General features: G+C 32.8%; 10 protein-coding genes and 3 pseudogenes across 12 annotated transcripts; 2 read left to right on the top strand and 11 right to left on the bottom strand.

Annotated features, from left to right (window-relative positions):
- The first annotated feature begins 1,630 nt into the window (after positions 1 to 1,630).
- Positions 1,631 to 4,690, top strand: LOC110650907 (uncharacterized). Its single transcript, XM_021806054.2, has 2 exons — positions 1,631 to 2,205; positions 3,405 to 4,690. Exons 1-2 carry the CDS (start codon positions 2,118 to 2,120, stop codon positions 4,184 to 4,186), a joined length of 870 nt encoding a protein of 289 aa, XP_021661746.2. The 5' UTR covers positions 1,631 to 2,117; the 3' UTR covers positions 4,187 to 4,690.
- Positions 4,691 to 8,695: 4,005 nt separating this feature from the next.
- Positions 8,696 to 13,071, top strand: LOC110650903 (U4/U6 small nuclear ribonucleoprotein PRP4-like protein). The gene is made up of 5 exons (XM_021806046.2): positions 8,696 to 9,805; positions 10,249 to 10,702; positions 10,841 to 11,038; positions 11,133 to 11,214; positions 12,581 to 13,071. Exons 1-5 carry the CDS (start codon positions 8,907 to 8,909, stop codon positions 12,670 to 12,672), a joined length of 1,725 nt encoding a protein of 574 aa, XP_021661738.2. The 5' UTR covers positions 8,696 to 8,906; the 3' UTR covers positions 12,673 to 13,071.
- Positions 13,072 to 13,306: 235 nt separating this feature from the next.
- On the bottom strand, positions 13,307 to 24,182 carry LOC110650904 (uncharacterized). Its single transcript, XM_021806047.2, has 11 exons — positions 23,738 to 24,182; positions 22,799 to 22,886; positions 16,766 to 16,857; positions 16,480 to 16,598; positions 15,275 to 15,390; positions 15,069 to 15,196; positions 14,893 to 14,979; positions 14,486 to 14,546; positions 14,358 to 14,398; positions 14,126 to 14,246; positions 13,307 to 13,772 (listed from the first exon to the last, which is right to left on the bottom strand). The coding sequence occupies exons 1-11, from the start codon at positions 24,097 to 24,099 to the stop codon at positions 13,713 to 13,715; spliced, it is 1,275 nt and encodes a 424-aa protein (XP_021661739.2). The 5' UTR covers positions 24,100 to 24,182; the 3' UTR covers positions 13,307 to 13,712.
- Positions 24,183 to 28,039: 3,857 nt separating this feature from the next.
- LOC110650905 (DNA-(apurinic or apyrimidinic site) endonuclease, chloroplastic) lies at positions 28,040 to 35,217 on the bottom strand. Of its 3 annotated transcripts, XM_021806048.2 has the most exons (13): positions 35,125 to 35,217; positions 34,398 to 34,483; positions 33,706 to 33,892; positions 33,519 to 33,619; positions 32,724 to 32,803; positions 32,338 to 32,577; positions 31,856 to 32,100; positions 31,516 to 31,626; positions 30,683 to 30,820; positions 30,533 to 30,580; positions 29,903 to 29,983; positions 29,235 to 29,394; positions 28,040 to 28,661 (listed from the first exon to the last, which is right to left on the bottom strand). In XM_021806048.2, the coding sequence occupies exons 2-13, from the start codon at positions 34,448 to 34,450 to the stop codon at positions 28,540 to 28,542; spliced, it is 1,566 nt and encodes a 521-aa protein (XP_021661740.2). In that variant the 5' UTR covers positions 34,451 to 34,483; positions 35,125 to 35,217; the 3' UTR covers positions 28,040 to 28,539. The 3 variants fall into 3 exon arrangements, with proteins under 3 accessions (XP_021661740.2, XP_021661744.2, XP_057999930.1); XM_021806052.2 differs by lacking the exon at positions 35,125 to 35,217 and having other exon boundaries at positions 33,706 to 33,884; positions 34,398 to 34,530; XM_058143947.1 differs by lacking the exons at positions 34,398 to 34,483; positions 35,125 to 35,217 and adding an exon at positions 34,004 to 34,375.
- A 22,546-nt stretch (positions 35,218 to 57,763) lies between these two features.
- Positions 57,764 to 59,113, bottom strand: LOC131178661 ((S)-hydroxynitrile lyase-like; annotated as a pseudogene).
- Positions 59,114 to 69,426: 10,313 nt separating this feature from the next.
- On the bottom strand, positions 69,427 to 70,867 carry LOC110652531 ((S)-hydroxynitrile lyase-like). The gene is made up of 3 exons (XM_058143946.1): positions 70,493 to 70,867; positions 70,246 to 70,374; positions 69,427 to 69,868 (listed from the first exon to the last, which is right to left on the bottom strand). The coding sequence occupies exons 1-3, from the start codon at positions 70,850 to 70,852 to the stop codon at positions 69,572 to 69,574; spliced, it is 786 nt and encodes a 261-aa protein (XP_057999929.1). The 5' UTR covers positions 70,853 to 70,867; the 3' UTR covers positions 69,427 to 69,571.
- A 5,899-nt stretch (positions 70,868 to 76,766) lies between these two features.
- LOC131178505 ((S)-hydroxynitrile lyase-like) lies at positions 76,767 to 78,207 on the bottom strand. Its single transcript, XM_058143465.1, has 3 exons — positions 77,833 to 78,207; positions 77,586 to 77,714; positions 76,767 to 77,208 (listed from the first exon to the last, which is right to left on the bottom strand). The coding sequence occupies exons 1-3, from the start codon at positions 78,190 to 78,192 to the stop codon at positions 76,933 to 76,935; spliced, it is 765 nt and encodes a 254-aa protein (XP_057999448.1). The 5' UTR covers positions 78,193 to 78,207; the 3' UTR covers positions 76,767 to 76,932.
- A 5,919-nt stretch (positions 78,208 to 84,126) lies between these two features.
- LOC131178660 ((S)-hydroxynitrile lyase-like) lies at positions 84,127 to 85,572 on the bottom strand. Its single transcript, XM_058143944.1, has 3 exons — positions 85,193 to 85,572; positions 84,946 to 85,074; positions 84,127 to 84,568 (listed from the first exon to the last, which is right to left on the bottom strand). Exons 1-3 carry the CDS (start codon positions 85,550 to 85,552, stop codon positions 84,293 to 84,295), a joined length of 765 nt encoding a protein of 254 aa, XP_057999927.1. The 5' UTR covers positions 85,553 to 85,572; the 3' UTR covers positions 84,127 to 84,292.
- Positions 85,573 to 95,811: 10,239 nt separating this feature from the next.
- LOC131178504 ((S)-hydroxynitrile lyase-like) lies at positions 95,812 to 97,252 on the bottom strand. The gene is made up of 3 exons (XM_058143464.1): positions 96,878 to 97,252; positions 96,631 to 96,759; positions 95,812 to 96,253 (listed from the first exon to the last, which is right to left on the bottom strand). The coding sequence occupies exons 1-3, from the start codon at positions 97,235 to 97,237 to the stop codon at positions 95,978 to 95,980; spliced, it is 765 nt and encodes a 254-aa protein (XP_057999447.1). The 5' UTR covers positions 97,238 to 97,252; the 3' UTR covers positions 95,812 to 95,977.
- Positions 97,253 to 103,568: 6,316 nt separating this feature from the next.
- LOC131178503 ((S)-hydroxynitrile lyase-like) lies at positions 103,569 to 105,014 on the bottom strand (annotated as a pseudogene).
- Positions 105,015 to 111,353: 6,339 nt separating this feature from the next.
- LOC131178502 ((S)-hydroxynitrile lyase-like) lies at positions 111,354 to 112,794 on the bottom strand. The gene is made up of 3 exons (XM_058143463.1): positions 112,420 to 112,794; positions 112,173 to 112,301; positions 111,354 to 111,795 (listed from the first exon to the last, which is right to left on the bottom strand). Exons 1-3 carry the CDS (start codon positions 112,777 to 112,779, stop codon positions 111,520 to 111,522), a joined length of 765 nt encoding a protein of 254 aa, XP_057999446.1. The 5' UTR covers positions 112,780 to 112,794; the 3' UTR covers positions 111,354 to 111,519.
- A 6,393-nt stretch (positions 112,795 to 119,187) lies between these two features.
- Positions 119,188 to 120,546, bottom strand: LOC131178501 ((S)-hydroxynitrile lyase-like; annotated as a pseudogene).
- Positions 120,547 to 142,328: 21,782 nt separating this feature from the next.
- LOC131178659 ((S)-hydroxynitrile lyase-like) lies at positions 142,329 to 143,787 on the bottom strand. The gene is made up of 3 exons (XM_058143943.1): positions 143,399 to 143,787; positions 143,152 to 143,280; positions 142,329 to 142,775 (listed from the first exon to the last, which is right to left on the bottom strand). The coding sequence occupies exons 1-3, from the start codon at positions 143,756 to 143,758 to the stop codon at positions 142,479 to 142,481; spliced, it is 786 nt and encodes a 261-aa protein (XP_057999926.1). The 5' UTR covers positions 143,759 to 143,787; the 3' UTR covers positions 142,329 to 142,478.
- Positions 143,788 to 144,179: the final 392 nt, after the last annotated feature.

Below are 144,179 nucleotides of genomic sequence, written 5' to 3'. Positions count from 1 at the left end.
TTTATAGTGCTCTTTCACAGGGTCATGAAAATTTCATAATAAAAAAAAATTTGAAAGAAAATAAGAGATTTAAAATGACATGGAAACAATAACATTAAAAAAAATTATAATTTTTAAATATTGATATAAAATGAATTTTTTAATAAAATTAAATGATGAAAAATGTTTCATTTAATGAACTTAATTAATTTAAAATTAATTAAAATTTATTTATTGTTGCGAATTTGCACCATTAACACATTTTAAAATTTTAATAATATATATTTTTATTTTTTAATAAAAAAATTAAAACTAATTTACTTCCTTTGTTTAGTTTATCTGTAGTTTAAAATTTTTACATGATGATTAAAAAAATAATTAAATCACTTAAATTATGACAAAATGCTCCAACTAAAACACCTTTTATCTCATTTAATTAAAAAGGAAATGATAAAATGAGATTTTGGAAATTGTAAAAATTGTTATTGTATTTAGTAAAAATAAAGGTAAAATTAAAAAAAAAATTAATGATTCTTAATTTTCTTAAAATGACAAATAATTTTTGATAAAATAAATTCTAAAAAATGAGAGATAAAAATGAAGGAGAAAGTGATTAATAATTGATTTTGCCTTTTATTTTATTACATAAAATTTAAAAATTATTGAATAAAATTTGAATTATCCAATTAAATTAAAAAAAAACTTAATTAAGATATATAAATACAAACTTAAAAAACTTTTGTTAAAATCATGCATGACTCATTCAATTATACATGTTCATGAAATTTTAGTACATATTCCCATGTGGAAATTTGTATTAGTTTTTAATTTTTTATAAAAAAATTGAAAATTAAAGTTTTATGTTCATATGTATTAATTTTTAAATTAAGAAGTAAAAAATAATTTTTTTTTGTAATTTTAGAAAAAGTAACTATGATTTAAAAACAGTTTTACATTAATTCGATTGTTTTCTTTTATTTTTTCTCATTTTTTTCAAATATTTTCTAAATAGAAAATAATTACTTTCCTATACCTATAATTAAGATTATATTATAAATTTTATAGTTAAAATTGAATTATTAATTTTTTTAAAATTATTTTTTTACAATAATAAAAAGTTAATCATATGATTATAAAATAAATAAATAATATATGCTTGAAAAATTTTAATAGTAAAATAAGTTTCTAAATACTTTTTAAAATTTTTTTAATTGTGAAAAATTACTTTTTAAAATTTTTAAATTAAGAATTATTTGTTCATCACTAACGATTGAACACATTTTTTAATACTTTTCTTATTTTATAAAATAAAATTAAATATTTCTTAAAAATGGAAAATAGTGAATTATTTTATATCAATAAATATCGACTTAAATATTTTTTTATATTTAAAAACTACAATTTTATAGAATTTAATTTAATTAATTTTCTTAATTCTTATAATTTGAAACTTAATAAGTAAAAAAAATTAATTTTAATAAAAATAAAAATAAAATAAAAAAATAATATAATTATGTGAAAATTAAATAAATTTTTTTATAAATAATTTTTTAACTATATATATATATATATATATATATATATATATATATATATATATATATATATATATATATATATATATATATATATATATATATATATTTTACATTACACATGCCAAGGAATGAGAGTGGGATTAGGAACTGTAGCCCTCAAGATTGTTCGATACGCAGAGACAGTCCTTGAAGGAGAAGGAAGTTCTGTAGGCGAAGCGGTGACCTTAGTAATCCTAACGAAAGCTAAGGGCTATAAATAGTTAAATAGCCTCACAAATTAACGCCCACGCCTTCTCTTCTCGCATACCGATACCCACCAGAACTTTTCTCTAGTAGTGATCACTCTAAAAAAGCTCCTCAATTCTCTGCAATTCTTTGGCCAAATCTTAACATGATTTTGCCTTGGATAAAGTCTTTCTTCTCAAATCAATCATGCCCATTTTGGTTTTCTGTCTAAAACCTTGAGAAATTGTCACTTGTTGCATTGGTTTTTTTTTTTTTTCCTGGTTTTAAACCCAGTTTCTGCCTCTTTTGATTTTTGGTTTTTTAGACTCTTTTTGGGTTTTCTTTTTTGAGTGTTTTGGCCTTTCAGATTTCATTATGAGTAACTGGAGGAGACGTAAAGGTGAAATTAATCATCCAGAAGTTAAGAGGACGACAAGATCACACCATAGACAGCCTCCTCATGGTATGTTCTTCTTTCTGTAAAGAAAAAAAAAAAAAGGGAAAGGAGTAAAGAAAGAAAACATTTTGAATAATGGTAAAGATGGTGGGTTCTTGTTAGATTTTAATATGGAAGCCTCTTATTTATTTTTTACTTTTTCTATGATATTGCATGGTTATACTTTATGGATTTTGTAAAACAGTGGCTTAGTTTTTTTTTTGGTTGGAAATTCTGGGAAACTGGACAACTTGCTATTGGGTTGATTTATTACTTTTTTTCCCCAGTAATTTGTCTTGAATTGGTGGCAATGATGTGGTTTTTGTGATAATGGTGGAAATTTTCTGGTTATGGTGTTTCATGTTAGGGATTAAGTGTCTAAATGATAGCTTTTATGATGAAACTTTTTTTTATGATGAAACTTTTTTTTTAAGGGCTACAGTTTATTATGATTCTGAGGCCCTACATAATGTTAGAACCTCTGAGCAGATGGGCAGTTGTTGGTTCGATTTTTGGCTGAAAATAAGATGCATGGTCAATGTTGATTGTTCATGTACTTATGTTCTGGGAGTTGATCTAGAGTGGTTCTTTGGAACTTTTTGCTTGTTTTACTCCATTTGTGTAATATGTTTGTTGGTATGTGAAAATCTGGAAAGTGAAATTCACAGTTTCTACTTTGTATTTGCTTTTAGTATTAAAAGATTTCATGATGTTATTTTTTTTTCCAGACAGACTTTTGTTTTGAATCATGATGATTGTCAGTTTCGGACATGATTCCTTTTTTTTTTTTTGATGAAATTTTATTGAGCCAATGTCACAGCCATACAAGACATTGGGAATCTAGAGTTAATTTTCCCTTTTGGTCTAGTTAGTTAGAGTAGTAAATTAAATCTATACACAAACTTGGTGGTCTCCAACTATATGGATGAAAAAATGTTTGATATGGAAACATGAAATGAAAAAGAGCCCCCTGAAAATGGAATATATGCAGAGAAAGAATGAATGTTAAAGTCTTAGAGGTAGTTCAATTTGGGTTTGTATGAGGCATTACATGCGTCACATTTGTTCAGTTTACGCTAGTTGTGGATCCTTGTTGTCGTTGTCTATTACTTGTCATCTGTCATTCATTTAAGAGACCATGTTTTTGTTTTTGTTTCTGATGATATTTCCCTTTTCATGTTTATCTGTGAATATCTGAGCTTATGTTTTATTCTCTTTGTTTCCAGGTAGTTGGCAGCCAACTGTACCATCATGGGAGAAAAGATTCTGCTATTCAGTTGGTTTGGTTCCATGGGGCAAGCTATTGGAAACCAAAAAGTCTATGTACCTATATGAGAATATAGTTCAGTGGAATGACTCTGCTGGTGAAGAGGCTTTTCACAATGCTAAAAACCGGTTTTGGGCGAAGATTAATGGTCTTCATTGTGACATATCATTGCCCGATCCTGATATTTATATTGATGAAATTGACTGGAATTCCAACATTGACCCTGAATTGTACTTAGATTTGGAACGGGAGCCCAAATATCCTGATGAGAAAGATAAAGAGGAGGAAGTTGTGATTTTTGGTTGTTCTCTCCTGAATCAGTCATTTTCGTGCACCGGATGGGGGGAGGCTGAAGAGGAGGTGCAAAAGACAGCCACTGCAGCTTTGTATCCTGGATTTAGAGATTTTAATCAAAAGGGTAATAATGGAAACCCCAGGGAGAGCAATGTTTCTCAGGCCAATGGAGCCATGATTGATAATGAATGGGCAAATTGTTGGAGTGATTCATATAGATGGAAAAATAATTACGAGTGGGACAGTAATTATAAGCAGTGGAATAATTTCAATGATACAACTGGTGGAGATTGGGAAACATGGGATGAGAATAGCTGGAAGAACGAGGGTGCTGGCTGCTACATGTCAAGGTATAAAACCTCCAGGTTTGGAGGGAATGACCATCAGACGGATCGTGGAGGGTGGAGGAATGGAAGGGGGAGGAAGGGGATGAATTTTGCATATTAATGGTCACTTTTAAGAGACTGTTTTGAGGTGGGGCAACAAAATGAGTTATTGTTGACCAGTAACCTAAAGCAGATTTTGGCAAAGTAGGAATTCAGTGGAAGTGGGTGACAAAAGTTTTGTAAGTGTTAAGTATATATTACAGTAGGCTTTTTAGTTTAACCTATTATTTTATTTTTTTGTTCATGTGTGAGAACATACACTACATAAAATAGGTTGTTACAAATTGGGCCAAGTTTCTCTGCAAAGCATGTGTTCAGCATTGGGAGAGTCTTTTGTTAGTTAGTGATGCACAGTGATCATCTCAAGATGTGTTCTTTGTTTCTGTAGGTTCATATGTAGTGAGGATTCAAATGTCTATTCACGTTGCAAATTGGTCCCTTGCTTTCATTGTATGAATTCTATTAAGAGGTTGTTCAAAGATTGTGAATGTCCCCAGAAAATGTAGTATCTCAATATTGTTTTCTGGAATTTATTACATGTTCTTCGATTATTGTCGACAGATAACTCATTTGCTTTTGGCTTGTTTTTCCAAGGGGTTAGTTATTTTTAGTTTGCTCTTGTGAGATGTAGCATTTACCTAAGCCTAAGCCGTAAGGATTTGTTTTTTCAGAGCTACAGGGCTTGGATTTTGGGTAAATGAATGGTAGGCAGTGCAGTACTTTGAACTCTATGCAGCAACTGTTCGAACCGTTAACCGGATTGGGTAATGGTTCTGGTTCATGAATTGAGCCGGAATCAGGTTTTGCTCTGTCACTTCTCCTTGAACTAAAACTGGAATTGGCTTGAAGTCGACTTTTCGAATTGGCAATTCTGAATCTGGAATCGATCCAATTCAAGATTTTCTTTTTTTTTAAAAAAAAAATTATATTAAGTATATGTTTAGGTCCCTTTAATTGTTTTACATTAGAAATTAAATTAGTGATGCCTAAAAATTTGTTTTAATTTGATAATACCACTGGTCAAATTGGAATTGGACTAGAATTGTATTGAACCGTTTTGATCCGATCCTTGAGTGTCGCTGAATTGGCGGTTGGGGCGGAAACCGGATTAAAACCGGCCCTGCGGCAAATCTAGCCACGGCCTATTATCCATCGTCTTCCATTTTCTCGGCTTGTTTCGTAGGAGGGAAAGGAGGTGGAAATCAGCTGTTTGGTTCAACTGAAGCTTAATCCCATCTTCGTACAGACACAAAGACATATATTGCTTATATTGCCATGATATCAATCCAATAATGGTCAATTTATACAGGAATTAATTATAAAAATTAAATTTAAATAAATTGTCCTTCGTCAAAAGAATTTTTGAACTTTTGTTGTTAAATTTTGATTTATTATTAATTATTTTTACATAAATTGATTAATTTAAGTTATATTATTGAATTAAAAAAAAAGAAAATTGTTTTATTTTGTAAAATTCAACTTTTTTTAAAAAAAAATATTTGTGGTTAACCATAATTAGTTTTTGGGAAAATTATATAAAAAAAAAAACTTAACTTTCAAAAAGTTGCAATTTCACTTTGAATCAAAAAAAATTTACTAATTAAACTATGAACTTCTAAAGAATTACAATTATACCCTACCATTTGTTTTTCATAAGAAAATGGAAAATGTTGTCTCCCTGGTTCGACTCCTTGTAATAAAATAATGATTAAATATTATCTCTATTTATGAGTATAATGGGAGGCTGTAGTTAGTTGTCTAATAATTCATCTTATTAGGTGTTACTCGAGTTTGGTGATAGGTCTCCTTCTATAGGATTAGGTTAAATCAAGAGCGTTAACATATAGTCTTGAGCCTCAGGTCTAAGAGGTCTATAATCGATATACCTGAAAAGCTCTCATTTATTTGTTTTTTTTTTAAATAAAAAATGTCACGACAACTTGTCACGCCAATAATTAGTGTAAGATATAATTGACAATTTTTTAGTTAAGGATTGTAAATTTTTAAAAGTTTAAGGTTTTTTTAGACATTTCCCCCTAAAATTTATAAGATTTTTTTATTCATAAAAAATATTTCATATTATTGTTGACATTAACATATTATTAACAAAATTATTTATGTGATTTCTTTTAAAATAAAAATGATCAATGTACCTATAATATTAATAAATTAAAATAATAGTCACTCTAAAATAAATAAAATATTAACTATTATTATCTTTCAAATCTTTGACATTTGTTTTTAAATTTTTGGGTGTTAAAATATTCAGAGAAAAACTTAAAAGATTGAATAATCTTTTATTACATATTATTAAAAATTCAAATTCATTTAAAAAAAATAAAGAGATTTATAGATTTGTATGTTAAGGAATATTTCTATAAAAAAATTATTTTCATGAAAAAAAAATTAGAATGAAGAAAATTTTAAATGTTGAATGAATTAATTATAAGATTATTTTAAATTGATTTACTGGATTGAATTGAATTAAAACATTTTTATGAATGAAAAATCTTATAAATTTTAGGAGAAATTGTTAAAAAAAAAACCATAAACTTTTGAAAATTTTACAATTTCACTCTAAATTAAAAAATTACCAATTAAACCCTTTAACTAACTACTAGTATGAAGAGCTGATGTGGCACGATAAAGTCGTATTTCTGTTACCTCGTTGACAGGGACATTTGGTAGGGTATAATAGTAAATTTCACAAAAAAATTTAGAATTTAATTAATAATTTTATAAATTTAAAATAAAATTGTAGACTTTTTGAAAGTTTAGGATTATTTTTTATATATATATATTTTTTTTAATTTATAAGCTTGTTATAATGATTTTTTAGATAAAATTAACATAATATTTTATTTTAATAAATTAAGCTGAATAATTAAAATAAAATAATTATTTAAATTACGATTTAAGAGTTAAAGAGATATTAGGCTTGAGATAGCGAGGCTTTGATGGTTTTTAAACTTTTAATAGGTATATGTGAACCACGTCATTTTAAACATAATATGTTACAATTTGTTTTTAATTTTAATAAGTGAAAAATTAAATTAATTAAAAAAATAAAATAAAATAATTTATAAATTTGTTTTTGTGTTATAATAATTTATGAGTAATAATTTAATTTATGAGATTTAATTCTATTAACAAATTAATTTCTATTTTTTAAATTAATTATTAATTAATTTGTTCCGTTAATTTTTTTAATTTTAAAATAATTTAATTCCTAAAGTTTTATTTTATTAAGAAAATAATTCCTACATCTAAATAGTATGTTTAAGTATTTTTAAAATTTTAATATGATGGTTTATAATTTACTAAAAATAATCTATTATTTATAGTAATATTTTTTTAATAAAAAACATAATTTTCAAGAAACACTATAAGAAATGTTTACTTTCATTTGATCTAATACTATTTATTTTGACAACTCATAATTATACATGAATTATTTTAAGTTATAATTTATTTGTAATTTACAAATATTCTTCAAATACTATATTTAAGACTTAAATTTTAAATTAAATTTTCATTTCAACTAAATTATTTAATTTTCAAACAAATAATTTAAGTGAAAATTTAATTTTTGAAAAATATTTATAAATTAAGACTTAAACGATTTATGTATTATCAGAATAAATTATATTAAATAATATATATATATATATATATTAATTTTTTTAAAAGTCATGTTAAAATTTTTAAAATTATTTAATTATTAAAAATTACTATAAATAAAATAATTTTTTAAAAAAATTATAGGCCACAATACAAAAATTTTAAGAATTTAGTAAAATATACTATATGTTTTTAACTATTTTTATCATTTGAAAAAAAGTATATTATTAAATAATTTTTATTTAAATAAAAATAATTATAAAAATATTAAATATTTTTATATAATTATTAAATATAACATAATTATTTAAATATAAAATTTCAAAATTAAATTATTTTAAATTAAAAAAAGTTAATGTTAACAGCGTTAATAGAGTTAATAGTTAATTTAGGTATCATAAAATAATTTGTTGAGGGAATTAAATTTGAGAAATTAAATTATGGCTCATAAAAAAACAGATATTGACCTATACTTTTTGAGATAATTCAAAATTAATTTTTAAGGCAGTTTCATATAAAGTAAAATTATTTTATTAAAAAAATAAAATAATTTATATAAATTTACAACTCATAAAATTTTTGTAAATTGGTTTATTAACTATAAAATAATTAATTATAACAAATTTATTAACTTACAAAAAAATAAAATTAATTTATTAACTTACAAAAAAATAAAATTTTCTCAAGTAAAAAATACATAATATTTTTTTTAATAAATTTAATAGATAATATTTAATAGACTCTAATTTTATTCTTATAACTTTTAATAAAATTTATTATATATAATTTATTTATTAAATTTTTAAAAAATATTATACAATATTTTAAATGAAAAAAGTTAATAAATTTTTCGTGAAAAAACTATTAATTCTTAAAAATTTTAAAATTTATTAAATTATTTTATTTTATGTATAAAATAATTTTATTTTATAATTAAACCATCATGTATATTGTCTTTCTGCACAGTCCTTGTACCTATTTGCTCTCTCTCCCACACTCCTCCACGACATCGTATGCTAATCCCTAGCCACCCACTCCTTAAACTCCAATTCGCAACCGCGCACAGCTACTGTGAGGACAGACGGACGGACAGACCACCTCTTAAACCCTTGTCCCTTCTTTCTTCTCTAAATCGTTAAATTTTCCGTTTGCTAGCCGTGATGGAAGCAGATGAAGAAAATTCAGAGCCCGCACCGGCACCGACACCGGCACCGGAGGAGCCCTCTGCTGCAGTTCCCGAAAATCAAACTGTAGTTCAACAAATCCCACCTATCATTACACCTGTAGTCCCCTCATTTGTGCCACCTATTGCTCCAATACCTCCACTTCCTCCTCCCGCAATCCCTCGCCCCTTAGCGCCTCTCCCTATCCGCCCGCCTGTTCTTAGGCCGCCACCTGTGTCGCAAAATGGTGAAGAGAGAACGAGTGACTCAGATTCCGATCAAGATGACTTTGGCCCCGCCGGGACTGCTCCGGGATCAACGGGTGATTATGAGTTCTCGGAAGGAAGCCGACTAGCAAAAGAGAGAAAACAGAAGATTGTGCAGGAAATCATGATGAAGCGGCGAGCTGCTGCTCTGGCAGTGCCTACTAACGACATGGCGGTCCGAGCCCGTCTCCGGCGGTTGGGAGAACCAATAACGCTGTTTGGAGAACGGGAGATGGAGAGACGAGACAGGCTAAGGATGCTTATGGCGAAGCTAGATGCTGAAGGGCAATTGGAGAAACTGATGAAAGCTCATGAGGAGGAGGAAGCTGCAGCTTCGGCGGTTACAGATGATGCTGAGGAAGAAATGCTTCAATACCCATTTTATACCGAGGGTTCAAAAGAGATTTTAGATGCTAGAATTCATATTGCAAAGTATTCAATTCTAAGAGCTGCTTTGAGACTTCAACGTGCAAGGAGGAAAAGGGATGATCCAGATGAAGATTTAGATGCTGAAATTGATTGGGCACTGAAGCAGGCTGGGAGCTTAGTACTTGACTCTAGTGAAATTGGAGATGACCGGCCACTCTCTGGTTGTTCCTTCTCGAATGATGGAAAACTGCTCGGTACCTGGTATGTCTCTTTTTGTTGATTTCCACTATTTTTTTGTGCTTATTTGATATCAATTTTTCCCTTTTTTTTTTTTTTTTCATTTATTTCAGTAGTGAAGTCTTAAGTGAAGGTCGATATCTGAATTCAGATATATTATCTGCATGGATAGTATATTTAACTGCATATTAATTGAGCTGCAACTTGCAAGAATTTTGTTTTCTTTTCTTAGTCTAGTGTCCTACAGATGGAAATTTATGGTGATTTTAAATATTGCATATGATAAAAAATGCAATTCCCCTTTACTCATGGAAAAAGCTTAGATCTTGTTTACACCTTACCTGGTGAAAATGTTGGTATCTCTAGTTCATGATTTATGGCTTTGCAGTTACTGTGCCATTGTGATGGTCTCTTTTATTTATCACATTGATTGATTCTAACAATCTTTCTTGGCTGTTCTTTTGTAGTGCGTTAAATGGAGTTGCTAAAATATGGAGCATGCCTCAAGTAAAGAAGGTTGCTGCCTTGAAGGGACACACAGAGCGTGCAACAGATATTGCATTTTCTCCTGTGCAAAACCATTTAGCAACTGCCTCTGCTGATCGAACTGCAAGGTTGTGGAATGCTGATGGTTCTGTCCTTCAGACATTTGAGGGTCATCTAGATCGCCTTGCACGGATTGCTTTCCATCCATCAGGGAAGTACTTGGGCACTACAAGCTTTGATAAGACATGGAGACTATGGGATGTAGATACTGGTGTGGAATTACTTCTTCAAGAAGGTCACAGTAGGAGTGTCTATGGGATATCCTTCCACCAGGATGGTTCTTTAGCAGGATCTTGTGGACTGGATGCACTTGCTCGTGTTTGGGATCTTCGTACTGGAAGAAGTATTCTGGCTTTGGAGGGCCATGTCAAGCCAGTGAGACCAGATTTTGTTTTTGTTAATTTTGTTATTAAATTATCTTTTCTTCCTTCCTTTTTTTTTTTTTTTTTTTTTTTTTTTTCCTGAAAGTATAATTGTTAAATGAATTGTATGCATCTTTGATGTCATTTTCAGGTTCTTGGTATCAGTTTTTCGCCCAATGGGTATCATTTGGCCACTGGTGGGGAAGATAATACTTGTCGGATATGGGATTTAAGGAAGAAAAAATCATTGTATACCATACCTGCCCACTCAAATCTTATATCACAAGTGAAGTTTGAGCCTCAAGAGGGCTACAACCTGGTCACTGCATCTTATGACATGACTGCTAAGGTTCTGCTTTTTCTTTTTATAGCTGTTGTTCTATATAAGTTGAAAGCCTCGAATTTATGTGACTGTTGTTCCATGTTTTATGTGCATTCATCAGGTTTGGTCAGGTCGGGATTTCAAGCCTGTCAAGACATTATCAGGGCATGAAGCAAAAGTTACTTCTTTGGATATTAGTGCAGGTAACTTTCCTAACTGCAGAAAGGAAAGAATGCCCTTTTTTTCCTCAGCCAATTTTATTTTATTGAAGCATTTACTTATAGTTACTTGAAGTTTCTTTTAATTACCATAATCAATGTGCTAGGGAGCCATATATATGGAACAAGTACAGCATGACGCCATGACCTGTTAGAAAGTGCCCATGCTCAATCTTTTGATTTTTCAGTCACATTCATTTTTCCTTTTTTCCTTTCCTTGGCAGCCTTTAATTGACTAAGATATCCCAATTTCTTATGCGAAGTCTATGAAATTGACAAGTAGGCACTAGAGTTAGTTTATGTGGTTTCAAAATGATGTGCAATGTGGCTGCTGCTATATAGTGGTGTCAGTCAGTCAAATGCTATGTAAATTTGTTTAGGAGCTGTTCTAAATCTTCTAGAGGTTTTGTTCTAATTCTTACTTGTGTCAGTGGATGCTGATTATGTTATCTGTCATAGCTTTACATTTTCTACTTCACAATAACAAAAGATAGGGTAAATTAGATTTTTCATCTCTTGGTTTAATTGCATAAACTCTAAATTGCAAAGAGTTTTGGTAATGATGAAGTGGCAAGCATTGGTTTTTCGCATGCCTAGAATACTCTTATATGTGATGTGTCTTTTTACCACTCTTTCTCCTTTTTCTTCTTTTATTTTATTCATGCACTGATGGATCAACCTTCACTCTTAAGAAATAAAGTAAATCAAGAATACATTAAAGTGGATCCAATTAAGCTGAAATGCGAAACTTAAAGTTCTCTGTCAAGAAATGTTTTCATGTGTATCCAAAATCCTTTATAACCCAAAGGAAATTTGGTTGCTGCAATAATTTTAGTGCGATGTTATGACATTTGGGTGAGATTCTAGGTTCTGAAAAATGTTTTCCAATTTTGGGTAAACTTATAGGAATATAAAATTTCCGAAACATAATTCATGGATGGAAAAAGTAAACTAAATATGGGGGAAAAAGAACGAAATGAAACAAAACCTGGTAGTTCTGTTCATTACAGGTTGCTTTATGATTATTGGCAACTTCACAAAAATTTGTTTTATGTGTATTGTTAGTTGCGTTAGCTTCATGGATACATTCTCTGGTGAATGTTTGAACATTTAAAAGCAAGAACAGGGGTTGAACCTTATTTTGAATTGTCCTTGTAATGTATAGTTAATAGCTTTTGTTTGGAGGGCTCTGTGGTGCTGCTCATTTCTAAATAACATGTTGCCTCATCTTGGAAATTTTCTTGCACTTTATGCTATTCTTGTTATAAATAACATTTTCATCTTTAAAAATAGCATTATGTTAAGCAAGCCAAATGCGCATATGGGTAAGAAAATTGTTGTTTGGTGGCAGATGGGCGCTATATTGCAACTGTCTCACATGATCGAACGATCAAGCTCTGGTCCAGCAGCAGCAATGAAAAGGATGCTATGGATGTAGACTAGATTACCTTGAGCTCCTTGCAATGAAAAATGATAAATTGTTAGATGGTCTTGACATTAGCTGATCGAGCATCAACGTTTTCTAACTTTTCCTCATCTGCGGCAGTTTAACTTAGTAGTATCAAGCTATCAGCCAATTTCAGCGAGAGATCAATGCGAACTGCAGCTGTAATCCCCTTGCATCTTATGTATTTGATGTGCAGTTCTCCCAAGGTCGTACTTTATGATAAGGAAATGACTGGAAGTCTGGAATTGATTCTACAAGGATCTACAAACTAAATTTTGCAGATATTCCATGTTTGTCCCTGTTTGATTCTTTCTTAATCTTAACTATTCAAATGGTGGTTTTGCAATTCTATTTCCCTAATCTATATGGCATATGCACAATTATCTTGACTGAAACGTGTTGCTTTATTTCTATTATTCAATTTCTGCATCTCCATTGTATGCTTGTCTAGCAATTTACGGTTAGATCAAGTTTTGCCAAAGATGAGATTGATAAGTTGGTCCATAGCCGCATCAAGGGACAATGGGAGCTGCCGTTCTGGGCAAGAAGCATTTGACTTGAGTTCAACCTATGCAGCAACAATAAAAGAGATGACTGTTGTTGGCTACTGAATGCTGATACAACTGGTGCTAGATAAAGATTATACTTGGAATTTGAGTTTGATAAGGTCATAGTACAAAAGCTATAACTTGCATATCAATTTTCAGCTGGTGAACCATCTGAACAGAAAAGATTGTCAGTCTTTTGTAAAAAGATAATTTACAGTGTGAATCATTGATTCCTTTTAAGTTGAAGATTCAATCCATCAATGAAGGTGGTTAATGTGTTAAAAACTCAAAATGTGTTAAAAACTCAAATCTCACCATTCTGATACAATGTATGCTACATCCCAAGAATGTCAAAACTGCTAGTAATCGGTGTTCCGCCGAAAGAAGTAACTGTACTTAGCAATACTCCACCCATGGAAACATTAAATAACCCAAATAGTTGAGTATGGTAGGTGAGATAACTACAAGCTGAAGGTGATGTTACAAACTCATTTGTACCAGCCAGCAAGCAAATACCTCAGCAGGAAACAGAAGCCGCATCCAATAGCCTGTCAAACACAGGCAGTATATATATATATATGTATGAGCTATCATGCAGAGAAAAAACACATGCAAATGTAGTTTTGCATGCAAATGAGTTCCTAATGAATACTCTCGCATGATGCATCCAGGAAGAATACTCGTCCAAAGCAAAGAAACGATGTTGCATATAATAATACGAGAAGAATTGAAGAAACCATGCAATTAAAAGAATTACAAATGAGCTTTTGAGAGAAGAAAGTGGGCTCTAAATGAAAACATGGAAGGGTGGTGAGAAAAGGAGGGGGAAGAGAGATTGAGAGAAGGGCACAAACAAAGCATAAGTTGATGAGAGAACATTTCTAGCACATGAATAAATCACCTGAACAAGAAGAAGATGGGCACAAAGAGACTTTTCTGACTTCCTCCCAAAAATTCTTAAATAAACATTGACAACTGTTCCATCATTGGTTCCAGTTAACAGTCCTGTTTGAGGATCAAACCTAGAAAAATAGCCAAATATAAAAAAGATATCCATAAAATAATTCATAGCAAATGCCCCTACAAGCTACGGTTCGTAAAGCATAAGCATAATTAACAAAAGCAAAAACTACCTAGGCAGCCGATGCCGAGGGCAATAGACATAGCCAGAAAGCTGAACAGGCACAACTGCATATTAGACATTCTACAGGAAAACCAGAGGTTTAAGAACTAGAAAGAGGAAAGAGTTATCAGATCAAACCTGGGGAAGTGATAAGAGAAAGTTTATTACTTGAGGTAAAAAGAAAATCAGGAGAGTTTCACTGTTGAAAAAGGAAGTATTGCATTAGGTTATAGAAAGGCATAGTGATAAATGCAGAGTAAGTTTACTGAACAAGTCATTATGTGAAAGACTAATACAACAGAATGTCATGATAGCTAATGATCTTAAAATGAGACAATAGGTCAATTACATAATTATATTAAATTAGTTATTAAATGAAAATGAGATTGAATGTGAGAGAGAAGGGAAGCAAGTCAAATCAAGACATGTGAATAAGTGACTGAAATGTCTAACAAAAATAGGTCCCAAATCAAATTTGTACAGAAAACCAACTTGTATACATGCATGATTGTGAAATAGAAAATTTGGAAGGATGGGAAAAACACCTAAAATGTCCTAAAATCCCAACAACAGCCATAGTCATTCCGGCAAAGTATGTATAGGTATCGCCAACAAAAACAGAAGAAGGATACCTAAAAGAAACCAAAGACAATAGTCAGTGTTACATCACTGCACAGAATGAACAGAAATAAGACTGCATGGCAAATGGAATCAAGTTTACCAATTGTAAGAAAGTAAAGCCATGGAGGTGGCTAGTAAGGGTTGAGTAAGATAAATAGAAAATGCATGAGCCTGTTGATACTCGGGATCCACAGAAGCTCCAATTTGCATTATATTGTGTATCAAAATCTGTAAAATTGACAAGCTGTCTCAAATTCCAGAATAGCTCAGATTGCAACTGTTTTACAAGTCTTTGTGTTTGCTTACAGCAGATGCAATGACAACTGTTTGCCCAACTTCCAAGCCATTTATACCAGCATGAATGTTAATGGAATTTGTGCAGAAAACAGCCAAAAGCCCCATGTATAGCTTATATAGCCATCCTTTAAAATTTAAAAAAAAAAAAGAAGAAAAACATAAGAATAACACAAGGAAACAAATAATACAGCAAATACAAAAGAGAGCAGAAAAAAAAAAAGAAACAAATGTGCTGGACTCAAATTTGCAAATAATTGTTCACAATAATTTATTTTTCTTGTAAAAATAATAGCACAACTCCCAGTGGAAGGAACAAACATCTAACAGCCCAAAAAGGAAAAGGTGAAAGAGAAAAGAGCGGGAAATTTGGTATATATTAAAGGAATACATGATGAAAAAAATGTCGAACATGCATTTGACCACCAAGTTGTAGTCAGTATGCAAAAATAAGGCAAGGGTCCACCTTCAACTAGTAGTTGGTGAAAAAAAATCTATAGCCAGTAACTCATTTTATAATCCTCTTTTACTCAAGGAGACAGCTGAACCCCAGTTTCCCCTCCACCATGCAAATATAGCTTTGGAAAATTCAAACTTCTTTACTATTGATAGAATGTGGAATCATCATTTCGTCCTTTTATGTTTTAAGAAAAAAAATCCTTTTCTTCGGACTCACTTTCTTTGCCAGATGGAATAGACACTTTTTAACTGTTATCATTTTGCATATGCCATCAAAAGGATGCCAAGATAACACAACAATGATGCACATTTCCTCTGGTAAGACACACCTTTTAATTCAATGAATGAACATATTTCCTCCAATAAGATACCTTTTTCAATGAACGAACATTTTATGGTTAATTTCTTCTGCATTGACCAAATAATAAAGGCAGTCTCAGTTAAAATTTACCGACTGAATGACCAGATGAAGCTCCTGAACTAGATAGAGCATCCCACAATAATAAAATAACTATATAAAAGAAAAAAGTTTTGTCTTTTCTATGACTAAAAATGAACTTTTATTCCCAGAGAATTCAGCAAAGTGACAACAATATGATTTCTACTTCAACATCAACTTTTTGATATTTTAATACTGAGATAAAGCATATCGCGACAGAAGTTTTTCTAATTTTTTATTTTTTTTGGAAGGGGGGGGGGGGGGGGGGTGGCGGGTGGCGCTGGGTTGTGGTGTTGAAGGTTCAGAATTAGAAAAATACCTAGGTCGATCACACCATGCCCAACATATGGAATAAGAGGCTTTGGTATTACGATAGTTGTATGTCCAGCATAAGCCATCAACAATGGAAGCGCAGCAATTGATGGTAGGAGTAATTTCCTGCTCTTAACAGTTACAAGTTAGAGTGTAAGTATCTCATCATGCATTATTTCAGAAAAACATGCAGCAGAGCCAGAGAACAAATGCAACAAGAAAAAAGTTTAAAATGTTTATTAAAGAAAATATTAAATAAGATAGACAACCTTAGTGGAGAACTCAATACTTACACTCTCCATGGTACATCAAGGACATCATCCACGAATCCGAGTAGAGTCATGAAGCAGATGCATGCTAGTGCTGCGTTGTACTCTACAAGCCACTGCATGTATGAAAATGTCAACAATAACGATATATTAGTAAAGCATTTTCTCACAAGTTATGAACACGAGTCCAGTTATCTAGGAAAGGCTTCCATGAACTGAATTGAGTTATGCTGAGTTTGGAGTTAATGCAAAGTGGAATTAAAGTGGAATCTCTGTTATGACTAAGGGATGGGATGAGAATATGAGAATACATTGTATAAGTAGCATAAGATTGTAATTGACAGGGAATCGGTGGAGTGAATAAACAACAATCATCTCTCTCTCTCTCTCTCTCTCTCTCTCTCTCTTCTTCTTCTTCTTCTTCAATTCTGGATCTTGGAGACATTCCAAAACCTGCTATGTAACACTTTACTAACTATACAACACAACAACTAAATCTTAATCCCAAACAAGTTGGAGTCACCTATATGAATCTTTTTTTGTCATTCAACTATTTATTATACATTTACGATAAGAATTAGAAATTAGTTGCAAAAATGTTACTAGTTTATTAATAGAATAAATAAATTAACTAATAAAAAATAAAAATAAGATATCAAATTATGTTAAAAATGATAAACATAAACACATATAAAATATGAAAATTTTAAAAAATACATATCTAATTTCTTTTATTTTTTTATTAGGGGAATTTTCGGAATATCAATTTTATCAATATTGCTGTAATGCCCTAGATAACTTGTGCTATGGGATGTGTGAGAACAACAAATAAAGAATTAGATAGCGAGTGGATAAGACAGAAATGCACCATTGCTTTTCCAATAAGGGCACCAAAAATAGGACAAGTTGAGATTAGCCTGTGATATTTTTGTCAGTCTTGCATGACAAATGCATCCTAAATCCTAATTCCTAAAAGTCTCCCCAATTCTCCCTATATACATTTTGAACTAAATCGGGTAAAGACTTTGACAAATCAGAACTTTTCCGGCAGAAACATTCAAAAAGAAGGGGAAAAAAAAAGGTTCAGAAACTATTATTCAAAGAACAGCACATTATAGACTTGTATATAAGAGAATGAATTTAGGTAAACCATCAGCCATCATGTCTTATCCCATAGGATGGGCATAGATCTTATAATTTTTTTCCCCTCTTCCAGAAAATGAGTGGTCACTTTCAATTGGAGTTGAAATAATAGCTTCTAAATCTTGTTCCACAAAATACACATCAATAATTTTATTTTTATTCATGATGTTAACTTCTTAATTTTACTAACTTAAAATTGTATAGTTCACCATTCAAACATATACATCATTGCAAAAGTAATAACTTAAAATTTTTACGATTTCACAATTTATACATGCATATTGTTACAAAAATAAAACACAAGTCATTAAAATTAATAAAACTATGACTTGAGTCTTGAGATCTTGAGCTTTTAAATTTTTAAGGGTGTATATACAAGTATAAGCAATTATGATTTGTTATTTTGATAGGCTGAAATGTTTATTTAATTATAAGTTTACATCATGAAATAGGCCAAGATGAGATTATGAAGAACAATTGAACTTGGATATTAAAAAAGAAAAAATTTTGGGCTGGACTAGGTGGGGCAACCTGAATCCACACAAGAATAACTATAATAAGGTCCTAAAGAATTTTTTTGGTGGGCAATACCAACCACACCCCGCGCCCCCACCCCCCCCCCCCCCCCCCAACTCAACTCAACTCAACTCAACTCAACTCAACTCAACTCAGCTTTTATCCCAAAGATTTGGGGTCGGCTATATAGATTCGCTTTCTCCACTCTAAACGATTTTGGGTTAAATCCTTAGAAATGTGTAATGCTTCTAGGTCATGTTGTACTACTCTCCTCCATGTCAATTTAGGTCTACCCTTTTTTTTTCTTTCTATCCTCTAACCTAATGTGCTCTACTTGTCTAACTGGAGCCTCTGTACGTCTACGCTTCACATGACCAAACCATCTCAATCTCTCTTCTTTCAACTTATCTTCAATTGACACCACTCCTACCTTTTCTCTAATACTCTCGTTACGGACTTTATCTAATCTAGTATGGCCACTCATCCACCTTAACATTCTCATTTCTGCAACTCTTATCTTGGACGCATACGACTCTTTTAGTGCCCAACACTTACTACCATATAACATAACTGGTCGTATGGCTGTACGGTAAAATTTTCCTTTCAACTTATTGGAATTTTACGATCACATAAAACTCCCGTGACACGTCTCCACTTCAACCATCCGGCTTTAATCCTATAACTAACATCCTCTTCACATCCCCCATCTACTTGAAGGACTGAGCCTAGATATTGAAAGTGATTACTTTGGGACAGTACCACTCCATTCAAACTAACTCTTTCTCTATCACCACTTTGGCCTTCACTGAACTTGCAATGCATGTATTCTATCTTCGTTCTACTTAACTTAAAACCCTTTGACTCTAGAGTACTTTTCCAAAACTCTAGCTTTCTATTAACTCCTTCTCGTGTCTCATCTATCAGAACAATATCATCCGCAAACAATATGCACCAAGGAATACTCTCTTGTACATGTTTCGTCAATTCATCTAAAACTAATGTAAAAAGGTAAGGTCTTATGGCTAATCCTTGGTGTAATCCAATTGAGATCGGAAAATCTCTTGTGTCCCCTCCCACTGTACGCACAATAGTAGTTGCTCCTTCATACATATCTTTCAATACTTGTATGTACCTAATAGATATCCTTTTTTGTTCTAACACATTCCATAAGACATCTCTTGGAATACTATCATAAGCCTTCTCCAAATCAATAAAAACCATGTGTAGATCTTTCTTCACATCTCTATATTTCTCCATCAAGCTTCTAATAAGAAAGATCGCTTCCATAGTTGAACGATTGGGCATGAAATCAAATTGATTGAGAGAAATAGAAATATCATGACGTAGTTGATGCTCCACAACTCTCTCCCACAACTTCATAGTATGACTCATGAGTTTAATTCCCCTATAGTTTGAGCAACTCTGTATGTCTCCCTTATTTTTAAAAATAGGTACTAAAATACTTCTCCATTCATCAGGCATTTTCTTTGAGTTTAGAATCTTATTAAATAATTTAGTTAACCATGCCACTCCCATATCTCCCAAACACTTCCACACTTCAATTGGTATTTCATCAGGTCCGCAGACTTTACCCACTTTCATTCTCTTAAGTGCTTCCTTTACTTCTAAAGATCTAATCCTTCTAATATAATTCACATTCTTTTCTATTGTTCTATAGTCTATATTCACGCTATTACCATTTTGACTATTATTAAAGAGATCATTAAAATAATTTCTCCGTCTTTCTTTAATATCCTCATCTTTCACCAACACTTTTCCTTCTTTATCCTTAATATACCTAACTTGATTTAGATCTTGACATTTCCTTTCTCTCCTCCTTGCTAATATATAAATATCTTTCTCCCCTTCTTTAGTTCCAAGTTTCTCATATGACTTTTCAAAGGCCTGTGCTCTTGCTTGACTAACTGCCTTTTTTGCCTTTTTCTTTGCTATCTTGTATTGTTCATATGCCTCATTATTATCACATTTAGATAATTTCTTATACCATTCCCTTTTTCTCTTCACTGCCTTTTATACTTCATCATTCCACCACCATCTCTCTTTTGAGGGTGGTCCATGTCCTTTAGACTCTCCAAGTATTTTTCTAGCTACTTCTCTAATCTTTGATGCCATCTGTATCCACATATCATTGGCCTTCATATCCAGCTTCCATACTTTGGATTCAAGAAGCTCATTTTTGAACTTCACTTGCTTTACTCCTTTAATCTCCAACCACTTTGTTCGAGCTACACTATTTCTTCTGACCTTACTTGAATTGTTCTTAAATTTGACATCCAAGACCACCAACTGATGTTGACTTGTTAAAGCCTCTCCTTGAATGACCTTGCAATCCTTGCATAGAGCTCTATTTGTCTTCCTGGTTAAGAGGAAGTCGATTTGGCTTCTATGTTGCCCACTTTTGAAAGTCACTAAATGTGACTCTCTTTTTATAAAGTAGGTATTTGCTAGTATTAGGTTGTATGCCATAGCAAAATGCAGGATGCTTTTTCCCTCCTCATTTCGACTGCCAAAACCAAAATTTCCATGAACATTCTTATAACCTTGTCTATCACTTCCTACATGTCCATTTAAATCTCCACCAATGAAAATATTCTCTTTATTCAGTATGCTTTGCATTAAATCATCCATATCTTCCCAAAACCTTTGTTTACTCTCACTGTCTAGTCCTATTTGTGGGGGCATAAGCACTAACTATATTTATTGTTTCTCCTTCTAGTACTAGTTTTACTAGTATAATTCTATCTCCTACTCTTTTCACAGCTATTACTGCGTCTTTCAATGTCCTGTCTATGATTATGCCCACTCCATTCTTGTTTCTCTTATTTCCGGTAAACCATAGTTTGTACCCTGAATTATCCACTTTCTTACTTTTCTCTCCTACCCATTTAGTCTCCTGAATGCGAGCAATATTCACCCTTCTCCTTTCCAAGGTATCCACAAGCTCCATTAATTTTCCTGTAAGTGATCCAACATTCCAAGTACCAACCCTGATCCTCCTTCTATTTTGCTAATTCCTAATTGGTCTCCTTTTATGATATCTTCTATTATTTTCTATGTCTATCTTGTGTTCTGTTCCACTATCTGTCCTATGGACTAACTTCTTTACCCACACTGTTCATGATGTGGGAACCCTTGCTCACTTAACACCCACCCAGGCGCTGGCATGGCGCGTCGCTTTCGGTGAACGCCCTACACCCTTGCATATTTCTCAGTACACCCGGGTTCCGATGTAGCACGTCGTGAGTAGAGTCACCTACCGCAACTCTCCTCCTTTATCCGGGCTTGGGACCTGCTAAGCGCAAGCTACTTAGGCGGCAACTCTCCTCATTTATCCGGGCTTGGGACCTACTAAGCGCAAGCTACTTAGGCGGAGTTCCCCACACCCCACCCCGCCCCCCCCAACCAAAAAAAAAAAAAAAAAAGTTTGCCATTGAGCACCGGCATTCAAATCTAACCAATTTATTTATTATTCTCCACTTCCTTCTCCACCTTTTCCACTCCTGCTCTTCTCCATGCCAAATGTTGTTATCTACAATGCACACATTATATAAGCATCTATTTATCCATCCCATAAGTATAACACAAGGAAATTATGGCGGTCTAGTGATATATAATTCTTCACTCCATTATATTGATTGATCAACTCCATTCTTGATATGCTTCCCTATTCTTATCCTCTTAAACATATAAAATTCTCTTCATCTCCAATTTTCCCTTCTCTCCATCTCCACTCTGCAATAGATCATCACTCAACTCCAACATAGCACAAACAGATATTTTAGGCACCATAAGCCATCAATTTTATTAACCCTGTGTTTCTTGTACTAATTTCAGTATAATGACATCAGTGATCCCATCATCACACCACAACTACTATCATTTACCACCACACAGTTCACAATTTTCATTCTCCAATACATTTTTGCCATTTAAATTTTTGGGTTGCACCATATCCTCAGGGAACAAAAGAAACCTAACCTTCTGAATTTTCACTTACTAGGAATCTAGAGGTAACAATCAATTAGTACAAAAAGGTTTCAATATGCTATGATCATCATAAAGTGAGCCTTTCAAGATTTGAAGCCTTGGTGTGTGTGCGTTAGTTTTTACACTACTAACAGGTGCACCATAAATTTCCTCAGATGCACTAAGAACTAACTAGACTTCAATGTGTATAATAATACATAAAGCTTAACAACTGCACAGCTAAGAAAAAAAAAAAACAAAATGTGATAGAAGAGAAAGACATAAACAAAACTCAAATATGAAATTGAATTTGGCAAAATATCATTCAGTAGATAACAATATATTTCAGAAATCATCTGCTAACACCCAAGTAGGAAAAAAAAATCAAACTAGGCTATATAATATTCTTACATTGGAATCTGCTGTGAAGTTAAAATACTGAAATATGATTGCCAATACCAAGAAGACTATCCCAACAACAATACCTAATGACTCAGGCCTGCAGAACAAAAAGCAGCATTATCAAGGAAACTTTTATAAATGAAACCAATCAGTTAAAAAGGGGGAAAAAAAAACATAATCATTGCCTAATCATATTGTGTTTCTAAATGACAACAATGATTGTCATTAATTTTCACAATTCCCTTGAAACTCTTCTTGAAAGGTCATTTCTAATGGTTCAAACGCCACAGAAAAACACAAGCTTAAATCAACAATTCTTGAACTTGTAGCATTTAGTCACTTAAAAGCTAAAAACACAAGAAAAATTTCTTCTTCAAAACTTCTGGATATTCCAGCTTAGAATCATCAAATTCTATTGTTTATTGAACATATCATTGTAAACAGAGAACCAAGAAACCACAAACACAACTTTATTTTAGGATTACAGCAGAAACAAAGAGCTCGGTAATTACTTGAAAACAAAATTAACCAAATGAGAATGGAATGCCAAGAGAAAGCAATAACTTTAGAGCAGCATGGCACATCACTGAGTGTAGCAGTTACAGTTCCAGCAAAATTAAAAGAAAAAAAAAATGGAAGAAACATGGATCAAATCACGTCCTCTCATTGGAACACGCATTAGCAACTTTTTTCCTCTAAAATAAAATCAAACTACACGGACAAATCAAAAGTTGCTACACGAATTCAGCATCAGAAGGCACTCAACAACTGGAATGGAAATTGTGAATGCAAGGCATAACTATCCATGACACAATTCACAAATTGCTCCAAATACGAACTCCATATAAACTCAAAATGCAATACATACACACCTCAAAAAACGAACTAGAAACTCGAAGCCAACAATTAAACAGAAGAATAGAATGATAATTAACAATAAAAACTCACACTTTAATAGTTCCCTGAGGGGTACCCTTCTTGTTAATATCATAACCAAAAAGATTCCTCCTCAAAACGTATCGAGAAGCTACAGGAATCATCTTAACGGTCAAGAAGAATCCTGCAAGGCTAAGGGCAGCATTGATGAGGATTGATCTTTTAAGTTCATGCTGGATCTTGTAGTGGCAGAAGAGCAAATAAAAGTAAGGGGCGAGAAGCAAGAGAGAGAGCTTGAAAATGAACGCAGATTTTGGGGGAGCAAGTGGTGGGTCAGCAGATTCTTGGGTTTTGTGCTCGATTTTGGAATCGGTAGGGACTGGTTTCGCGGTGCTTGTGTCCGTTGTTGATGTAGCTCTCTTGCGAGCTGCCATGCCTCACTCGAACTTCTCTGTTTCTCTGCGAGTCTGTGTCTCTGTTACGGAATTGATTCTTGCTCTGTCTAATTTGGGTCTTTCATTCGGGTGTCTCTCCATGGGCGTCACTGAAGCTAATGAAATCTTGCCACGTTAGCAATCATATGGAGATAGGGCCCCACTAAGTACATGCCACAGGCAAGAGAGTAGAAGGGTACCAGGGATAGGGTCTAGTTTCAACGTTGAATTGCTGATATTGATAGTTATTGATTTATGTTAAGTATTTAATATAATTATATTTAATTATTATTATATATAAAATAATTAATAAATATAGATATTATATAATTTATTTTATTATTAAAATAAATATAAAATTATAAATTTATTATATTATATTATATTATTTATTATTAAATTAAATATATAATTATTAAATTAATGTATTATATTATTTATTTATTATTAAAATAAATATATAATTATTAATTTATTATATTATATCATCTATTTTATTATTAAAATAAAAAAATAATTAATTTTTTTAAATAATTAAATAACTTTAAAATATAGATAAAATAATAAAATTATTATTATTATTGATAAAGAAAAATTATAATTAATTTTAAATTTTTAAATGTAAATAAATATTTTATATTTTATAATATTAATAAAAAATATTTTAATAAAATTAAAATGTATTAATTAAAATATTAAAATTATAAATGAAAAAAATAAAAGTATTAATAATATTAATTTTTGAGTTAAATAAAAAAATAATATGATTTAAATAAAAAATAAAATAAAATTAACCGTTGATTAATGAGAAATAATTTTAAAAATAGAGTTGATATAAATTATTATTTTATTTTTTAAAATTTATTAAACACTTTAATTCATATATTTAAACATTTATTACTTATCAACTATATTTACAGGTGAACTAAACACTCTCTTAATTTTACTTATAATTTTCGACTTAAACTTTATTTGACATTGTTGTAAAACTGTAGACGAGAAAATATATTTTTAAATATATTAATTAAAAATATTAAATAATAATTTAAAATTAAATTTAATAAATTTTAATTATTAAAATATTAAAATAATAAAATTATTTTTTTTTAAATTGTTTTTTCAATTGTATATAAAATATATATATTTTTTTCATAAACAATAATTTTAGTTTTAAAATTTCAATATCAAACAAATACTTAAAACTTTAATTTATATAATAAAAATCAGATAAAATGTCCAATTCACCCCTAAACTCTAAGGCGAGGGTCAAATTTGTTCAAATTAAAAATTTATCCATATTAGTTAAAATTTTTATCCATATCAGTCCACATCTTTCATTTTAAGGCAAATTAATCTTATATTATTAGAATTTCTTCATGTGAAATAGATGAATAGTGAAAGTAAATAAAAAATAAAAAATAAAAAGTCAAATTCACGCCTAAACTTTGAAGTGATGATCTCACTTATCTAAATTTAAGTTTCAGCATAATTAATCATCTCTCATCAAATTTTCAACATGTGAAATAATAATATTGTGTAAAATTAAAAATGAAAAACTTAATTGTATAAAATTAAAAACAATAATAATATTATAAAATTTCTTTGCATCAAATATGAAAATTTTCATGATAGAAAAATCAGTAATATTGAAAAATACCTATAAATAATTTTTCTAAAATTTTTTAAGTAATTCTTTTTCATGTCATTTGAAAAAAAAATATTATTTTTAAGAAGATCCTATGAAACTCAATTTTAATCCTACATCAAACATTACCAAAAAAAACATTATGTTAGTAAAATCAAGAATATTGTAAAGAGCTCAAAATTAATTTTTTTTAATATAAAAACAATAAAATAGATAAAAAAAATAAAAAAATAATATTATATTAAAAAGGTGCTAAACCACTTGAGGTTCATGGGCGTCTTTCACAAACGCCTCATTTCTGGTAGGTGATGGCCTTAATTGGCTTTTAATCGAAAGTTTTAGACTTATTTAATTCAAAAGGTATTTAATCCAAAAAGTGATTTTGGGCAAATTTGACATTTGCCTCAATGTTTAAGGGTGAATTTGACCTTTTCATTTTTCAATAAAAATCCTTAAAAATTAATTTAAACCTTCGTTTATTTAAAGAAGTAATTTTTTAAATTTTAATAATTTTATTAAAATATAAAAATATTTATACATATATAATATAAATATGTATTATTAGTTTAATATTATAATTAAATAATATAAAATATTTTTCTAAAAAATAATTTCTTAACAATCAATTATTATAAAAAATATTTTTTATATATAAATTATTTTTTACGAAATAAATAAAGTCTTGAGTATTATTAAAATTTCTATAACTAATTATTACTGATTTTAAAATTAATTTATAATTAAATTTTACTTATTATAACTTTGATAGATATATCATAAATATTTTCAAATTTTAATTCATCTCACAAAAATTTTTAAACTTAATTATATGTATATAAATAATTTTAATATATGCTAAATAATAGCTTAAGGTTAAATATATTATTTTGCAAGTATAAGAAATAAAAACAAAAACTATATATAATATCAACCTATATATATATAAAAAAAAAACTATATGTAATTAGAATTTGAAATTATTAAAATAAAGTGAAAAAGAAAAAAAAATCTATTTGTGGGTTTCGTTGTCTCGTTGTGGAGATGGACTCTTCATTGGATATAGGGGTGAGCAGATTTCGGTTCAAATTAAAAAATTAAACTGAATTAAATTAATTTCATTCAATCAGTTCGGTCTTAAAATTTAATTAGTTCAGTTCGGTTTTATATTATAAAAATTTTGATTATTTCAGTTGGATTCAATTTTGAAGAGAAAAAAATCGATTAAATCAAACCGAAATGAATAATAATTTTATATATTCAAATCGAACCAAATCTAATCTAATTAATTTTTGAATTGATTTATGTTTATGAGAATTTATTAATTATATTTAATTATATATATATATATAAATTGTTTAATTTAATTGATTAATGGTTAATAAATTCAAATCAAAGTCAAAATTAAACCAAATAACTGGAAAATAAAGTCTAAATTAAAAAATCAATCAAAAATAAAAACCGATCAGTTTGAACCGAACAGAACTGAAATAGAGCGGTTTGATTGAATTCGATTTTTTATCAATTTCGATTCGATTTGATTTTTAAAATATATAATTCGATTTTCAAAATTTTATTCGATTCGATTCAGTTCAAAACAAATGCTCACCCCTAATTGGATCTTAATTTGGCAGTAGAGTGTCCAATTGTAAAGCTCTTCTTAAGGAGCTAAGTATGTTAGTTTTTGTTTTATCAAAACATAAGCGAATCAACTCTGCTCATTCTGTGGCTCAGGCAGTTATATCTTCGTCTGAAAAGGGCATTAGGGATTTTCCCCTCTTATTTCTTGATGTGCTGCGTTGTGATTCCAGTGACTTGTGAATTTTATTTAATGTTTTTTTAAAAATCTTTTAGATATTAATTTAAAATCAAATTAAAAAAATAATATGAGCAAAAATAATTATTTATAAGATAGATTAAATGGTTAATTAATTATAATATTTACAAAATAGTATACTAATGTTTTTAAAAATATAATTTTATTTTAAATAAATTGAAAATAGATGAAAATTTAAAACTTCTATCTAACACTATAAAGTTTGAAAGAGAATTTATATAATCATAAATGATAATTTGTTATGAATACTTTTATATAAAATTTAAAGAAAAAATATTAAATTGAAAACTCTGTTTGTTTCATAGAAAATAACTTATACGTAAAAATTATTTTTCATGCAAATTATTTCTTAAGAAAATGATTTTATGCATTAAAATAACTTATATGTAACAATCACATAAATCTCTGGCTTGCCTTGCTTCAAAGAAATAAAAAGGGATAATACCAACTAACATGGAACAAGCTGTAAACAGAAGAGCTGTTTTGTTTAAAAACATCTCTTCACTAAATATTTCACCATTTGCAGTGGCTGGTTAACATGTCAACACTATAATTTGCAGCAAACCATGAAGTCAACATAGTATGGTCTGTCATACAAATATTTACAGAAAAATATGAATAACATAATGCAATTACTCAAGCACCCTCATGAAAATCCAAACCAACTCCCAATATAATAGCAAAACTGCACAAGGCTTTTCAGTTTCCACTTGCTTCAAATTTTACGAATTTTTTTCCAATACAAAACTTCTGGCATCTCATTAAAAGTTCATTTTTGGCATATATACAAAAGGATGCCAAAAACATAGATTATGATACTGCTAAGAGATCAAGAAACTAGCCAAGTGAGATTCCATTTTACCTCTCACCATGAAATTGCATTCTGATGTTAGGTTTGATAACCTGCCGAACTGATCCTTGTGCCCCTATCTATTACTACGCTTCTAATAGCAGCAAAAAACTAGACCTTAAGTATTAGGCCAATAGGACAATGATCACTTCCAGCAACATCAGGAACAATGTATGAGTCATGAACCTTGTCAGCTATGGATTCTGAGACCAGGAAGTAGTCTAGCCGCCAACCTGTTTCAAATTTCAATAATACTAAATAAGATGCAATGCATAAAATTGTAACCTTGCACAGGTAATCCTTACTAGCTAGAAAGTCATGAATGTTGGCATGACATACACCATTCGACTTCTGAATACTGTCTACTGGGTGATGACTTTTTGGGATGCTACACAAAAATAATTCGTACCAATTCTTAAATGGCTTGAGGCACAAAGGCTGTCTCTTATTACTGTTGTTATTTGTTAGGGTGGTGATATTGCCAAGCATGTATATCCTACCCAAGCAACAATCTCTAAATTGACCACATCACCTTATTTAACTAGAACAAAACTGTTTAATACTTTTTAAAGCTAAGAGATCTGTCAATCCAATGTTATCGATCCAGCCTGACAAGTTCTCTACCAATATCATCACCCTCATTCCATGTTTAAAATATTTATTGAACTTGGAGAATGGTAATAGTCTTGTATACATGCCAGAGTTTTGGAAGTCTATATGAATCATACCCTCAAATTTTAAAAATGTCTGAATAGTAAATACACAACAAAAAATGTGCTCTAACTGTTGAACTCATATTCAGATACCTTTGTTAGTTTTCCGCGCGCCATGCCGATAACCCCAATAAGTATAGCCAACAACATTGGGATGTTGTTTTCTGAAAGTATCCACAAAACCCCTTGACAAAAGGTTTGTCCCAAATGATTGCCTTTCTTCATCTGTAAAACCAGCACTTCTTCTATTTCCCTGAACATTCATATAAAAATTAGCAAATATAAATATATAACACAAAAAAAAGAGACTATTATTATTACCCATCCTACCATAAAAATGAAGTCCTCAACTAAGTCCTTATCTTTTTGCAAGTGGATGTAGGCAATCACACAACATAAATAATGGATTAATAAAACCAACATTTCCAGGTAGCCAATAACAGATTTTTTTTTTTAACTCATACACGCCACAAATACATTTTATAGACCAATTTTACTGTTCATATAGGGGCATACCAGCGAAATGGTTAATCAAAAATAGAATAAATTATTATATCCAAAGTTTTTCCATAATGCAAAGCATATTATAAAAATAATTAAAAGAAAATATTTTACCCTTCATATTATGGTTCCAAACTGCAAATATGACAACATGAATACGAGACAGAACCTAAATTTTTTGGATTGAAAATATATAAAATATATATTAATTAAAGAAAATTAAAAATTCCATATAAGGCATTGACAATTATATTACTTACAGCAGGGTTGTAAATGTCTATCTCTTGATGAGCACAATTGAGATCACCAGTCAAAATAACAGGCTTTGACTTTTCCAGCTCCTGCATCATGCAGGCAGAGGAATATCAGCCAACTGTAGAAAGTGTTTGTAACTGTCTTTTGTAGTTTAAATCAAAAGCATATATATTGGAAAAAGATTATACCACCAAAGAGAAATATCAGCCTATTCCAAAGACAAATATTATAACAATTTTTTTTAAATATCAAGTTGCAAAAATCACAAGTCTAGAAACGTTTAGGAGATTATCTGAAATCAACAAGGCTTTAAGGTCAAACTGAATCACAGACGTCACTGTAAGATTGATGAGCATTAAGAATGCTAAGAGAAACTAATTCCCCAAATTCAAATCTGAATAATCATGCTTGAAGTAAAAAAAAAAATTCCAGAGATCTTACTTTACTTTCACATTATGTAATACACCATGGATGACACAGAAATTCATTTGTAATAGAAAGCAGAGAGGAAAAAACAATGCCTAGACAACTACCCAATGAGGAAATACAAACAGAACCAATGGAGAGAAAAGCATCTGATCATTGATGTAAAACTAACATTAAAAGAAATTAAGAAACATGTATATTCTGCTTACTTTCATGTAGTTGCTAAGAGAAGAATCCCATTGTGTAACCCTGTATGACTATAATTAAAACAGAGCCCTTAGAAATGAGAGATTATGATGATAAAATACATTAAATAAAATAATCTAAGTAAATAATGCAAGATGGCTGAGGTCAATTACCAGTCTTTTCAAGCCATCTCCAGAGTTGGGAACATAGGCATTAATTAAATAGAATGAATCAAATTCTGCTGTAACAAGTCTTCCCTCGCTATCATGATCTGGTATGCCTAGACCATAGCTCACGGAAAGTGGCTTTATCTGTTACAAAAGTGACAACACTAACAAGCCATTGACAAGCAAAACTACTGCATAAACAAAGGAACAGTTGCTTATCTTATTAACTCCCAATTATATTGGTATTGCTACAGGGTCCATTGACTGTTCTTTGTTTAACAAAGAGAGTGCCTAAAGGCCTACGTTGTTTAAAGAACAATTAAAATAGAATGAAATGAGATTTTATGGTATGGAAGAAATATTCAGTCGTGCAAATAGAGATCTACATTTTTAACAACAATTTCAATGATGATAAGCAAATATTCGCTGGAATAACTACAAGTAATATAGCCACCTCACTATATGGTGAATGAGTGGATTGGCGAAATTCAGCTTGATTTATCATCCAAAATGAATTCAATATATGGTGGACAGTGGAGAATAACTGAATTATAAATGTCCATCAATGAAATAACACCATGTATAAGGTTCTAAAGACACTAAGAAGACTGCCTTCGGGACCTGGTTATTGGACTTGTGATTCACTGCTTACAGACAAGTATAAGAAAGCATGAAAAACATAGAATCAAATCCCAATGCAAACAACTCTCATATGGATAAGGCAAGTTATTGCATTTAATCTGCACTGTAGCCTAGACCAAAGGGGATTCCCAATGCACCAGAAATGAAGAGAGAGAGAGAGAAAGAGAGAGTTTTCTTCTCAAAAAAGGATAAGCTACCCGAGAGACAATTGCAGTGCCTGAATAACCAAGTTTGGAATGACTACATGTCCAGAAGCTATTCTCGTACCCATCTATCAGACACTGTTTGATAGACTCCACATCCTTCTCCTGTTCCAAATATAGCAGGGGCAATTAAGACACTGTCAAATTTATCAAATCAAACCCAGTAGTTATATATGATTAGGAGTGTGTAGCTACACCAATGGAATATTTTTAGTCAACAAAACATGCCTAAACCCAACCCTCCCACCCCTCCCCCCCCCCCCCCCCCACCACATCCAAAACACAAAAAAAAAAGAAAAAATTGAAGAAGAAGAAAGAGTAACAATATACTTGCCTGTAGTTTGGTCTCTTGGAAGCACAACACATCAAAATTTTCTCTTTGGGCAAGTTCAACAGCAGAGAATCCCTCTGACTTTAACAATGCTTTTAACCCATTGACATTCCAAGACATTAGCTTCACAAACTTTGCATCCTCAGCAAGAGGCGGAGGCCTCATGGTTCTGGGATTATATGGAATCCAACATTTCTGAGGCTTCTTGTGAGCAAGAATTGTCCAGGGTTCAGCTTGAGGTATGGTAACTAGATTATCAGTTTTAACAAATTCACTATCAATATCAGAAGATATTTTTTCTCTTTGCTTGGGAAGACTTCCCACTAGCAATAATAATCATGTTCCAGAAGATTGTTTCAATTTGCTACTGTAACTTTAAATAACAATTCATGAGTACAAGGAGGCAAAAACAAAATAGTTCTGGATACAAATGATGATAACATATGAGTATTAATGGCAGAAAGTACTACTACATCATGAAATACCTGAGACTTCAGCCGTTTTAGTTGAGAGTTTCTCTTTTGTTGTGATAATTTCAGCATCAACTTTGACTGTTTCATCCTTGGCAGGGAATTGTTTAACCCTTCTCTTTATCTGTTTAAAACTTGAAACCTCTGAAACAGTATTGATGGTTTCATCCGGTACATTACCAGCTTTATTTTGCAGTGAAATATTTTCTGTAAAAATAGAGGATATATGTTCTTCTGCTTGCTGAGAGCCTTGACCTGTACAAGCCAGAAACATCCAATTGTGAGACATGAGCAATAGAATTTTTAGTATGATGCCAGGAAAATTTTCCACCTGAAAACATATTGAAATCTCAGAATAATGAAAAATCATAAGACTTATTTGTAATGGTGATATTGGTTACCATCCAAGTTCTTGACCACAAAATGCTTTAATGCAGCTACAAGGTCAGATTTACGACCTTTGGCAGGGATACCAACATTCCTGAAAAATTAAAAAGACATAACTAAACACTTAGGATCTTGGCACATACAATTGCGAGGTAACCTTAAATGACAAAGTATATAAACTAATGCTGACACTAGAAAGCTAAGCCAACCAATTTCGGTTAATTACAGACACCATTGCTTAGCAGCTCCTTCAAAGTAATATCATATGCCAATTGAAGGACAAACAATTGAACATATGGTCAACCCATAGCATATAACCTTTTGCCTCAAAAGAAAATAAGTACAGCTGCTTATTAGCAAATTGTTAAGAAGAAACGCATCACACACGTAAGGAGAAGAAGAAGAAAATAAAAACTTCCTTTTTCCATGCACAAACTTCAAGCATATGTGAGCTATGAAGTGCAAATTTGATAATATATGTTCCCCAAATTTTAAGAAATTTTTGCAAATCTTTCCAATAAGGAAATTTACAGAAAAATACTTTTGGATCTTTTCAAATTTAAGATAAAAATAAGAAATAGCTAAGACACAATATCTTCCATGTTAGATCCATGAGAATCTTAGCTTCTACTCACTTAAGAATAACAAAACCTTGGGATCGGGGGGTAACTAGAGGAAAAATAATGGGAATCAAAGCGTTGATTCTTTAATTTCTGTAATTTTCTATGGAAGAGAAACAACTATTTATGAATTACATTTGCCACAAATAATTTGCAAATCTATATACTAAGGGTCAAATGTTTATGTACCTCAATGTTGTTCTAAGTTCTTGAACTGTCATTGCCTCAATTTTTGAAGGATCATCCTTGATACTTTGAATTTCAACTGACTGAATTTTAGGATAATTTTCCTGTACATGGATCACTAACCATTTGTCATTGCCTTTTAATTACTAGGAACATCAAAAAGCAAATCAAGACAGACAATAACACTAACCTTGACAACAATACCTTCAGAATTGGGGATTGCAAGCTCTAACCCTTTCAGTTTCTTATTCTTCTTTTCCTCAACGATTGAGGATGAGTGTGCTGATGGATTCGAAAGCGGTCGTTTAGAACTCATTCTTCCCACTTTCAAAGAAACTAATGATTCAGTAGTCAACTGTCTTGGTCTTGCTGCAAAGCTACAAAATTCTTACTCAATTATAGTTTTTTTTTTTAAATTTTATTTTTTTTGAAACACTAAGCTATACCATAACAATAAGCTACCAAATGGTTACTGCATTCAAAATTACCTAACAAAAATCAGTCACGTCTGCATTTCCTTTTTATCCAACAGATATGAAAAAAAGCCAAGAAAAATGAAACTGAAAAGAAAAAATCTTCAATTTCCGATAGGAAAATTACCAAAAATTTTGACTTTAATATGAAACAATGGCTAACTAAAGCTTTACTACTTCAAATGCCGAGCTTTCGCAATTAAAAGGATAGACAAATGGCCCCTACACCCCCCAATCCAAAAAAGAAAAATGTAAAAATTCCCATTTGAAATACGAAGTAAATGTATGGGAAAAATAAGATTAGTGTTGATTTCAGATGAAAGCATTCACTATCAGGACACTCTTTTGCCCCTAATTTTCCAGGTGACCAAACAGAAATTTGATAAAAAGAAAAGCGTGATAGACAAACCTGGAGAGATTAAGGAAGGCCTTGAAACCTAATTGCAGTGCGTGGTTATTCATTTATCGAGTAACCGACTAAGACTGTCACGAAGCAGAGACGGAGAATAAGGTTGAAGATATGCGTACGTTAAGCATAGTCTAGGCGCAGATTAGTATTAGTCATTAGAAGCTGCGTGCGTGATATTTTATGTAGAAAGCGCAAATTCATATAAGGTGTGTCCATTTTTATTTGATAAAAAAAAAAACCGAAAACGACAACCTTGGGCTTAGGATAGTGAACCCCGGTGTGCTCCGAAATAAGACGTGGATTGATGTGTTTATTGAATTATATAATTTTTTTTTTTAAATTATCATAAATTTATTTTTATCACTAACTTAAATGTGTATCCATTTTTATTTGATTTTTAAAATTCTTAAACTCAATTAAAATATCCTCTATATATTCAAGAGAAGTTTATGTGTTTGAAATTAAAGTTAGGAGATAAAATTGTTTTTGAAAAAAATATCATTTATTGAAAAAATTATTTTATTATTTTAATATTTTATGATTAAAATAAAATTTAATAAAATTTAATTTTAAATTATTTTAGTATTCTTTAATAATGTATTTAAAAAAATATATTTTTTAAATAATAATTTTGTAATATCAAACAAACTCTTAATCTTTTTGCTAATACATTCCGTTAAATATATGGGAAAAGTCAAAATTACCTTTTTATTCTTCATTTGCAAGCTTAGCTCAAGGGAGAAAAAATTTAGAACCATGTGATTTTTTTTTTTTTAAATTCCCTATTACTCTTCAGGCAACCAACAAACACACAAGTAAAGAGAAATTATATCTCATGTTAATATTTGATATGGAATGATAAATAAATAATAACTAAACACATAAGCAAATATGGTTATTATTTTTTTTTTTAAAAAAGAAAATTGTAAGGTGGTTATAGATTTTGAAATCCATTCATATATATATATATACACACACACGTTCACTCATTGAGACCCACACATATATATATGTCCACTCACCATTGAATTGTCATTCTATTAGGAAATACTATATGGAATCACTGCTTTATTATATAAGCAAATATCCAGGTTTGGTAGTTACAAAAGAGATTAGTTTCATCTCTTTGTTTTGCCTTGTGAGAAGGATGGAATTTCCAAAGCAAAAAGTCCAATGAAGCCCATGAATCATAAGGAATTATTGGTCGAATCGAAGTTCATGGAGAAATTAAAGCAACATGCAATTAAAGACACCCAGTCTGATTATAGCTCAGAAGATTCAACAGGCAAAGACACCTTCAATAACCCAAAACTGATGGGAGTCTTGGGTCCAGGACTATCAAAACTACAAACTTGTTTGAGGTTGTCATTTTTCGAACTCACTTAACTATATCCACACCATCTCCATACCATCTCTTGGACCTAGAGCACCTACGTGTCCAACCTCGAATCGCAACCACCATAACCGGAACCAGCTCTGCCACTACTACTACTACAACAGTAAAATGCGACCCTAGAAGAAAAATTTTGAATTCAATGTTCTAAACTAATAATTTTCATGCTTTCGCTCCTTCAATGAGAGAAATCAGTGAAGTGGTGGGATGTCACTATCAACCTGATGTTGTCATTCAGTCCGTATTTAAACCTTCTACACTTATCAGTTTCTGTGGGCATCAACTCTAATGCATATCCGCTGAGTCTCACGAATTCCCGCTCATATTTGGAGACTGTAAGATACCTCTGTCTCAATGCTAGGAATTCTCTCTTTCTAGCCTCTAAATACACGTGACTGATGTATTTCTTTCTGAATTCAGCCAGAAAGAACTCCCATGTGATCTGTGCAGGCTATACCACTCTAGATACTGTCACCCACCATCTATAAGCATCCTCCTGTAGCAGTGACAAAGCATACTCCAACTGCTACAATACCCTCTCTATCCTCTCCAGCCAATACTCTGCTGTGGCTGGATCATCATCCCTCTTACCTCTGAAGTTAACTGCTCTATACTTCCGTAGTCTCTCTAGTGGGGATTTGTGTACAGTTTGCGGTTGTGGGGGTGGAGGTGGTTGTACAGGTGGTGGTGGTGGCTGTGGCTGTGGAGGTGGGGGTGGCTATGGTTGAGGAATGGCTCCGATGACCTGACAGAGTAACTGTGTCATTTGTTCATAAAAGGCCTTGTAACACCCTAGGCAAATCCCACATCGGCAAAACATGGGAGAGATGCTGGGTTTATAAGTTGATGATTCGTAACCCCTAGTGACGCGTTTTAAAACCGTGAGGACTTCGGCCCAGAGCGGACAATATCACTAATGGGCTGGGCCATTACATTTGTGGTATCAAAGCCGCTTCATGTGCAACCTTGAGCAATGGTGGGGCAAACCTCAGCGAGGACGCTGAGTCCCATAAGGGGGGTAGATTGTAACACCCTAGGCAAATCCCACATCGACAAAACACGGGAGAGATGTTGGGTTTATAAGTTGATGATTCGTAACCCCTAGTGATGCGTTTTAAAACCGTGAGGACTTCGGCCCAGAGCGGACAATATCACTAGTGGGCCAGGCCATTACAGACCTGCTGTGCCCTACTCACAATACCTCGAGATGATTCCGCTCTACTACTATTTCGCCCTCGACTAGAAGCAGGTGCGGGTGCATGACTCTCTACCTCCTTATAACGCCCTCACCATAGATAGTCCGTACATTTTACTGTTCCGATGACTCATGTCTGTTCGGACAGTAAAAAATGTCTGGAACTACACCTAAACTATAGTGAGGAGGCATAAATTGAAGAAATAAATGTTAAGAAAATATAGAAAAAATTTAGAGAATTTATTAATTGGTATAAAATAATAAAAATAACCTGATGAGTACCATGAAGGGCATTTTGGTCATTTCTCCCATAGAGGTGAATTTTGACCTAAATGTCAAATTAAAAATTAGAAAATAAAATAATTAACATAAATTAAATTTATGAATTTAAATTTGAAAAATGAGAAGAGAAAGAAGAAGAAAAGAAAAGAAAAGGAAAGGAAAGAAAAGAAAAGAAAGGAAATAGATTTATGAAAATTAAAAACAATAAAGTACACATAAATATATATATATATATATATAAATACTCACAAGAGACAAAACCCTACCAACCATCTTCTTCTTCCTCTTCCCTCTCTCTCCTTGCCGTCTCCCTTAGTCTCTCCCTCCCCACCATTGTTGTCAAGCTTAAAGCTTGATTTCCTCTTCATTTACCCATCAAAATCCATAGCTCGCTCCACAAATAATTCTTCCCACTCCATAAGGAAGCTTTAGATACCCATTTGAAGAAGAGAAATTGAAGTTTGAAGTTGGGTCACAAGAGGTTAGTGCACTAATCCCTCTTCTTCTATTTATTAAACATGAAAAACATGTTTAGCCAAGCATAAATATCATTAAAATAAAAAGAAAATCTTGAGGAAAGAACCCTTGAATTTTTAGCAGTCATGGAACTTGAAGTTTATTGCTTTTAAGTGATAAAAAATGGTTCCATGAGAATGTGTGATGAGTTGGAATGTTTGGATGTTTGATTGTGTAGTGATTGTAAAAATTTAAAACTTTGAAAACTAGGGTTTGTGTAAATGCTTGAGGAATTGGTGTAAATGTTGAAATTGACCTATTGAGTTAAGATTGTTGCTTATAGAAGTGTATTGCATGCAAATTGAAGTAAGAAAGTTGAAGGAATTGAGATATTGGGAGTGTTCAATTTTTTGCAGGTTTGGACTCAATGAGTCCAGTGGGTTTATTGACCCATAACTGAAAATGTGTGACTCCAATTGGTATGAGGCCAATTGGAGGTGAAAATAGACTCAAAATAGCCCATTTTTCATGCAGACACCATGCCCAAATTTGCCAAAATCATGACCAATTCTCTGCCCAAACTCGGATAACTAAACACTGAAACCCAGAAAATGACCAAATCAACATTACGTGTTCATTTGGTCATAACTCTCTCTATACTGGTCCAAATGACCTAAAATTTACATCAATGGAAAGATTAGACATAGGGCTACACTTTTTATGAAGACCACTTGACCCAGTTTTGCCTTTAACCAAATCAAATTGTTAGCACAATTTGAGTCATTAAAACTGCCAACCCAAAAATTGTCCAAAATACTTTTCCTTTGGTATGCTTGACCAGTTTTGGCAAAAATGCCATAACTTGGTCTCCAAAGCTACAAATTGAGTGAAACTAGTGCCAAAAGTTTTATAAGACATAACACAACAATTTTTATGTTTTGACCAAGCTCTAGAAACCATTTCATCATAGGGAAAATATTAGCCAAAGTTAGAAATTGAAATCTGAAAAATGTTAAGTGGAACCCAGAATGCCATTTGATACCCGTGTGTTCATTTGGCCATATATCCCACTAGGAAATTCCATTTGAGATGTGCCAATATGATCTGGAAACATGATACTTAGGGCTACAACATTGATTTAGACACCTTTGCCAAATTCTAAGGGTAAAGACCCTAAAAAGAGGGTCAAACATACTGCCTTGAAGTTTGGTTATTGCCTTTATAGGATTGAGAGTCCAGGTTAATACATTTACTATAACTTACTATACCAAGCTTGAAAAATTATGAAATTATACCTGGGAGTCCCTAAGACATAGAAGAACATATCTTGTGAAGGAATCTAAGTCTAAATGTAACGGCCCGGCCCACTAGTGATATTATCCGCTCTGTGCCAAAGCCCTCACGGTTTTAAAACGAGTCATTAGGGGTTACGAACCGCCAACTTATAAATCTAGCATCTCTCCCGTGTTTTGCCGATGTGGGATTTGCCTAGGGTGTTACATATATTGTCAGTTCATGATTTTCTCGGTAGGCAGTACTGCTATCTGTAGTCCCTAATTGGTATACCAATTTATCCAAACTAAATAAATAAGTCTAGGTATACTATGGACAATTAAACATTTTTAATTATTTTAGCACTATTCACTGTTACTATTTTCTGGTACTGTTCATTAGTACCATTAATTTCATATTAATAGGACATTAGTCCCAATTTACATATTCATATCATTTTTAATATTTAATTATCCTTATGAGTATTTTAGTTATCATATATAGCATTTTTCCCATGAACCTTTCTTTAGGTTCGTGTTGATGTGTTATCTTTATTTAGGAATTTGACTAGGTTAGGATGTCTATTTAGTCACACTTCCTTCATAATAATTGCTCCTCTATGTTTAAACTTGAATTTCAGTTTTTGAATCACTGAATTTGGGATTATAGAACTCAAGTTATGGTCAAAATACCATAACTGGTCCCTTTGCCTCTAAGCTGTCCAGAATTTACAATTCCTGGTCAATAAACTTTGACCAGTCATTTGATCATTTTATGGTCATTTTTAGACTTAGGTTCCTTCACAAGATATGTTCCTCTATGTCTTAGGACTCCCAGGTACAATTTCATAATTTTTCAAGCTTGGTATAGTGAGTTATAGTGACTCTCGATCCTATAAGGCAATAACCAACGTCTTTACACTTAGAATTTGGAAAAGGTGTCTAAATCAATGTTGTAGCCCTAAGTATCATGTTTCCAGATCATATTGGCACATCTCAAATGGAATTTCCTAGTCAATATCACTAAAATAACCATAAAATGATCAAATGAGTTTATTGACCAAGAATTGTTTGAGGCAAAGGGACCAGTTATGGTATTTTGACCATAACTTGAGATCTATAACCCCAAATTCAGTGATTCAAAAACTGAAATTCAAGTTTAAACATAGAGGAGCAATTGTTATGAAGGAAGTGTGACTAAATAGACATCCTAACCTAGTCAAATTCCTAGATAAAGAAAACACATCAACATGAACCTAAAGAAAGGTTCATGGGAAAAATGCTATATATGATTATTAAAATACTCATAAGGATAATTAAATATTAAAAATAATATGAATATGTAAATTGAGAATAATGTCCTATTAATATGAAATTAATAAATAATTAAAAATGTTTAATTGATTTATTTAGTTTAAATATGTTTGGTATGATTGTTCTACAGGCTATATGCTTTATAATTTATTATAGGTTTCTTAAAATTAATTAAGACTTAAAATACAATAAGTAATCATAAAAGATCCCGTAATATTAATTACTTAATTATGATTTGCAGATATTATTTCAATTGTTAATTTATTGTTATTATAAATTATGCACCACTAAGCATTATGCTTTTCCATCGCGTGAGGTACCGAAGATCGGCCCCATCAACCGGTTGCAGCAGCAGCAGCATAGTGAGTGCCAGGGAGTGCACCAGCGGATCTGCCGCCCTCAGTCACCTCACCGGTCTTTTATATTTTGGTAGGGCCTATGTATGGACTAGTATTTTGGTTTATTATGTCTAGTCATGATATATTTCATTTTGGACTTGTAATTTATTATCTATGAATTTCTATATGAATGCAATAGAGGATACTTCATTTTTAGATCTCATAAATAATTGTAAATGATATGGTACATAAGAATATGATATGGAAATGTGTAAAATGAATATGGACATGTTAACAGGTGATTAGTGTCTCCACAGAAATAAGATATATAAAAAAAAATTTAAAGTTTACAATAGATATGATAAAGAAGATAGGGTGCTCCAGACACCGATGTACACTTTTGCTCATTTAGTGGTATCAGAGCAGAGGTTTAGGCGGTCCTAGACCTATATAGTTATAAATAGATAGAGTGCATCACATGCATGGGCCTTTAAATAGAGTCGAGGTGATACTAATGCAGATCTGTTTCTTTTTTTGTTTTATAGGAATGATGGCGAGTCACGCACCGCTCTAGTCGAGGGGAGAAGTGGTAGTAGAAGAGTCATCTCAGGGTGCTTGAAATTATATTTAAATGTTAGTGATGAGACATAAAATAATGAAATACAAGAAAGAAAAATACAAGAAAAATAAAAGAAAAATAATAGCAATGAAATGTAACTAAGTTAAACGAGCCAGCACCATAGCGAAGGTTGAGGTTGACCACAAGTTACGGCGTAGCAATTATTGAATTATAAATGTCATTATAAATATCAAAGAAAAATTAAATAATTAGTACAAAGAAAAACGAAAAATTGAGAAAAAAAAAAAAAATTATTAAAAAAAAAAAAAAAAAATCGAATACGCATTGCATTGTGGTCAATTGACACCCCGAGTTGCCTTTTAATCTAAATGTACATTAAAAATAAATGATATTAAACTTTGAAAATACCATAAAAATTAAAATTGTGGTTCATAATTTAATTAGTGAAAGAAAAGGGGTTAAATGTGGGAATTAAGGGAAATTTGATTAAAAAAAACATTATAAATGATTTTAGTGCTCCACTAACATCTTCAAAGTGGACCATTAAGCAGATTTGGGCAAGAATATTCCTTCATCTTCTTCATTTATCAAACCAAGTCTCTTCTTTAAAGTTAATCCTTACCTTGCAAGGAAGATTTTGGTAATAATTTTAAGGAGGTTTAGTGAGGTTTTGATCAAGCTTCAAAGGTGGTAAGTGAGTATTTTCCATTCTTGTTTCATTAAACTTTGAGTGGATGTTGTGGTGAGTTGTTTTGTAGAGGAAGTTTTGAGGTTTGATCGATTAATGGTGAAACACCATTTCGGCAGCCATGGGAACCCACCATGTGTAGCTTGTTTTCACTTTTAAATGGTTGTTTAAGATGTTGATGTAAGTGTTTATGTGTATAGAAATGATTTAGACAATATGTATTAAGAGTATGTGTAATGGTGCACTTGGTTTTGGAAGCTTGAAAGCAAATTTGAAAGAGATGTGTTCATGAGGTGATTCGGCAACATTAAAGTTTAGTTAGAAATGTGTTGTTTCATGGTTTGGTTTGTTGAATTATGTTGCTTATTGATGGCAGCATGTATATGTGTATAATGATTTGGAATTAGGTATGTAAATGGGGTATGTTCATATGGTTAAATGGTGTAAATAGACTTTAGAAAATTCTGTGTTATAGTGTGCATATTGAGAATGGTTACAAGCTATCCAAAATGACCAAAATGTGTTGTTAAAGAATTGGCATGAAGGAAGTAATTTGGTAAGTGTTGAATATGTAATTGGTAAGTGATGAATATGTTTTGGCTTAGAACCTTAAGTGTGTGATTCCAATTGGTATGAGACCAATTAAAGAGCCAACTTTCATGAAGGAATCTTACCTAAATTATGCCTTTTTACATGAATAGTTTAGACATCGATATACAATTCTTATAAAGACACACCATTTTAGTGCATTATGTCCAACATTGGTAAATTAATCATATCTTAATTTTGCCTCGCGTGCAATAGATATAGATATAGGTTGACTAATGAAATGAATTTTTAAATAGTGTGTTTCAGCTGAAAAGGATATTTTATATTCACTACTTTTACTAGAAAATTTATTTGGAGAAATGAGTTATGAATAATTTTTATTGTTTTAGCTTTGAGATAAAATGTGATTTATGGTTTCAACACGCATGTGTTCGAAAAGTTGAATTATAAATTGTTAATAAGTATTGTGATAAATTTATCTTATCTAAAATTGATTGTTGAACCGAGTTGATAATGTTAACTGCTTTATTCAAAAATAATGATGACACTCAAAATTTTTACAAAAATTGTTAATACTTCAAATAAATTATTTGATTTCTGAATCAATGACAACATCAGAGTTGATGGTGACATCAAGTCTCGGTTGCTCGCTGAGAGGAGGAGAGGAGGAGGACCGGTGCATCTGTTAGGGTAGCACCTCGTGCTTATGCCATGATTGATCCGGGTTCCACACATTCATATGCGTGTATCACACCACCAGCTTGAGAGGGGGGTAAGTAGAATACAAGTCACAAACCCTTTTAGGCCATAGTGTCATGGTGAAAAAGATCCACCAGAAAAACTAGCCTGCATGCGTGAGATCCCTGATTTTCCGATGTGTGTTTAAGAGAGTTGTGGGGTGCCACCCGATAGAGAAGTAGAGAGTTGAAAGTTTCTATATAGGAGCTACCGACAAGGCTTCATTCATACCTAGTGTGTGTCACTCCTAGGAGCATTTTTTGGTACCCTTCGCTATGTATAGACTACCGACAAACAATAAAACAAATACCCTTTACACGGTAGATGACCTTGTTTGATTAAATGTCAAACCACTTTTTGAGAAGTAAGGCTATGCTTGATGCCTCTCACAATGGGCTTGGGTGTGTTCCGATGCACGGAAAGAAAGTGCCTTCTGCTATTCTGCAGGCGCCACATGACATGAAAGCTACACCGACACAAGAGCTAAGTACTTGCCTGCTCTCGAAAAATGGGACCACGTCACCATGGATTTTGTGGGGCTACCATTGACACATAAGAATGATGACTATATATGGGAAGTAGTGGGCCCAAATTTAGTGAGATGAGATAGAGAAAAAAGTGAAACTCATCGAGAGAGGTTGGCGATAAGGTGTTTCTTAAGGTATCACCTTAGAAGAAAGTCTTGATTTTGGTAAGAGGAGAAGTTTGAGCCCTAGTTTAATTTCAAAGGAGATAATTGTGCAACTTGATTTGACATATGAAAGAAGAATATCATATAACCACCGGCAGGGCCGAATCAAGCCCCTCTAGTGAGCCTTTAGATTTTTTCAGACTGCCCCCCTAGAGAACGCAGATCGCATCGCGTAATCTTTTAAGAGTGGAGTCAGGCTATTGTGCATTTGAACATTGGAACCCTTATCTTTCACCACCCACCAATCGAATCACTGACGGTGGTGTGAGCTCAAAGGTGGTGATTGGCAATGCAAATCGTGCGAAGATCTGCAATTTCAGCAAAGCGAAAAGTTTGATCGGGCCGCCCGTCGCAGTTAGAAGGTAGGGCAAGAAGAAGGCTCACTAGAAGGGAAAGGCCCTGCCCCAGGTGTGTGTGACAAATCACTCTTGGCAAAGAAAGTGTGAAAAGAAAAAAGAAGGATCCCAAAAGTGAAAGCCCTAGAATGTCAGTCACAAACACCAAAAGAGAAGAAACAAAGCTAAGAGACGAGAGAAGAGACATGGGAGGAGCTGATCTCTATTTCGAGGATGAAATTTCTATTAGAGGGGAAGAATTGTAATGCCCTCACCATAGGTAGTCCGTACGTTTTACTGTTCCGACGACTCATGTCTGTTCGGACAATAAAAAATGTCTGGAACTACACCTAAACTATAGTGAGGAGGCATAAATTGAAGAAATAAATATTAAGAAAATATAGAAAAAATTTAGAGAATTTATTAATTGGTATAAAATAATAAAAATAACCCGATAAGTACCATGAAGGGCATTTTAGTCATTTCTCCCCTAGAGGTGAATTTTGACCTAAATGTCAAATTAAAAATTAGGAAATAAAATAATTAACATAAATTAAATTTATGAATTTGAATTTGAAAAATGAGAAGAGAAAGAAGAAGAAAAAAAAAGAAAAGAAAAGGAAAGAAAAGAAAAGAAAGGAAATAGATTTATGAAAATTAAAAATAATAAAGTACACATAAATATATATATATAAATACCCACATGAGACAAAACCCTACCAACCATCTTCTTCTTCCTCTTCTCTCTCTCTCCTTGCTGTCTCTCTTGATCTCTCAAGCTTTAAGCTTGATAACAATGGTAGGGAGGGAGAGACCAGGGGAGACGGCAAGGAGAGAGAGAGAGAAGAGGAAGAAGAAGATGGTTGGTGGGGTTTTGTCTCTTGTGGGTATTTTTATATATATATATTTATGTGTACTTTATTATTTTTAATTTTCATAAATCTATTTCCTTTCTTTTCTTTTCTTTCCTTTTCTTTTCTTTTCTTTTCTTCTTCTTTCTCTTCTCATTTTTCAAATTCAAATTCATAAATTTAATTTATGTTAATTATTTTATTTCCTAATTTTTAATTTGACATTTAGGTCAAAATTCACCTATAGGAGAGAAATGACCAAAATGCATGCCCTTCATGGTACTCATCGGGTTATTTTTATTATTTTATACCAATTAATAAATTCTCTAAATTTTTCCTATATTTTCTTAATATTTAATTTTTCAATTTATGCCTCCTCACATAGTTTAGGTGTAGTTTTAGATATTTTTGACTGTCCGAACAGACATGAGTCGTCGGAATAGTAAAATATACGGACTACCTATGGTGAGGGCGTTACATATGACAAGTGTCTTATCAACAAAAATAACCTAGAAACTAGCAACTAAATATCATGGGAGTTTTCTGTTATTTAAAATAGAGATCAAAGGGTTTCGTATTGCAAATTGAAGTTTAAGTACCTTACTGTTACATATTCCTAGGTTGAGGTCTTTTTTATGCAATTCACCGGAATATTTTGATGTATTATTTTGAATTTCATTTTATCATTCTCATTTTATTTTAAAATAATTATCAATTTGATTCTCATTGGTTGGCTTTTAAAATAATAATTATTCAAAATTTTCATTTAATTTTATTCTTTATAAATTTGTTGTGACAAAGCATGTGTTATGTAGTGTCTTTACTTTAAAATTTTAATTCTTTTTTTTTTTCATCAGTGGCATTCCACAATACATATGGATGAGACTAATTTACGCTCGACCCAAAAATGGTATTCAGGTAAAGCCTCCCAATAAAAATGATTCCAGTATTTAAATTCCTGACCTTATAGATAAAATCTATCTAAGATCAGCTATACGCCAATGATTCAACTGCTTATTAGTATTATTTTAATTATTTATAAAGAGTTCTTTTATCAATTTTTATATCAAATTTATGAATTTGAATTTGGAAAATGAGAAAAGAAAAGAAAAGAAAGGAAAAGAAAAGAAAGAAAAAAAAAGCCTATGGAAATTTTAAAATTTAAAGTACACAGTAGAATATATATATATATACCCATTAGAAGACAAAAGCCACAAACTCCATCTTCTTCTCCACTCTTCCTCTCTCTCTTCCTCTAGCACCCTTGTCCCCCATTTCCTCCATTGATATTCAAGCTTTTAAGCTTGATTTCCCAAGCTTCTATCCATCAAAATCTTTAGCACCCTTCACAAAAAATACTCCCCACTCCATAAGGAAGCTATAGACACCCATTGGAAGCAAGAAATTTGAAGTTAGGGAAGCTCAAGTAAAGTTAGTGCACTAATCCCTCTTCTTCTCTTTATTATACATGAAAAGCATGTTTAGCAAAGCATAAATATCATTAAAACAAAAAGAAAATCTTGAGGAAAGAACCCTTGAATTTTTGGCAGCCATGGAACTTGAAGTTTGTTGCTTTTAAGTGATGAAAAATGGTTCCATGAGAATGTGTGATGAGTTGAAATGTTTGGGTGTTTGATTGTGTAGTGTTTGTAAAAATTTAAAACTTTGAAAACTAGGGTTTGTGTAAATGCTTGAGGACTTAGTATAAATGTTGAAATTGACCTATTGAGTTGAGATTGTTGCTTATAGAAGTGTATTGCATGCAAATTGAAGTAAGAAAGTTGAAGGAATTGAGATATTGGGAGTGTTCAATTTTCTGCAGGTTTGGACTCAATGAGTCCAATGGATTTATTGACCCATAACTGAAAATGTGTGATTCAAATTGGTATGAGGCCAATTGGATGTGAAAATAGACTCAAAATAGCCCATTTTTCATGTAGACACCATGCCCAAATTTTGCCAAAATCATGATCAATTCTCTGCCTAAACCTGGATGACCAAACATTGAAACCCAGAAAATGACCAAATGAACAGTACGTGTTCATTTGGTCATAACTCTCTATACTAGTCCAAATGACCTAAAATTACATAAATGGAAAGCTTAGACATAGGGCTATACTTTTCATGAATACCACTTGACCCAGTTTTACTTTTAACCAAATCAAATTGTTAGTATAAGTTGAGTCACTAAAACTGCCAACCTAAAAAATGACCAAATGAACAGGTCATAACTCTCTCTATACTGGTCCAAATGACCTAAAATTACATCAATGGAAAGCTTAGACATAGAGCTAAACTGTAACGCCCTCACCGTAGGTAGTCTATATATTTTACTATTCCGACGACTAATGTCTGTTCGAACAGTCAAAATGTCTAGAACTACACCTAGACTATAGTGATGAGGCATAAATTGAAGAAATAAATGTTAAGAAAATATAGGAAAAATGTAGAGAAAAAAAATAAATTAAAGTTTAGAGAATTTATAAATTGATACAAAAATAATAAAAATAATCCAATATGCACTACTAAGGGCATTTTGGTCATTTCACCCCCAAAGGTGAATTTTGACCTAAATGTCAAAAAAAAAAAAATTGAGAATAAAATAATTAACATTAATTAAAATTTATGAAATAGATTAGGAAAATGAGAAGAGAAAAGAAAAGAAAAGAAAAGAAAGGAAAAGAAAAGGCTTAGGAAAATTCAAAAAAAAAAAAGTATATAAATAGACACAAGAAGACAAATCCCACCAACCCCAAGCTTCCATCTTCTTTTTCCCTCTTCTCTCTCTCTCCCTCTCTTGGAAACCGTCCACCATGGGAGCTCTCTCCCTCCATTTTTGTTCTTCTTAAAGCTTGATTTTTCAAGCTTTCTCCTCCCCAAAACCCATAGACCCCTTCACAAAAAATTTAGCCCACACCATAAGGAAGCTTTAGATACCCATAAGAAGAAGAAAGATTAAAGTTTGAAGTGGGTCACAAGAGGTTAGTGCACTAATCCCTCTTCTTCTCTTTATTAAACATGAAAAACATGTTTAGCTAAGCATAAATATCATTAAAACAAAAAGAAAATCTAGAGGAAAGAATCCTTGAATTTTTGGCAGCCATGGAACTTGAAGTTTATTGCTTTTAAGTGATGAAAAATGGTTCCATGAGAATGTGTAATTAGTTGAAATGTTTGGGTGTTTGATTGTGTAGTGTTTGTGTAAATTTGAAACTTTGAAAACTAGGGTTTGTGTAAATGTTGAGGACTTTATATAAAATATTGAAATTGACCTATTGGGATGAGATTGTTGCTTATAGAAGTGTATTGCATGCAAATTGAAGTAAGGAAGTTGGAGGAGATTGAGTTTTGAAAGTGTTAATTTTCTGCAGGTTGTGTTTGTTGAGGGCAGTGTACATTTTAGGCCATAAATAAAATTGTGTGACCCCAATTGGTATGAGGCCAATTGGAGATGAAATTAGACCCAAAATAGCCCATTTTCTATGAAGAAACCATGCTCAAGTTCTGTCCAAAACTTGAGCTAAATACTGCCCAAATTCGGATTTCCCTGCACCCAACCCAGAAAATGACCAAATGAGTCATAACTCTCTCTATACTGGTCCAAATGACCTAAAATTTTACCCATGGAAAGTTTAGACATAGGGCTACACTTTTCATGAGGACCACTTAACCCAGTTTTGCCTTTAACAAATTCAAATTGTTAGCACAAGTTGGGTCAGTGAAACTACCAACCCAGAAAATGACCAAGTGTTCATTTGGTCATAACTCTCTCTATACTGGTCCAAATGACCTAAAATTTTACCCATGGAAAGTTTAGACATAGGGCTACACTTTTCATGAAGACCACTTAATCCAGTTTTACCTTTAACCAATTCAAATTGTTAGCACAAGTTGGGTCACTGAAACTGCCAACCCAGAAAATGACCAAATGAACAGTACATTTTCATTTGGTCATAATTCTCTCTATACTGGTCCAAATGACCTAAAATTTTACCCATGGTTAGACATAGGGCTACACTTTTCATGAAGACCACTTAACCCAGTTTTGCCTTTAACTAATTGAAATTGTTAGCACAAGTTGGGTCACTGAAACTGCCAACCCAGAAAATGTCCCAAAATACTATTCCTTTGGTATTTTGACCATAACTTGAGTTCTATAACCCCAAACTCAGTGATTCAAAAACTGAAATTCAAGTTTAAACATAGAGGAGCAATTGTTATGAAGGAATTGTGACTAAACAGACATCTCAACCTAGTCAAATTCCTAGATAAAAATAACACATCAACATGAACCTAAAGAAAGGTTCATGGGAAAAAATGCTATATAGGATAATTAAAATACTCATAAGAAAAATTTAATATTAAAAATGATATGAATATGTAAATTAGGACTAATGTCCTATTAATATGAAATTTATGGTACTAATGAACAATACTAGAAAATAGCAATAGTGAATAGTGCTAAATTAATTAAAAATATTTAATTGCCCATAGTATACCTAGACTTATTTATTTAGTTGGATAAATTGATATACCAATTAGGGACTACAGATAGCAGTACTGCCTACCGAGAAAATCATGAACTGACAATATATGTCTGGTATGATTGTTCTACAGGCTATATGCCTACTTTATTTATGGCTTTACAAGCCTGACAGCGGGTCTCGTGCCCGACAGCTGGCCTCGTGCCTAACAGACATATACTGGATAGACATATGGCTGTCTAACCAGTATACACCCGTACATCCAGCTTTTACAATTTGTTATAGGTTTTCATGGGCACTGATAAAAAAAAAAATTAATTAAGACTTAAAATACAATAAGTAATCATAAAAGATCCCAATAATGTTAATTATTTCCAAAGAGCAATAAAAATGTAAAAGACCCAAAAATTATGAGTTGCATATATTGTTTGAAATATTAAATTATTGTTATTATAAATTATGCACCACTAAGCGTTATGCTTAGTGCGTTGGTTTTTCATCGCGTAGGTACTGGAGATTAGTCCCAAAGAATCGCAAAGAATCGGGCAGATCGAGTGCACTGACAGAGCTCTGATCAGATCTGCCATTGTCCAGAGTCACCTCATCGGTCTTTTGTATTTTGGTAGGGCCCATGTATAGACTAGTATTTTGGTTCATTATGTTTAGTCATGATGTAATTACTAGTTTATGATGTATTTCATTTTGGACTTGAAATGAAAACTTATAATTTATTATCTATGAATTTCTATATGAATGCAATAGATGACACTTTATTTTGAGATCTCATAAATAGTTGTGAATGATATGATAAAAGAGAATATGATATGAAAATATGTGAGATGACTATGAATATGTTAACAGGTGATAGTGGAACTCGACAGATGCTAATAAAACAGGGGAGGCTCTGTCCGGGTCTCCACAGAAATAAGAAAAAAAAAAAATTCTACACATTGAATACATGTTTTAAATGACATTAAAAGTTTACAATAGATATGATAAAACAAGATAGGGTGCTCTGGCACTGAATGTGGCACTTCTTGCTTGGCTATACAGTAGATGGGTGAGGGGCGTCACATAAACTTTTCATGAAGACCACTTGACCCAGTTTTGCTTTTAACCAAATCAAATTGTTAGCACAAGTTGAGTCACTAAAACTGCCAACCCAGAAAATGACCAAATGAATAGTATGTGTTCATTTGGTCATAACTCTCTCTATACTGGTCCAAATGACCTAAAATTACATCAATGGAAAGCTTAGACATAGGGCTACACTTGTCATGAAGACCACTTGACCCAGTTTTGCTTTTAACCAAATCAAATTGTTAGCACAATTTGAGTCACTAAAACTGCCAACCCAGAAAATACGTGTTCATTTGGTCAAACTCTCTCTATACTGGTCCAAATGACCTAAAATTACATCAATGGAAAGCTTAGACATAGGGATACACTTTTTATGAGGACCACTTGACCCAGTTTTACTTTTAACCAAATCAAATTGTTAGCACAAGTTGAGTCACTAAAACTGCCAACCCAGAAAATGCATTTGGTCATAACTCTCTCTATACTGGTCCAAATTACCTAAAATTACATCAATGGAAAGCTTAGACATAGGGCTACACTTTTCATGAAGACCACTTGACCCAGTTTTGCTTTTAACCAAATCAAATTATTAGTACAATTTGAGTCACTAAAACTGCAAACCCAGAAAATGACCAAATGAACAGTTGTGTTCATTTGGTCATAACTCTCTCTATACTGGTCCAAATGACCTAAAATTACATCAATGGAAAGCTTAGACATAGGGCTATACTTTTCATGAAGACCACTTGACCCAGTTTTTCTTTTAACCAAATCAAATTGTTGGCACAAGTTGAGTCACTAAAACTGCCAACCCAGAAATTGTCCAAAATACTGTTCCTTTGGTATGCTTGACTAGTTTTGGTAAAAATGCCATAACTTGGTCTCCAAAGCTGCAAATTGAGTGAAACTAGTGTTAAAAGTTTTATAATATATAGCACAACAATTTTTATGTTTTGACCAAGCTCTAGAAACCATTGCATCTTAGGGAAAATATTAGCCAAATTTAGGAATTGAAATCTGGAAAATGTTAAGTTGAACCCAGAATGCCATTTGATACCCGTGTGTTCAGTTGGCCATAACTCCCACTAGGAAATTCCATTTGAGATGTGCCAATATGATTTGGAAACATGATATTGAGGGCTACAACATTGATTTAGACACCTTTGCCAAATTCTAAGTGTAAAGACCCTAAGAAGAGGGTCAAACATACTGCCCTGAAGTTGGTTATTGCCCTTATAGGACTGAGAGTCCAAGTTAACACACTGACTATAACTCACTATACCAAGCTTGAAAAATTATAAAATTGTACCTGGGAGTTCCTAAGACATAGAGAAACATATCTTATGAAGGAACCTAAGTCTGAAAATGACCATAAAATGATCAAATGACTGGTCAAAGTTTATTGACTAGAAATTGTAAATTCTGGATAGCTTGGAGGCAAAGGGACTAGTTATGGTATTTTGACCATAACTTGAGTTCTATAACCCTAAATTCAGTAATTCAAAAACTGAAATTCAAGTTTAAACATAGAGGAGCATTTGTTATGAAGGAAGTGTGACCAAATAGACATCCTAACCTAGTCAAATTCCTAGATAAAGATAACACATCAAAATGAACCTAAAGATAGGTTCATGGGAAAAAAAATGCTATATATGATAATTAAAATACTCATGAGGATAATTAAATATTAAAAATGATATGAATATGTAAATTGGGACTAATATCCTATTAAAATGAAATTAATGGTACCAATGAACAGTACCAGAAAATAGTAACAGTAAATAGTACTAAAATAATTAAAAATGTTTAATTGCCCATAGAATGCCTAGACTTATTTATTTAGTTTGGATAAATTGGTATACCAATTAGGGACTACAAATAGCAGTACTATCTATCGAGAAAATTATGAACTGACAATATATGTCTGGTATGATTATTCTACAGGCTATATGCCTACTTACTGGCCATTGTGCCTACTTTATTTCTGGCTTTACAAGCCTAACAGCGGGTCTCGTGCCTGACAGCTGGCCTCGTGCCTGACAGATGTATACTGGATAGACATATGGCTGTCTAACCAGTATACACCCGTGCATCCAGCTTTTATAATTTGTTATAGGTTTCTTGGGCACTGATAAAAATTAATTAAGACTTAAAATACAATAAGTAATCATAAAAGATCCCGATAATATTAATTATTTCCAAAGAGCAATAAAAATGTAAAAAACCAAAAAATTATGAGTTGCATATATTATTTCAAATGTTAAATTATTGTTATTATAAATTATGCACCACTAAGCGTTATGCTTAGCGCGTTGGTTTTCCATCGAGTAGGTAATCGAGATCAAAAGAAGCAGATAGTAGTGCTCACACAGAGATTGATAAGATCTGCCAGTGTTTACTAGTCACCTCTACAGTTGTATTTTGGTACGGCCCATGTATAGACTAGTATTTTGGTTCATTATGTTTAGTCATGATGTAATTACTAGTTTATGATGTATTTCATTTTGGACTTGAAATTAAACTTGAGATTGAAATGAAAACTTGTAATTTATTATCTATGAATTTTTATATGAATGCAATAGATGATACTTCATTTTGAGATCTCATAAATAGTTGTGAATGATATGATAAAAGAGAATATGATATGGAAATATGTGAGATGACTATGAATATGTTAACAGGTGATAGTGGAACTCGCCAGATGCTAATAAAACAGGGAATGCTCTGTCCGGGTCTCTACAGAAATAAGTCATAAAAAAAAAAATTCTACACATAGAATACATGTTTTAAATGATATCAAAAGTTTATAATAGATATGATAAAACAAGATAGGGTGCTCTGATACCGAATGTGACACTTTTTGCTCGGCTATATAGTAGACGGGTAAGGAACGTCACAAGAATATAGCAGATATCCACCAAGTTATTGCAATTCAAATACGTAGGATATGTAATAAAGACCACGTGCACCAGAAAATCATCCTGCACAGCTTTGGTTAGATTTGAATCGGAGGTAAGTTATAGTCCAGCCTTTTTCAATTGTTTTTAAAGTTTAAAGGACTTAATCATTTGTCTCCAAAATAGTAAAAGAGTTTATTTGATATATTTTAAAATATAAAAGATTATTTTATCATTTTTATAATTTAATAGGCTTATTTTGATAAAAAAAAAAAAATTAAAGGCTCATTTGACTGAGGGACCAAACTTTAAAGGTCTAAATAAGCCTTTTGTGCAAGTGCGCGCGCGCGCGCAAGCAAGCACACACACACATATATTATCTTTTTTACATACTTTACATATTGTCTATTCTCATACGCACTCCTGATTTAATTTTCTTTATATGTAATTTTAGAAAAAAAATTACTTGCTAATTAATTAATAAATCTTAAAACTAATTGAAATTTTTCTTCAAAGTAAGTGTAATAATTAAAAAAAGATTAAGAAAATTAAAGTAAATATCTAAATTTAAAAAGAAAAACTATGTAAACATTTAAAAAATGCTTCATTACATTCTAGTTGAATATAGTAAAGTAAACAACATGCATATTTATATATCAATAATATATTTTATTTTATCTAAGCAAGATATGAAATATCCATTACAATACTTTTTCTGATACTTTTTCTGATCCATTAAAATGGCTGCCTCAGGACAGCTGGACAGGTGTAAGCTTATACCAAGACCATGCACCATAGCATACGGTATGAATAAGAACAAAATGAGAGACTGCCATTTTTCTGATACTATATCTAACTCTTTACTCTGCTTTTCTCTACGCGGGTTGCTTGCATGTGTAGCTATATATAAAGGAAAATTCTTATAGCTTTTGTGAATATTACAGGGTAAATTATATAAACGGTAACTTAATTTTAGGATATGTAACAATAAGGCACCTAAACTTTAATCTGTAATACGAAATCCTCTGATCTCCAATTTAAGTAACATAAACCCCTCTTCATGAACTTCGGTAGCTGGTTTTATGTTATTTATGCTAATGTGACATTTATCAAACTAAAAAATTATATTTTCATTGACTGATAGCATCAAGTAAATAAACTATAGGTTACTAAAATGTCAATATGTGCAATTTTAATTGTCGTGACTACGGGTAGATAGAAAACAAAATTAAATTTTTTTCCCTCTATAAGTGTCGAATCAACGGACAAAAAATATAATTTTAACATGACAACTGCGTTGTCGGCAAAAATAAACTAAAACTGGCTACTGAAAGTCACAGAAAGTTTTCTATTACTTAAATTAAAGATTAAAGAGTTCTGTGTTACAAATTGAAGTTTAGGTACCTTACAGTTACATACTCCTAAATTGAGATATCGTCTGTGTAATTTATCTGAACATTACGTTGTAATATTTTCAATTTCATTTTGTCATTCTTATCTTATTTTAAAAAAAATTATCAAATTTGATTATCATCGGTTGGATTTTAAAGTAATAATTATTCAAAATTTTCATTTGTATGAATTTTATTCTTTATATATTTTTTTTTGTTACAAAGAACGTGCTAACTGGTGGGTCTTAATTTTAATATTTTAATTTTTTTTAATTAATTAGTTGGTATCCCACCCCCCATCCCGTACATATGGATAAGACTAATTCACGCTTGAGCCAAGAATGATATTCAGGTAAAACCTCCCAATAAAAATGATTCTAGGATTTAAACTCTTAACCTTTATGATAAAATCTATTTTAGATCAGCTCAATGCCAATGATTCAACCGCTTGTTGTATTATTTTAATTATTTATAAATAGTTCTTTTTTCAATTTTTATATCAAAATCACTTTTTTTTTTCTTCAAAACTTTTTTTAAACAGAATTTGGTTGATTTTATTTGTGAAATGTGACAGCCTTCATCCTGTCTTTTTTCGCTTGTTATCGGGATTCTTCTTGGTAGATTCATCTTGTACCCTTCTTCTTTTCTTCTAAAAATAGTATTTTGAGCACTTGTCAACGGAACATTTTTACAGTAGTTTTTTAAAATGGAATTTTTTTTTAACAATTCTATTTATCAATTCCTTCATACTTTTAACAGGTTTTGCTTAAAAAAAAAAGAAAAAAAGAGGCAAACTCAATTGAAAAAGACAGTTAGGCTTGATAGCAATGAGAACCACACCATACTTGTACATGTTCAGGACGATGTCAACATCATATCCCAAATAACTAAAGAAAATGTAGGCCATGCAACTAGTTGGTTCTCCACAGCAATGAGAACCACACCATACTTTTAATAGGCAATGCAACTAGTTGGTTCTCCATCCAGATCAATTTATTGCATGCCAACAATATGTAGCTAAGCACATTCAAATTGTGATGAAAATACATGTTTTTAGAACCTAACTAATTATTCAGGAATCAACTCGGCATACGTACTTAAAAATAAAATAAAATAAAATAAATATATTAATTAGGTCCTCACAATTTGGTTCAGTAGTAACATAAGTGTATTAAATTTTTTGAAATCAAATAAACTCTTTAAATTAAAAAAAAAATAAACCTTTTAAATTTTAAAAAATTAAATTAAATAAACTCTTTGGGACAAATAAGCCCCTCAAAATGAAAAAATATATCAAAAATGATTTTGCTTCCAATTAACATCTTTTCTTCATGTTCTACCTAATCTCCATGTAACTAACTTCCTTTTGGTGATATCTATGAGTTTACGTGCTTTTGGCGATATCTATTAGTTTATGTCGCTTGCTCACCTCCATACTCAAAAGGTCAAAACTTTGCTTTTCGATAGAATAATCAAAATTAGATCATATTAGATCATAATTAGGTTGATGACGGTAATTTTGACAAAGGCGACGAACACATAGAGACACTTTTTGAAATGTTTGACAAGAAATAACTTATTAATCCATTCTAAAATGCAGGAGATATCCACTAGGATATTGGAGTTCCAATACACAGAATATGTGATGAGGACCCGTGCACCTGAAAATCATCATGCATGGCCTTGGTTATATTCAAGTTGGAGGCAAGTTATAGTCCTATTTTTTTTTTTTTTTTAGTTGCTTTTAAAGGTTAAAGGACTTAATCATTTGTCTCCAAAATAGTAAAAGACCTTATTTGATATATTTTTAAAATGAAGGACTTATTTGATATATTTTGTTCAATAGATGTGAAGCACATCTTGCGCACCAGCCCCTAAACCTACTCTATTTTTGTTGGCTGCTGCCTAATATGGGCGTTCTTGTTACAGTCGTGTCAACACTGTAGGAAATATTAACCAAGGAAGGAAAGGAGCGAAACGAAGATGAAGTTCAGGCCATTGAGAACTGAAATTTTCAGAAGAGGAGCTCAAAGGAAAGAGATTATTAGATTTCTTGATATTGCATTAGGTAAGCTTGCCAACCTGAAATACTTGGCTTTAAAGTGATGGGAAAGTAGGATTTCCATTTTTATCATAATGGGTGCCAGAGTTTTCAAGTGTTCCTGCAATGAATGAAAACTTGCCTCTTCATGACAAGCTAGTTAACAAGTTTTGTGCCCAACTTGCAGCAACATCTAACAAATGACCGATTCGCTGGCAATGTTGGAGCACTGTAGATTGAATGATCATGTAGCTTTCTTCTAATTGTTAGCTATGTTCCATTTGTTTTGGGTCTTTGGCGGTGTCCTCATGTGAGGATGTATTAGGGAATGCTTATTTGTATGGTTGTAGTTTAGATATCTGCCATTGCCTTATTTCCATTTTCTTTAATAGAACTTTCATCGTTTATAACCAAAAAAAAAAAAAAAAATTAAATGGTAATTAGTCTTTCAAAAAATATTTTTCTTCATTATTTTCTATGAGGCATGATAGCAACACATTATATATGGTTCGTAATTCATAAATGAACAAAAAAACATGGAGGAATATGCAGAATACAAAGAAACAAAGATTAATCGCTTCCTTATATTTAATTGAGATTAATAAAGTTAAAACAAAGCATAAACAACATAAAAACAATTATTTTGGGGAAACAAACATTACGTCTGATAGACCATAATACAATAAAATACAAACAACTTTTCTTTTTATTGAATTAAATATAATATTTGATTGCATTACATAAATTATGGTATACCAAATAATCCTTTTCACGTGAAAACGTGAGATAATTTATTTATAGTTGCACCCATACATAATAATAAATGATTCAAAGGCAAACATGATGCATTTATGTATCAGCCACCTCATTGAGAATCTGAGCTAGCTCATTAGTCTTTGAAAGCATCAACTTTTGATCTCCACCTTCGATCTTATAAACCTTGTCTGGTTTGTAGTTTTCTATCTGCCAACTGTGAAAGTATGGTTTAAATATTTCGTCTGAGTCGGTATACACATAAATTCTCTTAATCGATCCGTATCCCTCCTTAGTGAATTTTTCCCGTTTAGCTAAAATACTTTGAAATAATGATCCTTCCTTAGCAACATCGTTGCCAGCTTACAATCCTTGAAGGAAAAAAAGGAAAACATATCAATGAAAATTTGTATCAGAATAAATTAAGATTAAAGCAACTCTTTCTCAAAAAGTTTTTGCTTATATTAGGAGAAATTATTCTATGTAACCGTTGTACATACAACTATGATGAGATTCACATGAAATCTACCAAAATCAATGGCTATAACAAAATCGTTATACATGCAATGGTTGTAAACTAAAATTTCCTACATTAGGATGTTTTTGCACCCCGCCAATAAACGCTACCAATATGTGTTTATCTGTAGAACTTACAAAGATGGATCAAATTTAGGTCAGTTTTCCCATTCAAAAATAATTGGTGCACAACATCATATAACTGAAATTAACCCTAATAGAAGATATACCTCGGGAGTGCATGCCGTAAATACATTCTCACTCAAAAACATGAAGCCCATTTTCCATCCAGTTATAGTCTCCGCCTTGTTAACGTACGTAAAAGGTACGGTGTCCTTTTTGGGAATGGCCATCATATGCTGTGTAATAACATGAGAGAAACAAAGCAAGCAAAAAATTAATTTTCTTTAATAATTTTGATTTGAAGACGAACAAATTAGAGCGGATATTGAGAGAAATTAGGTTATGTCTACGAACCTTATCCAAAGCATAAGATGGGCTGTGATCAGTGTCCGGCATTACTGCATTGACGAAAACAACAGCTGCAATCTTTTCTGGGTATTTATCAGCAGCAATAGCAACATTAATGCCTCCACAGCTCTCTCCTACCAATATCACCTTTTCTCCTTCTGGGAGTGATGCCATGAACGTCAATAAGGGTTCAGAGTACTCATCAAAGGATCCAATCTGCTCAATTTGCCTTGGGTCAATACCACTGGCTGCAAGGTCCAATGCAGTGACCTTGTGGCCAGCTGCCTCAAGGACAGGTGTGAGCTTATACCAAGTCCATGCACCATGGCATACGGTATGAATAAGAACAAAATGAGAGATTGCCATTTTTCCGAGAATATATCTAACTCTTTACTATGCTTTTCTCTATGCAGGTTGCCTTGCATGTGTAGCCATTTATAGAGGAAAATTCTTATAGCTTTTGTGAATATTATGGGGTAAATGATACAAACGGTTCCTCAACTTTAGGGTATGTAAAAGTAAGATAGGTAAACTTCAATTTGTAACAGAAATCTCACCCTACCCCTCCTCCCCCCAGCAAGAACCTCAGTAGATAGTTTTTATGTTATTTATGCTGACGTGACATTTATCAAATTAAAAAAAAAATTATTTTCATTAACCTATAGTTTCAAGGAAACAAATTATAGGTTACTAAAATGTCAATATGTGCAATTTTAATTGTTGTAGCTATGGGTAGATAGAGAACATAATTAATTTTTTTTTCCCGATAAGTATAAAATTAATAGAGAGAAAATATAACTTTTAATATGACAAGTGTCTTATCAGCAAAAATAACCTAGAAATTGGCAACTAAATATCATGGGAGTTTTCTGTTACTTAAAATAGAGATCAAAGGGTTTCGTATTGCAAATTGAAGTTTAAGTACCTTACTGTTACACATTCCTAGGTTTAAGTTTCTAGGAAAATTTTTTTCATCGGTGGCATTCCACAATACATATGGATGAGACTAATTTACGCTCGACCCGAAAATGGTATTCAGGTAAAGCCTCCCAATAAAAATGATTCCAGTATTTAAACTCCTAACCTTATAGATAAAATTTATCGAAGATAAGCTATACGCCAATGATTCAACCGCTTATCGGTATTATTTTAATTATTTATAAAGAGTTCTTTTATCAATTTTTATATCAAAATCACTTTTTTTTTGTTCAAAATTTTTTTTTAACAGCATTTGATTGATTTTCTTCGTGAAATATGATAGCCTTCGTCCTGTCTTTTTAGGCTTGTTATGAGGATTCTTCTTGGCAGAATCATCTTCTATCCTTCTTTTCTTAATAAATTTGTTCTAAAAATAGAATTTGAGCACTTGTTAACATAACCTTTTTATTACAGTATTTAAAAAAGGATTTTTTTTTTGTTTAACAATTCTATTCATCAATTCCTTTATACTTTTAATAGGTTTGGCTTATCAAAAAAAAAAAAAAAAAGGCAAACTCAATTGAAAAAGACAAATGGACCAAATTATTTGCCCTAATAAGTGCAACCAATTAGGCATGAAAGCATTGAGAACCATACCATATTTGTATATGTTCAGGACGATGTCAACATCATATCCCAATTAACTAAAGAAAGTGTCGGCAATTGTGATGAAAATACATGTTTTTCAGGCTCAACTAATTATTTAGGAATCAACTCGGCATAGCTACTTAAAATAAAATAAAATAAAATAAAATAAACATACTAGTTAGGTCCTTACAATTTGGTTCGATAGTTACATATGTATATTAAATTTTTTAAAATCAAATAGACTCTTTAAATTAAAAAAATTAAAATAAACCTTTTAAATTATAAAAATTAAATTAAATAAAATCTTAGGGACAAATAAGCCCTTCAAAATTAAACAAGATATCAAATAAGATTTTGCTTCCAATTGACATCTTTTCTTCATGTTCTACCTAATCTCTATGTAACTAACTTCCTTTTGGTGATGTCTATGAGTTTACATTCTTTTGGTGATATTTATGTGTTTGCGTCGCTTGCTCGCCTCCATAATTAAAAGGCCAAAACTTTGCTTTTTACAGAATAATCAAACTTACATCACATATCATAATTAAGTTGATGACGGTAACTATGACAAAGGCGATAAATCTGAAGAGACAGTTTTTGCAATATTTGACAAGAAACAACTTATTAATTTATTCTAGAATATAGCAGATATCCACCAAGATATTGCAATTCGAATACGAAGGATATGTAATAAAGACCACGTGCACCAGAAAATCATCTTGGACTGTGACGCCCCTTACTCGTCTATTGTATAGCCGAGCAAGAAGTGCCACATTCGGTGCCGGAGCACCCTATCTTGTCTTGTCATGTCTATTGTAAATTTTAATGTCCTTTAAATCAGGTAATTTACGTGTAGAAATTTTTTTTTTTTTTTTTTATATCTTATTTTTGTGGAGACCCGAACAGATCCTCCTCTGTTTTATTAGCATCTGGCGGGTTCCACTATCACCTGTTAACATATTCATAGTCATCTCACATATTTCCATATCATATTCTCTTTTATCATATCATTCGCAACTATTTATGAGATCTAAAAATGAAGTGTCATCTATTGCATTCATATTGAAATTCATAGATAATAAATTATAAGTTTTCATTTCAAGTCCAAAATAAAATACATCATAAACTAGTAATTACATAATGACTAGACATAATGAACCAAAATACTAGGCTACACATGGGCCCTATCAAAATACAAAAGACTGATGAGGTGACTCTGATCGGTGGCAGATCTGGTCGAAACTCTGTCCGAATACTACTGTGGCGGCTGCTGATCTTCAGTACCTACGCGATGGAAAACCAACGCGCTAAGCATAACGCTTAGTGGTGCATAATTTATAATAATAATAATTAAACAATTGAAATAATATTTACAAATCATAAATTCTGGGTCTTTTACATTTTTTTACACTTTGGAATCAATTAAAATTATTGGGGTCTTTCCTGTTTACTTATTGTATATTCAGTATTAATTAATTATTATCAATGCCCAAGAATCCTATAACAAATTATAAAAGCTGGATACACGGGAGTATACGGGTTAGACAGCCATATGTCTACCCTGTATACATCTGTCAGGCACGAGGCCACCGTCGCACACGGACCATTGTCAAGCTTGTAAAGCCAGAAATAAAGTAGGCACAATGGCCAGTAAGTAGGCATATAGCCTGTAGAACAATCATATCAGACATATATTGTCAGTTCATGATTTGCTCTATAAGCAGTACTGCTATCTGTGGTCCCTAATTGGTATACCAATTTATCCAAACTAAATAAATAAGTCTAGGTATACTATGGGCAATTAAACATTTTTAATTATTTTAGCACTATTCACTGTTACTATTTTCTAGTACTGTTCATTGGTACCATTAATTTCATATTAATGGGACATTAGTCCCAATTTACATATTCATATCATTTTTAATATTTAATTATCCTTATGAGTATTTTAATTATTATATATAGCATTTTTCCCATGAACCTTTCTTTAGGTTCATGTTGATGTGTTATCTTTATTTAGGAATTTGACTAGGTTAGGATGTCTATTTAGTCACACTTCCTTCATAACAATTGTTCCTCTATGTTTAAACTTGAATTTCAGTTTTGAATCACTGAATTTGGAGTTATAGAACTCAAGTTATGGTCAAAATACCATAACTGGTCCCTTTGCCTCTAAGCTGTCCACAATTTACAATTTCTAGTCAATAAACTTTGACCAGTCATTTGATCATTTTATGGTCATTTTTAGACTTACGTTCCTTCACAAGATATGTTCCTCTATGTCTTAGGGACTCCCAGGTACAATTTCATAATTTTTCAAGCTTGGTATAGTGAGTTGTGGTCAATGTATTAACCTGGACTCTCAGTCCTATAAGGGCAAAAATCAACTTCAGGGCAGTATGTTTGACCCTCTTTTTAGGGTCTTTACACTTAGAATTTGGCAAAGGTGTCTAAATCAATATTGTATCCCTAAGTATCATGTTTCTACATCATATTGGCAAATCTCAAATGGAATTTCCTAGTGGGAGTTATGGCCAAATGAACACACAGGTATCAAATGGCATTCTGGGTTCAACTTAACATTTTCTAGATTTCAATTCCTAACTTTGGCTAATATTTTCCCTAGGATGCAATGGTTTCTAGAGCTTGGTCAAAACATAAAAATTGTTGTGCTATGTCTTATAAAACTTTTGGCACTAGTTTCACTCAATTTGCAGCTTTGGAGACCAAGTTATAGCATTTTTGCCAAAACTGGTCAAGCATACCAAAGGAACAGTATTTTGGTCATTTTCTGGGTTGGCAGTTTCAGTGACCCAACTTGTGCTAATAATTTGAATTGGTTAAAGGCAAAACTGGGTTAAGTGGTCTTCATGAAAAGTGTAGCCCTATGTCTAAACTTTCCATGGGTAAAATTTTAGGTCATTTGGACCAGTATAGAGAGTTATGACCAAATGAACACGTACTGTTCATTTGGTCATTTTCTGGGTTGGCAGTTTCAGTGACCCAACTTGTGCTAACAATTTGAATTTGTTAAAGGCAAAACTGGGTTAAGTGGTCTTCATGAAAAGTGTAGCCCTATGTCTAAACTTTCCATGGTTAAAATTTTAGGTTATTTGGACCAGTATAGAGAGTTATGACCAAATGAACACGTACTGTTCATTTGGTCATTTTCTGGGTTGGCAGTTTCAGTGACCCAACTTGTGCTAACAATTTGAATTTGTTAAAGGCAAAACTGGGTTAAGTGGTCTTCATGAAAAGTGTAGCCCTATGTCTAAACTTTCCATGGTTAAAATTTTAGGTTATTTGGACCAGTATAGAGAGTTATGACCAAATGAACACGTACTGTTCATTTGGTCATTTTCTGGGTTGGGTTGCAGGGAATCCGAATTTGGACAGTATTTAGGTCAAGTTTTGGACAGAATTTGGGCATGGTTTCTTCATGGAAAATGGGCTATTTTGGGTCTAGTTTCACCTCCAATTGGCCTCATACCAATTGGGGTCACACAATTTTATTTATGGCCTAAAATGTACACTGCCCTCAACAAACACAACCTGCAGAAAATTGACACTTCCAAAACTCAACCTCCTCCAACTTCCTTACTTCAATTTGCATGCAATACACTTCTATAAGCAACAATCTCATCCCAATAGATCAATTTCAACATTTTACACAAAGTCCTCAACATTTACACAAACCCTAGTTTTCAAAGTTTCAAATTTACACAAACACTACACAATCAAACACCCAAACATTTCAACTAATTACACATTCTCATAGAACCATTTTTCATCACTTAAAAGCAATAAATTTCAAGTTCCATGGCTGCCAAAAATTCAAGGGTTCTTTCCTCTAGATTTTCTTTTTGTTTTAATGGTATTTATGCTTAGCTAAACATGCTTTTCATGTTTAATAAAGAGAAGAAGAGGGATTAGTGCACTAACCTCTTGTGACCCACTTCAAACTTTAATCTTTCTTCTTCTAATGGGTATCTAAAGCTTCCTTATGGTGTGGGCTAAATTTTTTGTGAAGGGGTCTATGGGTTTTGGGGAGGAGAAAGCTTGGAAAATCAAGCTTTAAGAAGAACAAAAATGGAGGGAGGGAGACACTAAGGGAGACGGCAAGGAGGGAGAGAGAAGAGGAAGAAGAAGAGGGTTGGTGGGTTTTGTCTCTTGTGGGTATTTATATATATATATATATATTTATGTGTACTTTATTGTTTTTAAATTTCATAAATCTATTTCCTTTCCTTTCTTTTCTTTCCTTTTCTTTTCTTTTCTTTTCTTCTTCTTTCTCTTCTCATTTTTCAATTTCAAATTCATAAAATTAATTTATGTTAATTATTCTATTTCCAAATTTTAATTTGACATTTAATTCAAAATTCACATCTAGGGGTGAAATGACCAAAATGCCTTTCATGGTGCATATCGGGTTATTTTTATTATTTTTGTACCAAATAAATAAATTCTCTAAATTTTATTTTATTTCTCAAAATTTTTCCTATATTTTTTTAATATTTATTTCATTAATTTATGCCTCCTCACTATAGTTTAAGTGTAGTTCCAGACATTTTTATTGTCCGCATGCACATTAGTCATCGTAATAAGAAACGCATCGGACTACCTTTGGTGAGGACGTTACATGGACGGCCTTGGTTAGATTTGAATCGGAGGTAAGTTATAGTCCAGCCTTTTTCAATTGTTTTTAAAGTTTAAAGGACTTAATCATTTGTCTCCAAAATAGTAAAAGAGTTTATTTGATATATTTTAAAATATAAAAGATTATTTTATCATTTTTATAATTTAATGGGCTTATTTGGGTAAAAAAAAAAAAAATTAAAGGCTCATTTGACTGATGGACCAAACTTTAAAGGTCTGAATAAGCCTTTTGTGCAAGTGCGCCCGCGCAAGCACACACACACATATATTATCTTTTTTACATACTTTACATATTGTCTATTCTCATACGCACTCCTGATTTAATTTTCTTTATATGTAATTCTAGAAAAAAAATTACTTGCTAATTAATTAATAAATCTTAAAACTAATTGAAATTTTTCTTCAAAGTAAGTGTAATTGTAACAGCCCGATCCTTCTCCAGTTAGTATTGTCCGCTTTGGCCCATGGGCCTCACGGATTTGTCCCTTGGGAGGTTTCATTCCCAAAAGCGCGCTGACCAGGTGAGGAAGGCTCCCACATATATGGCCCAAATCTTTTCTTCCCGTTTCCGATGTGGGACACGAAGTTTTCACCCCAGTGCGTAGCTGGTTGAACAAGCACGTCCCAACCCCATCCCTGGGTCGTGACAAGCCCACCAGCTTCTGCCTGGTGCGTCCTCGCACCACACACCGTACTAGAGGGGGTCCAGCTCTGATACCAAATTGTAACAGCCCAATCCTTCTCCAGTTAGTATTGTCCGCTTTGGCCCATGGGCCTCACGGATTTGTCCCTTGGGAGGTTTCATTCCCAAAAGCGCGCTTTTGGGAATGAAACCTCCCAAGGGACAAATCCGTGAGGCCCATGGGCCAAAGCGGACAATACTAACTGGAGAAGGATCGGGCTGTTACAGTAATAATTAAAAAAAGATTAAGAAAATTAAAGTAAATATCTAAATTTAAAAAGAAAAACTATGTAAACATTTAAAAAATGCTTCATTACATTCTAGTTGAATATAGTAAAGTAAACAACATGCATATTTATATATCAATAATATATTTTATTTTATCTAAGCAAGATATGAAATATCCATTACAATACTTTTTCTGATACTTTTTCTGATCCATTAAAATGGCTGCCTCAGGACAGCTGGACAGGTGTAAGCTTATACCAAGTCCATGCACCATAGCATACGGTATGAAGAAGAACAAAATGAGAGACTGCCATTTTTCTGATACTATATCTAACTCTTTACTCTGCTTTTCTCTACGCGGGTTGCTTGCATGTGTAGCTATATATAAAGGAAAATTCTTATAGCTTTTGTGAATATTACAGGGTAAATTATATAAACGGTACCTTAATTTTAGGATATGTAACAATAAGGCACCTAAACTTTAATCTGTAATACGAAATCCTCTGATCTCCAATTTAAGTAACATAAACCCCTCTTCATGAACTTTGGTAGCTGGTTTTATGTTATTTATGCTAATGTGACATTTATCAAACTAAAAAATTATATTTTCATTGACTGATAGCATCAAGTAAATAAACTATAGGTTACTAAAATGTCAATATGTGCAATTTTAATTGTCGTGACTACGGGTAGATAGAAAACAAAATTAAATTTTTTTCCCTCTATAAGTGTCGAATCAACGGACAAAAAATATAATTTTAACATGACAACTGCGTTGTCGGCAAAAATAAACTAAAACTGGCTACTGAAAGTCACAGAAAGTTTTCTATTACTTAAATTAAAGATTAAAGAGTTTTGTGTTACAAATTGAAGTTTAGGTACCTTACAGTTACATACTCCTAAATTGAGATATCGTCTGTGTAATTTATCTAAACATTACGTTGTAATATTTTCAATTTCATTTTGTCATTCTTATCTTATTTTAAAAAAAATTATCAAATTTGATTATCATCGGTTGGATTTTAAAGTAATAATTATTCAAAATTTTCATTTGTATGAATTTTATTCTTTATATATTTTTTTTGTTACAAAGAACGTGCTAACTGGTGCGTCTTAATTTTAATATTTTAATTTTTTTTAATTAATTAGTTGGTATCCCACCCCCCATCCCGTACATATGGATAAGACTAATTCACGCTTGAGCCAAGAATGATATTCAGGTAAAACCTCCCAATAAAAATGATTCTAGGATTTAAACTCTTAACCTTTATGATAAAATCTATTTTAGATCAGCTCAATGCCAATGATTCAACCGCTTGTTGTATTATTTTAATTATTTATAAATAGTTCTTTTTTCAATTTTTATATCAAAATCACTTTTTTTTTCTTCAAAACATTTTTTTAACAGAATTTGGTTGATTTTATTTGTGAAATGTGACAGCCTTCATCCTGTCTTTTTTCGCTTGTTATCGGGATTCTTCTTGGTAGATTCATCTTGTATCCTTCTTCTTTTCTTCTAAAAATAGTATTCTGAGCACTTGTCAACGGAACATTTTTACAGTAGTTTTTTAAAATGGAATTTTTTTTTTAACAATTCTATTTATCAATTCCTTCATACTTTTAACAGGTTTTGCTTAAAAAAAAAAAAAAAAAAAGAGGCAAACTCAATTGAAAAAGACAGTTAGGCTTGATAGCAATGAGAACCACACCATACTTGTACATGTTCAGGACGATGTCAACATCATATCCCAAATAACTAAAGAAAATGTAGGCCATGCAACTAGTTGGTTCTCCACAGCAATGAGAACCACACCATACTTTTAATAGGCAATGCAACTAGTTGGTTCTCCATCCAGATCAATTTATTGCATGCCAACAATATGTAGCTAAGCACATTCAAATTGTGATGAAAATACATGTTTTTAGAACCTAACTAATTATTCAGGAATCAACTCGGCATACGTACTTAAAAATAAAATAATTATATTAATTAGGTCCTCACAATTTGGTTCAGTAGTAACATAAGTGTATTAAATTTTTTGAAATCAAATAAACTCTTTAAATTAAAAAAAAAATAAACCTTTTAAATTTTAAAAAATTAAATTAAATAAACTCTTTGGGACAAATAAGCCCCTCAAAATGAAAAAATATATCAAAAATGATTTTGCTTCCAATTAACATCTTTTCTTCATGTTCTACCTAATCTCCATGTAACTAACTTCCTTTTGGTGATATCTATGAGTTTGCGTGCTTTTGGCGATATCTATTAGTTTATGTCGCTTGCTCACCTCCATACTCAAAAGGTCAAAACTTTGCTTTTCGATAGAATAATCAAAATTAGATCATATTAGATCATAATTAGGTTGATGACGGTAATTTTGACAAAGGCGACGAACACATAGAGACACTTTTTGAAATGTTTGACAAGAAATAACTTATTAATCCATTCTAAAATGCAGGAGATATCCACTAGGATATTGGAGTTCCAATACACAGAATATGTGATGAGGACCCGTGCACCAGAAAATCATCATGCATGGCCTTGGTTATATTCTAGTTGGAGGCAAGTTATAGTCCTATTTTTTATTTTTTAGTTGCTTTTAAAGGTTAAAGGACTTAATCATTTGTCTCCAAAATAGTAAAAGACCTTATTTGATATATTTTTAAAATGAAGGACTTATTTGATATATTTTGTTCAATAGATGTGAAGCACATCTTGCGCACCAGCCCCTAAACCTACTCTATTTTTGTTGGCTGCTGCCTAATATGGGCGTTCTTGTTACAGTCGTGTCAACACTGTAGGAAATATTAACCAAGGAAGGAAAGGAGCGAAAAGAAGATGAAGTTCAGGCCATTGAGAACTGAAATTTTCAGAAGAGGAGCTCAAAGGAAAGAGATTATTAGATTTCTTGATATTGCATTAGGTAAGCTTGCCAACCTGAAATACTTGGCTTTAAAGTGATGGGAAAGTAGGATTTCCATTTTTATCATAATGGGTGCCAGAGTTTTCAAGTGTTCCTGCAATGAATGAAAACTTGCCTCTTCATGACAAGCTAGTTAACAAGTTTTGTGCCCAACTTGCAGCAACATCTAACAAATGACCGATTCGCTGGCAATGTTGGAGCACTGTAGATTGAATGATCATGTAGCTTTCTTCTAATTGTTAGCTATGTTCCATTTGTTTTGGGTCTTTGGCGGTGTCCTCATGTGAGGATGTATTAGGGAATGCTTATTTGTATGGTTGTAGTTTAGATATCTGCCATTGCCTTATTTCCATTTTCTTTAATAGAACTTTCATCGTTTATAACCAAAAAAAAAAAAAAAAATTAAATGGTAATTATTCTTTCAAAAAATATTTTTCTTCATTATTTTCTATGAGGCATGATAGCAACACATTATATATGGTTCGTAATTCATAAATGAAAAAAAAAAAAACATGGAGGAATATGCAGAATACAAAGAAACAAAGTTTAATCGATGCCTTATATTTAATTGAGATTAATAAAGTTAAAACAAAGCATAAACAACATAAAAACAATTATTTTGGGGAAACAAACATTACGTCTGATAGACCATAATACAATAAAATACAAACAACTTTTCTTTTTATTGAATTAAATATAATATTTGATTGCATTACATATATTATGGTATACCAAATAATCTTTTTCACGTGAAAACGTGAGATAATTTATTTATAGTTGCACCCATACATAATAATAAATGATTCAAAGGCAAACATGATGCATATATGTATCAGCCACCTCATTGAGAATCTGAGCTAGCTCATTAGTCTTTGAAAGCATCAACTTTTGATCTCCACCTTCGATCTTATAAACCTTGTCTGGTTTGTAGTTTTCTATCTGCCAACTGTGAAAGTATGGTTTAAATATTTCGTCTGAGTCGGTATACACATAAATTCTCTTAATCGATCCGTATCCCTCCTTAGTGAATTTTTCCCGTTTAGCTAAAATACTTTGAAATAATGATCCCTTCCTTAGCAACATCGTTGCCAGCTTACAATCCTTGAAGGAAAAAAAGGAAAACATATCAATGAAAATTTGTATCAGAATAAATTAAGATTAAAGCAACTCTTTCTCAAAAAGTTTTTGCTTATATTAGGAGAAATTATTCTATGTAACCGTTGTACATACAACTATGATGAGATTCACATGAAATCTACCAAAATCAATGGCTATAACAAAATCGTTATACATGCAATGGTTGTAAACTAAAATTTCCTACATTAGGATGTTTTTGCACCCCGCCAATAAACGCTACCAATATGTGTTTATCTGTAGAACTTACAAAGATGGATCAAATTTAGGTCAGTTTTTCCCATTCAAAAAATAATTGGTGCACAACATCATATAACTGAAATTAACCCTAATAGAAGATATACCTCGGGAGTGCATGCCGTAAATACATTCTCACTTAAAAACTTGAAGCCCATTTTCCATCCAGTTATAGTCTCGGCCTTGTTAACGTACGTAAAAGGTACGGTGTCCTTTTTGGGAATGGCCATCATATGCTGTGTAATAACATGAGAGAAACAAAGCAAGCAAAAAATTAATTTTCTTTAATAATTTTGATTTGAAGACGAACAAATTAGAGCAGATATTGAGAGAAATTAGGTTATGTCTACGAACCTTATCCAAAGCATAAGATGGGCTGTGATCAGTGTCCGGCATTACTGCATTGACGAAAACAACAGCTGCAATCTTTTCTGGGTATTTATCAGCAGCAATAGCAACATTAATGCCTCCACAGCTCTCTCCTACCAATATCACCTTTTCTCCTTCTGGGAGTGATGCCATGAACGTCAATAAGGGTTCAGAGTACTCATCAAAGGATCCAATCTGCTCAATTTGCCTTGGGTCAATACCACTGGCTGCAAGGTCCAATGCAGTGACCTTGTGGCCAGCTGCCTCAAGGACAGGTGTGAGCTTATACCAAGTCCATGCACCATGGCATACGGTATGAATAAGAACAAAATGAGAGATTGCCATTTTTCCGAGAATATATCTAACTCTTTACTATGCTTTTCTCTATGCAGGTTGCCTTGCATGTGTAGCCATTTATAGAGGAAAATTCTTATAGCTTTTGTGAATATTATGGGGTAAATGATACAAACGGTTCCTCAACTTTAGGGTATGTAAAAGTAAGATAGGTAAACTTCAATTTGTAACAGAAATCTCACCCTACCCCTCCTCCCCCCAGCAAGAACCTCAGTAGATAGTTTTTATGTTATTTATGCTGACGTGACATTTATCAAATTAAAAAAAAATTTATTTTCATTAACCTATAGTTTCAAGGAAACAAATTATAGGTTACTAAAATGTCAATATGTGCAATTTTAATTGTTGTAGCTATGGGTAGATAGAGAACATAATTAATTTTTTTTTCCCGATAAGTATAAAATTAATAGAGAGAAAATATAACTTTTAATATGACAAGTGTCTTATCAGCAAAAATAACCTAGAAATTGGCAACTAAATATCATGGGAGTTTTCTGTTACTTAAAATAGAGATCAAATGGTTTCAGATTGCAAATTGAAGTTTAAGTACCTTATCATTACACATTCCTAGGTTTAAGTTTCTAGGAAAATTTTTTCATCGTGGCATTCCACAATACATATGGATGAGACTAATTTACGCCGACCCGAAAATGGTATTCAGGTAAAGCCTCCCAATAAAAATGATTCCAGTATTTAAACTCCTAACCTTATAGATAAAATTTATCGAAGATAAGCTATACGCCAATGATTCAACCGCTTATCGGTATTATTTTAATTATTTATAAAGAGTTCTTTTATCAATTTTTATATCAAAATCACTTTTTTTTTGTTCAAAATTTTTTTTTAACAGCATTTGATTGATTTTCTTCGTGAAATATGATAGCCTTCGTCCTGTCTTTTTAGGCTTGTTATGAGGATTCTTCTTGGCAGAATCATCTTCTATCCTTCTTTTCTTAATAAATTTGTTCTAAAAATAGAATTTGAGCACTTGTTAACATAACCTTTTTATTACAGTATTTAAAAAAGGATTTTTTTTTTTTAACAATTCTATTCATCAATTCCTTTATACTTTTAATAGGTTTGGCTTATCAAAAAAAAAAAAAAAAAGGCAAACTCATTTGAAAAAGACAAATGGACCAAATTATTTGCCCTAATAAGTGCAACCAATTAGGCATGAAAGCATTGAGAACCATACCATATTTGTATATGTTCAGGACGATGTCAACATCATATCCCAATTAACTAAAGAAAGTGTCGGCAATTGTGATGAAAATACATGTTTTTCAGGCTTAACTAATTATTTAGGAATCAACTCGGCATAGCTACTTAAAATAAAATAAAATAAAATAAAATAAACATACTAGTTAGGTCCTTACAATTTGGTTCAATAGTTACATATGTATATTAAATTTTTTAAAATCAAATAGACTCTTTAAATTAAAAAAATTAAAATAAACCTTTTAAATTATAAAAATTAAATTAAATAAAATCTTAGGGACAAATAAGCCCTTCAAAATTAAACAAGATATCAAATAAGATTTTGCTTCCAATTGACATCTTTTCTTCATGTTCTACCTAATCTCTATGTAACTAACTTCCTTTTGGTGATGTCTATGAGTTTACATTCTTTTGGTGATATTTATGTGTTTGCGTCGCTTGCTCGCCTCCATAATCAAAAGGCCAAAACTTTGCTTTTTACAGAATAATCAAACTTAGATCACATATCATAATTAAGTTGATGACGGTAACTATGACAAAGACGATAAATCTGAAGAGACAGTTTTTGCAATATTTGACAAGAAACAACTTATTAATTTATTCTAGAATATAGCAGATATCCACCAAGATATTGCAATTCGAATACGAAGGATATGTAATAAAGACCACGTGCACCAGAAAATCATCTTGTACGGCCTTGGTTAGATTTGAATCGGAGGTAAGTTATAGTCCAGCCTTTTTCAATTGTTTTTAAAGTTTAAAGGACTTAATCATTTGTCTCCAAAATAGTAAAAGAGTTTATTTGATATATTTTAAAATATAAAAGATTATTTTATCATTTTTATAATTTAATGGGCTTATTTGGGTAAAAAAAAAAAAATTAAAGGCTCATTTGACTGATGGACTAAACTTTAAAGGTCTAAATAAGCCTTTTGTGCAAGTGCGCGCGCGCAAGCACACACACACATATATTATCTTTTTTACATACTTTACATATTGTCTATTCTCATACGCACTCCTGATTTAATTTTCTTTATATTTAATTTTAGAAAAAAAATTACTTGCTAATTAATTAATAAATCTTAAAACTGATTGAAATTTTTCTTCAAAGTAAGCGTAATAATTAAAAAAAGATTAAGAAAATTAAAGTAAATATCTAAATTTAAAAAGAAAAGCTATGCAAACATTTAAAAAATGCTTCATTACATTCTAGTTGAATATGGTAAAGTAATCAACATGCATATTTATATATCAATAATATATTTTATTTTATCTAAGCAAGATACGAAATATCCATTACAATACTTTTTCTGATCCATTAAAATGGCTGCCTCAGGACAGCTGGACAGGTGTAAGCTTATACCAAGTCCATGCACCATAGCATACGGTATGAATAAGAACAAAATGAGAGACTGCCGTTTTTCTGATACTATATCTAACTCTTTACTCTGCTTTTCTCTACGCGGGTTGCTTGCATGTGTAGCTATATATAAAGGAAAATTCTTATAGCTTTTGTGAATATTACAGGGTAAATTATATAAACAGTACCTTAATTTTAGGATATGTAACAATAAGGCACCTAAACTTTAATCTGTAATACGAAATCCTCTGATCTCCAATTTAAGTAACATAAACCCCTTCTCATGAACTTTGGTAGCTGGTTTTATGTTATTTATGCTAACTTAACATTTATCAAACTAAAAAATTATATTTTCATTGACTGATAGCATCGAGTAAACAAACTATAGGTTACTAAAATGTCAATATGTGCAATTTTAATTGTCGTGACTGCGGGTAGATAGAAAGCAGAATTAAATTTTTTTCCCCCGATAAGTGTCGAATCAACAGACAAAAAATATAATTTTAACATGACAACTGCGTTGTCGGCAAAAATAACCTAAAATTGGCTACTGAAAGTCACAGAAAGTTTTCTATTACTTAAATTAAAGATTAAAGAGTTTTGTGTTACAAATTAAAGTTTAGGTACCTTACAGTTACATACTCCTAAATTGAGATATCGTCTGTGTAATTTATCTGAACATTACGTTGTAATATTTTCAATTTCATTTTGTCATTCTTATCTTATTTTAAAAAAAATTATCAAATTTGATTATCATCTGTTGGATTTTAAAGTAATAATTATTCAAAATTTTCATTTGTATGAATTTTATTCTTTATATATTTTTTTTGTTACAAAGAACGTGCTAACTGGTGCGTCTTAATTTTAATATTTTAATTTTTTTTAATTAATTAGTTGGTATCCCACCCCCCATCCCGTACATATGGATAAGACTAATTAACGCTTGAGCCAAGAATGATATTCAGGTAAAACCTCCCAATAAAAATGATTCTAGGATTTAAACTCTTAACCTTTATGATAAAATCTATTTTAGATCAGCTCAATGCCAATGATTCAACCGCTTGTTGTATTATTTTAATTATTTATACATAGTTCTTTTTTCAATTTTTATATCAAAATCACTTTTTTTTTTCTTCAAAACTTTTTTTAAACAGAATTTGGTTGATTTTATTTGTGAAATGTGACAGCCTTCATCCTGTCTTTTTTCGCTTGTTATCGGGATTCTTCTTGGTAGATTCATCTTGTACCCTTCTTCTTTTCTTCTAAAAATAGTATTTTTAGCACTTGTCAACGGAACATTTTTACAGTAGTTTTTTAAAATGGAATTTTTTTTTAACAATTCTATTTATCAATTCCTTCATACTTTTAACAGGTTTTGCTTAAAAAAAAAAGAAAAAAAGAGGCAAACTCAATTGAAAAAGACAGTTAGGCTTGATAGCAATGAGAACCACACCATACTTGTACATGTTCAGGACGATGTCAACATCATATCCCAAATAACTAAAGAAAATGTAGGCCATGCAACTAGTTGGTTCTCCACAGCAATGAGAACCACACCATACTTTTAATAGGCAATGCAACTAGTTGGTTCTCCATCCAGATCAATTTATTGCATGCCAACAATATGTAGCTAAGCACATTCAAATTGTGATGAAAATACATGTTTTTAGAACCTAACTAATTATTCAGGAATCAACTCGGCATACGTACTTAAAAATAAAATAATTATATTAATTAGGTCCTCACAATTTGGTTCAGTAGTAACATAAGTGTATTAAATTTTTTGAAATCAAATAAACTCTTTAAATTAAAAAAAAAATAAACCTTTTAAATTTTAAAAAATTAAATTAAATAAACTCTTTGGGACAAATAAGCCCCTCAAAATGAAAAAATATATCAAAAATGATTTTGCTTCCAATTAACATCTTTTCTTCATGTTCTACCTAATCTCCATGTAACTAACTTCCTTTTGGTGATATCTATGAGTTTACGTGCTTTTGGCGATATCTATTAGTTTATGTCGCTTGCTCACCTCCATACTCAAAAGGTCAAAACTTTGCTTTTCGATAGAATAATCAAAATTAGATCATATTAGATCATAATTAGGTTGATGACGGTAATTTTGACAAAGGCGACGAACACATAGAGACACTTTTTGAAATGTTTGACAAGAAATAACTTATTAATCCATTCTAAAATGCAGGAGATATCCACTAGGATATTGGAGTTCCAATACACAGAATATGTGATGAGGACCCCGTGCACCAGAAAATCATCATGCATGGCCTTGGTTATATTCTAGTTGGAGGCAAGTTATAGTCCTATTTTTTATTTTTTAGTTGCTTTTAAAGGTTAAAGGACTTAATCATTTGTCTCCAAAATAGTAAAAGACCTTATTTGATATATTTTTAAAATGAAGGACTTATTTGATATATTTTGTTCAATAGATGTGAAGCACATCTTGCGCACCAGCCCCTAAACCTACTCTATTTTTGTTGGCTGCTGCCTAATATGGGCGTTCTTGTTACAGTCGTGTCAACACTGTAGGAAATATTAACCAAGGAAGGAAAGGAGCGAAACGAAGATGAAGTTCAGGCCATTGAGAACTGAAATTTTCAGAAGAGGAGCTCAAAGGAAAGAGATTATTAGATTTCTTGATATTGCATTAGGTAAGCTTGCCAACCTGAAATACTTGGCTTTAAAGTGATGGGAAAGTAGGATTTCCATTTTTATCATAATGGGTGCCAGAGTTTTCAAGTGTTCCTGCAATGAATGAAAACTTGCCTCTTCATGACAAGCTAGTTAACAAGTTTTGTGCCCAACTTGCAGCAACATCTAACAAATGACCGATTCGCTGGCAATGTTGGAGCACTGTAGATTGAATGATCATGTAGCTTTCTTCTAATTGTTAGCTATGTTCCATTTGTTTTGGGTCTTTGGCGGTGTCCTCATGTGAGGATGTATTAGGGAATGCTTATTTGTATGGTTGTAGTTTAGATATCTGCCATTGCCTTATTTCCATTTTCTTTAATAGAACTTTCATCGTTTATAACCAAAAAAAAAAAAAAAAATTAAATGGTAATTATTCTTTCAAAAAATATTTTTCTTCATTATTTTCTATGAGGCATGATAGCAACACATTATATATGGTTCGTAATTCATAAATGAAAAAAAAAAAACATGGAGGAATATGCAGAATACAAAGAAACAAAGTTTAATCGATGCCTTATATTTAACTGAGAGTAATAAAGTTAAAACAAAGCATAAACAACATAAAAACAATTATTTTGGGGAAACAAACATTACGTCTGATAGACCATAATACAATAAAATACAAACAACTTTTCTTTTTATTGAATTAAATATAATATTTGATTGCATTACATAAATTATGGTATACCAAATAATCTTTTTCACGTGAAAACGTGAGATAATTTATTTATAGTTGCACCCATACATAATAATAAATGATTCAAAGGCAAACATGATGCATTTATGTATCAGCCACCTCATTGAGAATCTGAGCTAGCTCATTAGTCTTTGAAAGCATCAACTTTTGATCTCCACCTTCGATCTTATAAACCTTGTCTGGTTTGTAGTTTTCTATCTGCCAACTGTGAAAGTATGGTTTAAATATTTCGTCTGAGTCGGTATACACATAAATTCTCTTAATCGATCCGTATCCCTCCTTAGTGAATTTTTCCCGTTTAGCTAAAATACTTTGAAATAATGATCCCTTCCTTAGCAACATCGTTGCCAGCTTACAATCCTTGAAGGAAAAAAAGGAAAACATATCAATGAAAATTTGTATCAGAATAAATTAAGATTAAAGCAACTCTTTCTCAAAAAGTTTTTGCTTATATTAGGAGAAATTATTCTATGTAACCGTTGTACATACAACTATGATGAGATTCACATGAAATCTACCAAAATCAATGGCTATAACAAAATCGTTATACATGCAATGGTTGTAAACTAAAATTTCCTACATTAGGATGTTTTTGCACCCAGACAATAAACGCTACCAATATGTGTTTATCTGTAGAACTTACAAAGATGGATCAAATTTAGGTCAGTTTTTCCCATTCAAAAAATAATTGGTGCACAACATCATATAACTGAAATTAACCCTAATAGAAGATATACCTCGGGAGTGCAAGCCGTAAATACATTCTCACTTAAAAACTTGAAGCCCATTTTCCATCCAGTTATAGTCTCGGCCTTGTTAACGTACGTAAAAGGTACGGTGTCCTTTTTGGGAATGGCCATCATATGCTGTGTAATAACATGAGAGAAACAAAGCAAGCAAAAAATTAATTTTCTTTAATAATTTTGATTTGAAGACGAACAAATTAGAGCAGATATTGAGAGAAATTAGGTTATGTCTACGAACCTTATCCAAAGCATAAGATGGGCTGTGATCAGTGTCCGGCATTACTGCATTGACGAAAACAACAGCTGCAATCTTTTCTGGGTATTTATCAGCAGCAATAGCAACATTAATGCCTCCACAGCTCTCTCCTACCAATATCACCTTTTCTCCTTCTGGGAGTGATGCCATGAACGTCAATAAGGGTTCAGAGTACTCATCAAAGGATCCAATCTGCTCAATTTGCCTTGGGTCAATACCACTGGCTGCAAGGTCCAATGCAGTGACCTTGTGGCCAGCTGCCTCAAGGACAGGTGTGAGCTTATACCAAGTCCATGCACCATGGCATACGGTATGAATAAGAACAAAATGAGAGATTGCCATTTTTCCGAGAATATATCTAACTCTTTACTATGCTTTTCTCTATGCAGGTTGCCTTGCATGTGTAGCCATTTATAGAGGAAAATTCTTATAGCTTTTGTGAATATTATGGGGTAAATGATACAAACGGTTCCTCAACTTTAGGGTATGTAAAAGTAAGATAGGTAAACTTCAATTTGTAACAGAAATCTCACCCTACCCTCCTCCCCAGCAAGAACCTCAGTAGATAGTTTTTATGTTATTTATGCTGACGTGACATTTATCAAATTAAAAAAAAAATTATTTTCATTAACCTATAGTTTCAAGGAAACAAATTATAGGTTACTAAAATGTCAATATGTGCAATTTTAATTGTTGTAGCTATGGGTAGATAGAGAACATAATTAATTTTTTTTTCCCGATAAGTATAAAATTAATAGAGAGAAAATATAACTTTTAATATGACAAGTGTCTTATCAGCAAAAATAACCTAGAAATTGGCAACTAAATATCATGGGAGTTTTCTGTTACTTAAAATAGAGATCAAAGGGTTTCTGCTTGAAAATTGAAGTTTAAGTACCTTACTGTTACACATTCCTAGGTTTAAGTTTCTAGGAAAATTTTTTTCATCAGTGGCATTCCACAATACATATGGATGAGACTAATTTACGCTCGACCCGAAAATGGTATTCAGGTAAAGCCTCCCAATAAAAATGATTCCAGTATTTAAACTCCTAACCTTATAGATAAAATTTATCGAAGATAAGCTATACGCCAATGATTCAACCGCTTATCGGTATTATTTTAATTATTTATAAAGAGTTCTTTTATCAATTTTTATATCAAAATCACTTTTTTTTTGTTCAAAAATTTTTTTTAACAGCATTTGATTGATTTTCTTCGTGAAATATGATAGCCTTCGTCCTGTCTTTTTAGGCTTGTTATGAGGATTCTTCTTGGCAGAATCATCTTCTATCCTTCTTTTCTTAATAAATTTGTTCTAAAAATAGAATTTGAGCACTTGTTAACATAACCTTTTTTATTACAGTATTTAAAAAAGGATTTTTTTTTTTGTTTAACAATTCTATTCATCAATTCCTTTATACTTTTAATAGGTTTGGCTTATCAAAAAAAAAAAAAAAAGGCAAACTCATTTGAAAAAGACAAATGGACCAAATTATTTGCCCTAATAAGTGCAACCAATTAGGCATGAAAGCATTGAGAACCATACCATATTTGTATATGTTCAGGACGATGTCAACATCATATCCCAATTAACTAAAGAAAGTGTCGGCAATTGTGATGAAAATACATGTTTTTCAGGCTTAACTAATTATTTAGGAATCAACTCGGCATAGCTACTTAAAATAAAATAAAATAAAATAAACATACTAGTTAGGTCCTTACAATTTGGTTCAATAGTTACATATGTATATTAAATTTTTTAAAATCAAATAGACTCTTTAAATTAAAAAAATTAAAATAAACCTTTTAAATTATAAAAATTAAATTAAATAAAATCTTAGGGACAAATAAGCCCTTCAAAATTAAACAAGATATCAAATAAGATTTTGCTTCCAATTGACATCTTTTCTTCATGTTCTACCTAATCTCTATGTAACTAACTTCCTTTTGGTGATGTCTATGAGTTTACATTCTTTTGGTGATATTTATGTGTTTGCGTCGCTTGCTCGCCTCCATAATCAAAAGGCCAAAACTTTGCTTTTTACAGAATAATCAAACTTAGATCACATATCATAATTAAGTTGATGACGGTAACTATGACAAAGACGATAAATCTGAAGAGACAGTTTTTGCAATATTTGACAAGAAACAACTTATTAATTTATTCTAGAATATAGCAGATATCCACCAAGATATTGCAATTCGAATACGAAGGATATGTAATAAAGACCACGTGCACCAGAAAATCATCTTGTACGGCCTTGGTTAGATTTGAATCGGAGGTAAGTTATAGTCCAGCCTTTTTCAATTGTTTTTAAAGTTTAAAGGACTTAATCATTTGTCTCCAAAATAGTAAAAGAGTTTATTTGATCTATTTTAAAATATAAAAGATTATTTTATCATTTTTATAATTTAATGGGCTTATTTGGGTAAAAAAAAAAAAAAAATTAAAGGCTCATTTGACTGATGGACTAAACTTTAAAGGTCTAAATAAATAAGTGCAAGCACACACACACATATATTATCTTTTTTACATACTTTACATATTGTCTATTCTCATACGCACTCCTGATTTAATTTTCTCCTGATTTAATTTTCTTTATATTTAATTTTAGAAAAAAAATTACTTGCTAATTAATTAATAAATCTTAAAACTGATTGAAATTTTTCTTCAAAGTAAGCGTAATAATTAAAAAAAGATTAAGAAAATTAAAGTAAATATCTAAATTTAAAAAGAAAAGCTATGCAAACATTTAAAAAATGCTTCATTACATTCTAGTTGAATATGGTAAAGTAAACAACATGCATATTTATATATCAATAATATATTTTATTTTATCTAAGCAAGATACGAAATATCCATTACAATACTTTTTCTAATACTTTTTCTGATCCATTAAAATGGCTGCCTCAGGACAGCTGGACAGGTGTAAGCTTATACCAAGTCCATGCACCATAGCATACGGTATGAATAAGAACAAAATGAGAGACTGCCATTTTTCTGATACTATATCTAACTCTTTACTCTGCTTTTCTCTACGCGGGTTGCTTGCATGTGTAGCTATATATAAAAGAAAATTCTTATAGCTTTTGTGAATATTACAGGGTAAATTATATAAACGGTACCTTAATTTTAGGATATGTAACAATAAGGCACCTAAACTTTAATCTGTAATACGAAATCCTCTGATCTCCAATTTAAGTAGCATAAACCCCTCTTCATGAACTTCGGTAGCTGGTTTTATGTTATTTATGCTAATGTGACATTTATCAAACTAAAAAATTATATTTTCATTGACTGATAGCATCAAGTAAATAAACTATAGGTTACTAAAATGTCAATATGTGCAATTTTAATTGTCGTGACTACGGGTAGATAGAAAACAAAATTAAATTTTTTTCCCTCTATAAGTGTCGAATCAACAGACAAAAAATATAATTTTAACATGACAACTGCGTTGTCGGCAAAAATAACCTAAAACTGGCTACTGAAAGTCACAGAAAGTTTTCTATTACTTAAATTAAAGATTAAAGAGTTTTGTGTTACAAATTGAAGTTTAGGTACCTTACAGTTACATACTCCTAAATTGAGATATCGTCTGTGTAATTTATCTGAACATTACGTTGTAATATTTTCAATTTCATTTTGTCATTCTTATCTTATTTTAAAAAAAATTATCAAATTTGATTATCATCGGTTGGATTTTAAAGTAATAATTATTCAAAATTTTCATTTGTATGAATTTTATTCTTTATATATTTTTTTTGTTACAAAGAACGTGCTAACTGGTGCGTCTTAATTTTAATATTTTAATTTTTTTTAATTAATTAGTTGGTATCCCACCCCCCATCCCGTACATATGGATAAGACTAATTCACGCTTGAGCCAAGAATGATATTCAGGTAAAACCTCCCAATAAAAATGATTCTAGGATTTAAACTCTTAACCTTTATGATAAAATCTATTTTAGATCAGCTCAATGCCAATGATTCAACCGCTTGTTGTATTATTTTAATTATTTATAAATAGTTCTTTTTTCAATTTTTATATCAAAATCACTTTTTTTTTTCTTCAAAACTTTTTTTAAACAGAATTTGGTTGATTTTATTTGTGAAATGTGACAGCCTTCATCCTGTCTTTTTTCGCTTGTTATCTGGATTCTTCTTGGTAGATTCATCTTGTACCCTTCTTCTTTTCTTCTAAAAATAGTATTTTGAGCACTTGTCAACGGAACATTTTTACAGTAGTTTTTTAAAATGGAATTTTTTTTTAACAATTCTATTTATCAATTCCTTCATACTTTTAACAGGTTTTGCTTAAAAAAAAAAGAAAAAAAGAGGCAAACTCAATTGAAAAAGACAGTTAGGCTTGATAGCAATGAGAACCACACCATACTTGTACATGTTCAGGACGATGTCAACATCATATCCCAAATAACTAAAGAAAATGTAGGCCATGCAACTAGTTGGTTCTCCACAGCAATGAGAACCACACCATACTTTTAATAGGCAATGCAACTAGTTGGTTCTCCATCCAGATCAATTTATTGCATGCCAACAATATGTAGCTAAGCACATTCAAATTGTGATGAAAATACATGTTTTTAGAACCTAACTAATTATTCAGGAATCAACTCGGCATACGTACTTAAAAATAAAATAAAATAAAATAAATATATTAATTAGGTCCTCACAATTTGGTTCAGTAGTAACATAAGTGTATTAAATTTTTTGAAATCAAATAAACTCTTTAAATTAAAAAAAAAATAAACCTTTTTAATTTTAAAAAATTAAATTAAATAAACTCTTTGGGACAAATAAGCCCCTCAAAATGAAAAAATATATCAAAAATGATTTTGCTTCCAATTAACATCTTTTCTTCATGTTCTACCTAATCTCCATGTAACTAACTTCCTTTTGGTGATATCTATGAGTTTACGTGCTTTTGGCGATATCTATTAGTTTATGTCGCTTGCTCACCTCCATACTCAAAAGGTCAAAACTTTGCTTTTCGATAGAATAATCAAAATTAGATCATATTAGATCATAATTAGGTTGATGACGGTAATTTTGACAAAGGCGACGAACACATAGAGACACTTTTTGAAATGTTTGACAAGAAATAACTTATTAATCCATTCTAAAATGCAGGAGATATCCACTAGGATATTGGAGTTCCAATACACAGAATATGTGATGAGGACCCCGTGCACCAGAAAATCATCATGCATGGCCTTGGTTATATTCTAGTTGGAGGCAAGTTATAGTCCTATTTTTTTTTTTTTTAGTTGCTTTTAAAGGTTAAAGGACTTAATCATTTGTCTCCAAAATAGTAAAAGACCTTATTTGATATATTTTTAAAATGAAGGACTTATTTGATATATTTTGTTCAATAGATGTGAAGCACATCTTGCGCACCAGCCCCTAAACCTACTCTATTTTTGTTGGCTGCTGCCTAATATGGGCGTTCTTGTTACAGTCGTGTCAACACTGTAGGAAATATTAACCAAGGAAGGAAAGGAGCGAAACGAAGATGAAGTTCAGGCCATTGAGAACTGAAATTTTCAGAAGAGGAGCTCAAAGGAAAGAGATTATTAGATTTCTTGATATTGCATTAGGTAAGCTTGCCAACCTGAAATACTTGGCTTTAAAGTGATGGGAAAGTAGGATTTCCATTTTTATCATAATGGGTGCCAGAGTTTTCAAGTGTTCCTGCAATGAATGAAAACTTGCCTCTTCATGACAAGCTAGTTAACAAGTTTTGTGCCCAACTTGCAGCAACATCTAACAAATGACCGATTCGCTGGCAATGTTGGAGCACTGTAGATTGAATGATCATGTAGCTTTCTTCTAATTGTTAGCTATGTTCCATTTGTTTTGGGTCTTTGGCGGTGTCCTCATGTGAGGATGTATTAGGGAATGCTTATTTGTATGGTTGTAGTTTAGATATCTGCCATTGCCTTATTTCCATTTTCTTTAATAGAACTTTCATCGTTTATAACCAAAAAAAAAAAAAATTAAATGGTAATTATTCTTTCAAAAAATATTTTTCTTCATTATTTTCTATGAGGCATGATAGCAACACATTATATATGGTTCGTAATTCATAAATGAAAAAAAAAAAACATGGAGGAATATGCAGAATACAAAGAAACAAAGTTTAATCGATGCCTTATATTTAATTGAGATTAATAAAGTTAAAACAAAGCATAAACAACATAAAAACAATTATTTTGGGGAAACAAACATTACGTCTGATAGACCATAATACAATAAAATACAAACAACTTTTCTTTTTATTGAATTAAATATAATATTTGATTGCATTACATAAATTATGGTATACCAAATAATCTTTTTCACGTGAAAACGTGAGATAATTTATTTATAGTTGCACCCATACATAATAATAAATGATTCAAAGGCAAACATGATGCATTTATGTATCAGCCACCTCATTGAGAATCTGAGCTAGCTCATTAGTCTTTGAAAGCATCAACTTTTGATCTCCACCTTCGATCTTATAAACCTTGTCTGGTTTGTAGTTTTCTATCTGCCAACTGTGAAAGTATGGTTTAAATATTTCGTCTGAGTCGGTATACACATAAATTCTCTTAATCGATCCGTATCCCTCCTTAGTGAATTTTTCCCGTTTAGCTAAAATACTTTGAAATAATGATCCCTTCCTTAGCAACATCGTTGCCAGCTTACAATCCTTGAAGGAAAAAAAGGAAAACATATCAATGAAAATTTGTATCAGAATAAATTAAGATTAAAGCAACTCTTTCTCAAAAAGTTTTTGCTTATATTAGGAGAAATTATTCTATGTAACCGTTGTACATACAACTATGATGAGATTCACATGAAATCTACCAAAATCAATGGCTATAACAAAATCGTTATACATGCAATGGTTGTAAACTAAAATTTCCTACATTAGGATGTTTTTGCACCCCGCCAATAAACGCTACCAATATGTGTTTATCTGTAGAACTTACAAAGATGGATCAAATTTAGGTCAGTTTTTCCCATTCAAAAAATAATTGGTGCACAACATCATATAACTGAAATTAACCCTAATAGAAGATATACCTCGGGAGTGCATGCCGTAAATACATTCTCACTCAAAAACATGAAGCCCATTTTCCATCCAGTTATAGTCTCCGCCTTGTTAACGTACGTAAAAGGTACGGTGTCCTTTTTGGGAATGGCCATCATATGCTGTGTAATAACATGAGAGAAACAAAGCAAGCAAAAAATTAATTTTCTTTAATAATTTTGATTTGAAGACGAACAAATTAGAGCGGATATTGAGAGAAATTAGGTTATGTCTACGAACCTTATCCAAAGCATAAGATGGGCTGTGATCAGTGTCCGGCATTACTGCATTGACGAAAACAACAGCTGCAATCTTTTCTGGGTATTTATCAGCAGCAATAGCAACATTAATGCCTCCACAGCTCTCTCCTACCAATATCACCTTTTCTCCTTCTGGGAGTGATGCCATGAACGTCAATAAGGGTTCAGAGTACTCATCAAAGGATCCAATCTGCTCAATTTGCCTTGGGTCAATACCACTGGCTGCAAGGTCCAATGCAGTGACCTTGTGGCCAGCTGCCTCAAGGACAGGTGTGAGCTTATACCAAGTCCATGCACCATGGCATACGGTATGAATAAGAACAAAATGAGAGATTGCCATTTTTCCGAGAATATATCTAACTCTTTACTATGCTTTTCTCTATGCAGGTTGCCTTGCATGTGTAGCCATTTATAGAGGAAAATTCTTATAGCTTTTGTGAATATTATGGGGTAAATGATACAAACGGTTCCTCAACTTTAGGGTATGTAAAAGTAAGATAGGTAAACTTCAATTTGTAACAGAAATCTCACCCTACCCCTCCTCCCCCCAGCAAGAACCTCAGTAGATAGTTTTTATGTTATTTATGCTGACGTGACATTTATCAAATTAAAAAAAAAATTATTTTCATTAACCTATAGTTTCAAGGAAACAAATTATAGGTTACTAAAATGTCAATATGTGCAATTTTAATTGTTGTAGCTATGGGTAGATAGAGAACATAATTAATTTTTTTTTCCCGATAAGTATAAAATTAATAGAGAGAAAATATAACTTTTAATATGACAAGTGTCTTATCAGCAAAAATAACCTAGAAATTGGCAACTAAATATCATGGGAGTTTTCTGTTACTTAAAATAGAGATCAAAGGGTTTCGTATTGCAAATTGAAGTTTAAGTACCTTACTGTTACACATTCCTAGGTTTAAGTTTCTAGGAAAATTTTTTTCATCAGTGGCATTCCACAATACATATGGATGAGACTAATTTACGCTCGACCCGAAAAATGGTATTCAGGTAAAGCCTCCCAATAAAAATGATTCCAGTATTTAAACTCCTAACCTTATAGATAAAATTTATCGAAGATAAGCTATACGCCAATGATTCAACCGCTTATCGGTATTATTTTAATTATTTATAAAGAGTTCTTTTATCAATTTTTATATCAAAATCACTTTTTTTTTGTTCAAAATTTTTTTTTTAACAGCATTTGATTGATTTTCTTCGTGAAATATGATAGCCTTCGTCCTGTCTTTTTAGGCTTGTTATGAGGATTCTTCTTGGCAGAATCATCTTCTATCCTTCTTTTCTTAATAAATTTGTTCTAAAAATAGAATTTGAGCACTTGTTAACATAACCTTTTTATTACAGTATTTAAAAAAGGATTTTTTTTTTTTTAACAATTCTATTCATCAATTCCTTTATACTTTTAATAGGTTTGGCTTATCAAAAAAAAAAAAAAAAGGCAAACTCAATTGAAAAAGACAAATGGACCAAATTATTTGCCCTAATAAGTGCAACCAATTAGGCATGAAAGCATTGAGAACCATACCATATTTGTATATGTTCAGGACGATGTCAACATCATATCCCAATTAACTAAAGAAAGTGTCGGCAATTGTGATGAAAATACATGTTTTTCAGGCTCAACTAATTATTTAGGAATCAACTCGGCATAGCTACTTAAAATAAAATAAAATAAAATAAAATAAACATACTAGTTAGGTCCTTACAATTTGGTTCGATAGTTACATATGTATATTAAATTTTTTAAAATCAAATAGACTCTTTAAATTAAAAAAATTAAAATAAACCTTTTAAATTATAAAAATTAAATTAAATAAAATCTTAGGGACAAATAAGCCCTTCAAAATTAAACAAGATATCAAATAAGATTTTGCTTCCAATTGACATCTTTTCTTCATGTTCTACCTAATCTCTATGTAACTAACTTCCTTTTGGTGATGTCTATGAGTTTACATTCTTTTGGTGATATTTATGTGTTTGCGTCGCTTGCTCGCCTCCATAATTAAAAGGCCAAAACTTTGCTTTTTACAGAATAATCAAACTTACATCACATATCATAATTAAGTTGATGACGGTAACTATGACAAAGCGATAAATCTGAAGAGACAGTTTTGCAATATTTGACAAGAAACAACTTATTAATTTATTCTAGAATATAGCAGATATCCACCAAGATATTGCAATTCGAATACGAAGGATATGTAATAAAGACCACGTGCACCAGAAAATCATCTTGGACTGTAACGCCCCTTACTCGTCTATTGTATAGCAGAGCAAGAAGTGCCACATTCGGTGCCGGAGCACCCTATCTTGTCTTGTCATGTCTATTGTAAATTTTAATGTCGTTTAAATCAGGTAATTTACGTAGAAATTTTTTTTTTTTTATATCTTATTTTTGTGGAGACCCAACATCCTCCTCCTCTGTTTTATTAGCATCTGGCGGGTTCCACTATCACCTGTTAACATATTCATAGTCATCTCACATATTTCCATATCATATTCTCTTTTATCATATCATTCGCAACTATTTATGAGATCTAAAAATGAAGTGTCATCTATTGCATTCATATTGAAATTCATAGATAATAAATTATAAGTTTTCATTTCAAGTCCAAAATAAAATACATCATAAACTAGTAATTACATAATGACTAGACATAATGAACCAAAATACTAGGCTACACATGGGCCCTATCAAAATACAAAAGACTGATGAGGTGACTCTGATCGGTGGCAGATCTGGTCGAAACTCTGTCCGAATACTACTGTGGCGTTCTTGATCTTGATACCTACGATGGAAAACCAACGCGCTAAGCATAACGCTTAGTGGTGCATAATTTATAATAATAATAATTAAACAATTGAAATAATATTTACAAATCATAAATTCTGGGTCTTTTACATTTTTTTACACTTTGGAATCAATTAAAATTATTGGGGTCTTTCCTGTTTACTTATTGTATATTCAGTATTAATTAATTATTATCAATGCCCAAGAATCCTATAACAAATTATAAAAGCTGGATACACGGGAGTATACGGGTTAGACAGCCATATGTCTACCCTGTATACATCTGTCAGGCACGAGGCCAGCTGTCGGGCACGGACCCGCTGTCAGGCTTGTAAAGCCAGAAATAAAGTAGGCACAATGGCCAGTAAGTAGGCATATAGCCTGTAGAACAATCATATCAGACATATATTGTCAGTTCATGATTTGCTCTATAAGCAGTACTGCTATCTGTGGTCCCTAATTGGTATACCAATTTATCCAAACTAAATAAATAAGTCTAGGTATACTATGGGCAATTAAACATTTTTAATTATTTTAGCACTATTCACTGTTACTATTTTCTAGTACTGTTCATTGGTACCATTAATTTCATATTAATGGGACATTAGTCCCAATTTACATATTCATATCATTTTTAATATTTAATTATCCTTATGAGTATTTTAATTATTATATATAGCATTTTTCCCATGAACCTTTCTTTAGGTTCATGTTGATGTGTTATCTTTATTTAGGAATTTGACTAGGTTAGGATGTCTATTTAGTCACACTTCCTTCATAACAATTGTTCCTCTATGTTTAAACTTGAATTTCAGTTTTTGAATCACTGAATTTGGAGTTATAGAACTCAAGTTATGGTCAAAATACCATAACTGGTCCCTTTGCCTCTAAGCTGTCCACAATTTACAATTTCTAGTCAATAAACTTTGACCAGTCATTTGATCATTTTATGGTCATTTTTAGACTTACGTTCCTTCACAAGATATGTTCCTCTATGTCTTAGGGACTCCCAGGTACAATTTCATAATTTTTCAAGCTTGGTATAGTGAGTTGTGGTCAATGTATTAACCTGGACTCTCAGTCCTATAAGGGCAAAAATCAACTTCAGGGCAGTATGTTTGACCCTCTTTTTAGGGTCTTTACACTTAGAATTTGGCAAAGGTGTCTAAATCAATATTGTATCCCTAAGTATCATGTTTCTACATCATATTGGCAAATCTCAAATGGAATTTCCTAGTGGGAGTTATGGCCAAATGAACACACAGGTATCAAATGGTATTCTGGGTTCAACTTAACATTTTCTAGATTTCAATTCCTAACTTTGGCTAATATTTTCCCTAGGATGCAATGGTTTCTAGAGCTTGGTCAAAACATAAAAATTGTTGTGCTATGTCTTATAAAACTTTTGGCACTAGTTTCACTCAATTTGCAGCTTTGGAGACCAAGTTATAGCATTTTTGCCAAAACTGGTCAAGCATACCAAAGGAACAGTATTTTGGTCATTTTCTGGGTTGGCAGTTTCAGTGACCCAACTTGTGCTAATAATTTGAATTGGTTAAAGGCAAAACTGGGTTAAGTGGTCTTCATGAAAAGTGTAGCCCTATGTCTAAACTTTCCATGGGTAAAATTTTAGGTCATTTGGACCAGTATAGAGAGTTATGACCAAATGAACACGTACTGTTCATTTGGTCATTTTCTGGGTTGGCAGTTTCAGTGACCCAACTTGTGCTAACAATTTGAATTTGTTAAAGGCAAAACTGGGTTAAGTGGTCTTCATGAAAAGTGTAGCCCTATGTCTAAACTTTCCATGGTTAAAATTTTAGGTTATTTGGACCAGTATAGAGAGAGTTATGACCAAATGAACACGTACTGTTCATTTGGTCATTTTCTGGGTTGGCAGTTTCAGTGACCCAACTTGTGCTAACAATTTGAATTTGTTAAAGGCAAAACTGGGTTAAGTGGTCTTCATGAAAAGTGTAGCCCTATGTCTAAACTTTCCATGGTTAAAATTTTAGGTTATTTGGACCAGTATAGAGAGTTATGACCAAATGAACACGTACTGTTCATTTGGTCATTTTCTGGGTTGGGTTGCAGGGAAATCCGAATTTGGACAGTATTTAGGTCAAGTTTTGGACAGAATTTGGGCATGGTTTCTTCATGGAAAATGGGCTATTTTGGGTCTAGTTTCACCTCCAATTGGCCTCATACCAATTGGGGTCACACAATTTTATTTATGGCCTAAAATGTACACTGCCCTCAACAAACACAACCTGCAGAAAATTGACACTTCCAAAACTCAACCTCCTCCAACTTCCTTACTTCAATTTGCATGCAATACACTTCTATAAGCAACAATCTCATCCCAATAGATCAATTTCAACATTTTACACAAAGTCCTCAACATTTACACAAACCCTAGTTTTCAAAGTTTCAAATTTACACAAACACTACACAATCAAACACCCAAACATTTCAACTAATTACACATTCTCATAGAACCATTTTTCATCACTTAAAAGCAATAAATTTCAAGTTCCATGGCTGCCAAAAATTCAAGGGTTCTTTCCTCTAGATTTTCTTTTGTTTTAATGGTATTTATGCTTAGCTAAACATGCTATTCATGTTTAATAAATTGAAGAAGAGCGATTAGTGCACTAACCTCTTGTGACCCACTTCAAACTTTAATCTTTCTTCTTCTAATGGGTATCTAAAGCTTCCTTATGGTGTGGGCTAAATTTTTTGTGAAGGGGTCTATGGGTTTTGGGGAGGAGAAAGCTTGGAAAATCAAGCTTTAAGAAGAACAAAAATGGAGGGAGGGAGACACTAAGGGAGACGGCAAGGAGGGAGAGAGAAGAGGAAGAAGAAGAGGGTTGGTGGGTTTTGTCTCTTGTGGGTATTTATATATATATATATATATTTATGTGTACTTTATTGTTTTTAAATTTCATAAATCTATTTCCTTTCCTTTCTTTTCTTTCCTTTTCTTTTCTTTTCTTTTCTTCTTCTTTCTCTTCTCATTTTTCAATTTCAAATTCATAAAATTAATTTATGTTAATTATTCTATTTCCAAATTTTAATTTGACATTTAAGTCAAAATTCACATCTAGGGGTGAAATGACCAAAATGCCTTTCATGGTGCATATCGGGTTATTTTTATTATTTTTGTACCAAATAAATAAATTCTCTAAATTTTATTTTATTTCTCAAAATTTTTCCTATATTTTTTTAATATTTATTTCATTAATTTATGCCTCCTCACTATAGTTTAAGTGTAGTTCCAGACATTTTTATTGTCCGTACAGACATTAGTCATCAGAACAGTAAAACGTACGGACTACCTTTGGTGAGGACGTTACATGGACGGCCTTGGTTAGATTTGAATCGGAGGTAAGTTATAGTCCAGCCTTTTTCAATTGTTTTTAAAGTTTAAAGGACTTAATCATTTGTCTCCAAAATAGTAAAAGAGTTTATTTGATATATTTTAAAATATAAAAGATTATTTTATCATTTTTATAATTTAATGGGCTTATTTGGGTAAAAAAAAAAAAATTAAAGGCTCATTTGACTGATGGACCAAACTTTAAAGGTCTGAATAAGCCTTTTGTGCAAGTGCGCCCGCGCAAGCACACACACACATATATTATCTTTTTTACATACTTTACATATTGTCTATTCTCATACGCACTCCTGATTTAATTTTCTTTATATGTAATTCTAGAAAAAAAATTACTTGCTAATTAATTAATAAATCTTAAAACTAATTGAAATTTTTCTTCAAAGTAAGTGTAATTGTAACAGCCCGATCCTTCTCCAGTTAGTATTGTCCGCTTTGGCCCATGGGCCTCACGGATTTGTCCCTTGGGAGGTTTCATTCCCAAAAGCGCTGACCCGGTGAGGAAGGCTCCACATATATGGCCCAAATCTTTTCTTCCCGTTTAGATGTGGGACACGAAGTTTTCACCCGGTCGTAGCTGGTTGAACAAGCACGTCCCAACCCCATCCACAGGTCGTGACAAGCCCACCAACCACGCACAGTGCGTCCTCGCACCACACACCGTACTAGAGGGGTCCACTCGATACCAAATTGTAACCCAATCCTTCTCCAGTTAGTATTGTCCGCTTTGGCCCATGGGCCTCACGGTTGTCCCTTGGGAGGTTTCATTCCCAAAGCGCTTTGGGAATGAAAACTCCATTCTGATAATAATTAAAAAAAGATTAAGAAAATTAAAGTAAATATCTAAATTTAAAAAGAAAAACTATGTAAACATTTAAAAAATGCTTCATTACATTCTAGTTGAATATAGTAAAGTAAACAACATGCATATTTATATATCAATAATATATTTTATTTTATCTAAGCAAGATATGAAATATCCATTACAATACTTTTTCTGATACTTTTTCTGATCCATTAAAATGGCTGCCTCAGGACAGCTGGACAGGTGTAAGCTTATACCAAGTCCATGCACCATAGCATACGGTATGAAGAAGAACAAAATGAGAGACTGCCATTTTTCTGATACTATATCTAACTCTTTACTCTGCTTTTCTCTACGCGGGTTGCTTGCATGTGTAGCTATATATAAAGGAAAATTCTTATAGCTTTTGTGAATATTACAGGGTAAATTATATAAACGGTAACTTAATTTTAGGATATGTAACAATAAGGCACCTAAACTTTAATCTGTAATACGAAATCCTCTGATCTCCAATTTAAGTAACATAAACCCCTCTTCATGAACTTCGGTAGCTGGTTTTATGTTATTTATGCTAATGTGACATTTATCAAACTAAAAAATTATATTTTCATTGACTGATAGCATCAAGTAAATAAACTATAGGTTACTAAAATGTCAATATGTGCAATTTTAATTGTCGTGACTACGGGTAGATAGAAAACAAAATTAAATTTTTTTCCCTCTATAAGTGTCGAATCAACGGACAAAAAATATAATTTTAACATGACAACTGCGTTGTCGGCAAAAATAAACTAAAACTGGCTACTGAAAGTCACATAAAGTTTTCTATTACTTAAATTAAAGATTAAAGAGTTCTGTGTTACAAATTGAAGTTTAGGTACCTTACAGTTACATACTCCTAAATTGAGATATCGTCTGTGTAATTTATCTGAACATTACGTTGTAATATTTTCAATTTCATTTTGTCATTCTTATCTTATTTTAAAAAAAATTATCAAATTTGATTATCATCGGTTGGATTTTAAAGTAATAATTATTCAAAATTTTCATTTGTATGAATTTTATTCTTTATATATTTTTTTTTGTTACAAAGAACGTGCTAACTGGTGGGTCTTAATTTTAATATTTTAATTTTTTTTAATTAATTAGTTGGTATCCCACCCCCCATCCCGTACATATGGATAAGACTAATTCACGCTTGAGCCAAGAATGATATTCAGGTAAAACCTCCCAATAAAAATGATTCTAGGATTTAAACTCTTAACCTTTATGATAAAATCTATTTTAGATCAGCTCAATGCCAATGATTCAACCGCTTGTTGTATTATTTTAATTATTTATACATAGTTCTTTTTTCAATTTTTATATCAAAATCACTTTTTTTTTTCTTCAAAAATTTTTTAAACAGAATTTGGTTGATTTTACTTGTGAAATGTGACAGCCTTCATCCTGTCTTTTTTCGCTTGTTATCGGGATTCTTCTTGGTAGATTCATCTTGTACCCTTCTTCTTTTCTTCTAAAAATAGTATTTTGAGCACTTGTCAACGGAACATTTTTACAGTAGTTTTTTAAAATGGAATTTTTTTTTAACAATTCTATTTATCAATTCCTTCATACTTTTAACAGGTTTTGCTTAAAAAAAAAAAGAAAAAAAGAGGCAAACTCAATTGAAAAAGACAGTTAGGCTTGATAGCAATGAGAACCACACCATACTTGTACATGTTCAGGACGATGTCAACATCATATCCCAAATAACTAAAGAAAATGTAGGCCATGCAACTAGTTGGTTCTCCACAGCAATGAGAACCACACCATACTTTTAATAGGCAATGCAACTAGTTGGTTCTCCATCCAGATCAATTTATTGCATGCCAACAATATGTAGCTAAGCACATTCAAATTGTGATGAAAATACATGTTTTTAGAACCTAACTAATTATTCAGGAATTAACTCGGCATACGTACTTAAAAATAAAATAATTATATTAATTAGGTCCTCACAATTTGGTTCAGTAGTAACATAAGTGTATTAAATTTTTTGAAATCAAATAAACTCTTTAAATTAAAAAAAAAATAAACCTTTTAAATTTTAAAAAATTAAATTAAATAAACTCTTTGGGACAAATAAGCCCCTCAAAATGAAAAAATATATCAAAAATGATTTTGCTTCCAATTAACATCTTTTCTTCATGTTCTACCTAATCTCCATGTAACTAACTTCCTTTTGGTGATATCTATGAGTTTACGTGCTTTTGGCGATATCTATTAGTTTATGTCGCTTGCTCACCTCCATACTCAAAAGGTCAAAACTTTGCTTTTCGATAGAATAATCAAAATTAGATCATATTAGATCATAATTAGGTTGATGACGGTAATTTTGACAAAGGCGACGAACACATAGAGACACTTTTTGAAATGTTTGACAAGAAATAACTTATTAATCCATTCTAAAATGCAGGAGATATCCACTAGGATATTGGAGTTCCAATACACAGAATATGTGATGAGGACCCCGTGCACCAGAAAATCATCATGCATGGCCTTGGTTATATTCTAGTTGGAGGCAAGTTATAGTCCTATTTTTTATTTTTTAGTTGCTTTTAAAGGTTAAAGGACTTAATCATTTGTCTCCAAAATAGTAAAAGACCTTATTTGATATATTTTTAAAATGAAGGACTTATTTGATATATTTTGTTCAATAGATGTGAAGCACATCTTGCGCACCAGCCCCTAAACCTACTCTATTTTTGTTGGCTGCTGCCTAATATGGGCGTTCTTGTTACAGTCGTGTCAACACTGTAGGAAATATTAACCAAGGAAGGAAAGGAGCGAAAAGAAGATGAAGTTCAGGCCATTGAGAACTGAAATTTTCAGAAGAGGAGCTCAAAGGAAAGAGATTATTAGATTTCTTGATATTGCATTAGGTAAGCTTGCCAACCTGAAATACTTGGCTTTAAAGTGATGGGAAAGTAGGATTTCCATTTTTATCATAATGGGTGCCAGAGTTTTCAAGTGTTCCTGCAATGAATGAAAACTTGCCTCTTCATGAGAAGCTAGTTAACAAGTTTTGTGCCCAACTTGCAGCAACATCTAACAAATGACCGATTCGCTGGCAATGTTGGAGCACTGTAGATTGAATGATCATGTAGCTTTCTTCTAATTGTTAGCTATGTTCCATTTGTTTTGGGTCTTTGGCGGTGTCCTCATGTGAGGATGTATTAGGGAATGCTTATTTGTATGGTTGTAGTTTAGATATCTGCCATTGCCTTATTTCCATTTTCTTTAATAGAACTTTCATCGTTTATAACCAAAAAAAAAAAAAAAAAAAAATTAAATGGTAATTATTCTTTCAAAAAATATTTTTCTTCATTATTTTCTATGAGGCATGATAGCAACACATTATATATGGTTCGTAATTCATAAATGAAAAAAAAAAACATGGAGGAATATGCAGAATACAAAGAAACAAAGTTTAATCGATGCCTTATATTTAATTGAGAGTAATAAAGTTAAAACAAAGCATAAACAACATAAAAACAATTATTTTGGGGAAACAAACATTACGTCTGATAGACCATAATACAATAAAATACAAACAACTTTTCTTTTTATTGAATTAAATATAATATTTGATTGCATTACATAAATTATGGTATACCAAATAATCTTTTTCACGTGAAAACGTGAGATAATTTATTTATAGTTGCACCCATACATAATAATAAATGATTCAAAGGCAAACATGATGCATTTATGTATCAGCCACCTCATTGAGAATCTGAGCTAGCTCATTAGTCTTTGAAAGCATCAACTTTTGATCTCCACCTTCGATCTTATAAACCTTGTCTGGTTTGTAGTTTTCTATCTGCCAACTGTGAAAGTATGGTTTAAATATTTCGTCTGAGTCGGTATACACATAAATTCTCTTAATCGATCCGTATCCCTCCTTAGTGAATTTTTCCCGTTTAGCTAAAATACTTTGAAATAATGATCCCTTCCTTAGCAACATCGTTGCCAGCTTACAATCCTTGAAGGAAAAAAAGGAAAACATATCAATGAAAATTTGTATCAGAATAAATTAAGATTAAAGCAACTCTTTCTCAAAAAGTTTTTGCTTATATTAGGAGAAATTATTCTATGTAACCGTTGTACATACAACTATGATGAGATTCACATGAAATCTACCAAAATCAATGGCTATAACAAAATCGTTATACATGCAATGGTTGTAAACTAAAATTTCCTACATTAGGATGTTTTTGCACCCCGCCAATAAACGCTACCAATATGTGTTTATCTGTAGAACTTACAAAGATGGATCAAATTTAGGTCAGTTTTTCCCATTCAAAAAATAATTGGTGCACAACATCATATAACTGAAATTAACCCTAATAGAAGATATACCTCGTGAGTGCAAGCCGTAAATACATTCTCACTTAAAAACTTGAAGCCCATTTTCCATCCAGTTATAGTCTCGGCCTTGTTAACGTACGTAAAAGGTACGGTGTCCTTTTTGGGAATGGCCATCATATGCTGTGTAATAACATGAGAGAAACAAAGCAAGCAAAAAATTAATTTTCTTTAATAATTTTGATTTGAAGACGAACAAATTAGAGCAGATATTGAGAGAAATTAGGTTATGTCTACGAACCTTATCCAAAGCATAAGATGGGCTGTGATCAGTGTCCGGCATTACTGCATTGACGAAAACAACAGCTGCAATCTTTTCTGGGTATTTATCAGCAGCAATAGCAACATTAATGCCTCCACAGCTCTCTCCTACCAATATCACCTTTTCTCCTTCTGGGAGTGATGCCATGAACGTCAATAAGGGTTCAGAGTACTCATCAAAGGATCCAATCTGCTCAATTTGCCTTGGGTCAATACCACTGGCTGCAAGGTCCAATGCAGTGACCTTGTGGCCAGCTGCCTCAAGGACAGGTGTGAGCTTATACCAAGTCCATGCACCATGGCATACGGTATGAATAAGAACAAAATGAGAGATTGCCATTTTTCCGAGAATATATCTAACTCTTTACTATGCTTTTCTCTATGCAGGTTGCCTTGCATGTGTAGCCATTTATAGAGGAAAATTCTTATAGCTTTTGTGAATATTATGGGGTAAATGATACAAACGGTTCCTCAACTTTAGGGTATGTAAAAGTAAGATAGGTAAACTTCAATTTGTAACAGAAATCTCACCCTACCCCTCCTCCCCCCAGCAAGAACCTCAGTAGATAGTTTTTATGTTATTTATGCTGACGTGACATTTATCAAATTAAAAAAAAATTTATTTTCATTAACCTATAGTTTCAAGGAAACAAATTATAGGTTACTAAAATGTCAATATGTGCAATTTTAATTGTTGTAGCTATGGGTAGATAGAGAACATAATTAATTTTTTTTTCCCGATAAGTATAAAATTAATAGAGAGAAAATATAACTTTTAATATGACAAGTGTCTTATCAGCAAAAATAACCTAGAAATTGGCAACTAAATATCATGGGAGTTTTCTGTTACTTAAAATAGAGATCAAAGGGTTTCGTATTGCAAATTAAAGTTTAAGTACCTTACTGTTACACATTCCTAGGTTTAAGTTTCTAGGAAAATTTTTTTCATCAGTGGCATTCCACAATACATATGGATGAGACTAATTTACGCTCGACCCGAAAATGGTATTCAGGTAAAGCCTCCCAATAAAAATGATTCCAGTATTTAAACTCCTAACCTTATAGATAAAATTTATCGAAGATAAGCTATACGCCAATGATTCAACCGCTTATCGGTATTATTTTAATTATTTATAAAGAGTTCTTTTATCAATTTTTATATCAAAATCACTTTTTTTTTGTTCAAAAATTTTTTTTAACAGCATTTGATTGATTTTCTTCGTGAAAAATGATAGCCTTCGTCCTGTCTTTTTAGGCTTGTTATGAGGATTCTTCTTGGCAGAATCATCTTCTATCCTTCTTTTCTTAATAAATTTGTTCTAAAAATAGAATTTGAGCACTTGTTAACATAACCTTTTTATTACAGTATTTAAAAAAGGATTTTTTTTTTTTTTAACAATTCTATTCATCAATTCCTTTATACTTTTAATAGGTTTGGCTTATCAAAAAAAAAAAAAAAGGCAAACTCATTTGAAAAAGACAAATGGACCAAATTATTTGCCCTAATAAGTGCAACCAATTAGGCATGAAAGCATTGAGAACCATACCATATTTGTATATGTTCAGGACGATGTCAACATCATATCCCAATTAACTAAAGAAAGTGTCGGCAATTGTGATGAAAATACATGTTTTTCAGGCTTAACTAATTATTTAGGAATCAACTCGGCATAGCTACTTAAAATAAAATAAAATAAAATAAACATACTAGTTAGGTCCTTACAATTTGGTTCAATAGTTACATATGTATATTAAATTTTTTAAAATCAAATAGACTCTTTAAATTAAAAAAATTAAAATAAACCTTTTAAATTATAAAAATTAAATTAAATAAAATCTTAGGGACAAATAAGCCCTTCAAAATTAAACAAGATATCAAATAAGATTTTGCTTCCAATTGACATCTTTTCTTCATGTTCTACCTAATCTCTATGTAACTAACTTCCTTTTGGTGATGTCTATGAGTTTACATTCTTTTGGTGATATTTATGTGTTTGCGTCGCTTGCTCGCCTCCATAATCAAAAGGCCAAAACTTTGCTTTTACAGAATAATCAAACTTAGATCACATATCATAATTAAGTTGATGACGGTAACTATGACAAAGACGATAAATCTGAAGAGACAGTTTTGCAATATTTGACAAGAAACAACTTATTAATTTATTCTAGAATATAGCAGATATCCACCAAGATATTGCAATTCGAATCTGAAGGATATGTAATAAAGACCACGTGCACCAGAAAATCATCTTGTACGGCCTTGGTTAGATTTGAATCGGAGGTAAGTTATAGTCCAGCCTTTTCAATTGTTTTTAAAGTTTAAAGGACTTAATCATTTGTCTCCAAAATAGTAAAAGAGTTTATTTGATATATTTTAAAATATAAAAGATTATTTTATCATTTTTATAATTTAATGGGCTTATTTGGGTAAAAAAAAATTAAAGGCTCATTTGGTGATGGACTAAACTTTAAAGGTCTAAATAAGCCTTTTTGTGCAAGTCTTGTGTGCATAAGCACACACACACATATATTATCTTTTTTACATACTTTACATATTGTCTATTCTCATACGCACTCCTGATTTAATTTTCTTTATATGTAATTCTAGAAAAAAAATTACTTGCTAATTAATTAATAAATCTTAAAACTAATTGAAATTTTTCTTCAAAGTAAGTGTAATTGTAACAGCCCGATCCTTCTCCAGTTAGTATTGTCCGCTTTGGCCCATGGGCCTCACGGATTTGTCCCTTGGGAGGTTTCATTCCCAAAGCGCTGACCAGGTGAGAAGGCTCCCACATATATGGCCCAAATCTTTTCTTCCGTTTAGATGTGGGACACGAAGTTTTCACCCGGTCGTAGCTGGTTGAACAAGCACGTCCCAACCCCATCCCAGGTCGTGACAAGCCCACCGCACAGTGCGTCCTCGCACCACACACCGTACTAGAGGGGGTCCAGCTCTGATACCAAATTGTAACAGCCCAATCCTTCTCCAGTTAGTATTGTCCGCTTTGGCCCATGGGCCTCACGGATTTGTCCCTTGGGAGGTTTCATTCCCAAAAGCGCGCTTTTTTAATTACAGTAATAATTAAAAAAAGATTAAGAAAATTAAAGTAAATATCTAAATTTAAAAAGAAAAACTATGTAAACATTTAAAAAATGCTTCATTACATTCTAGTTGAATATAGTAAAGTAAACAACATGCATATTTATATATCAATAATATATTTTATTTTATCTAAGCAAGATATGAAATATCCATTACAATACTTTTTCTGATACTTTTTCTGATCCATTAAAATGGCTGCCTCAGGACAGCTGGACAGGTGTAAGCTTATACCAAGTCCATGCACCATAGCATACGGTATGAAGAAGAACAAAATGAGAGACTGCCATTTTTCTGATACTATATCTAACTCTTTACTCTGCTTTTCTCTACGCGGGTTGCTTGCATGTGTAGCTATATATAAAGGAAAATTCTTATAGCTTTTGTGAATATTACAGGGTAAATTGTATAAACGGTACCTTAATTTTAGGATATGTAACAATAAGGCACCTAAACTTTAATCATGTCTGAAATCCTCTGATCTCAATTTAAGTAACATAAACCCCTCTTCATGAACGTCGGTAGCTGGTTTTATGTTATTTATGCTAATGTGACATTTATCAAACTAAAAAATTATATTTTCATTGACTGATAGCATCAAGTAAATAAACTATAGGTTACTAAAATGTCAATATGTGCAATTTTAATTGTCGTGACTACGGGTAGATAGAAAACAAAATTAAATTTTTTTCCCTCTATAAGTGTCCAATCAACGGACAAAAAATATAATTTTAACATGACAACTGCGTTGTCGGCAAAAATAAACTAAAAGCGCTCTTGAAAGTCACGAAAGTTTTCTATTACTTAAATTAAAGATTAAAGAGTTACGTATTTACAAATTGAAGTTTAGGTACCTTACGATTACATACTCCTAAATTGAGATATAAATGCATGTAATTTATCTGAACATTACGTTGTAATATTTTCAATTTCATTTTGTCATTCTTATCTTATTTTAAAAAAAATTATCAAATTTGATTATCATCGGTTGGATTTTAAAGTAATAATTATTCAAAATTTTCATTTGTATGAATTTTATTCTTTATATATTTTTTTTTGTTACAAAGAACGTGCTAACTGGTGGGTCTTAATTTTAATATTTTAATTTTTTTTAATTAATTAGTTGGTATCCCACCCCCCATCCCGTACATATGGATAAGACTAATTCACGCTTGAGCCAAGAATGATATTCAGGTAAAACCTCCCAATAAAAATGATTCTAGGATTTAAACTCTTAACCTTTATGATAAAATCTATTTTAGATCAGCTCAATGCCAATGATTCAACCGCTTGTTGTATTATTTTAATTATTTATAAATAGTTCTTTTTTCAATTTTTATATCAAAATCACTTTTTTTTTTCTTCAAAACTTTTTTTAAACAGAATTTGGTTGATTTTATTTGTGAAATGTGACAGCCTTCATCCTGTCTTTTTTCGCTTGTTATCGGGATTCTTCTTGGTAGATTCATCTTGTACCCTTCTTCTTTTCTTCTAAAAATAGTATTTTGAGCACTTGTCAACGGAACATTTTTACAGTAGTTTGTTAAAATGGAATTTTTTTTTAACAATTCTATTTATCAATTCCTTCATACTTTTAACAGGTTTTGCTTAAAAAAAAAAGAAAAAAAGAGGCAAACTCAATTGAAAAAGACAGTTAGGCTTGATAGCAATGAGAACCACACCATACTTGTACATGTTCAGGACGATGTCAACATCATATCCCAAATAACTAAAGAAAATGTAGGCCATGCAACTAGTTGGTTCTCCACAGCAATGAGAACCACACCATACTTTTAATAGGCAATGCAACTAGTTGGTTCTCCATCCAGATCAATTTATTGCATGCCAACAATATGTAGCTAAGCACATTCAAATTGTGATGAAAATACATGTTTTTAGAACCTAACTAATTATTCAGGAATCAACTCGGCATACGTACTTAAAAATAAAATAAAATAAAATAAATATATTAATTAGGTCCTCACAACTTGGTTCAGTAGTAACATAAGTGTATTAAATTTTTTGAAATCAAATAAACTCTTTAAATTAAAAAAAAAATAAACCTTTTAAATTTTAAAAAATTAAATTAAATAAACTCTTTGGGACAAATAAGCCCCTCAAAATGAAAAAATATATCAAAAATGATTTTGCTTCCAATTAACATCTTTTCTTCATGTTCTACCTAATCTCCATGTAACTAACTTCCTTTTGGTGATATCTATGAGTTTACATGCTTTTGGCGATATCTATTAGTTTATGTCGCTTGCACACCTCCATACTCAAAAGGTCAAAACTTTGCTTTTCGATAGAATAATCAAAATTAGATCATATTAGATCATAATTAGGTTGATGACGGTAATTTTGACATTGGCGACGAACACATAGAGACACTTTTTGAAATGTTTGACAAGAAATAACTTATTAATCCATTCTAAAATGCAGGAGATATCCACTAGGATATTGGAGTTCCAATACACAGAATATGTGATGAGGAACCCGTGCACCAGAAAATCATCATGCATGGCCTTGGTTATATTCTAGTTGGAGGCAAGTTATAGTCCTTTTTTTTTTTTTAGTTGCTTTTAAAGGTTAAAGGACTTAATCATTTGTCTCCAAAATAGTAAAAGACCTTGTTTGATATATTTTTAAAATGAAGGACTTATTTGATATATTTTGTTCAATAGATGTGAAGCACATCTTGCGCACCAGCCCCTAAACCTACTCTATTTTTGTTGGCTGCTGCATAATATGGGCGTTCTTGTTACAGTCGTGTCAACACTGTAGGAAATATTAACCAAGGAAGGAGAGGAGCGAAAAGAAGATGAAGTTCAGGCCATTGAGAACTGAAATTTTCAGAAGAGGAGCTCAAAGGAAAGAGATTATTAGATTTCTTGATATTGCATTAGGTAAGCTTGCCAACCTGAAATACTTGGCTTTAAAGTGATGGGAAAGTAGGATTTCCATTTTTATCATAATGGGTGCCAGAGTTTTCAAGTGTTCCTGCAATGAATGAAAACTTGCCTCTTCATGAGAAGCTAGTTAACAAGTTTTGTGCCCAACTTGCAGCAACATCTAACAAATGACCGATTCGCTGGCAATGTTGGAGCACTGTAGATTGAATGATCATGTAGCTTTCTTCTAATTGTTAGCTATGTTCCATTTGTTTTGGGTCTTTGGCGGTGTCCTCATGTGAGGATGTATTAGGGAATGCTTATTTGTATGGTTGTAGTTTAGATATCTGCCATTGCCTTATTTCCATTTTCTTTAATAGAACTTTCATCGTTTATAACCAAAAAAAAAAAAAAAAAAAAATTAAATGGTAATTATTCTTTCAAAAAATATTTTTCTTCATTATTTTCTATGAGGCATGATAGCAACACATTATATATGGTTCGTAATTCATAAATGAAAAAAAAAAAACATGGAGGAATATGCAGAATACAAAGAAACAAAGTTTAATCGATGCCTTATATTTAATTGAGAGTAATAAAGTTAAAACAAAGCATAAACAACATAAAAACAATTATTTTGGGGAAACAAACATTACGTCTGATAGACCATAATACAATAAAATACAAACAACTTTTCTTTTTATTGAATTAAATATAATATTTGATTGCATTACATAAATTATGGTATACCAAATAATCTTTTTCACGTGAAAACGTGAGATAATTTATTTATAGTTGCACCCATACATAATAATAAATGATTCAAAGGCAAACATGATGCATTTATGTATCAGCCACCTCATTGAGAATCTGAGCTAGCTCATTAGTCTTTGAAAGCATCAACTTTTGATCTCCACCTTCGATCTTATAAACCTTGTCTGGTTTGTAGTTTTCTATCTGCCAACTGTGAAAGTATGGTTTAAATATTTAAATGAGTCGGTATACACATAAATTCTCTTAATCGATCCGTATCCCTCCTTAGTGAATTTTTCCCGTTTAGCTAAAATACTTTGAAATAATGATCCCTTCCTTAGCAACATCGTTGCCAGCTTACAATCCTTGAAGGAAAAAAAGGAAAACATATCAATGAAAATTTGTATCAGAATAAATTAAGATTAAAGCAACTCTTTCTCAAAAAGTTTTTGCTTATATTAGGAGAAATTATTCTATGTAACCGTTGTACATACAACTATGATGAGATTCACATGAAATCTACCAAAATCAATGGCTATAACAAAATCGTTATACATGCAATGGTTGTAAACTAAAATTTCCTACATTAGGATGTTTTTGCACCCCGCCAATAAACGCTACCAATATGTGTTTATCTGTAGAACTTACAAAGATGGATCAAATTTAGGTCAGTTTTTCCCATTCAAAAAATAATTGGTGCACAACATCATATAACTGAAATTAACCCTAATAGAAGATATACCTCTGGAGTGCAAGCCGTAAATACATTCTCACTTAAAAACTTGAAGCCCATTTTCCATCCAGTTATAGTCTCGGCCTTGTTAACGTACGTAAAAGGTACGGTGTCCTTTTTGGGAATGGCCATCATATGCTGTGTAATAACATGAGAGAAACAAAGCAAGCAAAAAATTAATTTTCTTTAATAATTTTGATTTGAAGACGAACAAATTAGAGCAGATATTGAGAGAAATTAGGTTATGTCTACGAACCTTATCCAAAGCATAAGATGGGCTGTGATCAGTGTCCGGCATTACTGCATTGACGAAAACAACAGCTGCAATCTTTTCTGGGTATTTATCAGCAGCAATAGCAACATTAATGCCTCCACAGCTCTCTCCTACCAATATCACCTTTTCTCCTTCTGGGAGTGATGCCATGAACGTCAATAAGGGTTCAGAGTACTCATCAAAGGATCCAATCTGCTCAATTTGCCTTGGGTCAATACCACTGGCTGCAAGGTCCAATGCAGTGACCTTGTGGCCAGCTGCCTCAAGGACAGGTGTGAGCTTATACCAAGTCCATGCACCATGGCATACGGTATGAATAAGAACAAAATGAGAGATTGCCATTTTTCCGAGAATATATCTAACTCTTTACTATGCTTTTCTCTATGCAGGTTGCCTTGCATGTGTAGCCATTTATAGAGGAAAATTCTTATAGCTTTTGTGAATATTATGGGGTAAATGATACAAACGGTTCCTCAACTTTAGGGTATGTAAAAGTAAGATAGGTAAACTTCAATTTGTAACAGAAATCTCACCCTACCCCTCCTCCCCCCAGCAAGAACCTCAGTAGATAGTTTTTATGTTATTTATGCTGACGTGACATTTATCAAATTAAAAAAAAAATTATTTTCATTAACCTATAGTTTCAAGGAAACAAATTATAGGTTACTAAAATGTCAATATGTGCAATTTTAATTGTTGTAGCTATGGGTAGATAGAGAACATAATTAATTTTTTTTTCCCGATAAGTATAAAATTAATAGAGAGAAAATATAACTTTTAATATGACAAGTGTCTTATCAGCAAAAATAACCTAGAAATTGGCAACTAAATATCATGGGAGTTTTCTGTTACTTAAAATAGAGATCAAAGGGTTTCGTATTGCAAATTGAAGTTTAAGTACCTTACTGTTACACATTCCTAGGTTTAAGTTTCTAGGAAAATTTTTTTCATCAGTGGCATTCCACAATACATATGGATGAGACTAATTTACGCTCGACCCGAAAATGGTATTCAGGTAAAGCCTCCCAATAAAAATGATTCCAGTATTTAAACTCCTAACCTTATAGATAAAATTTATCGAAGATAAGCTATACGCCAATGATTCAACCGCTTATCGGTATTATTTTAATTATTTATAAAGAGTTCTTTTATCAATTTTTATATCAAAATCACTTTTTTTTTGTTCAAAAATTTTTTTTAACAGCATTTGATTGATTTTCTTCGTGAAAAATGATAGCCTTCGTCCTGTCTTTTTAGGCTTGTTATGAGGATTCTTCTTGGCAGAATCATCTTCTATCCTTCTTTTCTTAATAAATTTGTTCTAAAAATAGAATTTGAGCACTTGTTAACATAACCTTTTTATTACAGTATTTAAAAAAGGATTTTTTTTTTTTTTAACAATTCTATTCATCAATTCCTTTATACTTTTAATAGGTTTGGCTTATCAAAAAAAAAAAAAAAAAAGGCAAACTCATTTGAAAAAGACAAATGGACCAAATTATTTGCCCTAATAAGTGCAACCAATTAGGCATGAAAGCATTGAGAACCATACCATATTTGTATATGTTCAGGACGATGTCAACATCATATCCCAATTAACTAAAGAAAGTGTCGGCAATTGTGATGAAAATACATGTTTTTCAGGCTTAACTAATTATTTAGGAATCAACTCGGCATAGCTACTTAAAATAAAATAAAATAAAATAAACATACTAGTTAGGTCCTTACAATTTGGTTCAATAGTTACATATGTATATTAAATTTTTTAAAATCAAATAGACTCTTTAAATTAAAAAAATTAAAATAAACCTTTTAAATTATAAAAATTAAATTAAATAAAATCTTAGGGACAAATAAGCCCTTCAAAATTAAACAAGATATCAAATAAGATTTTGCTTCCAATTGACATCTTTTCTTCATGTTCTACCTAATCTCTATGTAACTAACTTCCTTTTGGTGATGTCTATGAGTTTACATTCTTTTGGTGATATTTATGTGTTTGCGTCGCTTGCTCGCCTCCATAATCAAAAGGCCAAAACTTTGCTTTTTACAGAATAATCAAACTTAGATCACATATCATAATTAAGTTGATGACGGTAACTATGACAAAGACGATAAATCTGAAGAGACAGTTTTTGCAATATTTGACAAGAAACAACTTATTAATTTATTCTAGAATATAGCAGATATCCACCAAGATATTGCAATTCGAATACGAAGGATATGTAATAAAGACCACGTGCACCAGAAAATCATCTTGTACGGCCTTGGTTAGATTTGAATCGGAGGTAAGTTATAGTCCAGCCTTTTTCAATTGTTTTTAAAGTTTAAAGGACTTAATCATTTGTCTCCAAAATAGTAAAAGAGTTTATTTGATATATTTTAAAATATAAAAGATTATTTTATCATTTTTATAATTTAATGGGCTTATTTGGGTAAAAAAAAAAAAAATTAAAGGCTCATTTGACTGATGGACTAAACTTTAAAGGTCTAAATAAGCCTTTTGTGCAAGTGCGCGCGCGCAAGCACACACACACATATATTATCTTTTTTACATACTTTACATATTGTCTATTCTCATACGCACTCCTGATTTAATTTTCTTTATATGTAATTCTAGAAAAAAAATTACTTGCTAATTAATTAATAAATCTTAAAACTAATTGAAATTTTTCTTCAAAGTAAGTGTAATTGTAACAGCCCGATCCTTCTCCAGTTAGTATTGTCCGCTTTGGCCCATGGGCCTCACGGATTTGTCCCTTGGGAGGTTTCATTCCCAAAAGCGCGCTGACCAGGTGAGGAAGGCTCCCACATATATGGCCCAAATCTTTTCTTCCCGTTTCCGATGTGGGACACGAAGTTTTCACCCCAGTGCGTAGCTGGTTGAACAAGCACGTCCCAACCCCATCCCTGGGTCGTGACAAGCCCACCAGCTTCTGCCTGGTGCGTCCTCGCACCACACACCGTACTAGAGGGGGTCCAGCTCTGATACCAAATTGTAACAGCCCAATCCTTCTCCAGTTAGTATTGTCCGCTTTGGCCCATGGGCCTCACGGATTTGTCCCTTGGGAGGTTTCATTCCCAAAAGCGCGCTTTTTTAATTACAGTAATAATTAAAAAAAGATTAAGAAAATTAAAGTAAATATCTAAATTTAAAAAGAAAAACTATGTAAACATTTAAAAAATGCTTCATTACATTCTAGTTGAATATAGTAAAGTAAACAACATGCATATTTATATATCAATAATATATTTTATTTTATCTAAGCAAGATATGAAATATCCATTACAATACTTTTTCTGATACTTTTTCTGATCCATTAAAATGGCTGCCTCAGGACAGCTGGACAGGTGTAAGCTTATACCAAGTCCATGCACCATAGCATACGGTATGAAGAAGAACAAAATGAGAGACTGCCATTTTTCTGATACTATATCTAACTCTTTACTCTGCTTTTCTCTACGCGGGTTGCTTGCATGTGTAGCTATATATAAAGGAAAATTCTTATAGCTTTTGTGAATATTACAGGGTAAATTGTATAAACGGTACCTTAATTTTAGGATATGTAACAATAAGGCACCTAAACTTTAATCTGTAATACGAAATCCTCTGATCTCCAATTTAAGTAACATAAACCCCTCTTCATGAACTTCGGTAGCTGGTTTTATGTTATTTATGCTAATGTGACATTTATCAAACTAAAAAATTATATTTTCATTGACTGATAGCATCAAGTAAATAAACTATAGGTTACTAAAATGTCAATATGTGCAATTTTAATTGTCGTGACTACGGGTAGATAGAAAACAAAATTAAATTTTTTTCCCTCTATAAGTGTCCAATCAACGGACAAAAAATATAATTTTAACATGACAACTGCGTTGTCGGCAAAAATAAACTAAAACTGGCTACTGAAAGTCACAGAAAGTTTTCTATTACTTAAATTAAAGATTAAAGAGTTCTGTGTTACAAATTGAAGTTTAGGTACCTTACAGTTACATACTCCTAAATTGAGATATCGTCTGTGTAATTTATCTGAACATTACGTTGTAATATTTTCAATTTCATTTTGTCATTCTTATCTTATTTTAAAAAAAATTATCAAATTTGATTATCATCGGTTGGATTTTAAAGTAATAATTATTCAAAATTTTCATTTGTATGAATTTTATTCTTTATATATTTTTTTTTGTTACAAAGAACGTGCTAACTGGTGGGTCTTAATTTTAATATTTTAATTTTTTTTAATTAATTAGTTGGTATCCCACCCCCCAACCCGTACATATGGATAAGACTAATTCACGCTTGAGCCAAGAATGATATTCAGGTAAAACCTCCCAATAAAAATGATTCTAGGATTTAAACTCTTAACCTTTATGATAAAATCTATTTTAGATCAGCTCAATGCCAATGATTCAACCGCTTGTTGTATTATTTTAATTATTTATAAATAGTTCTTTTTTCAATTTTTATATCAAAATCACTTTTTTTTTTCTTCAAAACTTTTTTTAAACAGAATTTGGTTGATTTTATTTGTGAAATGTGACAGCCTTCATCCTGTCTTTTTTCGCTTGTTATCGGGATTCTTCTTGGTAGATTCATCTTGTACCCTTCTTCTTTTCTTCTAAAAATAGTATTTTGAGCACTTGTCAACGGAACATTTTTACAGTAGTTTGTTAAAATGGAATTTTTTTTTAACAATTCTATTTATCAATTCCTTCATACTTTTAACAGGTTTTGCTTAAAAAAAAAAGAAAAAAAGAGGCAAACTCAATTGAAAAAGACAGTTAGGCTTGATAGCAATGAGAACCACACCATACTTGTACATGTTCAGGACGATGTCAACATCATATCCCAAATAACTAAAGAAAATGTAGGCCATGCAACTAGTTGGTTCTCCACAGCAATGAGAACCACACCATACTTTTAATAGGCAATGCAACTAGTTGGTTCTCCATCCAGATCAATTTATTGCATGCCAACAATATGTAGCTAAGCACATTCAAATTGTGATGAAAATACATGTTTTTAGAACCTAACTAATTATTCAGGAATCAACTCGGCATACGTACTTAAAAATAAAATAAAATAAAATAAATATATTAATTAGGTCCTCACAACTTGGTTCAGTAGTAACATAAGTGTATTAAATTTTTTGAAATCAAATAAACTCTTTAAATTAAAAAAAAAATAAACCTTTTAAATTTTAAAAAATTAAATTAAATAAACTCTTTGGGACAAATAAGCCCCTCAAAATGAAAAAATATATCAAAAATGATTTTGCTTCCAATTAACATCTTTTCTTCATGTTCTACCTAATCTCCATGTAACTAACTTCCTTTTGGTGATATCTATGAGTTTACATGCTTTTGGCGATATCTATTAGTTTATGTCGCTTGCACACCTCCATACTCAAAAGGTCAAAACTTTGCTTTTCGATAGAATAATCAAAATTAGATCATATTAGATCATAATTAGGTTGATGACGGTAATTTTGACATTGGCGACGAACACATAGAGACACTTTTTGAAATGTTTGACAAGAAATAACTTATTAATCCATTCTAAAATGCAGGAGATATCCACTAGGATATTGGAGTTCCAATACACAGAATATGTGATGAGGAACCCGTGCACCAGAAAATCATCATGCATGGCCTTGGTTATATTCTAGTTGGAGGCAAGTTATAGTCCTTTTTTTTTTTTTTTAGTTGCTTTTAAAGGTTAAAGGACTTAATCATTTGTCTCCAAAATAGTAAAAGACCTTGTTTGATATATTTTTAAAATGAAGGACTTATTTGATATATTTTGTTCAATAGATGTGAAGCACATCTTGCGCACCAGCCCCTAAACCTACTCTATTTTTGTTGGCTGCTGCATAATATGGGCGTTCTTGTTACAGTCGTGTCAACACTGTAGGAAATATTAACCAAGGAAGGAGAGGAGCGAAAAGAAGATGAAGTTCAGGCCATTGAGAACTGAAATTTTCAGAAGAGGAGCTCAAAGGAAAGAGATTATTAGATTTCTTGATATTGCATTAGGTAAGCTTGCCAACCTGAAATACTTGGCTTTAAAGTGATGGGAAAGTAGGATTTCCATTTTTATCATAATGGGTGCCAGAGTTTTCAAGTGTTCCTGCAATGAATGAAAACTTGCCTCTTCATGAGAAGCTAGTTAACAAGTTTTGTGCCCAACTTGCAGCAACATCTAACAAATGACCGATTCGCTGGCAATGTTGGAGCACTGTAGATTGAATGATCATGTAGCTTTCTTCTAATTGTTAGCTATGTTCCATTTGTTTTGGGTCTTTGGCGGTGTCCTCATGTGAGGATGTATTAGGGAATGCTTATTTGTATGGTTGTAGTTTAGATATCTGCCATTGCCTTATTTCCATTTTCTTTAATAGAACTTTCATCGTTTATAACCAAAAAAAAAAAAAAAAAAAAATTAAATGGTAATTATTCTTTCAAAAAATATTTTTCTTCATTATTTTCTATGAGGCATGATAGCAACACATTATATATGGTTCGTAATTCATAAATGAAAAAAAAAACATGGAGGAATATGCAGAATACAAAGAAACAAAGTTTAATCGATGCCTTATATTTAATTGAGATTAATAAAGTTAAAACAAAGCATAAACAACATAAAAACAATTATTTTTGTTAAACAAACATTACGTCTGATAGACCATAATACAATAAAATACAAACAACTTTTCTTTTTATTGAATTAAATATAATATTTGATTGCATTACATAAATTATGGTATACCAAATAATCTTTTTCACGTGAAAACGTGAGATAATTTATTTATAGTTGCACCCATACATAATAATAAATGATTCAAAGGCAAACATGATGCATTTATGTATCAGCCACCTCATTGAGAATCTGAGCTAGCTCATTAGTCTTTGAAAGCATCAACTTTTGATCTCCACCTTCGATCTTATAAACCTTGTCTGGTTTGTAGTTTTCTATCTGCCAACTGTGAAAGTATGGTTTAAATATTTCGTCTGAGTCGGTATACACATAAATTCTCTTAATCGATCCGTATCCCTCCTTAGTGAATTTTTCCCGTTTAGCTAAAATACTTTGAAATAATGATCCCTTCCTTAGCAACATCGTTGCCAGCTTACAATCCTTGAAGGAAAAAAAGGAAAACATATCAATGAAAATTTGTATCAGAATAAATTAAGATTAAAGCAACTCTTTCTCAAAAAGTTTTTGCTTATATTAGGAGAAATTATTCTATGTAACCGTTGTACATACAACTATGATGAGATTCACATGAAATCTACCAAAATCAATGGCTATAACAAAATCGTTATACATGCAATGGTTGTAAACTAAAATTTCCTACATTAGGATGTTTTTGCACCCCGCCAATAAACGCTACCAATATGTGTTTATCTGTAGAACTTACAAAGATGGATCAAATTTAGGTCAGTTTTTCCCATTCAAAAAATAATTGGTGCACAACATCATATAACTGAAATTAACCCTAATAGAAGATATACCTCGGGAGTGCAAGCCGTAAATACATTCTCACTTAAAAACTTGAAGCCCATTTTCCATCCAGTTATAGTCTCGGCCTTGTTAACGTACGTAAAAGGTACGGTGTCCTTTTTGGGAATGGCCATCATATGCTGTGTAATAACATGAGAGAAACAAAGCAAGCAAAAAATTAATTTTCTTTAATAATTTTGATTTGAAGACGAACAAATTAGAGCAGATATTGAGAGAAATTAGGTTATGTCTACGAACCTTATCCAAAGCATAAGATGGGCTGTGATCAGTGTCCGGCATTACTGCATTGACGAAAACAACAGCTGCAATCTTTTCTGGGTATTTATCAGCAGCAATAGCAACATTAATGCCTCCACAGCTCTCTCCTACCAATATCACCTTTTCTCCTTCTGGGAGTGATGCCATGAACGTCAATAAGGGTTCAGAGTACTCATCAAAGGATCCAATCTGCTCAATTTGCCTTGGGTCAATACCACTGGCTGCAAGGTCCAATGCAGTGACCTTGTGGCCAGCTGCCTCAAGGACAGGTGTGAGCTTATACCAAGTCCATGCACCATGGCATACGGTATGAATAAGAACAAAATGAGAGATTGCCATTTTCCGAGAATATATCTAACTCTTTACTATGCTTTTCTCTATGCAGGTTGCCTTGCATGTGTAGCCATTTATAGAGGAAAATTCTTATAGCTTTTGTGAATATTATGGGGTAAATGATACAAACGGTTCCTCAACTTTAGGGTATGTAAAAGTAAGATAGGTAAACTTCAATTTGTAACAGAAATCTCACCCTACCCCTCCTCCCCCCAGCAAGAACCTCAGTAGATAGTTTTTATGTTATTTATGCTGACGTGACATTTATCAAATTAAAAAAAAAATTATTTTCATTAACCTATAGTTTCAAGGAAACAAATTATAGGTTACTAAAATGTCAATATGTGCAATTTTAATTGTTGTAGCTATGGGTAGATAGAGAACATAATTAATTTTTTTTCCCGATAAGTATAAAATTAATAGAGAGAAAATATAACTTTTAATATGACAAGTGTCTTATCAGCAAAAATAACCTAGAAATTGGCAACTAAATATCATGGGAGTTTTCTGTTACTTAAAATAGAGATCAAAGGGTTTCGTATTGCAAATTAAAGTTTAAGTACCTTACTGTTACACATTCCTAGGTTTAAGTTTCTAGGAAAATTTTTTTCATCGGTGGCATTCCACAATACATATGGATGAGACTAATTTACGCTCGACCCGAAAATGGTATTCAGGTAAAGCCTCCCAATAAAAATGATTCCAGTATTTAAACTCCTAACCTTATAGATAAAATTTATCGAAGATAAGCTATACGCCAATGATTCAACCGCTTATCGGTATTATTTTAATTATTTATAAAGAGTTCTTTTATCAATTTTTATATCAAAATCACTTTTTTTTTGTTCAAAATTTTTTTTTTTAACAGCATTTGATTGATTTTCTTCGTGAAAAATGATAGCCTTCGTCCTGTCTTTTTAGGCTTGTTATGAGGATTCTTCTTGGCAGAATCATCTTCTATCCTTCTTTTCTTAATAAATTTGTTCTAAAAATAGAATTTGAGCACTTGTTAACATAACCTTTTTATTACAGTATTTAAAAAAGGATTTTTTTTTTTTTTAACAATTCTATTCATCAATTCCTTTATACTTTTAATAGGTTTGGCTTATCAAAAAAAAAAAAAAAAAGGCAAACTCATTTGAAAAAGACAAATGGACCAAATTATTTGCCCTAATAAGTGCAACCAATTAGGCATGAAAGCATTGAGAACCATACCATATTTGTATATGTTCAGGACGATGTCAACATCATATCCCAATTAACTAAAGAAAGTGTCGGCAATTGTGATGAAAATACATGTTTTTCAGGCTTAACTAATTATTTAGGAATCAACTCGGCATAGCTACTTAAAATAAAATAAAATAAAATAAACATACTAGTTAGGTCCTTACAATTTGGTTCAATAGTTACATATGTATATTAAATTTTTTAAAATCAAATAGACTCTTTAAATTAAAAAATTAAAATAAACCTTTTAAATTATAAAAATTAAATTAAATAAAATCTTAGGGACAAATAAGCCCTTCAAAATTAAACAAGATATCAAATAAGATTTTGCTTCCAATTGACATCTTTTCTTCATGTTCTACCTAATCTCTATGTAACTAACTTCCTTTTGGTGATGTCTATGAGTTTACATTCTTTTGGTGATATTTATGTGTTTGCGTCGCTTGCTCGCCTCCATAATCAAAAGGCCAAAACTTTGCTTTTTACAGAATAATCAAACTTAGATCACATATCATAATTAAGTTGATGACGGTAACTATGACAAAGACGATAAATCTGAAGAGACAGTTTTTGCAATATTTGACAAGAAACAACTTATTAATTTATTCTAGAATATAGCAGATATCCACCAAGATATTGCAATTCGAATACGAAGGATATGTAATAAAGACCACGTGCACCAGAAAATCATCTTGTACGGCCTTGGTTAGATTTGAATCGGAGGTAAGTTATAGTCCAGCCTTTTTCAATTGTTTTTAAAGTTTAAAGGACTTAATCATTTGTCTCCAAAATAGTAAAAGAGTTTATTTGATATATTTTAAAATATAAAAGATTATTTTATCATTTTTATAATTTAATGGGCTTATTTGGGTAAAAAAAAAAAAAAATTAAAGGCTCATTTGACTGATGGACTAAACTTTAAAGGTCTAAATAAGCCTTTTGTGCAAGTGCGCGCGCGCAAGCACACACACACATATATTATCTTTTTTACATACTTTACATATTGTCTATTCTCATACGCACTCCTGATTTAATTTTCTTTATATGTAATTCTAGAAAAAAAATTACTTGCTAATTAATTAATAAATCTTAAAACTAATTGAAATTTTTCTTCAAAGTAAGTGTAATTGTAACAGCCCGATCCTTCTCCAGTTAGTATTGTCCGCTTTGGCCCATGGGCCTCACGGATTTGTCCCTTGGGAGGTTTCATTCCCAAAAGCGCTGACTGTGAGGAAGGCTCCCACATATATGGCCCAAATCTTTTCTTCCGTTTCCGATGTGGGACACGGTTTTCACCCGGTTGAACAAGCACGCCCCAACCCCATCCCCTGGTCGTGACAAGCCCACTGGCTTGCGTCCTCGCACCACACACCGTACTAGAGGGGGTCCAGCTCTGATACCAAATTGTAACAGCCCGATCCTTCTCCAGTTAGTATTGTCCGCTTTGGCCCATGGGCCTCACGGATTTGTCCCTTGGGAGGTTTCATTCCCAAAAGCGCGCTTTTTTAATTACAGTAATAATTAAAAAAAGATTAAGAAAATTAAAGTAAATATCTAAATTTAAAAAGAAAAACTATGTAAACATTTAAAAAATGCTTCATTACATTCTAGTTGAATATAGTAAAGTAAACAACATGCATATTTATATATCAATAATATATTTTATTTTATCTAAGCAAGATATGAAATATCCATTACAATACTTTTTCTGATCCATTAAAATGGCTGCCTCAGGACAGCTGGACAGGTGTAAGCTTATACCAAGTCCATGCACCATAGCATACGGTATGAATAAGAACAAAATGAGAGACTGCCATTTTTCTGATACTATATCTAACTCTTTACTCTGCTTTTCTCTACGCGGGTTGCTTGCATGTGTAGCTATATATAAAGGAAAATTCTTATAGCTTTTGTGAATATTACAGGGTAAATTGTATAAACGGTACCTTAATTTTAGGATATGTAACAATAAGGCACCTAAACTTTAATCTGTAATACGAAATCCTCTGATCTCCAATTTAAGTAACATAAACCCCTCTTCATGAACTTCGGTAGCTGGTTTTATGTTATTTATGCTAATGTGACATTTATCAAACTAAAAAATTATATTTTCATTGACTGATAGCATCAAGTAAATAAACTATAGGTTACTAAAATGTCAATATGTGCAATTTTAATTGTCGTGACTACGGGTAGATAGAAAACAAAATTAAATTTTTTTCCCTCTATAAGTGTCCAATCAACGGACAAAAAATATAATTTTAACATGACAACTGCGTTGTCGGCAAAAATAAACTAAAACTGGCTACTGAAAGTCACAGAAAGTTTTCTATTACTTAAATTAAAGATTAAAGAGTTCTGTGTTACAAATTGAAGTTTAGGTACCTTACAGTTACATACTCCTAAATTGAGATATAAATGCATGTAATTTATCTGAACATTACGTTGTAATATTTTCAATTTCATTTTGTCATTCTTATCTTATTTTAAAAAAAATTATCAAATTTGATTATCATCGGTTGGATTTTAAAGTAATAATTATTCAAAATTTTCATTTGTATGAATTTTATTCTTTATATATTTTTTTTTGTTACAAAGAACGTGCTAACTGGTGGGTCTTAATTTTAATATTTTAATTTTTTTTAATTAATTAGTTGGTATCCCACCCCCCATCCCGTACATATGGATAAGACTAATTCACGCTTGAGCCAAGAATGATATTCAGGTAAAACCTCCCAATAAAAATGATTCTAGGATTTAAACTCTTAACCTTTATGATAAAATCTATTTTAGATCAGCTCAATGCCAATGATTCAACCGCTTGTTGTATTATTTTAATTATTTATAAATAGTTCTTTTTTCAATTTTTATATCAAAATCACTTTTTTTTTTCTTCAAAACTTTTTTTTAACAGAATTTGGTTGATTTTATTTGTGAAATGTGACAGCCTTCATCCTGTCTTTTTTCGCTTGTTATCGGGATTCTTCTTGGTAGATTCATCTTGTACCCTTCTTCTTTTCTTCTAAAAATAGTATTTTGAGCACTTGTCAACGGAACATTTTTACAGTAGTTTGTTAAAATGGAATCTTTTTTTAACAATTCTATTTATCAATTCCTTCATACTTTTAACAGGTTTTGCTTAAAAAAAAAAGAAAAAAAGAGGCAAACTCAATTGAAAAAGACAGTTAGGCTTGATAGCAATGAGAACCACACCATACTTGTACATGTTCAGGACGATGTCAACATCATATCCCAAATAACTAAAGAAAATGTAGGCCATGCAACTAGTTGGTTCTCCACAGCAATGAGAACCACACCATACTTTTAATAGGCAATGCAACTAGTTGGTTCTCCATCCAGATCAATTTATTGCATGCCAACAATATGTAGCTAAGCACATTCAAATTGTGATGAAAATACATGTTTTTAGAACCTAACTAATTATTCAGGAATCAACTCGGCATACGTACTTAAAAATAAAATAAAATAAAATAAATATATTAATTAGGTCCTCACAACTTGGTTCAGTAGTAACATAAGTGTATTAAATTTTTTGAAATCAAATAAACTCTTTAAATTAAAAAAATAAACCTTTTAATTTTAAAAATTAAATTAAATAAACTCTTTGGGACAAATAAGCAACTCAAAATGAAAAAATATATCAAAAATGATTTTGCTTCCAATTAACATCTTTTCTTCATGTTCTACCTAATCTCCATGTAACTAACTTCCTTTTGGTGATATCTATGAGTTTACATGCTTTTGGCGATATCTATTAGTTTATGTCGCTTGCACACCTCCATACTCAAAAGGTCAAAACTTTGCTTTTCGATAGAATAATCAAAATTAGATCATATTAGATCATAATTAGGTTGATGACGGTAATTTTGACATTGGCGTTTAACACAAAGAGACACTTTTTGAAATGTTTGACAAGTAATAACTTATTAATCCATTCTAAAATGCAGGAGATATCCACTAGGATATTGGAGTTCCAACACACAGAATATGTGATGAGGACCCCGTGCACCAGAAAATCATCATGCGTGGCCTTGGTTATATTCGAGTTGGAGGCAAGTTATAGTCCTTTTTTTTTTTTTAGTTGCTTTTAAAGGTTAAAGGACTTAATCATTTGTCTCCAAAATAGTAAAAGACCTTGTTTGATATATTTTTAAAATGAAGGACTTATTTGATATATTTTGTTCAATAGATGTGAAGCACATCTTGCGCACCAGCCCCTAAACCTACTCTATTTTTGTTGGCTGCTGCATAATATGGGCGTTCTTGTTACAGTCGTGTCAACACTGTAGGAAATATTAACCAAGGAAGGAGAGGAGCGAAAAGAAGATGAAGTTCAGGCCATTGAGAACTGAAATTTTCAGAAGAGGAGCTCAAAGGAAAGAGATTATTAGATTTCTTGATATTGCATTAGGTAAGCTTGCCAACCTGAAATACTTGGCTTTAAAGTGATGGGAAAGTAGGATTTCCATTTTTATCATAATGGGTGCCAGAGTTTTCAAGTGTTCCTGCAATGAATGAAAACTTGCCTCTTCATGAGAAGCTAGTTAACAAGTTTTGTGCCCAACTTGCAGCAACATCTAACAAATGACCGATTCGCTGGCAATGTTGGAGCACTGTAGATTGAATGATCATGTAGCTTTCTTCTAATTGTTAGCTATGTTCCATTTGTTTTGGGTCTTTGGCGGTGTCCTCATGTGAGGATGTATTAGGGAATGCTTATTTGTATGGTTGTAGTTTAGATATCTGCCATTGCCTTATTTCCATTTTCTTTAATAGAACTTTCATCGTTTATAACCAAAAAAAAAAAAAATTAAATGGTAATTATTCTTTCAAAAAATATTTTTCTTCATTATTTTCTATGAGGCATGATAGCAACACATTATATATGGTTCGTAATTCATAAATGAAAAAAAAAACATGGAGGAATATGCAGAATACAAAGAAACAAAGTTTAATCGATGCCTTATATTTAATTGAGAGTAATAAAGTTAAAACAAAGCATAAACAACATAAAAACAATTATTTTGGGGAAACAAACATTACGTCTGATAGACCATAATACAATAAAATACAAACAACTTTTCTTTTTATTGAATTAAATATAATATTTGATTGCATTACATAAATTATGGTATACCAAATAATCTTTTCACGTGAAAACGTGAGATAATTTATTTATAGTTGCACCCATACATAATAATAAATGATTCAAAGGCAAACATGATGCATTTATGTATCAGCCACCTCATTGAGAATCTGAGCTAGCTCATTAGTCTTTGAAAGCATCAACTTTTGATCTCCACCTTCGATCTTATAAACCTTGTCTGGTTTGTAGTTTTCTATCTGCCAACTGTGAAAGTATGGTTTAAATATTTCGTCTGAGTCGGTATACACATAAATTCTCTTAATCGATCCGTATCCTCCTTAGTGAATTTTTCCCGTTTAGCTAAAATACTTTGAAATAATGATCCCTTCCTTAGCAACATCGTTGCCAGCTTACAATCCTTGAAGGAAAAAAAGGAAAACATATCAATGAAAATTTGTATCAGAATAAATTAAGATTAAAGCAACTCTTTCTCAAAAAGTTTTTGCTTATATTAGGAGAAATTATTCTATGTAACCGTTGTACATACAACTATGATGAGATTCACATGAAATCTACCAAAATCAATGGCTATAACAAAATCGTTATACATGCAATGGTTGTAAACTAAAATTCCTACATTAGGATGTTTTTGCACCCGCCAATAAACGCTACCAATATGTGTTTATCTGTAGAACTTACAAAGATGGATCAAATTTAGGTCAGTTTTTCCCATTCAAAAAATAATTGGTGCACAACATCATATAACTGAAATTAACCCTAATAGAAGATATACCTCGGGAGTGCAAGCCGTAAATACATTCTCACTTAAAAACTTGAAGCCCATTTTCCATCCAGTTATAGTCTCGGCCTTGTTAACGTACGTAAAAGGTACGGTGTCCTTTTGGGAATGGCCATCATATGCTGTGTAATAACATGAGAGAAACAAAGCAAGCAAAAAATTAATTTTCTTTAATAATTTTGATTTGAAGACGAACAAATTAGAGCAGATATTGAGAGAAATTAGGTTATGTCTACGAACCTTATCCAAAGCATAAGATGGGCTGTGATCAGTGTCCGGCATTACTGCATTGACGAAAACAACAGCTGCAATCTTTTCTGGGTATTTATCAGCAGCAATAGCAACATTAATGCCTCCACAGCTCTCTCCTACCAATATCACCTTTTCTCCTTCTGGGAGTGATGCCATGAACGTCAATAAGGGTTCAGAGTACTCATCAAAGGATCCAATCTGCTCAATTTGCCTTGGGTCAATACCACTGGCTGCAAGGTCCAATGCAGTGACCTTGTGGCCAGCTGCCTCAAGGACAGGTGTGAGCTTATACCAAGTCCATGCACCATGGCATACGGTATGAATAAGAACAAAATGAGAGATTGCCATTTTTCCGAGAATATATCTAACTCTTTACTATGCTTTTCTCTATGCAGGTTGCCTTGCATGTGTAGCCATTTATAGAGGAAAATTCTTATAGCTTTTGTGAATATTATGGGGTAAATGATACAAACGGTTCCTCAACTTTAGGGTATGTAAAAGTAAGATAGGTAAACTTCAATTTGTAACAGAAATCTCACCCTACCCCTCCTCCCCCCAGCAAGAACCTCAGTAGATAGTTTTTATGTTATTTATGCTGACGTGACATTTATCAAATTAAAAAAAAAATTATTTTCATTAACCTATAGTTTCAAGGAAACAAATTATAGGTTACTAAAATGTCAATATGTGCAATTTTAATTGTTGTAGCTATGGGTAGATAGAGAACATAATTAATTTTTTTTTTCCCGATAAGTATAAAATTAATAGAGAGAAAATATAACTTTTAATATGACAAGTGTCTTATCAGCAAAAATAACCTAGAAACTGGCAACTAAATATCATGGGAGTTTTCTGTTACTTAAAATAGAGATCAAAGGGTTTCGTATTGCAAATTGAAGTTTTAAGTACCTTACTGTTACACATTCCTAGGTTTAAGTTTCTAGGAAAATTTTTTTCATCAGTGGCATTCCACAATACATATGGATGAGACTAATTTACGCTCGACCGAAAATGGTATTCAGGTAAAGCCTCCCAATAAAAATGATTCCAGTATTTAAACTCCTAACCTTATAGATAAAATATATCGAAGATAAGCTATACGCCAATGATTCAACCGCTTTTCGGTATTATTTTAATTATTTATAAAGAGTTCTTTTATCAATTTTTATATCAAAATCACTTTTTTTTTGTTCAAAATTTTTTTTTAACAGCATTTGATTGATTTTCTTCGTGAAATATGATAGCCTTCGTCCTGTCTTTTTAGGCTTGTTATGAGGATTCTTCTTGGCAGAATCATCTTCTATCCTTCTTTTCTTAATAAATTTGTTCTAAAAATAGTATTTGAGCACTTGTTAACATAACCTTTTTATTACAGTATTTAAAAAAGGATTTTTTTTTTTTAACAATTCTATTCATCAATTCCTTTATACTTTTAATAGGTTTGGCTTATCAAAAAAAAAAAAAAAAAAAAGGCAAACTCATTTGAAAAAGACAAATGGACCAAATTATTTGCCCTAATAAGTGCAACCAATTAGGCATGAAAGCATTGAGAACCATACCATATTTGTATATGTTCAGGACGATGTCAACATCATATCCCAATTAACTAAAGAAAGTGTCGGCAATTGTGATGAAAATACATGTTTTTCAGGCTTAACTAATTATTTAGGAATCAACTCGGCATAGCTACTTAAAATAAAATAAAATAAAATAAACATACTAGTTAGGTCCTTACAATTTGGTTCAATAGTTACATATGTATATTAAATTTTTTAAAATCAAATAGACTCTTTAAATTAAAAAAATTAAAATAAACCTTTTAAATTATAAAAATTAAATTAAATAAAATCTTAGGGACAAATAAGCCCTTCAAAATTAAACAAGATATCAAATAAGATTTTGCTTCCAATTGACATCTTTTCTTCATGTTCTACCTAATCTCTATGTAACTAACTTCCTTTTGGTGATGTCTATGAGTTTACATTCTTTTGGTGATATTTATGTGTTTGCGTCGCTTGCTCGCCTCCATAATCAAAAGGCCAAAACTTTGCTTTTTACAGAATAATCAAACTTAGATCACATATCATAATTAAGTTGATGACGGTAACTATGACAAAGACGATAAATCTGAAGAGACAGTTTTTGCAATATTTCACAAGAAACAACTTATTAATTTATTCTAGAATATAGCAGATATCCACCAAGATATTGCAATTCGAATAAGTAGGATATGTAATAAAGACCACGTGCACCAGAAAATCATCCTGCATGGCCTTGGTTAGATTTGAATTGAAGGTAAGTTATAGTCCAGCCTTTTTCAATTGTTTTTAAAGTTTAAAGGACTTAATCATTTGTCTCCAAAATAGTAAAAGAGTTTATTTGATATATTTTAAAATATAAAAGATTATTTTATCATTTTTATAATTTAATGGGCTTATTTGGGTAAAAAAAAATTGAAGGCTCATTTGACTGATGGACCAAACTTTAAAGGTCTAAATAAGCCTTTTGTGCAAGTGCGCGCGCGCAAGCACACACACACATATATTATCTTTTTTACATACTTTACATATTGTCTATTCTCATACGCACTCCTGATTTAATTTTCTTTATATGTAATCTTAGAAAAAAAATTACTTGCTAATTAATTAATAAATCTTAAAACTAATTGAAATTTTTCTTCAAAGTAAGTGTAATAATTAAAAAAAGATTAAGAAAATTAAAGTAAATATCTAAATTTAAAAAGAAAAACTATGCAAACATTTAAAAAATGCTTCATTACATTCTAGTTGAATATAGTAAAGTAAACAACATGCATATTTATATATCAATAATATATTTTATTTTATCTAAGCAAGATACGAAATATCCATTACAATACTTTTTCTGATACTTTTTCTGATCCATTAAAATGGCTGCCTCAGGACAGCTGGACAGGTGTAAGCTTATACCAAGTCCATATGCACCATAGCATACGGTATGAATAAGAACAAAATGAGAGACTGCCATTTTTCTGATACTATACCTAACTCTTTACTCTGCTTTTCTCTACGCGGGTTGCTTGCATGTGTAGCTATTTATAAAGGAAAATTCTCATAGCTTTTGTGAATATTACAGGCTAAATTATATAAACAGTACCTTAATTTTAGGACATGTAACAATAAGGCACCTAAACTTTAATCTGTAATACGAAATCCTCTGATCTCCAATTTAAGTAACATAAACCCCTCCTCATGAACTTCGGTAGCTGGTTTTATGTTATTTATGCTAACGTGACATTTATCAAACTAAAAAATTATATTTTCATTGACTGATAGCATCAAGTAAACAAACTATAGGTTACTAAAATGTCAATATGTGTAATTTTAATTGTCGTGACTACGGGTAGATAAAAAACAGAATTAAATTTTTTTTTCCCTCGATAAGTGTCGAATCAACAGACAAAAAATATAATTTTAACATGACAACTGCGTTGTCGGCAAAAATAACCTAAAACTGGCTACTGAAAGTCACAGAAAGTTTTCTTTTATTTAAATTAAAGATTAAAGAGTTTTGTGTTGCAAATTGAAGTTTAGGTACCTTACAGTTACATACTCCTAAATTGAGGTATCGTCTGTGTAATTTATCTGAATATTACGTTGTAATATTTTCAATTTCATTTTGTCATTCTTATCTTATTTTAAAAAAATTATCAAATTGGATTATCATCGGTTGGATTTTAAAGTAATAATTATTCAAAATTTTCATTTGTATGAATTTTATTCTTTATATATATATATTTTTTTTGTTGCAAAGAATGTGCTAACTGGTGGTGTAACGATCCGATCCTTCTCCAGTTAGTATTGTCCGCTTTGGCCCATGGGCCTCACGGATTTGTCCCTTGGGAGGTTTCATTCCCAAAAGCGCGCTGACCAGGTGAGGAAGGCTCCCACATATATGGCCCAAATCTTTTCTTCCCGTTTCCGATGTGGGACACGGTTTCCACCCGGCGTAGCTGGTTGAACAAGCACGTCCCAACCCCATCCCTGGGTCGTGACAAGCCCACCAGCTTCCGCCTGGTGCGTCCTCGCACCACACACCGTACTAGAGGGAGTCCAGCTCTGATACCAAATTGTAAAAAAATGTAAAAGACCCAGAATTTATGATTTGTAAATATTATTTCAATTGTTTAATTATTATTATTATAAATTATGCACCACTAAGCGTTATGCTTAGCGCTTTGGTTTTCCATCGCAGAGGTATCAAGATCAAGAATGCCACGTGAGTATTCGGACAGAGTTCCGACCAGATCTGCCACCGATAAGAGTCACCTCATCAGTCTTTTGTATTTTGGTAGGGCCCATGTGTAGCCTAGTATTTTGGTTCATTATGTCTAGTCATTATGTAATTACTAGTTTATGATGTATTTTATTTTGGACTTGAAATGAAAACTTATAATTTATTATCTATGAATTTCAATATGAATGCAATAGATGACACTTCATTTTGAGATCTCATAAATAGTTGCGAATGATATGATAAAAGAGAATATGATATGGAAATATGTGAGATGACTATGAATATGTTAACAGGTGATAGTGGAAACTGCCAGATGCTAATAAAACAGAGGATTTGTCTGGGTCTCCACAAAAATAAGATATAAAAAAAAAATTTCTACACATAAATTACCTGATTTAAATGACATTAAAATTTACAATAGACAAGACAAGACAAGATAGGGTGCTCCGGCACCGAATGTACCCATAGAGGGGCTTGAGCTGGGGCCCCCTAAGCCGGGGTGTGACAGGTGGGTCTTAATTTTAATATTTTAATTTTTTTTTTAATTAATTAGTTGGTATCCCACCCCCCATCCCGTACATATGGATGAGACTAATTCACGCTTGACCAAGAATGGTATTCAGTAAAGCCTCCCAATAAAAATGATTCTAGGATTTAAACTCCTAACCTTATAGATAAAATCTATTTTAGATCAGCTATACCAATTATTCAACCGCTTATTGTATTATTTTAATTATTTATAAAGAGTTCTTTAAACAATTTTATATCAAAATCACTTTTTTTGTTCAAAACTTTTTTTAACAGAATTTGATTGATTTTATTTGTGAAATATGATAGCCTTCATCCTGTCTTTTTAGGCTTGTTATGAGGATTCTTCTAGGTAGAATCATCTTCTATCCTTCTTCTTTTCTTAATAAATTTGTTCTAAAAATAGTATTTGAGCACTTGTTAACATAACCTTTTTTACAGTAGTTTTTAAAAAGGATTTTTTTTTTTTTAACAATTCTATTCATCAATTCCTTTATACTTTTAATAGGTTTGGCTTATCAAAAAAAAAAAGAGGCAAACTCAATTGAAAAAGACAAATGGACTTGATCAAATTATTTGCCCTAATAAGTGCAACCAGTTGGTTCTCCAAAGCATTGAGAACCATACCATATTTGTATATGGCAATGCAACGATGGTTCAACATCATATCCCAATTAACTAAAGAAAGTGTCGGCAATTGTGATGAAAATACATGTTTTTCTAACTTAACTAATTATTTAGGAATCAACTCAGCATAGCTACTTAAAATAAAATAAACATACTAGTTAGGTCCTTACAATTTGGTTCAATAGTTACATATGTATATTAAATTTTTGAAATTAAATAGACTCTTTAAATTAAAAAATTAAATAAACCTTTTAAATTATAAAAATTAAATTAAATAAAATCTTAGGGACAAATAAGCCCTCAAAATTTAAAAAGATATCAAATAAGATTTTGCTTCCAATTGACATCTTTTCTTCATGTTCTACCTAATCTCTATGTAACTAACTTCCTTTGGTGATGTCTACGAGTTTACATTCTTTTAGTGATATTTATGAGTTTATGTCGCTTGCTCACCTCCAAAATCAAAAGGCCAAAACTTTGCGTTTCGATAGAATAATCAAAATTAGATCACATATCATAATTAAGTTGATGACGGTAACTATGACAAAGACGATAACACATAGAGACACTTTTGCAATATTTCACAAGAAACAACTTATTAATTTATTCTAGAATATAGCAGATATCCACCAAGATATTGCAATTCGAATAAGTAGGATATGTAATAAAGACCACGTGCACCAGAAAATCATCCTGCACGGCCTTGGTTAGATTTGAATTGGAGGTAAGTTATAGTCCAGCCTTTCTCAATTGTTTTTAAAGTTTAAAGGACATAATCATTTGTCTCCAAAATAGTAAAAGAGTTTATTTGATATATTTTAAAATATAAAAGATTATTTTATCATTTTTATAATTTAATGGGCTTATTTGGGTAAAAAAAAAAAATTGAACACTCATTTGACTGATGGACCAAACTTTAAAGGTCTAAATATGCCTTTTGTGCAAGTGCGCGCGCGCAAGCACACACACACATATATTATCTTTTTTACATACTTTACATATTGTCTATTCTCATACGCACTCTTGATTTAATTTTTTTTATATGTAATCTTAGAAAAAAAATTACTTGCTAATTAATTAATAAATCTTAAAACTAATTGAAATTTTTCTTCAAAGTAAGTGTAATAATTAAAAAAAGATTAAGAAAATTAAAGTAAATATCTAAATTTAAAAAGAAAAACTATGCAAACATTTAAAAAATGCTTCATTACATTCTAGTTGAATATAGTAAAGTAAACAACATGCATATTTATATATCAATAATATATTTTATTTTATCTAAGCAAGATACGAAATATCCATTACAATACTTTTTCTGATACTTTTTCTGATCCATTAAAATGGCTGCCTCAGGACAGCTGGACAGATGTAAGCTTATACCAAGTCCATGCACCATAGCATACGGTATGAATAAGAACAAAATGAGAGACTGCCATTTTTCTGATACTATACCTAACTCTTTACTCTGCTTTTCTCAACGCGGGATGCTTGCATGTGTAGCTATTTATAAAGGAAAATTCTTATAGCTTTTGTGAATATTACAGGCTAAATTATATAAACGGTACCTTAATTTTAGGATATGTAACAATAAGACACCTAAACTTTAATCTGTGATACGAAATCCTCTGATCTCCAATTTAAGTAACATAAACCCCTCCTCATGAACTTCGATAGCTGGTTTTATGTTATTTATGCTAACGTGACATTTATCAAACTAAAAAATTATATTTTCATCGACTGATAGCATCAAGTAAACAAACTATAGGTTACTAAAATGTCAATATGTGCAATTTTAATTATCGTGACTACAGGTAGATAGAAAACAAAATTAAAATTTTTTCCCTCGATAAGTGTCGAATCAACAGACAAAAAATATAATTTTAACATGACAACTGCGTTGTCGGCAAAAATAACCTAAAACTGGCTACTGAAAGTCACAGAAAGTTTTCTATTACTTAAATTAAAGATTAAGGAGTTTTGTGTTGCAAATTGAAGTTTAGGTACCTTACAGTTACATACTCCTAAATTGAGGTATCGTCTGTGTAATTTATCTGAATATTACGTTGTAATATTTTCAATTTCATTTTGTCATTCTTATCTTATTTTAAAAAAATTATCAAATTCGATTATCATCGGTTGGATTTTAAAGTAATAATTATTCAAAATTTTCATTTGTATGAATTTTATTCTTTATATATATATATTTTTTTTGTTGCAAAGAATGTGCTAACTGGTGGTGTAACGATCCGATCCTTCTCCAGTTAGTATTGTCCGCTTTGGCCCATGGGCCTCACGGATTTGTCCCTTGGGAGGTTTCATTCCCAAAAGCGCGCTGACCAGGTGAGGAAGGCTCCCACATATATGGCCCAAATCTTTTCTTCCCGTTTCCGATGTGGGACACGAAGTTTCCACCCCAGTGCGTAGCTGGTTGAACAAGCACGTCCCAACCCCATCCCTGGGTCGTGACAAGCCCACTGACCCGCTGCTGCCTCGCACCACACACCGTACTAGAGGGAGTCCAGCTCTGATACCAAATTGTAACAAAATGTAAAAGACCCAGAATTTATGATTTGTAAATATTATTTCAATTGTTTAATTATTATTATTATAAATTATGCACCACTAAGCGTTATGCTTAGCGCGTTGGTTTTCCATCGCGTAGGTACTGAAGATCAGCAGCTGCCACAGTAGTATTCGGACAGAGTTTCGACCAGATCTGCCACCGATCAGAGTCACCTCATCAGTCTTTTGTATTTTGGTAGGGCCCATGTGTAGCCTAGTATTTTGGTTCATTATGTCTAGTCATTATGTAATTACTAGTTTATGATGTATTTTATTTTGGACTTGAAATGAAAACTTATAATTTATTATCTATGAATTTCAATATGAATGCAATAGATGACACTTCATTTTGAGATCTCATAAATAGTTGCGAATGATATGATAAAAGAGAATATGATATGGAAATATGTGAGATGACTATGAATATGTTAACAGGTGATAGTGGAACCCGCCAGATGCTAATAAAACAGAGGAGGATCTGTTCGGGTCTCCACAAAAATAAGATATAAAAAAAAAAAAATTTCTACACGTAAATTAACTGATTTAAAGGACATTAAAATTTACAATAGACAAGACAAGACAAGATAGGGTGCTCCGGCACCGAATGTACCCATAGAGGGGCTTGAGCTGGGGCCCCCTAAGCCGGGGTGTGACAGGTGGGTCTTAATTTTAATATTTTAATTTTTTTTTTAATTAATTAGTTGGTATCCCACCCCCCATCCCGTACATATGGATAAGACTAATTCACGCTTGAGCCAAGAATGATATTCAGGTAAAACCTCCCAATAAAAATGATTCTAGGATTTAAACTCTTAACCTTATAGATAAAATCTATTTTAGATCAGCTCTATACCAACGATTCAACCGCTTGTTGTATTATTTTAATTATTTATAAATAGTTCTTTTATCAATTTTTATATCAAAATCACTTTTTTTTTCTTCAAAACTTTTTTTTTAACAGAATTTGGTTGATTTTATTTGTGAAATATGACAGCCTTCATCCTGTCTTTTTTCGCTTGTTATCGGGATTCTTCTAGGTAGATTCATCTTGTATCCTTCTTCTTTTCTTCTAAAAATAGTATTTTGAGCACTTGTCAACGGAACATTTTTACAGTAGTTTTTTAAAATAGAATTTTTTTTTTTTTTTTAACAATTCTATTTATCAATTCCTTCATACTTTTAACAGGTTTTGCTTAAAAAAAAAAAAAAAGAGGCAAACTCAATTGAAAAAGACAATTAGGCTTGATAGCAATGAGAACCACACCATACTTGTACCCGTTCAGGACGATGTCAACATCATATCCCAAATAACTAAAGAAAATGTTGGCCATGCAACTAGTTGGTTCTCCACAGCAATGAGAACCACACCATACTTTTAAAAGGCAATGCAACTAGTTGGTTCTCCATCCAGATCAATCTATTGCCTGCCAACAATATGTAGCTAAGCACATTCAAATTGTGATGAAAATACATGTTTTTAGAACCTAACTAATTATTCAGGAATCAACTCGGCATACCTACTTAAAAATAAAATAAAATAAAATAAAATAAATATATTAATTAGGTCCTCACAATTTGGTTCAGTAGTAACATAAGTGTATTAAATTTTTTGAAATCAAATAAACTTTTAAATTAAAAAAAAAAGTAAATAAACCTTCTAAATTTTAAAAAATTAAATTAAATAAACTCTTTGCGACAAATAAGCCCCTCAAAATGAAAAAATATATCAAAAATGATTTTGCTTCCAATTAACATCTTTTCTTCATGTTCTACCTAATCTCCATGTAACTAACTTCCTTTTGGTGATATCTATGAGTTTACATGCTTTTAGCGATATCTATTAGTTTATGTCGCTTGCTCACCTCCATACTCAAAAGGTCAAAACTTTGCTTTTCGATAGAATAATCAAAATTAGATCATAATTAGGTTGATGACGGTAATTTTGACAAAGGCGACGAACACATAGAGACACTTTTTGAAATGTTTGACAAGAAATAACCTATTAATCCATTCTAAAATGCAGGAGATATCCACTAGGATATTGGAGTTCCAACACACAGAATATGTGATGAGGACCCGTGCACCAGAAAATCATCATGCATGGCCTTGGTTATATTCTAGTTGGAGGCAAGTTATAGTCCTTTTTTTTTTTCAAGTTGCTTTTAAAGGTTAAAGGACTTAATCATTTGTCTCCAAAATAGTAAAAGACCTTATTTGATATATTTTTAAAATGAAGGACTTATTTGATATATTTTGTTCAATAGATGTGAAGCACATTGTAACACCCTAGGCAAATCCCACATCGACAAAACACGGGAGAGATGCTGGGTTTATAAGATGGAGGTTCCTAACCCCTATTGACGCGTTTTAAAACCGTGAGGGCATCGGTCCAGAGCGGACAATATCACTAGTGGGCCGGGCCATTACATTTGTGGTATCAGAGCGGCTCCGCGTGCAACCTTGAACGGTGGTGGGGCAAACCTCAGCGAGGATGCTGAGTCCCATAAGGGGGGTGGATTGTAACACCTAGGCAAATCCACAACGACAAAACACGGAGTGATGCCGGGTTCATAAGTTGATTCGTAACTCAAAGTGACGCGTTTTAAAGCTGTGAGGCTGCCCGAGCGACAATATCACTAGTGGACCGCCACTAGTGATATTGTCCGCCTGGGCCAAGCCCTCACGCTTTAAAACGCGTCAATAGGGGTTAGGAACCTCCATCTTATAAACCCAAAGATCTCTCCCGTGTTTTATCGATGTGGATTTGCCTAGGTGTTACAATCCACCCCCTTATGAGACTCAGATCCTTGCCGAGGTTTGCCCCACCACCGCTCAAGGTTGCACGCGAGCCGCTCGATACCACAAATGTTACGCCCGCCCACTAGTGATATTGTCGACTCGACCAAGCCCTCACGGTTTTAAAATGCATCAATAGGGGTTAGGAACCTCCATCTTATAAACCCAAAGATCTCTCCCGTGTTTTGTCGATGTGGATTTGCCTAGGTGTTACAATCCACCCCCTTATGGGACTCAAAATCCTCGCCGAGGTTTGCCCCACCACCGCTCAAGGTTGCACGCGAGCCGCCTGATACCACAAATGTAACGCCCGCCCACTAGTGATATTGTCCGCCTGGATCAAGCTCACGGTTTTAAAACGCGTCACTAGGAGTTATGAATCGCAACTTATAAACCCAAAGATCTCTCCCGTGTTTTGCCGATGTGGATTTGCCTAGGTGTTACAATCCACCCCTTATGGGACTCGGCCTCGCCGAGGTTTGCCCCACCATCGTTCAAGGTTGCACGCGAACCGTGCTCGATACCACAAATATAACGGCCCGGCCCACTAGTGATATTGTCCGCTCTGGACCGAAGCCCTCACGCTTTTTAAAACGCGTCACTAGGAGTTACGAACCATCAACTTATAAACCCAGCATCTCTCCCGTGTTTTGTCGATGTGGGATTTGCCTAGGGTGTTACATGTAACGGCCCGGCCCACTAGTGATATTGTCCGCTCTGGACCGAAGCCCTCACGGTTTTAAAAGGCGTCACTAGGAGTTACGAACCATCAACTTATAAACCCAGCATCTCTCTCGTGTTTTGTCGATGTTGGATTTGCCTAGGGTGTTACAATCCACCCCCCTTATGGGACTCAGCGTCCTCGCTGAGGTTTGCCCCACCATCGTTCAAGGTTGCACGTGAAGCGGCTCTGATACCACAAATGTAATGGCCCAGCCCACTAGTGATATTGTCCGCTCTAGGCCGAAGCCCTCACGGTTTTAAAACGCGTCAATAGGGGTTATGAACCACCCACTTATAAACCCAGCATCTCTCCCGTGTTTTGTCGATGTGGGATTTGCCTAGGGTGTTACAATCCACCCCCCTTATGGGACTCAGCATCCTCGCTGAGGTTTGCCCCACCATCGTTCAAGGTTGCACGCGGAGCGGCTCAGATACCACAAATGTAACGGCCTAGCCCACTAGTGATATTGTCCGCTCTGGACCGAAGCCCTCACGGTTTTAAAATGCGTCACTAGGAGTTACGAACCATCAACTTATAAACCTAGCATCTCTCCCGTGTTTTGTCGATGTGGGATTTGCCTAGGGTGTTACAATCCACCCCCCTTATGGGACTCAGCATCCTCGCTGAGGTTTGCCCCACCACCGTTCAAGGTTGCACGCAGAGCCGCTCTGATACCACAAATGTAACGGCCCGGTCCACTAGTAATATTGTCCGCTCTGGACCGAAGCCCTCACGGCTTTAAAACGCGTCACTAGGGGTTACGAACTGCCAACTTATAAACCCAGCATCTCTCCCGTGTTTTGCCGATGTGGGATTTGCCTAGGGTGTTACAATCCGCCCCCCTTATGGGACTCAGCATCCTCGCTGAGGTTTGCCCCACCATCGTTCAAGGTTGCACGCGAACCAAGCTCTGATACCACAAATGTAACGGCCCGGCCCACTAGTGATATTGTCCGCTCTGGACCGAAGCCCTCACGGTTTTAAAACGCGTCACTAGGAGTTACGAACCATCAACTTATAAACCCAGCATCTCTCCCGTGTTTTGTCGATGTGGGATTTGCCTAGGGTGTTACTAGTGATATTGTCCGCTCTGGGCCGAAGCCCTCACGATTTTAAAACGCGTCAATAGGGGTTAGGAACCTCCATCTTATAAACCCAGCATCTCTCCCGTGTTTTGTCGATGTGGGATTTGCCTAGGGTGTTACAATCCACCCCCCTTATGGGACTCAGCATCCTCGCTGAGGTTTGCCCCACCACCATTCAAGGTTGCACGCGGAGCCCTCTGATACCACAAATGTAACGGCCCGGCCCACTAGTGATATTGTCAACTCTGGACCGAAGCCCTCACGGTTTTAAAACGCGTCAATAGGGGTTAGGAACCTCCATCTTATAAACCCAGCATCTCTCCCGTGTTTTGTCGATGTGGGATTTGCTTAGGGTGTTACAATCCACCCCCCTTATGGGACTCAGCATCCTCGCTGAGGTTTGCCCCACCACCGTTCAAGGTTGCACGCGGAGCCGCTCTGATACCACAAATGTAATGGCCCGGCCCACTAGTGATATTGTTCGCTCTGGACCGAAGCTCTCACGGTTTTAAAACGCGTCACTAGGGGTTACGAACTGCCAACTTGTAAACCCAGCATCTCTCCCGTGTTTTGCCGATGTGGGATTTGCCTAGGGTGTTACAATCCACCCCCCTTATGGGACTCAGCGTCCTCGCTGAGGTTTGCCCCACCATCGTTCAAGGTTGCACGCGAAGGGGCTCTGATACTACAAATATAATGGCCCGGCCCACTAGTGATATTGTCCGCTCTGGGCCGAAGCCCTCACGGTTTTAAAACGCGTCAATAGGGGTTAGGAACCTCCATCTTATAAACCCAGCATCTCTCCCGTGTTTTGTCGATGTGGGATTTGCCTAGGGTGTTACAATCCACCCCCCTTATGGGACTCAGTGTCCTCACTGAGGTTTGCCCCACCACCGTTCAAGGTTGCACGCGGAGCCGCTCTGATACCACAAAAGTAACGGCCCGGCCCACTAGTGATATTGTCCGCTCTGGACCGAAGCCCTCACGGTTTTAAAATGCGTCAATAGGGGTTAGGAACCTCCATCTTATAAACCCAGCATCTCTCCCGTGTTTTGTCGATGTGGGATTTGCCTAGGGTGTTACAATCCACCCCCCTTATGGGACTCAGAATCCTCGCTGAGGTTTGCCCCACCACCGTTCAAGGTTGCACGCGGAGCCGCTCTGATACCACAAATGTAACGGCCCGGCCCACTAGTGATATTGTCCGCTCTGGACTGAAGCTCTCACGGTTTTAAAACGCGTCACTAGGGGTTACGAACTGCCAACTTATAAACCCAGCATCTCTCCCGTGTTTTGCCGATGTGGGATTTGCCTAGGGTGTTACAATCCACCCCCCTTATGGGACTCAGCGTCCTCGCTGAGGTTTGCCCCACCATCGTTCAAGGTTGCACGCGAACCAGGCTCTGATACCACAAATATAACGGCCCGGCCCACTAGTGATATTGTCCGCTCTGGACCGAAGCCCTCACGCTTTTTAAAACGCGTCACTAGGAGTTACGAACCATCAACTTATAAACCCAGCATCTCTCCCGTGTTTTGTCGATGTGGGATTTGCCTAGGGTGTTACATGTAACGGCCCGGCCCACTAGTGATATTGTCCGCTCTGGACCGAAGCCCTCACGGTTTTAAAACGCGTCACTAGGAGTTACGAACCATCAACTTATAAACCCAGCATCTCTCCCGTGTTTTGTCGATGTTGGATTTGCCTAGGGTGTTACAATCCACCCCCCTTATGGGACTCAGCGTCCTCGCTGAGGTTTGCCCCACCATCGTTCAAGGTTGCACGCGAAGCGGCTCTGATACCACAAATGTAATGGCCCAGCCCACTAGTGATATTGTCCGCTCTGGGCCGAAGCCCTCACGGTTTTAAAACGCGTCAATAGGGGTTATGAACCACCCACTTATAAACCCAGCATCTCTCCCGTGTTTTGTCGATGTGGGATTTGCCTAGGGTGTTACAATCCACCCCCCTTATGGGACTCAGCATCCTCGCTGAGGTTTGCCCCACCACCGTTCAAGGTTGCACGCAGAGCCACTCTGATACCACAAATGTAACGGCCCGGCCCACTAGTAATATTGTCCGCTCTGGACCGAAGCCCTCACGGCTTTAAAACGCGTCACTAGGGGTTACGAACTGCCAACTTATAAACCCAGCATCTCTCCCGTGTTTTGCCGATGTGGGATTTGCCTAGGGTGTTACAATCCACCCCCCTTATGGGACTCAGCATCCTCGCTGAGGTTTGCCCCACCATCGTTTAAGGTTGCACGCGAACCAAGCTCTGATACCACAAATGTAACAGCCCGGCCCACTAGTGATATTGTCCGCTCTGGACCGAAGCCCTCACGGTTTTAAAACGCGTCACTAGGAGTTACGAACCATCAACTTATAAACCCAGCATCTCTCCCGTGTTTTGTCGATGTGGGATTTGCCTAGGGTGTTACTAGTGATATTGTCCGCTCTGGGCCGAAGCCCTCACGGTTTTAAAACGCGTCAATAGGGGTTAGGAACCTCCATCTTATAAACCCAAAGATCTCTCGTGTTTTGTCGATGTGGGATTTGCCTAGGGTGTTACAATCCACCCCCCTTATGGGACTCAGCATCCTCGCTGAGGTTTGCCCCACCACCATTCAAGGTTGCACGCGGAGCCCTCTGATACCACAAATGTAATGGCCCGGCCCACTAGTGATATTGTCCGCTCTGGGCCGAAGCCCTCACGGTTTTAAAACGCGTCAATAGGGGTTAGGAACCTCCATCTTATAAACCCAGCATCTCTCCCGTGTTTTGTCGATGTGGGATTTGCCTAGGGTGTTACAATCCACCCCCCTTATGGGACTCAGCATCCTCGCTGAGGTTTGCCCCACCACCGTTCAAGGTTGCACGCGGAGCCGCTCTGATACCACAAATGTAATGGCCCGGCCCACTAGTGATATTGTCCGCTCTGGACCGAAGCTCTCACGGTTTTAAAACGCGTCACTAGGGGTCTGACGCGCCAACTTGTAAACCCAGCATCTCTCTTGTGTTTTGTCGATGTGGGATTTGCCTAGGGTGTTACAATCCACCCCCCTTATGGGACTCAGCGTCCTCGCTGAGGTTTGCCCCACCATCGTTCAAGGTTGCACGCGAAGGGGCTCTGATACTACAAATATAATGGCCCGGCCCACTAGTGATATTGTCCGCTCGGCGAAGCCCTCACGTTTTAAAACGCGTCAATAGGGGTTAGGAACCTCCATCTTATAAACCCAGCATCTCTCCCGTGTTTTGTCGATGGGATTTGCCTGGTGTTACAATCCACCCCCTTATGGGACTCGGTGTCATCGAGGTTTGCCCCATCGTTCAGTTGCACGCGAGTCGCTCGATACCACAAAAGTAACGGCCCGGCCCACTAGCGATATTGTCCGCTCTGGACCGAAGCCCTCACGGTTTTAAAACGCGTCAATAGAGGTTAGGAACCTCCATCTTATAAACCCAGCATCTCTCCCGTGTTTTGTCGATGTGGGATTTGCCTAGGGTGTTACAATCCACCCCCCTTATGGGACTCAGCATCCTCGCTGAGGTTTGCCCACCATCGTTCAGGTTGCACGCGAGTCGCCGATACCACAAATGTAACAGCTCGGCCCACTAGTGATATTGTCCGCTCTGGACCGAAGCTCTCACGGTTTTAAAACGCGTCACTAGGGGTTACGAACTGCCAACTTATAAACCCAGCATCTCTCCTGTGTTTTGCCGATGTGGGATTTGCCTAGGGTGTTACACACATCTTGCGCACCAGCCCCTAAACCTACTCTATTTTTGTTGGCTGCTGCATAATATGGGCGTTCTTATTACAGTCATGTCAACACTGTAACACCCTAGGCAAATCCCACATCGACAAAACATGGGAGAGATGCTGGGTTTATAAGTTAGTGATTCATAACCCCTAGTGATGCGTTTTAAAACCTTGAGGGCTTCGGCCCAGAGCGGACAATTTCACTAGTGGGCTGGGCCGTTACATTTGTGGTATCAGAGCCGCTCCGCGTGCAACCTTGAACGATGGTGGGGAAAACCTCAGCGAGGACGCTGAGTCCCATAATGGGGGTGGATTGTAACACCCTAGGCAAATCCCACATCGATAAAACACGAGAGAGATGCTGGGTTTATAAGATGGAGGTTCCTAACCCCTATTGACGCATTTTAAAACCGTGAGGGCTTCAGCCCAGAGCGAACAATATCACTAGTGGGTTGGGCCATTACATTTGTGGTATCAGAGCCGCTCCGCGTGCAACCTTGAACGATGGTGGGGCAAACCTCAGCGAGGATGCTGAGTCCCATAAGAGGGGTGGATTGTAACACCCTAGGCAAATCCCATATCGACAAAACACGGGAGAGATGCTGGGTTTATAAGTTGGTGGTTCATAACCCCTATTGACGCGTTTTAAAACCGTGAGTGCTTCAGCCCAGAGCGGACAATGTCACTAATGGGTTGGGCCACTACATTTGTGGTATCAGAGCCGCTCCGCCTGCAACCTTGAACGATGGTGGGGCAAACCTCAGCGAGGACGCTGAGTCCCATAAGGGGGGTGGATTGTAACACCCTATGCAAATCCCACATCGACAAAACACAAGAGAGATGCTGGGTTTATAAGATGGAGGTTCCTAACCCCTATTGACACGTTTTAAAATCGTGAGGGCTTCAGCCCAGAGCGGACAATATCACTAGTGGGTTGGGCCATTACAAACACTGTAGGAAATATTAACCAAGGAAGGAAAGGAGCGAAAAGAAGATGAAGTTCAGGCCATTGAGAACAAAAATTTTCAGAAGAGGAGCTCAAAGGAAAGAGATTATTAGATTTCTTGATATTGCATTAGGTAAGCTTGCCAACCTAAAATACTTGGCTTTAAAGTGATGGGAAAGTTGGATTTCCATTTTTATCATAATGGGTGCCAGAGTTTTCAAGTGTTCCTGCAATGAATAAAAACTTGCCTCTTCATGACAAGCTAGTTAACAAGTTTTGTGCCCAACTTGCAGCAACATCTAACAAATGACCGATTCGCTGGCAATGTTGGAGCACTGTAGATTGAATGGTCATGTAGCTTTCTTCTAATTGTTAGCTATGTTCCATTTGTTTTGGGCCTTTGGCGGTGTCCTCATGTGAGGATGTGTTAGGGAATGTGTGATGCCCCTTACCCGTCTACCGTATAGCCGAGCAAGAAGTGCCACATTCGGTGCCGGAGCACCCTATCTTGTTTTATCATATCTATTGTAAACTTTTGATGTCATTTAAAACATGTATTCTATGTGTAGAAATTTTTTTTTTTATATCTTATTTTTGTAGAGACCCGAACAGATCCTCCTCTGTTTTATTAGCATCTGGCGGGTTCCACTATCACCTGTTAACATATTCATAGTCATCTCATATATTTCCATATCATATTCTCTTTTATCATATCATTCACAACTATTTATGAGATCTCAAAGCGAAGTGTCATCTATTGCATTCATATGGAAATTCATAGATAATAAATTATAAGTTTTCATTTCAATCTCAAAGTTTAATTACAAGTCCAAAATGAAATACATCATAAACTAGTAATTATATCATGACTAAACATAATGAACCAAAATACTAGTCTATACATGGGCCCTACCAAAATACAAATGACTGGTGAGGTGACTCTGGACAATGGCAGATCTGGTCGAAGCTCTGTCCGAACACTACTGTGGCAGCTGCTGCTGTGATGGCTACTGATCTCCAGTACCTACGCGATGGAAAACCAACGCGCTAAGCATAACGCTTAGTGGTGCATAATTTATAATAGCAATAATTAAACAATTGAATTAATATTTACAAATCATAAATTCTGGGTCTTTTACATTTTTTTATTACACTTTGGAAACAATTAAAATTATTGGGATCTTTCCTGTTTACTTATTGTATATTCAGTATTAATTAATTATTATCAATGCCCAAGAAACCTATAACAAATTATAAAAGCTGGATACACGGGAGTATACGGGCTAAATAGCCATATGTCTACCCTGTATACATCTGTCAGGCACGAGGCCAGCTGTCGGGCACGAGACCCGCTGTCAGGCTTGTAAAGCCAGAAATAAAGTAGGCACAATGGCCAGTAAGTAGGCATATAGCCTATAGAACAATCATACCAGACATATATTGTCAGTTCATGATTTTCTTGGTAGGCAGTGCTGCTATCTGTAGTCCCTAATTGGTATACCAATTTATCCAACTAAATAAATAAGTCTAGGTATACTATGGGCAATTAATTTAGCACTATTCACTGTTACTATTTTTTATTACTGTTCATTGGTACCATTAATTTCATATTAATAGGACATTAGTCCCAATTTACATATTCATATCATTTTTAATATTTAATTTTCCTTATGAGTATTTTAATTATCATATATAACACTTTTCCCATGAACCTTTCTTTAGGTTCATGTTGATTTGTTATCTTTATCTAGGAATTTGACTAGGTTAGGATGTCTATTTAGTCACACTTTCTTCATAACAATTGCTCCTCTATGTTTAAACTTGAATTTCAGCTTTTGAATCTCTGAATTTGGAGTTATAGAACTCAAGTTATGGTCATAATACCATAACTGGTCCCTTTGCCTCTAAGCTGTCCAGAATTTTCAATTCCTGGTCAATAAACTTTGACCAGTCATTTGATCATTTTATGGTCATTTTTAGACTTAGGTTCCTTCACACGATATGTTCCTCTATGTCTTAGGGACTCCGAGGTACAATTTTATAATTTTTCAAGCTTGGTATAGTGAGTTATAGTCAGTGTATTAACCTGGGCTCTCAGTCCTATAAGGGCAATAACCAACTTCAGGGCAGTATGTTTGACCCTCTTTTTAGGGTCTTTACACTTAGAATTTGGCAAAGGTGTCTAAATCAATGTTTTAGCCCGAAGTGTCATGTTTCCAGATCATATTGGACATCTCAAATGGAATTTCCTAGTGGGAGTTATGGCCAAATGAACACACAGGTATCAAATGGCATTCTGGGTTCAACTTAACATTTTCTAGATTTCAATTCCTAATGGCTAATATTTTCCCTAGGATGCAATGGTTTCTAGAGCTTGGTCAAAACATAAAAATTGTTGTGATATGTCTTATAAAACTTTTGGCACTAGTTTCACTCAATTTGCAGCTTTGGAGACCAAGTTATGGCATTTTTGCTAAAACTGGTCAAGCATACCAAAGGAACAGTATTTTGGACAATTTCCGGGTTGGCAGTTTTAGTGACTCAACTTGTGCTAACAATTTGAATTTGTTAAAGGCAAAACTGGGTTAAGTAGTCTTCATGAAAAGTGTAGCTCTATGTCTAAACTTTCCATGGGTAAAATTTTAGGTCATTTGGACCAGTATAGAGAGAGTTATGACCAAATGAACGCGTACTGTTCATTTGGTCATTTTCTGGGTTGGCAGTTTCAGTGACCCAAATTGTGCTAACAATTTGAATTTGTTAAAGGCAAAACTGGGTTAAGTGGTCTTCATGAAAAGTGTAGCCCTATGTCTAAACTTTCCATGGGTAAAATTTTAGGTTATTTGGACCAGTATAGAGAGAGTTATGACCAAATGAACACGTACTGTTCATTTGGTCATTTTCTGGGTTGGCAGTTTCAGTGACCCAACTTGTGCTAACAATTTGAATTTGTTAAAGGCAAAACTGGGTTAAGTGGTCTTCATGAAAAGTGTATCCCTATGTCTTAACTTTCCATGGGTAAAATTTTAGGTCATTTGGACCAGTATAGAGAGAGTTATGACCAAATGAACGCGTACTGTTTATTTGTTCATTTTCTGGGTTGGCAGTTTCAGTGACCCAAATTATGCTAACAATTTGAATTTGTTAAAGGCAAAACTGGGTTAAGTGGTCTTCATGAAAAGTGTACCCCTATGTCTCAACTTTCCATGGGTAAAATTTTAGGTCATTTGGACCAGTATAGAGAGAGTTATGACCAAATGAACGCGTACTATTCATTTGGTCATTTTCTGGGTTGGCAGTTTCAGTGACCCAACTTGTGCTAACAATTTGAATTTGTTAAAGGCAAAACTGGATTAAGTAGTCTTCATGAAAAGTGTAGCCCTATATCTAAACTTTCCATGGGTAAAATTTTAGGTCATTTGGACCAGTATAGAGAGAGTTATGACCAAATGAACATGTACTGTTCATTTGGTCATTTTCTGGGTTGGGTGCAGGGAAATCCGAATTTAGGCAATATTTAGGTCAAGTTTTGGACAGAATTTAGGCATGGTTTCTTCATAGAATATGGGCTATTTTGGTTCTAGTTTCACCCCCAATTGGCCTCATACCAATTGGGGTCACACAATTTCATTTATGGCCTAAAATGTGTACTGCCCTCAACTACATAACCTGCAGAAAATAGCACTTCCAAAATTTCATTTCTCCTCCAACTTCCTTGCTTCAATTTGACATTCAAAGCACTTCTAAATATCATCAACACATCTCAACAATCCCAATTGCATGGTATAATACAAAAATACCAAAGTTATGCCAAACCCTAACTCACAATTTCAACCTCATAAAATCTCAATGTAAATCAACTTCTAATACTTATAATGCATCAACCCACATCATTAAATCACTTTATATACATCATAGTCATCAAAAACCATCACTCACCATGGGTACCAAAAATTCACTCCCCTCATAACTCACCTATTTCTTTTAGTTTCTTACAAATTTCACTTCATTTTAACCTTAACTCAAGGATTAATAAAGGAGGAAAGGAATATTAGGCACTAACCTCTTGGGTAACTTGTTAAACTTCAACTTTTCTTTTTCTTTTCACTATCAATGGCTTCCTTATGGAGTTGGCTAACTTTTTAATGAAGGGGTCTATGGGTTTTGGGGAGTGAAAGCTTGGGAAATCAAGCTTTAAGCTTGATAACAATGGTGGGGAGGGAGAGACTAAGGGAGACGGCAAGGAGGGAGAGCGAAGAGGAAGAAGAAGATGGTTGGTGGGGTTTTGTCTCTTGTGGGTATTTATATATATATTTATGTGTACTTTATTGTTTTTAAATTTCATAAATCTATTTCCTTTCTTTTCTTTTCTTTTCTTTTCTTCTTCTTTCTCTTCTCATTTTTCAATTTCAAATTCATAAAATTAATTTATGCTAATTATTCTATTTCCAAATTTTAATTTGACATTGAAGTCAAAATTCACCTCTAGGGGTAAAATGACCAAAATGCCTTTCATGGTGCCCATCGGATTATTTTTATTTTTTTTTATACCAATTAATAAATTCTCTAAATTTTATTTTATTTCTCAAAATTTTTTTCTATATTTTTTTAATATTTATTTCATTAATTTATGCCTCCTCACTATAGTTTAAGTGTAGTTCTAGACATCCTGACTGTCCGAACAGACATTAGTCGTCGGAACAGTAAAATGTACGGACTATCTACGGTGAGGGCGTTACAAAGAAACAAAGTTTAATCGATACCTTATATTTAATTGAGATTAATAAAGTTAAAACAAAGCATAAACAACATAAAAACAATTATTTTGGGGAAACAAACATTACGTTTGATAGACCATAATACAATAAAATACAATCAACTTTTCTTTTTATTGAATTAAATATAATATTTGATTGCATTACATATATTATGGTATACCAAATAATCTTTTTCACGTGAAAACGTGAGATAATTTATTTATAGTTGCACCCACACATAATAATAAATGATTCAAAGGCAAACATGATGCATATATGTATCAGCCACCTCATTGAGAATCTGAGCTAGCTCATTAGTCTTTGAAAGCATCAACTTTTGATCTCCACCTTCGATCTTATAAACCTTGTCTGGTTTGTAGTTTTCTATTTGCCAACTGTGAAAGTATGGTTTAAATATTTCGTCTGAGTCGGTATACACATAAATTCTCTTAATCGATCCGTATCCCTCCTTAGTGAATTTTTCCCGTTTAGCTAAAATACTTTGAAATAATGATCCCTTCCTTAGCAACATCGTTGCCAGCTTACAATCCTTGAAGGAAAAAAGGAAAACATATCAATGAAAATTTTTATCAGAATAAATTAAGATTAAAGCAACTCTTTCTCAAAAAGTTTTTGCTTATATTAGGAGAAATTATTCTATGTAACCGTTGTACATACAACTATGATGAGATTCACATGAAACCTATCAAAATCAATGGCTATAACAAAATCTTTACACATGCAATGGCTGTAAACTAAAATTTCCTACATTAGGATGTTTTTGCACCCCGCCAATAAAAGCTACCAATATGTGTTTCTCTGTAGAACTTACAAAGATGGATCAAATTTAGGTCAGTTTTTCCCACTCAAAAAATAATTGGTGCATAACATCATATAACTGAAATTAACCCTAATAGAAGATATACCTCGGGAGTGCATGCCGTAAATACATTCTCACTTAAAAACATGAAGCCCATTTTCCATCCAGTTATAGTCTCGGCCTTGTTAACGTACGTAAAAGGTACGGTGTCCTTTTTGGGAATGGCCATCATATGCTGTGTAATAACACGAGAGAAACAAAGCAAGCAAAAAATTAATTTTCTTTAATAATTTTGATTTGAAGACAAACAAATTAGAGCAGATATTGAGAGAAATTAGGTTATGTCTACGAACCTTATCCAAAGCATAAGATGGGCTGTGATCAGTGTCCGGCATTAGTCCATTGACGAAAACAACAGCTGCAATCTTTTCTGGGTATTTATCAGCAGCAATAGCGACATTAAGGCCTCCACAGCTCTCTCCTACCAATATCACCTTTTCTCCTTCTGGAAGTGATGCCATGAACGTCAATAAGGGTTCAGAGTACTCATCAAAGGATCCAATCTGCTCAATTTGCCTTGGGTCAATACCACTGGCTGCAAGGTCCAATGCAGTGACCTTGTGGCCAGCTGCCTCAAGGACAGGTGTGAGCTTATACCAAGTCCATGCACCATAGCATACGGTATGAATAAGAACAAAATGAGAGATTGCCATTTTTCCGAAAATATATCTAACTCTTTACTATGCTTTTCTCTATGCAGGTTGCCTTGCATGTGTAGCCATTTATAGAGGAAAATTCTTATAGCTTTTGTGAATATTATGGGGTAAATGATACAAACGGTACCTCAACTTTAGGGTATGTAAAAGTAAGGTAGGTAAACTTCAATTTGTAACAGAAATCTCACCCTACCCCTCCTCCCCCCAACAAGAATCTCAGTAGATAGTTTTTATGTTATTTATGCTGACGTGACATTTATCAAATTAAAAAAAAAATTATTTTGATTAACTGATAGTTTCAAGTAAACAAATTATAGGTTACTAAAATGTCAATATGTGCAATTTTAATTGTTGTAGCTATGGGTAGATAGAGAACATAATTTTTTTTTTTTGCGATAAGTATAAAATTAATAGAGAG

The sequence above is a fragment of the Hevea brasiliensis genome, chromosome 3 (genome assembly GCF_030052815.1).
Source record: "Hevea brasiliensis isolate MT/VB/25A 57/8 chromosome 3, ASM3005281v1, whole genome shotgun sequence".
NCBI classification, from domain to species: Eukaryota; Viridiplantae; Streptophyta; class Magnoliopsida; order Malpighiales; family Euphorbiaceae; genus Hevea; species Hevea brasiliensis.
The sequence above is the reverse complement of the archived record's forward strand: the minus strand, read 5'-3'. Positions and strand labels throughout refer to the sequence as shown.

Coding starts and splice junctions, on each gene's coding strand:
- LOC110650903 (XM_021806046.2), top strand. CDS start 8,907: ATGGAAGCAGATGAAGAAAATTCAGAGCCCGCACCGGCACCGACACCG. Junction 11,039..11,132: donor CTTATGACATGACTGCTAAG/GTTCTGCTTTTT, acceptor TGCATTCATCAG/GTTTGGTCAGGTCGGGATTT. Junction 11,215..12,580: donor TTCTTTGGATATTAGTGCAG/GTAACTTTCCTA, acceptor GTTTGGTGGCAG/ATGGGCGCTATATTGCAACT.
- LOC110650907 (XM_021806054.2), top strand. CDS start 2,118: ATGAGTAACTGGAGGAGACGTAAAGGTGAAATTAATCATCCAGAAGTT. Junction 2,206..3,404: donor CCATAGACAGCCTCCTCATG/GTATGTTCTTCT, acceptor CTTTGTTTCCAG/GTAGTTGGCAGCCAACTGTA.
- LOC131178660 (XM_058143944.1), bottom strand. CDS start 85,552: ATGGCAATCTCTCATTTTGTTCTTATTCATACCGTATGCCATGGTGCA. Junction 85,075..85,192: donor CATCTTATGCTTTGGATAAG/GTTCGTAGACAT, acceptor GTTATTACACAG/CATATGATGGCCATTCCCAA. Junction 84,569..84,945: donor TTACGGCATGCACTCCCGAG/GTATATCTTCTA, acceptor TTTTCCTTCAAG/GATTGTAAGCTGGCAACGAT.
- LOC131178504 (XM_058143464.1), bottom strand. CDS start 97,237: ATGGCAATCTCTCATTTTGTTCTTATTCATACCGTATGCCATGGTGCA. Junction 96,760..96,877: donor CATCTTATGCTTTGGATAAG/GTTCGTAGACAT, acceptor GTTATTACACAG/CATATGATGGCCATTCCCAA. Junction 96,254..96,630: donor TTACGGCTTGCACTCACGAG/GTATATCTTCTA, acceptor TTTTCCTTCAAG/GATTGTAAGCTGGCAACGAT.
- LOC131178659 (XM_058143943.1), bottom strand. CDS start 143,758: ATGGCAATCTCTCATTTTGTTCTTATTCATACCGTATGCTATGGTGCA. Junction 143,281..143,398: donor CATCTTATGCTTTGGATAAG/GTTCGTAGACAT, acceptor GTTATTACACAG/CATATGATGGCCATTCCCAA. Junction 142,776..143,151: donor TTACGGCATGCACTCCCGAG/GTATATCTTCTA, acceptor TTTTCCTTCAAG/GATTGTAAGCTGGCAACGAT.
- LOC110652531 (XM_058143946.1), bottom strand. CDS start 70,852: ATGGCAATCTCTCATTTTGTTCTTATTCATACCGTATGCCATGGTGCA. Junction 70,375..70,492: donor CATCTTATGCTTTGGATAAG/GTTCGTAGACAT, acceptor GTTATTACACAG/CATATGATGGCCATTCCCAA. Junction 69,869..70,245: donor TTACGGCATGCACTCCCGAG/GTATATCTTCTA, acceptor TTTTCCTTCAAG/GATTGTAAGCTGGCAACGAT.
- LOC110650904 (XM_021806047.2), bottom strand. CDS start 24,099: ATGGCAGCTCGCAAGAGAGCTACATCAACAACGGACACAAGCACCGCG. Junction 22,887..23,737: donor CCTCAGGGAACTATTAAAGT/GTGAGTTTTTAT, acceptor TTTGTTCTGCAG/GCCTGAGTCATTAGGTATTG. Junction 14,980..15,068: donor GCTTTACTTTCTTACAATTG/GTAAACTTGATT, acceptor GGTTTCTTTTAG/GTATCCTTCTTCTGTTTTTG.
- LOC131178502 (XM_058143463.1), bottom strand. CDS start 112,779: ATGGCAATCTCTCATTTTGTTCTTATTCATACCGTATGCCATGGTGCA. Junction 112,302..112,419: donor CATCTTATGCTTTGGATAAG/GTTCGTAGACAT, acceptor GTTATTACACAG/CATATGATGGCCATTCCCAA. Junction 111,796..112,172: donor TTACGGCTTGCACTCCCGAG/GTATATCTTCTA, acceptor TTTTCCTTCAAG/GATTGTAAGCTGGCAACGAT.
- LOC131178505 (XM_058143465.1), bottom strand. CDS start 78,192: ATGGCAATCTCTCATTTTGTTCTTATTCATACCGTATGCCATGGTGCA. Junction 77,715..77,832: donor CATCTTATGCTTTGGATAAG/GTTCGTAGACAT, acceptor GTTATTACACAG/CATATGATGGCCATTCCCAA. Junction 77,209..77,585: donor TTACGGCTTGCACTCCCGAG/GTATATCTTCTA, acceptor TTTTCCTTCAAG/GATTGTAAGCTGGCAACGAT.
- LOC110650905 (XM_021806048.2), bottom strand. CDS start 34,450: ATGAATAACCACGCACTGCAATTAGGTTTCAAGGCCTTCCTTAATCTC. Junction 30,581..30,682: donor GAGATGGCTTGAAAAGACTG/GTAATTGACCTC, acceptor TTTTAATTATAG/TCATACAGGGTTACACAATG. Junction 29,984..30,532: donor CTCTTAGCAACTACATGAAA/GTAAGCAGAATA, acceptor TGCATGATGCAG/GAGCTGGAAAAGTCAAAGCC.